Here is a 121,896-nt window from a genome sequence, read left to right as displayed (position 1 = left end):
AGGCTACACATCGATACCCACAGTGAATAGCTCACATTCTCCAAAGAAATGATCTCTGCAGAGGTATAACATGAGAGGCAGAGGAGAAAACGTATTTTATTTCCTCTGGGCCTAACGTGAATCATACCTTATGGTCACAATTTTAGCGGCAGGCTGTTAATTCAGCAAGCCACTCTCCCACTGTCTCTCTTCCCTCCCCTACTTCTTTATCCTCTACCAAAGTACAAAGATATCTCTAACCCCCTTCCCTCGCCCATAAAACCAGTGTATGATAGTCAACAAAAACTGAGGAAAGACTCCTAGCCAAGAAAAACACTCACCAAAGAGTGGCCTTCTTGTTCAAATCATTCCAAACTATGAAGGGCTGATGTGACCAGACAAATGGAGCCCCGTCACCCTCTATGGTGCGCGAACAGTGGTTACATGCCCCCATCATTTCCTTTTGAGACTCTTGAGTTCCAACAACATTCTTGATCTTCTTCATTTATTCAACTTTAAACACTTAAATGCTTCAAAGAGCATGTGCATGTGCAATGAGACACTGTTAGGCTGAAAATAGAATGCCCACCTCTCCAAGGCCAAGCTGTTTCGGGCATGATCACAATAATCAGTTTGATACCAAGTACAACCAGAACCAAGCAGAACAGAAAGATTTCAGAGATGATAAAAGGGCTTAAAAAATTAAAATGAGACAATGTGAAATCTCAGTTCCTGAAGACCAATGAATTACTAAAAACAGTGAATCGGCTGCAGAAGCAGTAATAAAGTAATTCTATTTCTAAGGGAAATTATTTTAAGGTCCCCATGACAAAAGGCAGTAAACAATGAGTTGGGGGTCATTAAAGAAACCTCAGAACCAAAGATTTCAAATACCTGTCCTTCTGTGCCTGTATGCTGCCCAACTCATTTCCAAAAGGAAACCAGAATCAGATTCCCAACAACGAGATTCCTAAGACATGTCATGTTGGCTTCTGCAGAAACTGCACCTTGTGAAGTAGTCTTTAAAAATTGAAATGAGAAAATCAAAAGAGTACAATAATCAGCCACTTTCTCCTCCCCACTGTAACTTTTCTTTGATTTTGAGGATTCAAAACAAAACAATTAGTCTCAGATTCCTGAATTAATCTGATCTTGCTTTGTGGCTTATGTGGCCAAGAGTAGATGCTTTTGTACAATTAGAAGACTTTGTATCAGCAGGACTTTAGGACTGTGGTTCCACTGCATCTACTATAATTAAATACACTAATGGTAGGGTGGAAGTTAGAGAAGGAGGTGGAAACATCCACTACAAGAGAACATGACAGATAGTGGGACCCTAGCTAGACTGTAAGGTAAAGTGATTCTATTCTGGCAGGGGAAACCCACATAATCAAGTTTCACACTTATAAAAGTATCACTCTGAATTCAGGAATAAGAGGCATTTGGTTGTAGATACAATTCCATCTGCAGATACTAACTTTAAATTTAGAGAAGAAAAACACTCACTGCATTAATATTATGGGTTGGGGTTTCTTACGCAATTCCTAAATCCACCTACAGTTTTTTTTGTTTTGATACAATTGACAGCTGTGATAAGAAGACTACCACAGCCCTGGCTCAGATGCAGGCTTTAGCTTCAGAAAGTCCATCGGTCATGTAGTTGGCTGTCACTGCTGTATCTGTTGCTTGCAGAGGCCTCAGAGCTCTGGGTTTGCCGAGTAGAGTCCTCACCATTTAAGCTCTTCCTACATACAGGACATGTGTCATGCTGAAACAGAAAGATACCAATCCATGTAAATAGCCTGACCTGAGCAGCTGGAAGTGCTAAACACTTTAAGAAACCCTGAGAGCTGGCAGTAGAAAAACAGAAAGGGCATGTATTCTCACACAGTGTACGCTGGACTCAAAGGTTTAACACAGGACATGTTCCAAACAGAACTTTAAACAGAAATGACAAAATTCTAGGCCAGCAATTTAACAACAGCTACCACACATCACCAAACAGAACTAACCAGAAACAGTGATCTGGGGGCGCCTGGGCGGCTCAGTCGCTTAAGGGTCTGCCTTCAGCTCAGGTCATGATCTCAGGGTCCTGGGATGGAGCCCCACGTCCAGGCTCCCTGCTCAGTGGGGAGCCTGCTTCTCCCTCTCCCTCTGCCCTTCCCAACAACACCCTCCCCCCACTTATGTGCTCTCTCTCAAATAAATAAAATCTTTAAAAAAGAAAGAAAGAGTGACCTGATATGGTCTAGAGCAGGGGTCAGCAAACTTTCTGTGAAGGGACTGGTAGTAAATATTTTAGACTTCACAGGCCATACCACCTGTGTCACAACCACTCAACTCTGCTGACACAGCACAAAAGTAGCCACAGACAATTGTAAACAAATGAGCGTAGCTGTGTTCCAAGAAAACTTCATTTACAAAAACAGGTGGCAGGCCCGAGACCTGTAGGCTGTGGTCTGGTAACCTCTGGTCAGAGAAGTTCTGACCTAACAGTGATCTACAAAACGGTAATGGCGCCAGTAGGAATTAGCCAGCGACTAAAATCTGCTCTGCTTGGCTCTCTATGAACCCTAAACCATCCCCCCACCCCAAGGAGATGTGACTGGCAGAGATGGCCCAAAACACATGACAGCTGTCTGTACTCACAAGTTCTAACCACGGTACAATACAACTGCTGTGGAAGAAGTGGTTGCAGGGTAACTGCCGGACTTCCTCTTCAACTGTGTAATCTTCTTTGCACACTGGACACTCTAAACCCATATCTGTTGGAGGAAGAAATGCCTTCTAAAGTAAGCGAGCAAAAAGAAAGAAGAAAAAACTAGCCTACTGTCTTTTAACCAAAGGAATACCTACAGAAAAGATACAATTAGGTGGAGGAGGTAGGAAGCAGGAATTTTATTTCAAAATGGGGGAGGAGGTGGTAGTAGACAGGGACATGAATGGGTTTAAGTAAGGCCTACAGAAAAACTATGTAAGGTCTACTTTTCAATGTCAAGACTTGGAAAAAAATAAACCGGGGCTTAGATTATCTATTAAGTAAAACAGAAAAACGTCTTCCTGGACCTTCTGGCAATTTCTACTTAGTAAACACAGGCAATCTGTCCACCACAACCAAGGGATGCATCTCGGCAATCTTAGCAGCTCCCAGTCAGTGTCTCAAGCCACTGTTACCCTGCTATTTTCCACACTTCGCATCCTCTTTCAGAGTGGTTGTCCTAAAGCCCTCTGTACAGGTTGTTAATTAAAAGCTGTACCAGGAGGTGGTGCTGCAGAACTGCAAAGCCCAAGGATAGCTCAGGTTCCAAGTCAAGACAAGAAACACTCTTTATGAGGCAATGCCTACAAGCTAAATTGGGAGTACGAGGCAGCAAAGTCAGAGTTTCCCAAGTCTGGCTAACGACACCAGCTAGCGTCTCTCTCCAGTGGCCGGGGCGTGCTACATCCCCACAGCAGTCAAGGACCTGGAGTGAGTACCACCTAACAGATTTACTCCTTCCTCTCCACTCTTCCCTAACACCTTTACCTCAATTCTAGCTTTTATTTCTAAATAAAATTTAGGCTGTCTATTGGAACAGCCTCCCAGATAGTATCCTTGATCCTAGCCTTCAACCCTCCAAATTTACCTAAGCTTTGCAACCAGCTAATTTTCCCTAATACTAGCCTCATAGCCATTCCCAGCTCATCTTTACTTGGGATTCCCAGCTGGTACCTCAAAATCAACAAGTTCAAAATTAAAAATATCACATCACTTCCATACCCAAACCAGGGCCTGCTCACAGTTCTCCCACCCCTGATAGATGGATGGCAGCACCAGCTCTGCAGTTCCCAAGCTGCAAAACCTTGAGTCCTCTTTGACCCTTTTCCCTTTATCTTATTATGCAATCAGTGATAAAAGCCTTTCTTCAAAGCGATATTGAGTCTACCCTTCCGTCAGCAGTGCCACCATTACCTGCACCCCACCTAGATGTTGCAACAGCCCCTTAAATCCCTGCTTCTGCTTTCTTGGCCTTCCAGTCTATCTGAGATACTACCTCCAAACTAATCTTCCCTAAAGACCACCTAAATTCTTTCAATCCTCCACTTGGGGAACTATGAAACTTGCCTCCTATCTAAAATATCCAGCCCTTGGGGTGCCCGGGTGGCTCAGTAGTTAAGCATCTGCCTTCGACTCTGGTCCTGATCCCAGGGTCCTAGGATCCTGGGATCGGGCCCCTGCATCAGGCTCCCTGCTCCGCGGGAAGCCTGCTTCTCCCTCTCCCACTCCCTCTGCTTGTGTTCCCTCTCTTGCTCTCTCTGTCAAATAAATAAATAAAATCTTTTAAAAAATAAAATAAAGTAAAATAAGATATCCAGCCCTAACTACTCTGCCAGTTTCAAGGTCTACACAGACAAGGCCCCTTCCTAACCAGTCATGCCTCCCACTACCCCCAAACCAGATTCTATTTCAAGGCTAAGAAAGTCACTCTCCTTATACCTGATTCTGACACTATGTCCATGCTGACATTCTCACATTGGTTCATACTTTTCCTTGAACAGAATGACCTCTCTAAGATGGCCTATCCTGTCTTTAAAATCTTCTCCAACTTAAACTGGAATTTGTGGGGAAAGAAACTCTTAGTTCAAAATAATGCTCCTTGTCACTAAATTCCTTCAGTGCTTAAAAATAATATCTGTCTCAAGTACCTAACTGTATCTGACAGTAAAATTGAAACAAATTCCCATCCTCCCATTTTTTTTCTATCATCTGCTCAATACTGTTTTTTATACTCTTTTCTAATCATTTAGTTGAGTTTTGCTTCCCCTGGTAAGCTCGTCAAGAAATCAAGTCTTATCTTCTACCTCTTTGTTTCCTGCAAGGCACCTAGAAAAAGGACATGGTGGGTGTTGAGGAAATACTTGCTGGCTGATAAAAGAAATTCTCAGCTTTCAACATTTGCAGGCCCTGCTCCTGGGCCCCAGGGAATCTATATACTTGAACATTTACCAAGGTCAAAATGACTCCACAAAACCTCAAAGCATGGGTTCTACTTCTGCCCTGAGCACACACTGTATATCTACTTTGTTAAAAAAAATAGTAATAACCGGGACGCCCGGGTGGCTCAGTCGGTTAAGCGTCTGCCTTCGGCACGGGTCATGATCCCAGGATCCTGGGATCAAGTCCCACATCGGGCTCCTTGCTTGGCGGAGAGCCTGCTTCTCCTTCTACCTGCTCTGCCTGCCGCCCCCCCTGCTTGTTCTCTCTGACAAAAAAATAAAATCTTTAAAAAAAAAAAATTAGTAATAACCAAAAAGGAGCATTCCAAAACATAAAGATAAGAAAAACAAAAAACCCTCCCTCATTTCCATAAGATTAAAGTCATATAGATTTGCACATACTAAAAACATAAGATAAAGTCTGTAACTTTCTGGACTGTCCTTTGTCAGACTAATTTGCAACTATATTAAAAACAGGGGCACCTGGCTGGCTCAGTCAGTACAGTATGCAACTCTTGACTTCAGGGTCATGAGTTTCAAGCCCCACATTGGACATGGAGCCTACCTCAAAACAAACAAACAAAAAAACATATAACCCTTCACCAAATGATTTTTCCTTGGAGCTCTCTCTTCTTCATGAAAGACAGTGCAACCCCAGCAACTGTCCTAACTTAGGCTTGACTAAAACTCTCTTCCTTTTTCTGCATCGACATGACGAACCCTAATGAAAAGGCAGGCATGTTCCATATATGACACCCCGGTAGGAATTTGGGGAGTGCTATAGCTTTAACTGAAGATCCTTAGTATAGGAAGGTGCTGGGATTTTGAACAGAGATCAGAAGCTGACAGATTAAGTACAGAACTGAACCTACCAACTTGTTCCTGAGTTACTGTCACTGTTGGAAGAGATGTGATCTTTTCCTTGTCAGCTGGGGGAGGCCCCGTGTTTTCCAGTTGTCCTAAAAGCTACAAAAAAAGGAAAAAGAAAAAGAAGAAGAAGTGGCAGATATCCCACTATCCCTGGGGAGGGAGCTGCTCCAGCTGAGAACAAACAGTGCATATATTAGAAATGTTAGTTGCTCTTATTTCTGCAGGGCTCTGAGAGGCTTGGGTTTCCCCCTTTCCTGCTGCCAGAACACTCATAATTCCTTTACAATTTCAGAGTGACATGAATATAAGTCTACAGACAAACCTATCATTGCAAGGTCCACCTCCAGGCATAAAGCAACTTCAGAGGCAGCATAAGCGTTGTGATGTCAGGAATAAAACTACAACTGAACAAAAGGTAATACTTAACTGGTCTAAAAATTTCATTCTGCTGGAAGAAAAAAAGGGTGGGAGTATGGAAAGTAGCATAAAGTACGCCAAGAAATAGGAAATAGGTAAATTACTGCCTATGAGAAGATTTGGATATAAATGACATGCTTTCTATTCTCAGCAATCCACAAGGGAAATGAAAAACCAATTAAATTAAAATAAACATAAATAAGTGGAAGCAATTACACATGGCATGGGAATACCTTTTTCTCTGCTTCCTTCCCCTACTTTGCTCCATCTAGCAGAAATCCCTGCTTCAACATGTGAGGAGACCCTCCTTTTTTGTGAAGCACCTGTTAATAGGATCCTTATAGGACTGAACAAGAGGCCAAAAATACAAAATACTGTTTGTTATAGGAGAAGTCTTTTCTTCCTATGGAGGTGAAGCCATCTTCTAGAAAGTCCCTAGGACCTAGAAGGTACATGGATGCTAAACTAAACCCATAAGCCATTTATCCCTTCAGTAAAATGGAAACCCACAAGCTCAAAATATTAGGGAAAGCAGAGTGACTGCCATTTCAGAAAGTAGCAGAAGGAAAGCAGGAAGCCTGTGGAACCATGAGACACACTGAACAGACACCCTCAAAAGGCAGCTCCTCACCTGGGTTACAATGGCATCAAGCCCTGTTTGACCCCAGGCATAGTCCCCAGGGTTGGAGTGCAGCATCCCGCTCCTATACGTGAGATGAGACAGACAGCATTAGATGGAGTGACCAGGCTCTGCCTTACACCACAGAAAAAACTGGCAGATCCTGCTCTCTCTCAGAGCTGGAAAGTCACTACTTCTCTAAAATCAAGTGGCAAAGAATTTCTCAATATTTTTAAGGTCAAACAGATTATCTGGAAGTAGTCTCTTATTCTCTTAAGTAAGGAATTTTTACTTAATCAAATAGAACATAAAATGTGAAGCTACCTAAAATACCACATGACACACCAGAGCAAAAAGAGTGACTCCTTGCCTATTGGCTAAGAAAAGTTTGTCTGCTAACTGTGCCATTTACAGTAAACATAGATGGAGCTGCTTTTTAAGGAGCGTTTTCCCTTTGTGACTGACCAAAATCTATAGCAGACTTCCTTCATTCTAAGAGGCTGCCCATGGTCCTCGACAATGAGGAGCTTTCAAGTAGAAAAACAGCCACAGCAGTCTCTCTGAATCACAACTTAGAACAATTACAAAAGGGACTCGGCAGCACCTTCTCTCTGGAGCTGCCGGTGCACTACCCCGGATGACAGATGTCCAGACTCTTTGGCTAGAACATGTTAAAAAGAAACGAGAGGCTGGAAAATAGGGTAACTGTGTGGAAGGACTGAGGTCCCTCTGAGCAAAGGAGCCTTCTGGGGCAGAGTGAGAAGTGGCATGTAATTGTCCAGAAGAGAGGAAATTCCATCTTAACCCCTACCGTACTTAAGCGTCACTCTGATCCTGAATTACAGTCTTTGTTTCTTCTGACAAACCTTCTTACTTTGAGAAAAGGAAGTTAAGCAACATGTTTTTAATTTCAGAAATTCTGAAGGAATAACATCTTCCCGTATGATCTAGAAAAGAAACCTGTAGTCCAGATACCAGGCCTGGCGGGGACCATCTCATTTCCCTCTCAATACAACTCTCAAACCAGAATATGAACCAAAACTGACACGTCCAGTGCCTGCACACCCTGGGGGACCAGGACAGCCCTCAGGAGACTGAGCAATAAAAACTAAGTTCTGATTAAGTTTGGGCTCAGCAAATAAAAGCAATCTAACAGTCTGCGAATCAAATCTTTATACTCACCTATGCAGCTCCTGCTCTTTGTCGCAGTGGTACAGATACCTAACATGCTGCAACTCCAGCAAAGTAAGACAGGGCAATTAGTTACTTACCAGGAAAAAGGATGTGAGGATCCAGGAACTGCAGAACTTGCAAAGAATCCTGTAAAGATCTGTTGTATTATTCTGTTGGAGGAAAAAACAATTAGGTAAGACAACAGACTAATGAAAAGTATCCTACAGGTATCTCTGGCTGACCAATCATTGACTACTTCTTCAAACCACCATGGGATTTCACTAACCATTATACAGTAGATAATGGCAGAAATCAGTCGGCTACCTGGTAAAGTGCTATTCTGCTATTATGGCTATCTTGCTGACCTCTACAATCTTATGTATTAAAAGATTTTTTGTGAATTAGGCTCAAAAGGGACTGGTTACATGGTGTAGTTTTCACACTATGTTCCTTGGATGCCTGGCAGCAGCATGAGGCTGAAAGGGATGCTAAATCAACGGGATTTGGGCCCATCCTTTAACAACAGTAGTTCCATTTTTATATGTTTTACCCATTGGGTTTCTGTGTAAGATATTATTCAAAGAGCCCTATAAAAATTTTTTTGAGAATAATCCCATTTTACCAACATTTATCAACATGCTATATTAGCCCTCAAAAGGTGTTCCAATTGCCCATAACACAAACACATTCAAACACACACACACCTAACACTTGTCATTCTGAACACTTAGGATGGCACATCTACCCAGTCCTTTATATTAGTGAGTTGATCTTTGTTACCCAAAGAGATAATGGGCAAAAGAAAAAGACTGAAGAAATTTTTCTCCTAGATCTCTTGTTTTGTGAATGATATGCACTTTTTTCCTACATTTGCTGAGATATAATTGACATGATATGTACTTTTAACCCCCTGGTTCCCACTTTATTAGGCCAATCAATATAATAACGGCAGTAGCCAATATTAGACTCTCCCTATTCCTCAAGTTCAACAATAGCTAACTACACTATGTGTTTTAAAATATGTCCACAAAAAAATGTCCATAAATTATTTTATGATCCTCCTATGAGTGTAAGCTTAGTGGCTTAATTCTTCTTCTTTTTTTTAATTGAGGTATAATTCACATGAACATTCTATTAGTTTCAGGTTACAACATAATGATTCATTGTTCGTATATACTGTAAATGACCACCACAATAAGACTAGTTAACATTCATCACCATATATAGTTACAGAATTTTTATTTTCTTGTGATTACAACTTTTAAGATCTACTTTCTTAGCAACTTGCAAATATGTAATATATTATTAACTATAATACTGTAGTTACCTATAATTAACTGTAATGAACTATAATATCTTTACAGTTTTGATTTCCATTCTCCTGATGATACAGTCACCATGCTGTACATTACATCCCCACTACTTATAACTAGAAGTTTGTACCTTTGGAACCCCTTCTATTTTGCTCACACCCTACCCACTACCTCTGGCAACCACCAATCTATTCTCTTTATCAATAAGCTTTTTTCTTTAAATTAAAATTCCACATATAAGTGAGATCATATGATACTTGTCTTTCTCTGTCACAATGTCCTTAAGGTCCATCCATGTTGTTGCAAATGGCAAGTTTTTTTTTTTTTTTTTTTTTTGGCCAAGTAATATTCCAGTGTGTGTGTGTTTGGTGTATATTTATACAAATCTACAAATCACATTGTCTTTATCCATTATCCATCAGTGGACACTTAGGTTGTCTCCACGTCTTGGCTATTATAAGTAATACTGTAAGGAACACAGGGTTGTAGATACCTTTTTGAATTAAGGTTTTTATCTTTAGATAAATACCCAGAAGTGGAATTGCTGGGTCATATAGTTGTTCTATTTTTATTTCTTGAGGAACCTCCATACTGTTTTCCATAGTGGGTGCACCAATTTACATTCCCACCAACAGTTCACGAGGGTTTCCTTTTCTTCACATCCTCGCCAACACTTGTTACTTGTCTTTTTGATAACAGCCATTCTAACAGGTGCGAGGTGACATTTATCGTTTTGATTTATATTTCCCTGCACAGTTTCATGTACATTTTGGCCATGTGTGTATCTTCTTCAGAAAAACTGCTATTCAGATCTTCTGATCCATTTTTTAACCAGATTGGTTTTCTTTTTTTGGTACTGCATTACATGAGTCCTTTATATATTTTGGCTATTAACCCCTTATCAGATTTGCAAATTCTCCCATTCAATAGGTTGCCTTTTCATTCTGTTGACAGTTTCCTTTGTTGTGCAGAAGCTCTTTAGTTTGTTAGTCTATTTTTGCTTTTGTTGCCTTTACTTTTTTTAATTTTTATTGTTATGTTAATCACCATACATTACATCATTAGTTTTTGATGTAGTGTTCCATGATTCATTATTTGTGCATAACACCCAGTGCTCTACGCAGAATGTGCCCTCTTTAATACCCATCACCAGGATAACCCATCCCCCCACCCCCCCTCCCCTCTAGAACCCTCAGTTTGTTTTTCAGAGTCCATCGTCTCTCATGGTTCATCTCCCCCTCCGACTTACTCCCCTTCATTCTTCCCCTCCTGCTATCTTCTTCTTCTTTTTTTTCTTAACATATATTGCATTATTTGTTTCAGAAGTACAGATCTGTGATTCAACAGTCTTGTACAATTCACAGCGCTCACCATAGCACATACCCTCCCCAATGTCTATCACCCAGCCACCCAATCCCCCTCCCACCCCCCACCACTCCAGCAACCCTGTTTGTTTCCTGAGACTAAGAATTCCTCATATCAGTGAGGTCATATGATAAATGTCTTTCTCTGATTGACTTATTTCACTCAGCACAACACCCTCCAGTTCCATCCACATCGTTGCAAATTGTTGCCTTTACTTTTGAAGTCAGATCCAAAAAATCATTACCAGACAGATGTCAAAGAGGTTATTGCTTATGTTCCCCTCTAAAAGACTTATGGTTTCAGGTCTTATATTCAATTCATTTCGAGTTAATTTTTATGTATGGTGTAAGATAGTGGTCCAGTTTCCCCAACATCATTTGTTGAAGAAACTGCCCTTTCCCCATTGTATATTCTTGGCTCCTTTGAGTTTTTTTTTTTTTTTTTTTAAGATTTTTATTTATTTATTTGACAGAGAGACACAGCGAGAGAGGGAACACAAGCAGGGGGAGTGGCAGGCAGAGGGAAAGGGAGAAGCAGGCTTCCCGCGGAGCAAGGAGCCCGATGTGGGGCTCGATCCCAGGACCCTGAAGGCAGACGCTTAACCGACTGAGTCACCCAGGCGCCCCTCCTTTGAGTTTATTTCTAAGCTCTCTATTCTGTTCCATTGATTTAGGTGTCTGTTTTAAGCCAATACCATACTGTGACTTACTTCTTAAAAATGGAATATGGCAGGATAATCTGTGACTTCCAATTTTAGGTCATAAAGAGCACTGTGCTCTCTCTTGAATCACTTTCTTTGGAAAAGTGCCACGTCAAGCAGTCCGGTAAAAGCCCACATGATAAGCCTCCTCCCAATAGCCAGAACAAACTTGCCAGAATATGAGTAATTCTCAGTTAATCCTTCAGATGACTTCAATACTAGCCAGAATCTTGACTAAAAGCTCCTAAGACACTGGGCCAGAACCACCTAGCTAAACTGCCCCAAATTCCTGACCTAGTGAACTTATGAGATAATTAACATTTGTTATTTTCAGCCACTAAGCTCTAGTATAACCTGTTACACAGCAATAGATAACTAATTCAGATTCTGATACCTCAAAGTGGGTTCTGTTACAATAACAACCTAAAATGTGGGAAAAGATTTAGAACCCAATAGAAGGTAAAAGTTGGAAGGACTCTGAGAAGAGTATCTGAAAGTTTGAAGAGCCTTGAAGAAATAGTAGAAGTATGATGGCCTTTGAGGAATTTACGGTTGAGAACTTAAGTGAGAAAAATCTTCTTGGAAACTGGAGGGAAAAGGGATCCTTGTTATGTAGTAGCAAAAGTTGTTGCCTGTCATAACACGTAAAGCAGAAGCTGTGGCTCATGAACTGGGGTAATAGTCTCGCTAACAAGATGTCCAGACAAGAATGCTAAAGGTATCTCTTAGCTTCTTCTTGCTGCTTACATTAAAATGCAAGAAGAGAAGGATAAATTAAAGGAAACAATAGTTTATTTTTTTAATTTTTTTAAAAGTAATTTCTACACCCAACACAGGGCTCAAACTCACACCCTGAGGTCAAGGGTCACATGCTCTTCCGACTGAACCAGCCAGACACCCCTATGGGGAAAGATAGTTAAATAAAAAGGGAGTCAAGACTAAATAATTCTGAAAATTCCCTGCCTCTCCAGATGGTAAATGATACTAAAATTAAGAAATGGCTTCCAAGGGAAGATCAAATCCATGGCACTACCGAAAGAAAATGGTTAACAAGGAAGCCTAGAATGCGGCTATAAAAATTCTTTTGTTAAGACCTCAGAAAGATCTATATAGCCTAAAGAACTACTCAGTTAAACAAATGGGCTTCCAAGAAGCGTAAGGGTATTATTAGTCCCCAAGGGCTGCCATAACAAATTCCCACAAACTATATGGTTTAAAAAGAAAGGAATTTAAGAAGTTTTAGAAGCAAGAGTCTAAAATCAAGATGTTGTTAGGGTTAGTTCCTTCTGGAAGCTCTGAAGGAAAATCTGTTCCATGCCCCTCTTCTAGGTCATGGTGTTCCTAGCAATCTTTCCTGTTTCTTGGCTTGCAGACACATTACTCTAATCTCTGCCTCGGTCTTCAGGTGATTTTCTTTCCTGTATCTTCTGTGTCCAAATTTCTCTCTTCTAAGAATACCAGCCATTGCAGTTGGGCCCACTCTAACCCAATCTGATCTCACCTTAACTTGATTACATCTGTAAAGACCTCATGCCAAATAAAGTCATATTCACAGGTAGTGGGGGTTAGGACCTGAACATATCTTTTTGGAGGATAAAATTCTATCCACTGCAAGAATTGTCCCTCAGCAATCCCAGCAGAAGCCCAAGGGAGAAAGGAGATTATCTGGAAGGGATCTGTGGGTGTGGCTTTTGTTTATGGCAGGAATCTCAGTAACATTCACAGGAGACCCTAAGTTTTATTTTATTTTTTAAAGATTTTATTTATTTTTTGACAGAGAGACACAGTGAGAGAGGGAACACAAGCAAGGGGAGTGGTAGAGGGCGAAGCAGGCTTCCCATGGAGCAAGGAGGCCAATCATCCCAGGACCCTGGGATCATGACCTGAGCCAAAGGCAGACGCTTAACGACTGAGCCACCCAGGCACCCCAAGAGACCCTAAGTTTTAAAAAGAAACACTGCGGGGGGCACCTGGGTGGCAAAAAAAAATAAAAAGAAACACTGCCAGGTTACACTAAAAGGTATAGAGGGAAAACAAAATGAAAAGAAGCCTCTTGGGCCCTCAAAATTCTACTGGCGAGAAGCGGACTAAGAAAACTATGCAGCTGCAAATCTGGACTACTTTTCATGGAAAAGATAACTCAGAGGCTGAAACCAAGAGCCTAGAAGGAGGAAACATGAGCCACCAGAGCAGCATTCCTGCGCAAAAGAACTAAGTCCTAATCAAGAAACTTCCAACATTTATCCGGATAAAATCAGAACTGCTATGAATCAGTATGACTTCTTTGTGCCTCCCATTTTCTCCCTTTTTAAATAGCAATCTCTATACCTGTTTAGTACATGCCTGTCCCATCACTGTGTGTTGGGTGCGTGAGGGGCAGAAAACTTGTTTCTTTAATTTATAGGCATTCACATCAAAAAAAGTTGTACTTGCGGAACTATAACCAAGGAGCCTCATCCACACTCGGACCTAACAACCTGGATTTCAAGTTGATGCTATAAAGGGACAAGGCTTTAGGTGGGTGTTGGGAGGATGCGAGTATATTTTGCACATGAGAGAATCGTTAAGTAATTTGTGGCCAGAGGGTGAAATATGGTAGTTTTAAAATATGTCTACAAGTTAATACTCCTCCCTTCAAGAGGTGGAGTTTAATTCTTCTCCCCTTGAATGTGGGCTGGACCTAGAGACCCACTTCCTACAGATAAAATATGGCCGAAATGACAGTATTTGGCTTCCAAGATCAGGATATAAAAGGCATTATGCTTTCCTTCCTTTTCCTTTCTCTCTCATATCACTTTACACTGGGGAAGCCAGCTATCAAGTCATGGGGACACTGAAAGAGCCCTATGCAGAGGTCCACATGGTAAGGAATTAAGGCCTCCTGCCAACAGCCACGTGAGTGACTTATCTTGGAAGTAGATCCTCCAGCCCCAGTTAAGTGTTTGGATGCCTGCAGCCACAGCTGACATTTTGATTATAATCTCATGAAACCCTTTACCAGAACCACCTAGCTAAGCTGCTCCCAAATTTCTGACCCTCAGAAACTGTGAGAAAATAAATGTCTGTTGCTATATGCTGCTAAATTCCAGGGTAATGTGTTACACAGCAATAAATAATATACCCTCCTTGCTTGCTACTAGCTAGAAGAGCAAATTACCACATGCTTGAACCAACCAGTAAGTAATGGCAATAATTAACTTTGAGAAAGAGCCTAGTTCCTGGCTCTAAAGCTGACCCTATATAAATGCTTGGAGTTGCCTTGCCAGGGATGCCTCGGCTGATGAGCTGCTGATTCCCCTCTTTTGGCTGCTTACTCCCTGGAAGTCAGATGCTGGTTCCACATCTCTGCAGCAGAAACAAAGAAAGGCTGCTCAGGGTGGACTCAGTACGTGTAAGAGTTATTGTGAGGAGATTATCTTCAGCTGATACATGCAGTACTTACAATGAACTTTCTTATTGTTAAAAACATAAAATCTTGGGGCGCCTGGGTGGCTCAGTGGTTAAGCGTCTGCCTTGGGCTCAGGTCATGATCCCAGGGTCCTGGGATCGAGCCCCACATCGGGCTCCCGGCTCTGCAGGAAGCCTGCTTCTCCCTCTCCCTCTCCCACTCCCCCTGCTTGTGTTCCCTCTCTCGCTGTGTCTCTCTCTGTCACAGAAATAAATAAAATCTTTACCCCCCCCCAAAAAAAAAAAACCAAAAACATAAAATCTTGTCTTGTTAAAGTAATAGGTAGATAAAAGAGGGTTGGGTGGGAGGGTGATGTGTGTATTTAACCCACAGAAAAGAAAAATCAATCCACACAGTCTGGAGGGGAAGACACATGCTAAGACCAGATTAAGAGTCTTCATCCAGTTTCCAGAACTGTACTCTCTCTAGGTTTTCCTCTTTGTTCCTTGGTTGTCCTTTGTCGTCTCTGTTTATTCCTCTTTTATCTTCCAAACTTCTAATCAATCAGGGCCTAGGGCTCAATTCTCTGAGTTCTTCTATTTTCTTTCTTGACTCTTGGCAATTTCACCTGTTTTTTTTTTTTTTTTTTAATTTACTTATTTGACAGAGAGATAGAGCCAAAGAGCACAAGTGGAGGGAATGGCAGAGAGAGAGGGAGAGGGAGAAGCAGGCTCCCCACTGAGCGGGGAGCCCGTTGCAGGGCTCGATCCCAGTACCCTGGGATCATGACCTGAGCCGAAGGCAGACGCTTAACCATCTGAAGCACCCAGGTGCCCCGATTTCACCCAGTCTTATATACAAGGCACATTTCCAAATTTTATCTCCACCCAAGACCTCTGCCTACTCAACCTCAACGCCTGAATGTGTAATAAGCACCTCACACTTATTGTGTCCCAAACTGAACTCTTAAATCTTCTCCCCCATAGCTGTTCCTCCTAGTGTTCCCCATTTCAGTTGATGGTGACTCCATTTTTCAAGCTGCTCAGACCAAAACCTTAGGGCATTCTTAACTCTTTTTTTTTTCATCCACAACTCTTCTTTGTGTTACACCTCATATCCAATTTGTCAGCAAATCATATTATGCCCACTGTCAAACTATATGTAGAATCCAATCATTTTTCATTGCCCTTATCCAAGCTACTAGCATCTCTAGCTTAGATTAATGCAACAGCCTCTTAAATGGTTTCTCTGCTTCTGCCCTTGCCCATGTACCCCCTGCAGTCCCCCATTCTATTCCAACATAGCAGTTAGAATCATCATTTTGAGACTGAAGGGAGACCATGTCATTTCTCTGCCCTAAACTTTCCACTGGGTTTCCACTGCACTCAGAATAAAAGCTCTTTCAGTAGTCTACCAGGCTCTACATGATCTAACACTCTCCCCCCCATCCCCACACCCAGCCAACTTCTCTGTGACCCCATCTCCTACTATTCCCCCTCACTTATTCTGCTCTAACTGGCCTCTCCTTTTTGGCACATTCCTAGCTCATTCCCTCACTTCGTTTACATCTATTCAAATGCCTTCTCAATAAGGTCTTAGCTGACTATACTTTTTGAAACTTCACTTCTCCCATACTCCCTAATCTCCCTTCTCTGCCTTTTTTTCCCCATAGCATTTACTACTGCTTAACAGCCTATTGATTTAACTTATTTTGGTTGTCTGACTTTCCCCTTATAAAGCTCCACAAGGGCAATCAACTTTTGACTGTTTTGTTCACTACTGTACAGTCAATACCTGGAATAATACCTGGCAAAGTAATATACAAATGTTTGTTGAATTAATTAAAAGACCCCAAGAGGGGGCCCAGAAATACATTGAAAGACACATATAATCTATTAAGATAAAAAAGGGGGATGATAAAGTAGGTACAGTACGATTCTCATTTCAATTATATAGATGTAGATATCATATTTAAAAAGTTCCATAAGATTATGCATCAGGGTATAACTGTGGCTATTTCTGGGTAATGTTGCCTTTTTAATACAAAACAAAACAAAACAAAAAACCCTAATATTTTTAAATAACCAAAAAACTCAATTCTCAAAATGTGAGTAGCAATCAGTGGTCAGAAAACTATGGTCTCATGGACGCCTGGGTGGCTCAGTCGGTTAAGCGTCTGCCTTCGGCTCAGGTCATGATCCCAGGGTCCTGGGATTGAATCCCACATTGGGCTCCTTGCTCAGCAGGGAGCCTGCTTCTCCCTCTGCCTGCCGGTCCCCCTGCTTGTGCTCACTCTCCATCTCTCTGCCTCTGACAAATAAATAAATTAAAATCAAGAAAGAAAGAAAGAAAGAGAGAGAGAGAAAAAGAGAGAGAGAGAGAGAAAGAAAGAAAGAAAAGAAGGAGGGGAGGGGAGGGGAGGGGAGGGGAGGGGAGGGGAGGGGAGGGGAGGGGAGGGAGGAAGGAAGGAAGGAAGGAAGGTAGGAAGGAAGGAAGGAAGGAAGGAAGGAAGGAAGGAAGGAAGGAAGGAAGGAAAGAAAGAAAGAAAGAAAGAAAGAAAGAAAGAAAGAAAGAAAGAAAGAAAGAAAGAAAGAAAGAAAGAAAGAAAGAAAGAAAGAAAGAAAGAAAAAGAAAGAAAGAAAGAAAAGAAAGAAAGAAAGAAACTATGGTCTCAGAATCTCCTTCAGGGGAACGTATTTTTAAGGAAGCAAACCTTAGTAGTAATCTGCCCTACAAAGTGACTCAGAGACAGCTGATCAAAACACCAGGCTAAATATAACAATAAAAAACAAATGTTAAAGGAGTACAACACATTAAAATAAAGACAGGTCTTAATATAATAAGTGCAAGTAATGGGTAGTAACCTCTATGAAGTCTGAAAAAGTGTTAGTCTAACAGAGACAAGGAAAAAGAACTGACAAATATAAATATTCTGCCATCCTAAAAAAAATTCTTTAAGGTGAAATGTGAATAATTCCTTAGACTTGTCAAAATCCAAGTGATATTTCTCCTGAAGACTATGCAATCTCTTTTGTTTATTCTATACACACCAAGAAACCATCTGATTGCTTTTGATTTCTTGTTATCTGGGAAATTCAAAGACAGCATTTTGCTAACAAGCAGAAATGAGTTTTCCAGTCCCTGAAATAGAATACCCCTAGCTGCAAATTAATAAATTAGTCTTCTGGCACAGGTCAGATTCATTGAAGGTTAGATAAGATGAGCTAGTCTATTCAGGACCCTATTTACAGCTGGATAAACTATCATTTGAAAGCTGCAGATTAGAGGACATACTTTAGACACTCTCACAAGTATTTGCAGAATGAATCAACAGGGGAGCCCGGGTGGCTCAGTCATTAAGCGTCTGCCTTTGGCTCAGGTCTTGATCCCAGGGAAGTCTTGCATCAGGCTCCCTGCTTAGCAGGAAGCTTGCTTCTCCCTCTCCCACTCCCCCGCTGTGTTCCCTCTCTCGTGTGTGTTCCCTCTCTCATGTTCCCTCTCTCGTTGTGTCTCTCTGTGTCAAATAAATAAATAAAATCCTTAAAAAAAAAAAAAGAATGAACAATGTGAGACTTACCCATCTTTACATTTGCAAAGAGGTTTCACTCATGTCATTGAAAAAGCCAAAGAAAATAGATCTCATTTCAGGGTAACTCCCTAAATTGGTGTAAGGAATACATTAATAATCCCACAAAGGCTAATTAATCTCTGACATCTGATTTTTTAAATGACAAAGCACTCTGTCTATATAGTAGAATCAGTGGAATGAATAGGAGTAGCCTGCGATGTAGCCCACAGAAACCACCAGCTGAAAACCTGATGAGCAGAATAAAACGTTATACTCCCTCTCAAATCAACGGGAAAAACCATCATTAGGAAGAAGCCACGCTAAAATCTAATCAAAAAGAAATCTATAAAATATGAAATTGTAATGTACTTTCAAAACACTGGGTGAGGGGATGCCTGGGTGGCTCAGTCGGTTAAGTGTCGGCGTTCGGCTCAGGTCACAATCCTAGGATCCTGGGATGGAATCCTGTATCAGGCTCCTTGCTCAGCGGGGAGCCTACTTCTCCCTCTGCCTGCCACTGCACCTGCTTGTGTTCCCACTCACTCTCTCACAAATAAATAAAATCTTAAAAAAACAAAACAAAACACGGGGTGACGTATAATGACAACTACTGTAAAGGAGAAACAATCATTGTAGAAGAAACAGGGTAGACCTGCTAAGCAGGCAGAATATGACCCATAAAAGTATGACCAAAAAAGATATGTTGTGTTCCATTTACATGAAGGAAAAGAAAAAAAGAACGTGAACTAAAAACTTGCAGGTACTACTTCCTGACATATTGGTATTTGTGCTTTGGAGCTTGTTTGGAGATTCTAGCAGGGGACCACAGCTACTCACATACCCTTGACGGAAGCAGGGTCTTCCTCTATCGGGGAAGGTCCTCCTCTTCTAGCGCACAGCTTGGGGAGGGAGGCACATGGAGCAGTGAGGGAGGAAGGGGAAATCAGCCTAGCCCACCAGATCTGCTGAAATCAACCCTGGAGATCAAGGGGGTGACAGATGTCGCAGCCAGATCGCCCTCACAGCCACTATGTGTACTTTGGAAGGAAAGTTTCTGAGAAAGTTAGGGAAATGCTTAATTCTTTTTTTCTTTAATTGGGAAGATAATATGATATTATTAGATTTGCTTACTTTTTAAACATACATAATCCTGCCAAATACAAATATCATCACTTGTATAATATCCTGGCTCCAATATTTAACTGGCTTTATAATTTCAGGCAATTTACCTAACCACTCTGTGCCTCAGTTTCTACTGTAAAATGGAGATTCACAGTAACTTCTCCATAGGGTTACAGTGAAGATTAAATAAATTACTATCTGTAATGCACTCAGACTAGGGCCTGGCACAAACTCTTAGCTATAATTACCACTAACGCATATATTCCATATACCTCTTAGAAACATAATTACAATTATCCATTCATTCAACAGAAATATATTTAGTATCCACTATAAAACAGACATTATTCTAGAAGCTGGGAATAGAGATGAATACAACACCACCCCAGACCATTAACCCCAGAAGTAACTTTAAAGGTTGTAAGAGATTTGGTCCCTCAAAAGATGCCAGACCCAGACAGAATTATAGGTAATTTCTACCTTTAGGGAACAGGTAATTCCTATGTTATTTAAACTATTCCTAAGCATAAAAAAACAAAGATTTTCCAGTTCATTTTATCAAACTAACATAATCCTGATACCAAAATGTGATAAAGTAAACACAAAAAAATTACCAGCCCCCTTATGAACAGATGCAAAAACATTCTTTTAAACTTTTCTCCTTTCAGAAGCAACAGTTACATAAATGAAGTCCTGGATTAAGTAAAAAAAAAAAAAAAAAAGGTGGGCTCTAGTCAACTTTCATTATTTTTCTGCGTATGAACATGACAAAGGGTTAGGATATCCTCCTCCCATCCTACACAGGGCCAAGCAGAATGCAATTTTAAAAGTTTGTCCTTGCTGAACTCCAAAAAAACAAACAAAAAACTCCCCACAAGAAAACAAAAAGACAAAAAAACCGAGCCTCTTTTTTTTTTTTTTTAAGATTTTATTTATTTATTTCAGAGAGAGAGACAGCGAGAGAGGGAACATAAGCAGGGGGAGTGGGGGAGGGAGAAGCAGGCTTCCCGCGAAGCAGGGAGCCCGATGTGGGGCTCGATCCCAGGACCCTGGGATCAAGACCTGAGCCGAAGGCAGACGCTTAACGACTGAGCCACCCAGGCGCCCTCCAGCCTCTTGACAGTAAACCTGCAGAATGCTTCATCACCCCAAAAAAGCTGTAGATTTCAGCACATGCAACAACAAATATACAGGGCTAGTTTCTGCACTCCTCTTTTTTAAAGAGTTTATTTTACAATTATACCACACAGCATTTTAAACACTGACATATAACTCCCTAATAAGTAAGCAAAGATAAAAGTATTTATCTTACTAGAAACGAGAAACCATCGCTTACAGACTTCAGACATTGCTGCACTTCAACTTTCATAACATTCATGAAATAATCTTCAATTAGTTTTAACAAAGAATACTTTTTAAAATTTGATATTTGTATGTATTGTGAAATGATCACAATAAATCTAGTTCACATCCATCACCATAATTAGAATTTCTTTTTCCTGTGTTAAGAACTTTTAAGATCTACTCTCTTAGCAATTTCCAAATATAAAATACAGTATTATTAACTATAGCCACTTTGCTGTATCCCCAACTTATTTATATTATAACTGGAAGTTTGTACCTTTTGACCCCCACCCCCTTCACCCATTTTGCTCACCTCCCATGCCCCACTCCCTTTCCCCACCCCGCCCTGGCAACCATAAATCTGTTCTCTGTATTTATAAACTTGGTTTTGGGATTTGGGGGTTTTTTTAGATCCCACATGTGAGATCATATATTTGTCTTTTTCTGACTGACTTATTTCACTTACCATAATGTCTGCAAGGTCCAGCCACACTGTTACAAATGGCAAGATTTCATTCTTTTTTATGGCTGAATAATATTCTATTATATATCTATACCATGTTTTCTTTATCCATTTATCTACTGATAGACATTCAGGTTGTTTCTACATCTTAGCTATTCTAAATAATGCTGCAATAAACATGGGGGGATGTGCATGTATCTTTTCAAATTAGTGTTTTCATTTTTATCGGATTACTATCCAGAGGTGGACCTGGTGGATCATATGGTAGTTCTATTTTTCTTGAGGAATCTCCACACTGTCTTCCATACTGGCTGCACCAATTTACATTCCCACCAACAGTGCACAACGGTTCATTCCCTTTTCTCCACATCCTCACCAACAATGGCTATTTTTTGTCTTTTTGATAACGGCCATTCTAACAGGTTTGAGGTGATATCTCGCTGTGATTTTGATTTGCATTTCCCTGACGATTACTGATGTTGAACATCTTTTCATGTACCTGTTGGCCATCTATATATGTCTTTTTTGGAAAAATGTCTATTCAGATTCCCCTGCCCATTTAGTCAAATTATTTGGAGTTTTTTGATGTTCAGCTGTGTAAGTTCTTTACGTACTTTGATATTAACCCCTTAGAAGATAATGTTGCTTCATTTTTAATGTATTTACATATATAGTTACTTTCTCCTAATGGCAAATGTTTTTGCATCTACATATTTAGTCAATAATGTTTACACAAGTAATAACATGAAACTTCTTTTCACAGTATGTCTAAATAAGGTAAAAAACGGGTAGGTTTATTTAATGAAAACTTTAAATGATAGGGATGCCTGAATGGTGCAGTCAGTTAAGCGTCGGGACTCTTGGTTTAGGCTTGGGTGGTGAACTAAGGGTGGTGAGATCAAGCCCCACCTTGGGCTCAACATGCAGCAGAGTCTGCTTGGGTTTCTCTCCCACTCCCTCTTGCCCCCCCCAACCCCCGTACACACCCTCTGTCTCTAAAATAAAATAAATATTTTAAAAACCTTTAAATTATAATAATAATGATAGAAAGGGGAAAAATCAGCAAGAGTTAAATGACTTTCTCCCTCTGCCTCTCACCCCGCTCTCGTAATCTCTTTCATTCTCTCTCAAATAAAATCTTAAAAAAAAAAAAAAAGGCTAAATGACTAAAATATATAAAATGATTCAGAGCCAAAAATCACTAAGTTCATGACACTCACCCCCCACAAAAAAAAGGTGTGTGTGGGAGGGTGCACGTGGTTAACATATCTTACAAGATCAGATCAAAATCTTCAGAAGACTGCTAAAACATTATTTAATGTAAAATAAATATTAATCCTGTGCTACAATTAATCTGAAGTAACGTGTTACTTTTTCTATTAGCTAAAATAGCTAATAAAATATCTAATTAGCAGACACTAGCTGTCTGACCCCAAATCCATTCTCAACACCATTCTCCCTTGCCACCTCCTACTACAAAGGATTCAAAAGCTAAATCCATGCTCTCCCAGCTTTCTTTACAGTTGGGGATGGGAAACATGTAACAAAGTGCCCAATGAGTGGAATTTTCTTGGTAAGGAATATAGAGGTGGGAGTGGGGCAATGGAAAAGATTTTCCTTTCCTTAAAAAAAGGGGGGGGAGGGGAACAAATAAGCTGATGCTATCCCTTTTCCCTTTCTTCTTTCCTGAGGCTCTAAGGCAGTAAGCATGAGAGAAAGACCAAGAGAGCCACAGAGATTCAACCCTAACATGGTTAAGATATAGAAATATCCTACTGCCACCCAGCTATAGACATCTTGTTATGTGTAAGAAAAAAAATTCTTAAGCCATCATTAAGTCAGGGTATATGTTACTCAGGTAATACAATTGTCTGTAAAGGACACATGAGAAAAGGAGGCTTGTATCTTTCTCCCACTCTGCTATTAGTTAAAAGGACAATGTAGGGGCGCCTGGGTGGCTCAGTTGGTTAAGCGACTGCCTTCAGCTCAGGTCATGATCCTGGAGTCCCGGGATCGAGTCCCGCATCGGGCTCCCTGCTCAGCAGGGAGTCTGCTTCTCCCTCTGACCCTCTCCCCTCTCGTGCTCTCTATCTCTCATTCTCTCTCTCTCAAATAAATAAATAAAATCTTTAAAAAAAAAAAAAAAGGACAATGTAGTAACAGAGTAGACCACAATTTCCAATGGAATAAATAAGCAAAGCAACCAAGGAGGACTGAATCAAGCTAATGTGTCCACACTGATATTTTATTAATCTGGCAAGGAATTTCTGAGCAAAAGATACTAAAATTTGATCCCTGCCTACTTTAGCTGTTCATGGCCCAGCTCCAGGGCTGTGAGAAGAGTGTATGTAGCCTAGTGCCTGAAAAATTCTAGGCATTTGATTAAATGTTAGTTACCTTCTCGTCTCAGATTGCAGACAAAATACAAGGCTTCCAAAGGGCATTCATACTGTGTTTTTTAAGCATTCATACAGTAGACAGAACAAATTAGAATAATTCTCCCCATTCCTATTAGCAACTAAAAAAATCTTCTTGAAAGAATTTTATTTCCTTTACAAGACTCCTAGCAGAAACTGTGTTTGTCCGGTAGGCCAGAAATTGTCAGCTAATAATCAGAGAAACACAAGCTGATCACTTTACTCTGACACCCCAACTCTCTTATTAATTTAAGGGCTATGAACAAGGGTTACTGCCTAAAATGCTTAGATCCAATTACTCTGGTCAAATTGGGATTATGAGCATCAAAATGAATAATGATTAAAATAAAATCCATGAGTCCATGCTAAAATAAATAAGTGGACTGATAAGATAGGGCAAGGAGAAGAAAAAAGAAGATTGGTATCTGTAGAAAGAATCATAGAAATAGAAAAATCATTATTTTACAGCCATTATAGTAATAATTCAGGCAAGAATCATCACGTAAAAAACTACTAGGGAACCAGATGTTCATTCAATATCCAAGTATCACCACAGATTATTTATTAATTACAGAGGAGAAAGTGTACCTTTATAAGAAAAGTTTGGCAGACAAGGCTTTAACCAAATGGTCAAACAACACTACCCATGATGGGGAAAGCTGACAATGTGCCCCTCTGCTGCGATAACTCTGAGAAGGATACATCATTTATTTAGTACTCTTGCCCAGATACTTAATCAGAATGAAGAAACAATCAGACAAATTCAAATTAGCGGACATCTTTAAAAAAACACACACACACAAAACCCTGACTTGACTTAAAACTAAGGAAGGTCATGTGTGGGTTTTCCCTGATAGCATGAACTAAATGCCCAGCTACCAGCTAGCACTACCACCAGACATGTACACAAATAAGCCTACAGATGATTTCAGCCCTCAGGCTTTATGTGTTCTAGCTGCGATTCTAGACATCACACAGCACAGAGAAACTATCTCCTACCCTATCTGAATTCCTCAAAGAACTGTTGAGTGATAATACATAATTATTACTGTTTCAAGTCACCAAGTTTTAGGATAATTTGTTATGCAACAACAGATAACTAATATACACTCTAATAAGGCAGAATCTCAATTTTCCTCAGTAGTGCCTACCTCACAGTAGGTACTTCATAGTACCTACTATGGCATAGTATACTTCATGAATGCTAGCCACTAGTAGTAATATAACTTCAACTGGTATAGTTAGAACTATGGTAGGGGAGTGCATGAGGTGCTTTGGGAGAGCACAAAGAAGGGCCTCTGACACAGTCCTGAGGTCACAGGAGGCTTCCTAAATTCAACAAAGGATTAATTGGGTTAAGAAAGCAGTAGAGGTATTTCTGCCAAAGGAAACAGATTAAGTAAAGGTAAACAAGCTAGAAACACCATGGTGTATGTAGAGAATGATAAGTTTTATATTGGTGGAATAAAAGGAGGAAGTGACAGGAAACAAGGTTGCAGAGTTCAGAAACATAGAGGCCCTTGTATATGAAGTTATGGACCCTATGACAATGGATCTTATAGAGAGAAGTGACAGAGATTTGAAAATTTAGGTAAGTAATCCTGTCAGGGTCCTGGGATTGAGCCCCACCCCCCCCACCCCCCCACCCCCCCCGCATCGGGCTCCCTGCTCAGCGGGGAGCCTACTTCTCCCTCTCCCTGCCACTCCCCCTGTTTGCACTCTCTCTCTCTCCCTGTCAAATAAATAAAATGTTTAAAAAAAAAAAAAAAATTACCAGTGCTTAAATCTCACCCAGAATACTTGAACCGAAATCCTTGGGGACAGGGACCAGGTATCAGGATTTTTAAAAATACCTCAGTGACACTAATGTAGAGCCAGAGTTGAAAACCATGCTGCTACAGTGTGGGGGAGGGTGGGGGAGCAGCAAAGGGGAAAAAGGAAGCAGGGAGATGAAAATGGATGAAACTAAATCTCAGAGGAAATAGGTAAAGAATGAGTCAGAAACATGGGCTGATGGAGTTACTTTGAAAACAAAGGCGGGATACCTCATCTTAGGAGACTGGAAGGAGAAATAAATATTAATGTAGAAAAATTTGACCCAGGGTTTTTGGGAGTTCATGTCTGAGGCCCCAATTTTCAAAATGAAGAATACAATCAGCTGCTGAGAATCAGCTACCAGACAAGAAATTTGGAGTGAAATTTGGCGGAAGTTCAAAATTATTTCCTGAGGGGAATGCAAATTAAAAGACTAATCAAAAGCATTGACAGTCTAATGGAGATTAAATACACTTTGCCAGCTGCAGGGGCACCAATGGGCACATTAATGATTTTCCTCCAGCAGTATTCAGCCATTCCCTCAGGGGAGGAACAAGGTAAAAGCAGACCACAGCACTGATCCAAAATTGGCAGTTTAGTGGGTAGCAGAAAATAAGTGCACAAGGGGTAAAACTGTAGATGAGCTGTAGCTGAGGAGTTCAACAGTGGGGTCCATACCACGTAGAGAAAGGAAACTACATGCGGTTTAACCGGCACAGATTTGCCTCTCAGCACCATACGTTATTACAAAGGTCTAAGATTTTTTGGCTTTTGTCCTTGACAATCCCATTAAATCAGATTTCCTATATCTTATTATTGTCCTAAGAAGAAATGTCTACAACTAACTTTGAAATTCATAAGATATAATATGAACTAATGGACAAATAAGTGGATAGATATGTGATAAAGCAAGTATAGTAAGCTATTAATAGTAAAATCTAGAAGATGTATATATGTAAGGGAGTGTAGGCTCTAAAACAGCACTGTCCAATAGCACTTTCTGAGATAACGGAAATGTTCTATAATCTGTGCTGTAAAATATGGTAACTACCAGCAATCTGTAGCTACTGAACCCTTGAAATGTGGCTACTGTGACTGAAGAATTTTGAGTTTTATTAACTTTTAATTAATTTAAATCGATATAACCCCATGTGGCTAGTGGCTGCCATGCAGCACTAGATTCATACATCCCTGGATTCAAGTAAATCCTGGATCTACCACTGATCCAGGTTATTTTATTTCTCTGAGTCTTATTTTATTCTTATATAAAATAAGAATAGCAATAGCACCTACTAATTCATATGGATTAAATAAGCAGATAAAGCATGAAGTACCATCCTAAGCATATGGCAAACACTTTTAAAAATTCATGTTTATTATTCCTACAAAATGGGCTCTATGAGATCAAAGGTCAGCATCTGTTTTGCTCACCACTGTATCCCCAATATCTAATAGAAGTGTTCCAGCATAAAAGACATTCAATAAACATTTGCTGCATGAATGTTTTTACAGTCACAAGACTATATTTCTATTAAATTTCATATTAAGTCCATTGCTCCAATCTCTTGAGGTCTTTTTGAATCCTAATGTTGTCCAATATACTGGATATCCCTTTCAGTATTTTCTGATAAACAAATGTATCACCTATATATTAATCTAAGACATTAATAAAATTAACCAGAGACCTATATCATTAGTTTTAGCATCCTTTAGTTTATCATCATTTGTTAACTGGTAGCAGTTGAGAAGAAACATTCAGTTTAACTTCACCTTCATTCTGTTTATATCTCCATCTTGTCCATAAAGGTAAGAAGTATAAGAACCTTATAAAGATTAGATTATGCCAATACATCCTTCATTGCAACTACCCTTAAAGAGAACTTAAAGAAAAAACTCACCCTTCAATAGCTGGGGATCTATCAGGACGAGTACTTCCTCGTGATCTGTACCTTCGAGTCATTGGCAGCCGTGGAGGACGACTTGGTCCCCAGAAGTCAGTGTGAGTTTGGTGACCCCTCTCATTGGCTCTATTATCTTGGTCCAGTGGATTGCTACTTAGAAATGGTCTAAAATCTGGGAAAAACATCGTGTGGTCCAAATGCTCCCAGAGCTAGTAAAAACCAGAAATAAACAACACGTTACTGGTTTCAAGATCAGAGGAAAGAGGAAATGGTAAGAATAAATACTGAAAAAGGAGGAAAAAAGATTTTTTTGGAATAGTTTTTAACAGTTCGAAATTCAGCAGTTCCAAACTATAGACTATAGAAGTGTATATTTCCCTAATTTCATAGAGGAGAAAAGAAATGTCTTTCAAGTGCATATATGGTGTGTGTGTGTGTGTACGGGGGGGCACTTACGTACTGAGAAACTTAAATTTCCCTCATACAGAAACAAGCCAACAGCTGGACCCTTTCCTTAATAATGACCTCATATCCACATGCCTCTGGCCAGTTTCCCCTTCTGAAGTAAAAATGTGAGCCAGACATGCCCATGGACTTCTGTTCTAAGCACAATCATTTAGATCATCATATTCTTGTGCTTTGTCACAAATAACATCCACATTTCTACTATATAATAACCTAAGATTTAAATAAAATGGATGTAGTTACACATTTTTTACAGATCATTACTACAAAGTGGAGACAGAGGACTACAAAATACTTCTATTATCTAGAAACTGCATCAGAAAGGGACATTGTCAAAGCTGTGCCAAAGCAGTGCAGGAATGTTTGATAAGACTATTCTGTTGTACATATTTTATCACTCAAAGGGTGTTGTTGGGGGTGTGGGGACAGGAGTAGGGGGGATGTGTGTTTGGAATTATTCAACAAAGAGTGAATGGAAAAAAACAAACCACAACTGAAATAATTTAAATTTTATTTATCTGTACACCAGATATTTTAGAGTTCCAGAGAATACTACCTATTTCACTCTATCCAACCAAGCACATAACTCTGGTTACATCCTGGTCTTTTCATTTTGTTTCAAAGTTTTAAGTCTAACAGAAAAACTCATTATTTAATGTATATATAATAAGAGGGACACAAAACTGCTCAGCACATGACCTTAGGTCTTAAAATCCTCACAGCCCTCCTGCTCCAGACTGATCATTTCTTCCAGAGACCCCATACTAACAACAAGCCTCCTCTAGAAACATTCAGAGAACGGATTAGCAGCCCAGCCGCACGTTAAAGCTCATCTGATTTCAGACCCCACTCTAATCTCAACCTAACATCCAATAACTTGTCAAATCGATTCTTGAAATTAAGGAGTTTGTTTACGTTTGTCAAAAATGTTATTTTTGCCATTTTTTCCGGTTTACATTTTGCTTCTTGATTTTCAAAGATGGTTCCTCCTCCTTTAAAAAATACACAATAAATGTATTACAAAAATGTGAACGCAGAATATAAAATATGAAGTGCAATACAGTCTCCATTCATTCAGCCATGACCAATCCCTACCCCTAATTCCTACTCAGAGGTTAATTTGGTGTGTAGAATTCCAATCTTTAAATATCTTTGTGTTAACACACACACACACACACACACACACACACACACTCTCTCTCTCCCTCTCTAAGTCAACAAATGAAACGTTTAGCATGTACTCTGTCCCAATCACTTTCTGGGAACTATTTAAGATATGGCAGTGAATAAGATGTTATAAAAAAAAAAAAAAAAAGAACCTCTGCCCCAATGGATTTCATTTTTAAGTGGGAAGAGATACTATCCCTCCCCACAAATGGAAGGTGAAAGAAACTGTAGATAGGAGACAGGGATAAAAAACATAGAGGAAAAAGAGGCTTGCACTGACTCAGAACAAAGTCCTATCATTATTTTCAAGAGCACCATAATGGATATTTTATATTTTATGTAGTCTTTAACATTGCTATTATGGTATCTAGTATCTGATACATGTAAAATATAATGAGGTATAAGAAAATAAAATATATACCCATGTAACCATCACTAAAGCCACTGAAACCCTCTGTGTGTCCCTCCCTGCCCTGACCTCCAGTAACCACAACCCATAATTTTTTGTTTATTATCCCCTTGCTTTTCTTTACAGTTTTACTAGAAATGTATATATCCCTAATAAAATGTGACTTATGAATTATAAAAGTGCCTTATGAAAGCACTTGCTTTTTTGGCTGCACATGTTGGTGCATTCATTTTCACACACATTTTATACCACACTTTTAAAAATCTTTTCTCCTCAATAAACATCTAGATTGTTTCCAGGTTTTTGCTATTACAAACAGCCAGTGTGAACATTCATATATGTGTCATCTGCTGCAGAGATAGAAAAGTCTCTCCATTTAGCAGTTTGTACAACTTTATATGTTCCATATATCTTCAATTTTACTAGGTAAGCCCAAATTGTTTTGCACAGTAACTATCAACTCACACATCCACCAAGAGTTTCCAATGTACCAAATCCTGGCAAGCACTAGATATCACAGGGCTTTTGTTTTTGTTTTTAGTTTTTACCAATCTGCTAGACAGAAAATATATCTCATTGTAAGGTTTGCTTTTTTTTTTGTTTCTGGTCTATAAGAATAAATAGGAGAGTTTATTTAAAATGCATATTCTTTGGCCCTAGTCCAAAAAGTAAATTCAATAGGTCTACAGTGAGTCTGAAAGACTCCCTTTAGCCTTTCTTGTATGGAAGGTCTATTAGCAGTGAAATCCCTCAAATGTTGTTTATCTGGGAATGTCTTAATTTCTCCTTCATTCTTGAAAGATACTTTTGCGAGAGTTTGGTTTTTTTCTAATTAAGGGATTTTATTTATTTGAGAGAAAGAGTGAACAAGCAGGGGGAGGGGAGAGGGCAGAGGGAGAGGGCAGAGGGAGAGGGAGAATCAGACTCCCCACTGAGCAGAGAGCACTCCAAGGGGCTGGATCTTGGGACCCTGAGATCAGGACCTGAGCCTAACGAAGGCAGACGCTTAACCAACTGAGCCACCCAGGTGCCCCACTTTTGCCAGATTTTGAATTCTTGGTTGGCAGTTTTTTCTTTCAGCACTTTAAAATGTCATCACTGCCTTCTAGCCCTCAATATTAACTCAACCTTGAATTCTTTTTTTTTAAATTTCATTTATTTAAGAGAGAGAGCACAAGCAGAGGGAGCGGCAGGCAGAGGGAGAGGGAAAAGCAGGCTCCCCGCTGATCAGGGAGCCCAATGCACGGCTTGATCCCAGGACCCTGCGATCATGACCTGAGCTGAAGGCAGATGGCTTAACCCACTGAGCCACCCAGGCACCGCGCCCCCAACCTTGAATTCTTAGGATGAACACAAGCTAGCTTATAATACATTGCTGCATTCTATTTCTGGGGTTTTCTGCATCTATGTTCATGACAGAATTGGCCTCTAATTTTCCTTTTGTGTACTATCCTTGTCTGATTTTGCTATCAAGTTATCTTAGCCCCATAAAATATATTAGGAAGCATTCTTTTTCATATGGACATCCTGTAGCATAGAAATAGAATTACTGGGTATGAGCATTTTAAATTTTGTTAGAGAATACCAAGCTACCCTCCAAAGGTCTATACCAATTTATACTCCCGCCAGAGTACAAGAGCTTACATTCTCCCATACTCTTGCCAACACTGTTTTTTAATAACTTTTAAAAACTTCTGATGTCCAATTGGATGAACAAAAAATAATATGCACACTAAAAACATTAATAAGATTTCTCTAAATACTAGTGAAATAAAGCACCTTTTCATTTTAACTGCCATTTTTACTTATCATCAGACTTATTTCCCTTTCTAGGGACAGTCCCACCTCTGGTAAAGATCGCTGGTTTCTAGTATGAAAAGTGGTCTACAACACAAAGTTTTGCTTGTCCCCCAATTCCAACGTAAATGCAACATTTAAATATCCAAAACTGTACTTGCCTTTAATAAGTGAAAAAGTATTATCCCCTCCACGTTTTCCATCATCCAACTCACTTACATAAACTATAGGAAATGTACAATTCCCTTACTATATGAATAAAGTTCCAGAAAGTTTGCTCACAGAAAAGAACTCTCAAAGCAATCATGATAATTAACATAAAAACTAAGTATCTGAGAATTTTGACTAGAAGAAAAATCAAGTACCAAACCAAGATTCTAATATCAATAATCTGCACTGATAATTATACAACTTGTTATCACATCTAATACATGTAAAAATTCTGAAGGAATTCAAGATTAGAAGCAGCTGCAACATCAACATGAAGCATTTTGCTACTTGTTTGGAAACTGAAAATTAGCATAAACAAATAATAACAATCAATGTATCTGTCCCAAATAGTGCACGTTGGCCACAGAACACAAGATAAAAAGCACACTACACAAATTTATACCAAATCAACACTAAGGATAAGAACAGCTTCAGGTCATTTGCTTCTGAGTAGACTTAAACAAGCATAAGAGAAAAAAAAATAACTCTTCCATAAAACTGCGGGTTCGGGACATGGCTTATGTATAAGTAAAACCAAAGACCACTATTACAAAGTTTTGGTGAAACATCCAAAAGATTCACAGAGACCGTTTATTTGACAAGTTTTGCTTGAAAAACTGAAATGCTACTCTGAATGGAGGTAAAAAGACAATGCTTCTGAAAATACCTGTGCTGAAATTTACAATATAAAAAACAGGATGGACAATACTTTCCATTTAGCAGAATTTGCCATTAGCTAACCATGATCACATCAGCATCTCTTAAAATATTATTGTCTGTTCCTCAAAAGTTAAACAGTTACCATAGCACCCAGCAATTTCACATCTAGTTATATATCTAAGAAAACATACGTTCACACAAAAATTTATACACAAATATTCCTTATTCATAACAGCTAAATAGTGTAAACAACCAAATGCCCACCAACGGATGAGTGAATAAAGTGTAGTACTCTATACATACAACTGAAATACTATGTAGCCATAAAAAAAAAATAAAGTACTGATACATGCTACAACATGGATGAACCATGAAAACAACATGGTAAGTGAAAGAAATCAGTCACAGGAAGTCCGATGCAGGACTCGATCCCAGGACTCTAGGATCATGACCTGAGCCGAAGGCAGTTGCTTAACCAACTGAGCCACCCAGGCATCTGCTTCTCCCTCTGACCCTCCCCCCTCTCATGCTCTCTCTCCATCTCATTCTCTCTCTCAAATAAATAAAATCTTTAAAAAAAAAGAAAAAGAAAAAGAAATCAGTCACAAAGGTCACATAATGTATGATTTATATAAAATGTCCCAAATAGGCAAATCCAGAGAAAACAGATTGGTGGTTACCTACGGCTGAGGGAACTGGGAAGAAAAAAGGAGTGACTACTAATGGATACAGGGTTATTTTTGGGGGTGAAAAAAGTTTTAGAATTAGTGGGGATGGTTATACACTGTGAATATACTAAAACCACTGAATTGCACACTTTAAAGGTTAAATTACAAGGTGTGTGAATTATATCTTTTAAATTAAAACACTATAGTCTCAGGTGGCTCAGTCGGTTAAGCATCTGCCTTCGGCTCAGGTCAGGGGTCCTGGGATCGAGCCCCGCATTGGGCTTTCTGGGCTCTCTACTCAGCAGGGAGTCTGCTTCTCCCTCTATGCTTTCCCTCTCTCTCTCAATAAATAAATAAAATCTTAAGAAAAAACAAACTACAGTCTCACAGAGATAAATCAATTGAGAGTACAATTTTGAAAAAGTTCACAAGCAACTTTATGAAAACATTAAATCAAGATAAAAGAACACACCCATCAGCTCCAAATGTTTTCTAGTGCCCCTAGGTAATCCCTTCCTCCTGCCCCTAAGCAACCACTGATCTTCCTGTGGTTTGCATTTTCTAGAATTTTATATTTTCTAGAATTTCATGTAAAAACGATCATATTGTATGTACTCTGGCTTCCTTCACTCAATTATTTTGACATTCATCCATATTTTACCAATGGTTTATGCTGAGTAGTATTCCATAATATAAAACTATACCACAATTCGTCTACCCACCTACTTGTTGATGGGTTGATTTTGGTTACTTCTAATTTTTAGCTATTAGAAATAAAGTTGCTATGAACATGTGTATACATATTTATATATGCAGATTCATCTTTTTTTATTAAAAAAACAGTATGTTTTCTTAAGTGGTTGTACCATTTTTTTTTTAAAGAAGGAATTTTTTTTTTAAAGATTTTATTTATTTATTTGACACACAGAGAGAGCGAGAGAGAGAGAGAGAGAGAGAGAGAGAGAGAGAGGGAGAGAGCACGAGCAGGGGGAGCGGCAGGCAGAGGGAGAAGCAGGCTTCCTGCATGAGGAGGGAGCCCGACATGGGGCTCGATCCCAGGACCCCGGGACCATGGCCTGAGCTGAAGGCAGCGGTTTAACCAACTGAGCCACCTAGGCGCCCCAGTGGTTGTACCATTTTTACATTCAATTTCAGTTGTTTCACAGCCTCACCAGCAGTTCATATGGTCAGTCTTTCAAATTTTAGCCATTCAGATAGTTGTATAGTGGTATTTCATTGTGGTTTTAACTTGCATTTCCCTAATGATTAATGACGTTGAGCATTTCTTTTTTTTGATGTTGAGCATTATTTTTTGCATGCTTATTTGCCATCTGTGTATTTTTTTTGATGAAGCAAATTGTTTAAATCTTTCGTCATTTTCGAAAAATGGGTTCTTTTCTTATTATTCCATTTTAAGAGTTCTCTACGTAGTCTGGATACAAGTCCTTTATGAGATAAATGATCTGAAAACATTTTCCACTAGACTGTGGCTTGTCCCTTTATTCTTATGAAGACGAGTAAAAATTTTTAATTTTGATGACATCCAATTTATCAATTTTTCCTTTTATGAGTCACACTTTTGGTGTCATATCTAAGAAATCTTTGCCTAACCCAAGGTTATAAAGATTTTCTCCCGTGTTTTCTTCTTCAAGGTATAAAAAGTTTTACATTTAGGTCTACTATCCATCTTGAAGTAATTTTTATATATGGTTTAAAGCATGTATCTAAGCTCATATTGTTGGTACTGTGAATATCCAAATGTTTCAGCACATTTAAAAGGCCATCCTTTTTCTCCTGGACTGCCTCTGTACCTTTGTCAAAATCAGTTGTCAATAATGTGTGTGTGTTTCTGGACTCTGGGTATTCTGTTCTTTTGATCCATCTTTTTGGCAATACCACAGTCTTGATTACTGTAGCTTTATAATAAGCTCTGAAATCAGGTATTATTAGTCCTCCAACTTTTTTCTTCTTTTTCTGAGAAGTTTTAGCTATTCTACACACCTTGCATTTCCATGTGAATTTTAAAATCTGCTTGTCAATTTCTAAGTTGACTGGGATCTTTATGGGAATTACACTGAATTATAAATGACATCCCAACAATATTAAGTTGATCCTGAGTGGGACACAGTTCTCCATTTATTTAGGTGTTCTTCAACTTCTCTAAGTAACGTTTTGTAGTTCTCCATGTTCAGATCTTACACATCTTTTCTGAAAAAGTATTTCATATTTGTATACTATTGTAAATTATGGGTTTTTTAAGATTTTATTTATTTGAGAGAGAGAATGAGAGAGAGAGAGTACATGAGAGGGGTGAGGGTCAGAGGGAGAAGCAGACTCCCCACTGAGCAGGGAGCCCGATGTGGGACTCGATCCCAGGACTCCAGGATCATGACCTGAGCCGAAGGCAGTCGCTTAACCAACTGAGCCACCAGGCGCCCTGTAAATTATTTTTTAAATTCGATTTCCAACTGTTGCTAATATGTAAATATATAATTGATTTTTGTATGTTTTTCTCCTGTAACTTTGCTAAATTCACTAGTTCTAATAGCTTTCTTATAGATTCCATCAGGTTTTCAACGTAAAAGATCATGCCCACCATGAAGAGTTTTCGTCTTCCTTTCCAATCTGCATACCACTTACATCTGTCTGTCTCTACCTATCTTACCTTATTGCACTGGCTAGAACCTCCAAAACAACGCTGAACACAAGTGATGAGAAAAGACATCCTGGTCTTTTTCCTGATCTTAGCTAGAAAACAATGTGTTTCACCACTATGATGTGAGTTGTAGGATTTTAGTAGATGTACTTTGTCAGATAAAGGCTGTTCCCATCTATTTTAGTTTGCTCAGAGTTTTTATGTGTCTGATGATGTCAGATGGTTACGTGTCTGCCTTCAGCTCAGGTCATGATCCCAGGGTCCTGGGATCGAGCCCCACGTCGGGCTCCTGGCTCGGCGGGGAGCCTACTTCTCCCTCTCCCTCTGCCTCTCTCCCTGCTCATGATCTATCTCTGTGTCTCAAATGAATAAATAAAATCTTTAAAAAAAATTGATGTTAGGGATGTGAGGGTGATCTGGCTGCGACATCTGTCACCCCATTGATCGCCAGGGTTGATTTGGCTGATCTGGCTGGCTAGGCAGGGATCCCCTTTCTCCCTCACCACTCCATGTGCATCCCTCCTGAAGCTGCACGCTCAGTCGAAGAGGACGACCTTCCCCGATAGAGAAGGACCGTTCTTCGGTCAAGGGTTTATGAGTAGCTGCACTCCCCTGCTAGAACCCCCAAAAACTGATGTTAGGGGCCCCTGGGTGGCTCACGTCAGTTAAGCATCTGGTTCTTGATTTTGTCTCAGGTCATGATCTCAGGGTCGTGAGCTCGAGCCCCAGGCTGGACTCTGTGCTGGGCATGGAGCCTGCTTAAGATTCTCTCCCTCTCCCTCTGCACCCCCAGACAAGCATGTGCGTGCTCTCTCTCTAAGAAAAAACTCATGTTAGATTTTGTCAAATGCTTTATCTGCATCCACTGAGATGACTACGGTTTTTACTTTGTAGTGTACTATGGTGAGTTACATTGTTTGATGTTGAACTAACATTCAAATTATGAACTAATCTTCCACTGCTGAAATAAATCCCATTTGAGCATGATATCAAACCATTCTCATATACTGTTGGGTTCTATTTGCTAAAATTTTGTTTAGGATTTTCACATCTACATTCATAGGGGATACCAGTCTACAGTTTTCTGTTCTTGTAATATCTCTAAAAAACATTTTTTAAGTTTATTTATTTATTTAAGTAATCTCTACAACTCAACGTGGGGCTCGAACTCACAACCCCTAGATCAAGAGTCACATGCTCTTCCGACTGAGCCAGCCAGGTTCCCCGCTAGAATTTTATTTTCGAAAAATGTTTGAACACAATTGCTTAACAAGTCCACCAACATAACTAAACCAGGTTTTGGCCAATAAATAAATTTCTAAAAAATTACACGATTTTTATTATTTTATTTTATAATTTTATAATTTTATATAATTTTATTTTTATTATGTAATTTTTATTTTAATATTTATAATTTTATTTATTTTTATTATTTTTATGTAAGTTTTCACAAAGTATACCATTTTGGAAGATAATTATATGGTTACTATATGGTTATAATGGCTGTAGAAGCATTCTACCTTTAATCTGCCATTAGTAGCAGAGTTAAATGGCATTAGATTAGCAGCTCCAACCACCTCTATCTTATTTTGAGCTGTGTGTGAACTCTAAAGGAGGGTAACTCTTGATCCTTGGTTTTTAGATACCGGAGACCTAAACTATATCTTCATCCTAAGAAAGGCAGTAGCATTTATTGGCAAACAGGCAAAGAAGTGCAGGGGTCCCATTTACCATAGAAACAAAGCTTCTACTTAGAGGTAAATGGAAAGTTGAATAAAATTATTGCTAAGAGGACAATTTAAAAGACCTATACTTTAAAAGGTCGTCTCCAGGAAACAGATTTGTTCAATAAGTTAAGGAAAAATTAGAATAATTTAAGAAGAATAATAAACTTTAGAATGATTTCGAGGAGCAGAGAGAATAACTGAAAGAAAAGTAAAAAAAAAAAAAACATGTTCATCCTCCAATCAACTCAGGGTGCTTGGAATATAAGACTTAAAAGTAAATGGAGGGACACCTGGGTGGCTCAGCTGGTTAAGCATCTGCCTTTGGCTCAGGTCATGACCCTCGGGTCCTGGGATCAAGTCCTGCACTGCTTCTCCCTCTGCCTGCCACTCCCCCTATTTGTGTACACTCTCGCTCACGCTCTCTCTCTGACAAATAAAATCTTTTTAAAAAATAAAAATAAAACCTTATTAAAAAAATAATAATAAAAGTAAGCGGAATTGCAGAGGTTTATAATATACTGCCTAGGCAAGAAAAGGGCCCTCAAAAAGAAATCTCAAGACTACAGTTGCAACCATGGCAAATTCCTAAATTTTACCAAAATATAGAGGTTAAATGCCACTCACAAAGAAAAAATGTGACGTACACCCCGATTCCCCCAGTAATATAAACACTGCGCCATTAACAATCTCTTGAAAGGCACCTTTGCCCAAATGAGTTTAAATTTACAGGCCATGGACTGTGGGTAACTGCACTCACTGAAGAGAAACCAGCAAGGCTGACACCAAGAATATTTTGGTTTACCCTTTTTCCTTCAGTTACCAATAAGTTCGTGGTCTTTGCTAATTTGTGGTTATTGGTGTGAACTTCGTATGCACTCAATTATGGAAACAGAGTTATTTTTTCAACAACTGCGAAAAGCTCAAGAGTTTTCCTTGACATTTCCAAACTGACTGGATGTGAAGCAGGTGCCATGAAATGAGCTCTTTTAAGCCTTCACGCTAAAAAATGAGACACACGAAAGATTTGGTTGAATTTTTCAATCCAGGTTGCAACTGCTCAAAGAAGCCAAACTCTACCTGGCACCTGAGTGCAAGCCCTCTGGCTGACACTGAGAAGAGTAAACAGGTAAAGGATGGTTAACCTGGGTAAGGACGGTTTAAAATCTTTAACTTCTTTTTATTAGATCGAATCATTTAAAATTGCCATTTTGGGGGGATGCCTGCGTGGCTCAGCTGGCTGAGTGTCAGACCCTTGATTTAGGCTCAGGTCATGATCTCAGGGTTGTGAGATCAAGCCCCACGTCAGGCTCTGTGCTCAGTGGGGATCTGCTGGAGATTCTCCCCCTCAGCCCATCTGTGCTCACTTGTGCAAGTGCACTCTCTCTAAAATAAATAAATCTCTTTAAAAACACGTAATAAAATTGCCATTTTTGTAGGTCAAAAACAGAATATCAACAATTTTGTTTAGTTTAATGTAATTTACTTTATATTGTTCTTTACTATTTCAGAGCCTTCTCCACAGGTCCCAGGAGCACACACAAAAGAACAGAGTTGGTACTGGAGACAGTCCTTCATGAAGGTAAAGGCAAAACTGCTCTTATGTATTACTGATCTCCCCCAGCTGCGACAGTCACTACTGCCACACCCCTGCTAATTTCAGGCTTAAATTACTAAACCCAAAGTGAAAAGGGAAGAATCAGATCTCTCATTTCCATCTCTGACCTCTTCATTCATTCCTCATTACTCTTCTCTACCACAGGAGTGATGTATCTGATTGGTGAGTGGCAAGAGCCTGACATCTGCTGATTCACCATTCATTCATTCATTTCTCCAATGGATGGGGTTCACATATTAGGAAGCTACGCAAATTCAAAAGAAATAGTTCTGAGTATGAATGCCTGCTCTGCAACCTCTAATTCTCAGGTGAGTCATCCTATATAGACTCAGGATGTCCATTTGGCCACAGATCAATTATGTTCACCAATATGGTTGAATAGAGCTAAATTTTTATTTCCATCTGGCTTCTATATTTCTCAATGCGTTCTAGATTCAGAGGTGGAGGAAAGAGATACGATCAACAATGAACTATCACATATAAACAGACATGTTTAACATAGGATAACAGTTCAATAAATACAGTACAGACATGAAACAATATGAACTCATAAAATTTATAATTCTTTTAACAAAAAGAGACAAAAAAAAGATTTTTTACATAATCCTAAATAAATGTTAAAAAGCAGAAATACAATATGGTATACTCTGTGAATGCCTCTGAAAAAAGTAATGAATCATGCAAGCAAAAAATGTAAAGTATTATGCAAAGAAATAAAGATAAAATAATGAGAAAACAGATTTTTCATTTTTTAAAAAATCTTCTTAATGTTGTTATAGTATCTTTTGGTACCAATGACTCAAGACAAAACCTGAAAGGAAATGTGTAGAGAAAAGGAGCTCCTGGAATAGTGTGACTCCAGATGTTTTTAATACCTTTTTATTGTCACTATAATGCTACATCGTGTACCAAAAGAAATTTTAAATCAATAAACCTAAATCAGAATGCTTCGAGCACCCTAACCTCCTGTGTATACTGGGAGTTCTGTGTCCAGGAAGCCATCTATCTTATTTTCTGCTCATCGGAGGCAGCAGCCGCAAGCCACTCTTGCACTGAAGTGATCCATTTAGGTAAGCTGAGACTCTCAGATCAAAAGCCTCACTGGCTCCAGGTCATGGTCAGAAGCTTTCAAGTAATCAATGAAACCCTCAGGTAGCCATGGGCTCAATTCCCCAGGTTACCACCAGGAGCCTCAATACAGCAATGTCCTTCCTCTCTACAAACTGCTAGCAACATTCCTAGATTCATTCTCCACTGACTCTCACACAATACTCAAACAAAACTCCCATTTAACTGGAAACCCTCCTCCCACCCTCACTCCAACTTTACCCACTCTCTCTCTCTGAGATCCACTTAATAAAAAAATGTTAAAAATACTGATTTTGTTAAAAGTTTTGCTTGGACTAAGCCTCTTCTAACGTATCTAGTATTTTAAGAATTCAGCTATTAGTAAACAGAAAATAACCTTTTCTCTCTACAAGGAACTCTGGCTGAAGAAAAACAAAACAAAATTCAGCATAAGCTTTTGCTGAAATTATAAACTAAAATATGGAAAAGGAAAATAACTTTGGTTTCTATTTATAATTTTGTAAGTGTTTTATCCAGGGACATGAGTATAAAACCTTACAGCTTATGAGTATTATTTTGAGATAGTTTTCCTCACCTCATTGTGTATCTGAATTCCATCTACCCTGTAAGGCTCCAATACATGATGCCTTGTTTTAACTTCCCCATGAGGGAGTTTTACCTTTTCCATGAAGTTTAAATAATGGCTAAAATGTATTAAAACTCACTGCATGGCAGGCACATTAGCTTTCATTTAATCTGCACAATCCTATGAGGTAGATATTATTTTCCCCAATTTACAGACAAAGAAACAGAAGCACAAAGAGATTCTAAGTAATTTTGCCCAGGTTACATAGCCAGTTAAGTGGTGGACCCAGGATTTGAATTCAGGCAATCTTGTTCCAGGCATACAACTATGTCATTTGACCTCTCTCCTAAACACTCTGGTCTTCCCAGAGGCCGCAGCCTACCAATCGCTCCCTTCTACTGTACTTGTTACATATGCCCCACAATAAGCTTATCACGCTCTCTGCATACTCTGTTGTTTTCTTATTTGCTTCATATGTGTTTGCACTTGCTGCCCAACTAAATTATAAGTTCCTTGCAGGCAAGGCAACCATGACATTTGCTTCTTGTCCCTACTTCCAGCAGAATGCTGTGTATAATACATTCAGCTAAGAAGCTAACTGATTTAAATCCCTGGCAATTTCTGTAGCATAAAGACAGGGTTTTTTTCTATTTTTTAAATGCAAAATATAATTAAAAAAGGAGCAAACTGACATACTCAGGCATGATGACAAGGGAATTCTACAGAGGGAAAACTGGGCATAATCCTGCCCTTGCTATAAACCCTAAGGGACATGAAGCCACAGGCTATGATTCAGCAAAATTAACCTGAAGGATAGCTCATGCCACCAGTGACAGATTTAGCAATATTAAAGTTAGGAAAATGACTAGCTATATTTATTTTTCTTCCTAATGCATCTCCCCTGATGAGTCATATCTATAAAACTGACAGACCAATGTTTTTCCATTTCCTAAGAGACTTACATTTAAAGAAAATCAGATGAAGTTTCTTCAGCATATGTATAATCAGTAAGCGACAATCTGTGTTATCAGGAATAGCACACACAGGGAAACACATACTAAAATCAAAAAGGCTTCCAGGCCTGGCAAGCATAACAAATTTTAAATAATGTTTTTCAATCTATCAAAATGAGAAAAATAGGAGTTCAAAGACATGAAAAGTCTTGCAAAGCACACTCTAATCGGCCCATGTACTAAGGCACTTCAGAGTTAACCAAAAAACTTAAAACTGGATATTAAGAAGTACACAGACCATAAGTAAAAGAAAATATCCTTAGTAAAACAGGAATTTTACTCAAACATTCTAACAACATAAAAATCTGGGGGACTACAGGTCTTAAGATAATTTTCAGAAGATAAAGGAGAGAGGATTAGGGTTTTATGGGCTTCTTACTGAACACCAATTGTCCAATGCACTGCTAATAGTTTTACTTTACCCACAAATAAATAAATAAATATCAAAAAATTTTGCTAGCTTTCTACACAGCTGAGATCTCTCTGGAAAAGGCTAATGTGATCATGAAACACACACACACAAATCATGATTATGGGATTTAATTTTTTTTTTCTTTTAGCATCTGTTAGCTCTCTAAAGCCAACCAAGTTGTGTGGCAATAGAAGCAAAAGCAAACCAGTGTTTCTTGTAGGATGAGATAGATGGTCTGTCTTTTTTATGGGCTCTAAATGATTAAAAACAACATTTAATGCCACTTACTTGCACACTTAAAAATGGTTAAAATGGTCCAAAAAAAACTGAATGAGATTTTAAGTCAATGAATGAAATGAGAAAAAAAATCACTCTGAACTTAATGTAAAATGGTATTCCAAGATGCAAACTAATGCCTTATTTTCAAATCATAGTTAAGATTTTTTTTCCCAAAACTGTGGATGCTACATTACATATAGAATTGGAAATTAATTATATAGGTCCAACCTTGAGATCTGGAAAGCAAGTAAATACCATATTCTTAATCTGGCCCCCAATTCCAATCATACCAAACCACCATGTTTGGTAGAGTCCATCTCTAAAAACCAGTACCTCTGTGTAAAGCTGAATGGTGACTTCAATTACAACTCATTCTGGCCTGCTCTTTACTTGGCTGTCACACCACCAAAGCAGAGTCTATAGCACTGTTATTTCACAAACAACGCAAGCTTCTTTTTTTCTCTCACACAACATACACAACTAAGGAAGTAGAAAACAGAACTGAAAACACCACTAGGTTTAAAACAACACAGATCAAGGAGTTTCCTCTCTCCTTTGGTTTACCAAAAGTAACATGCCAAAGGCCCAACTACTAAAAACACAAACCTTTCTAAGGGCTACTCTTGCCCACATTTTTCTTATACATTCTGATGTTTTGCTGCACTGGGAGGTGAAAATCTGTCATGGTTTTAACATCCACCTACTACTTACAGAATCTCTACAGCCAGAGGGGGAAAAAAAAAGCGGGGGGCGGCGGGGGGAAGCCAGGAAAAAGAAAAAAAAAAAAAAAGAATCCCTACAGCCAAAGGAAAACTTACCTCTGCAAAATGTGTTGATGTGCTATTGTCTATCCGGCTGCCACCACCACCTAAAAAACTGAAGAGAAAAAGGAATGAGTACTGATTCTATTCCTAGGAACAAGCTTCCCTCCCAGAAGCTAAATATAGAATGGTACAATGAAAACAAGGCCCAATAAGGAAAAATAACTCATCCCAACGTGACACCTACGAAGGAAATTATGAAGAACTGGCATGTGGATTAATCTATGAAAAATATTGTAACAAACTACAAAATCAAGTACAAATCAAGTGAAAAATTGGAAAGACGGGCCACCACAGAGTAGGAAGAAGGAACCACAGCCAGCAGTGCAATTCAAATTTGACCTAGCAAAAGAAGAAAAACATTTATTCTCAAGGAGGCAAAGAAATAAAACAAGATTCTCAAAATAATGTTTGCTAAAAAATCATTCAACCACCAGGTGAACACAACATTTGAGCCTACTTGGGAATGATTAAATATAGTACTATAAGGGGTCTGGTACTACAGTTAGCACATTATAAAAGATCTCAATAAATATTTTTTTCTTGATAGTTTATCCTATTCTTTGATTATCCTACCCATCCTTCAGGGCCCATCTCAAATGCTACCTCCTCCATTAAGTCTTTTCTGAACTCACCAACCAAATGAGGATCCACACCCCTCTGCACTCTGACTTTGATTCTAAATTCTGCCTTATTATAAATATCTAGAATTTATCTCATCCACTTCTAACCCTTTCCCTCCTTTCATAAATATAAATTCAGGGCGCCTGGGTGGCTCAGTTGGTTAAGCGTCTGCCTTCAGCTCAGGTCATGATCGAGGGTCCTGGGATGGAGTCTTGCATCCATCTACCTCTCCCTCTGCCCTTTTCTCTTTGCTCATTTTCTCTCTCTCTCTCAAATTAATAAAGAAAACCTTAAAAACATATATGAAAATAAAAAACATATATGTATCTATAAATTCAGAGGGTAAAGACTTGTTAATACCACAAATATATATATGAAGTGTTTATTGTGTGTCAGACATTATACAGAGCACTCATCACTTTTGAAAAACCCTGCAAGTCACATCATATATTGATTAACTTGAAAATAAAAGTTGTTGAGTTAATATTGAATGTGTAAATAGGGGCGCCTGGCTGACTCTGTCGGTAGAACATGTGACTCTTGATCTCAGGGTGTAAGTTCAAGCCCCACGTTGGGTGTAGAGATTACGTAAAAAAAAAAAAAAAAAAAGATGTGTAAACAATAAAATAACTACTCTTAAAGACTACGGAGAAATATTAGACCCACTGTTCCCATGAAATCTGCAAAAAAAGAGAGGAAAATGGCTAACATTTTGTGGGGAAAGGAATGGGAAGAATCACAAGAACTACTAGTTATCACTTTTACTTCAAGAAACACAAGCCTACGAACAAACATGTACACACACTCACCCCAAATACAAGTCTACAAACTACTACAGATAGCTTTCATTTTCAGAACACCAATCCAGGCATTGCGCTCAGCTAACTGAGGAAACAAACACACTTTGGTTAGTCTGAAACCAAAAATGAAAAAGCAGAGCTAATGCCATTTTCTATGTAGTCATGCTCAGGCCTTATTCACTAATTAGAAACCATTAAACACTTGCATTTGTTTCAGAAGTTAAAAACACTTCAAATGTAGAACAAGCCCAGATGTACTGGTGTACTTACGCTAAATAAGTAAATAATTCAACTACCACTGTGTACCCATTTTATTGCTTAAGCCTAGACAGGCTTCCCAGGCTCCTTCCTGCCTTTACTACGTTGTTTCAGGGATTCAAATATCCTTGGTTATTAAAGCTATCAACTCTATCTTTTATAGTTCTGCTCCCCCTGAAACTTCCTCAGCATTCCCTTTCCTTCAAATTCCTCCATATTTTAAGAGTGACAGGGCTGGGGGCGCCTGGGTGGCTCAGTCGTTAAGCGTCTGCCTTCCGCTCAGGTCATGATCCCAAGGTCCTGGGATCGAGCCCCTCATCGGGCTCCCTGTTCTGTGGGAAGCCTGCTTCTCCCTCTCCCGCTCCCCCTGCTTGTGTTCCCTCTCTCGCTGTGTCTCTCTCTGTCAAATAAATAAATAAAATCTTTAAAAAAAAGTGACAGGGCTAATCATAGAGGAGGGATAATAAAAACAACCACACTGTTCCGAGAGATGTTACAAAGCTTAAGAAAATTTTCAAGATGCCCTTCTGATCAATGTCTAGTAGCATATGGAGCCCATTATCCAATATTTATATGTAAGGACGTATCAGTAATTTCTACCATCCACTACTTACCATTGTAATCGCTAAGTATTCAAAAATCAGCAAATGTTTATGAACTTAATAGAAAGTGAATACCATGCTACCTCTAAGATACTGATTCTAAGAAAAAGATTTCTTCAACCATTTAAAACATCAATCTTTCAAAAGACATAAAATCTCTACATTTGAGCATTTGCTACTAATAGCACCTGTACAGGTCAATCTTTGGCCTACAAAGGCACAAATAAAAGAATTAAATCAAGTGAAAGCAGGATCCATAAAATTCATAGTTCCTTTCTAAAAAAAGCTTCATCTGGCAGGTAATCACTATCTGCATTTATAACCATATTTTGTACACAGGGCTAAAGAAACCAGGATTACTACTCCAAAAACTTAGGGAAAAAAAAAAAGTCCATTAACTGCCTCCCAACAACCAATATGCTCTTTAACACATGCAGAGCACAAGGGTTTGCAATAAGTATTTGATGCCATTATAACAGCACACATAAAAAGCTGCCCCAAGTTAGCATGCTATTCACAAAAAATTGCTCATTTCATTGTCATGTTAATCTTACAGGTTTAGGGCTGGTATTGTTATTTAAAACCAAGATTATTAGATCACCATGTAAGTGTACCAAACTTGATCCCATGCCATATCCCCCAGAAGCTCCAGTTCATTTATATATATATAATTACCACTCATTAATAAAGTTAAACTAATAGTACATACTGTAAAATGTGTAGTTTTTCCTGGTTGTGGAAGGGACCTTCAACTTTAGAGTCTGCCAACAGCAACAGTAAAGGAATTATTTACAGCCATTAAAATCTCCAAAGTCACTCCAAGATTAAAAGAAGCTTCAGATTACAGGTTCTTTTAATCCAGTCAGATTTCTTCAATTGTTCGACCAAATTATCTAATCACAAAGCCACAAAAGAACAAATGTGCCAAAAAAGGCCATCCTACCAATGCTATTCTACTTTTTATTAAGTTTTTATAGTTTTATTCATATTAACCAAGAAGTATTATAAAATACTGTCACCTTCAGAAATAGTTCCCCCTTTTATGGGTTTTATATCTTTAATAAGACCAATGAGAGCCGGGCGCCTGGGTGGCTCAGTTGGTTGAGCGACTGCCTTTGGCTCAGGTCATGATCCTGGAGTCCCTGAATAGAGTCCCACATCGGGCTCCCTGCTTGGCGGGGAGTCTGCTTCTCCCTCTGACCCTCTTCCCTCTCGTGCTCTCTATCTCTCATTCTCTCTCTCTCAAATAAATAAATAAAATCTTTAAAAAAAAAAGAAAAGACCAATGAGAGCCAATTTCAAGCATTATGAACCCAATTAATATTACAGCAATAAGATGGCATTAAGTCTGACTGCAATAATTTTAGTAAGCATAAGGATCCTAAGGCTTCCTCAAAGCAGAGTAATAAATAACTCAGTTTCCCTGGCTAGACCAGCCTGTTTACCTTATTAGATAGTATCTTTGTCGGAAGTCGCTCCCGAGCCAACCAAAGAGGTGTAACAGCGATTTACCTTTAGGCAACAGAGTGGTCACTAAAAACCACCCAATAATCTAAAAGGACACCAAAGACTCAGAAAATAAATGAAAATTTACCAGATTTACTCAGATATGGATATAGAGGTTTCAAAGGAATGCCACACACAATCAGAAGCAGTGGATCTCATCACACCCACTATCAGATCACATCCCAAATTTTCCCATTTTTATTACCCTTCCCTCTTCTTCCCTCTCTCCCTCTTATGCAGAGAGCATAAGTTTTAAGACAAATTTCTTTCTATTCATTCAGTTGATGCTGATAGAAAATAATTTGGTAACAGAATGCCTGATTTATTCACGCCTTGTACAATACCTGGAATCATCTGTCACTTCTTCAATAAAGCCTGATTCACATCTGGGACAAATATACTCCTGTAAAAGAAAGGAAGAAATAAATAAAAGTCTTTCATTAGAAAGCTAAGCATACAGTTTCAGAGTAATACGCAGTAAACAAGCTGATGCGAAGAAATGTTACATGTACTTGCTGATTCCAAGGATAGTTTTTTTTATTACACTCTGGCAAATAAAGAATTTCCTAAGAAGTTCGCAGAATGGCTTCCTAAGAAGTTCCCCCCTGGAGATCCCCCACTGAGAGGAAGAATGTCAGATTTTTGTTCTTTAATTTGGGTTGATTTTTTAAAAACTGGAATAAATTCATGATCTAATTTTCTCTTCAAATCTAATGAAAAATCTCCACTAGTTATCAGAACAGTATAAAATTATAAAATTGATGGGTACAACAAAAGTGTTATTTTTTTTACTATATACATGTAGAAGACACAAACTGAATCACAGTATAAATCAATTGGTAGACTAGGAATTTACAATGAAGTTTTACAGTATCTCTAATCTATTTTTTGACTACCAATGGTTATAAATAAAAGTTAATATTCTCAGGCATTTAACAGAAATATTAATTCAAATAACTGGAACAATTCCATTAAATCAGCTTCTGTTTCCTTCAGTACCACGAATCTTTCTTTTAAATAAGTATCAAGCATTGGCACTGATAAGAAAGAATGTACTTAGAGGCGCTTGGATGGCTCAGTCGGTTAAGTGTCTGCCATAGGCTCTGGTCATGGTCCCAGGGTCCTGGGATAGAAGTCGGGCTTCCCCCCCCCCCCACTCAGCTCAGCGGGGAGTCTGTTTCTCCCTCTGCCCTCCCCCCACTCATGCTCTCTCTTTCTCTATCACTCTTATCAAATAAATAAATAAAATATTAAAGGGGTGCCTGGGTGGCTCAGTCGTTAAGCGTCTGCCTTCGGCTCAGGTCATGGTCCCAGGGTCCTGGGATCAAGCCCCGCATTGGGCTCCCTGCTCAGCGGGAAGCCTGCTTCTCCCTCTCCCACTCCCCCTGCTCGTGCTCCTGCTCTCGCGATCTCTCTTTCTGTCAAATAAATAAATAAAATCTTTAAAATATATATATATATTAAAAAAGAAAAAGAAAGAATACACTTTAAAGGCGACTAGGTGGCTCAGTCAGTTAAGCATCTGACTCTTGATTTCAGCTCAAGTCATGATCCCAGGGTGGTGAGATCAAGCCCCCAGCCAGGCTCCACACTCTGCATGGAGTCTGCTGAGTTTCTCTCCCTCTGCCCTTCCCCCAGCTCATGCACTCGCTCCTGTGCTCTCTCTCAAATAAGTAAATCTTAAAGAAATAATAATAATACACTTTAAAGACTGCCTTATCATAGTTTTTTTTACCATCCTAAAGTATTTATTTTATTAATCATCCACTTATCATACTTCTTAAAAATATATTTTAACTACCTATTAAAATAGACATTTTCAACTATTTTCTTGCTCCCTGTATTCTCTAAATCCTAAATAAACTTTGTCTTATCAGAAAGTGACATAAGCCGTATTTGGCTAGTCAAAGACAGTCAGAATGGTAACTTAAATATTCAAATGCTTTCTTAAAAGAGATCTAAAGAGGGGTGCCTGGGTGGCGCAGTCAGTTAAGTGTCTGACTCTTGGTCTCAGCTCAGGTCGTGATCTCAGGATCTTGGGATCAAGCCCCAGGGTCAGGGTCCGAGCTCAGCCGGGAGCCTGCTTAAGATTCTCTCTACCAGGGGCACCTGGGTGGCTCAGTTGGTTGGGCATCTGCCTTTGGCTCAGGTCATGATCCCATAGTCCTGGGATTGAGCCCCGAGTCGAGCTCCCTGCTCAGTGGAAAGTCTGCTTCTGACCTCTCCTTCTGCCCTACCGCGCACCCCCCCCCCCTCGTGCTCTCTGGCGCGCGCTGTCTCACTCGCTCTTGCTGTATCTCAAATAAAATCTTTAAAAAATAAAGGTTCTTAAAAAAAAAAAGATTCTCTCTCCCTCTGCCCCTCCCCCTTGCTCTCTCTCTAAAAAAGGAAATAAATAAATCTTTAAAAAAAGAAAACCAGGGGCGCCTGGGTGGCTCAGTCATTAAGCATCTTGCCTTCGGCTCAGGTCATGGTCCCAGGGTCCTGGGATGGAGCCCCGCATCCAGCTCCCTGCTCAGCGGGAAGCCTGCTTCTTCCTCTCCCACTCCCCCTGCTTGTGTTCCCTCTCTTGCTGTGTCTCTCTCTGTCACATAAATAAATAAAATTAAAAAAAAAAAGAAAGAAAGAAAGGAGGAGGGGCAAACCAAGGATAATGACCCATATATGTCTGGCACTATGGAAATCTCTCCTCTGCTTCAACATTAACACATCAAATCATCACACTAACCACCCCCCACCAAAATACTGCCAACATATATAGTCCCCACTGTCACAAAGTCTTATCAAAAAAATTCATTAGGTCATTTCTATCATTTCATCTGTAAAAGAGAAGTATAACAAACCTAGGTTAATTACCCAGAATCATTGGAAATTGGAAACTTGTTTGCACCAAACTAAGCTGCTTTCCCCCCGAGGGCCTAAAAGTTTATTGTATATAACTCTAGTGAAGATACTCAGTAGCAGGTACACTTGAACGAACTGCTTCAGATGTTCCACTGCCTGTTCCATCTAAAAATACCCATAAACAGAAATATTTTTCACCGTTAATCATCTGAATCAGGAATAACTCCCTAAGTATAGCCTAGGCCTGATGCTTACCCACTTAGAAGAATAGCACAAGAGTGCACTTGTAATATTGAAGACAAAGGGAGGTTTTAATGCATTATTTTCTTTTCCTTCTTAAAATTCAAGGGATCAATTATCAAAATATGTGAGGTTTTAGCAGGACAATGAGCTACAACAAGCCAAGACTTATTTATATTAAGTCCCACACTGAAATGTGCATACTCTTGAACTTTATGCAAATTTGTAGCCAATATTTATTCAAGAACATGAACTAGACTTTCTACTTATTTCCTAATTCCCACAGCTTTGCTTTTCTACATGTTCACTATCAGCATCTAAGCAGTTTTTTTATTTTATCTAAAACAGAAGCCTATTTACCCCAAAGATACAAATGTAGAAATCCAAAAGTGATCCCCAATGTTTATAGCAGCAATGTCCACAACAGCCAAACTATAGAAAGAGCCCAGATGTCCATCGACAGATGAATGGATAAAGATGTGGCGTATATATATACACAATGGCATGCTACTCAGCCAACAAAAAAATTGAAATCTTGCCATTTGCAATGATGTGGATGGAACTAGAGGGTATTATGCTAAGCGAAATAAGTCAAATCAAGACAATTATCATATGATCTCACTCATATGCGGAATTTAAGAAACAAAACAGAGGATCATAGGAGAAGGGAAGGAAAAATAAAAGACAAAATCAGAGGAGACAAACCATAACAGACTCTTAATCACAGGAAACAAACTGAGGGTTGCTGGAGGGGAGGAGAGTGGGGAGGGGGTAAGGTAACTGGGTGATGGATATTAAGGAGGGCACGTGATGTAATGAGCACTGGGTATTATGTAAGACTGATGAATCGCTGAACTCTACCTCTGAAACTAATAATACACTGTATGTTAATTAACTGAATTTAAATTAAAAAAAATAAAACAGAAGCCTATTTTCTGTCTTGTCTGACAGTCAAAAACTAAGATCACAATACTTAGTCCTATTCTCTTGTTCATATTCTCTTTGAGTATCACCTCGCAAAACTGTTCAGAAATTCCTAATTGGAAGAATTAGGAACACACAGTTTGAAACACATCATAGCTCCTAGACCAGAACCCACCACACCCTGAATTTCATGCCAGCTCACATCTGTAGGTCAAAGACACTGCTTTTTTCTAGAGACCTTTTCCATAAATCCCCTATGATCATTTCTTTTCAAACCAAGGTATACTTCATCCCTTTTCAAAAGCATCAAGTGTACCCCAAAACAAAGACAAAAGAACTCTAGATTTCTGTTTCCAGTTCCAGCATTACCTTCATGGCCTTTGTGAAGACCTATTTCTCCATCTGTAAAACTAGAGCACAAATGCTGTCCTTTTACTTGTCTCCCCCAACTCTACTTCAGGAAAACAAGAAAGTCGCACTCATTCATGTGGCCAACAACTCATTTAAAAGGAAGATGAAAGTTTCCAATTTAAGCATTTTGAACTCCAAAAATCTTAAGTGATTGTTCCCTTGGCTATTAATCAGAAAGAAAACCAGTTTACAAAAAAAAAAAAGGAAAAAAGAAAGAAAGAAAGAACATCCAGCTACATACAGTTTAAGTGTTATACAAAGATACCTGTACAATTTAAATACTGTTTGAAGAGCTGTGATTCAGTTCCAGGCCAAAAGAACTGCTTTTATGGTCTCACTCCCTAAGAATAGTAACATACAACCTTCATCATTTTGTTCCTTCATTCCAGGTCATGACTGAACATTGACAGTATCAGGGACTCCAAACAGAAGAGTATAATCAACCAACCTTCTTCAGCACATTGTGAAACAAGGCAGAAAGTTAGGTCACATGGGACCAAACATTACTTGATACAAGCTTGATCAGATGAATAAGCAGCCAAATTTTCTAAGGAAAAAAAAAAAGGCTAAACTACAAAAATTATCAGAGAATAAGTTAACTTCATGTAACACAATATAGCCAGAACTGATTTAGTTACCATGTTCTGTGCTTGCTCCCACTAAAGGCAGCAAGAAGGACAACAACCCAGTGGCACAGATATAAAATGGTAAACGATACAAAAAGTTTGCCTTTAGCTCTGATGTGTTCCACCGGTTTGGAAGAAAACTTTTATCTTCTTGCATTCAGCTGAGGCTGACAGAATCTTCTTACATAAACTGACAACATTCATTCTCCCAGAAAACATATCTGAAGCTCTCCATTCCAAAAAAAGCATGCTTGGTAGGGAAAGAAAAATAACTTGGGATTAAAAGTCACTGAAATCATGTACAAAGTATATGTTTTAATGAAATCACTTACGGAAGTAAAGGCTCATAAAACAAACTTCTCTGAATATCCTAATCTTAGGTACTTAGCCTCGAAATAAGAACTGAACAATGTTTCAGAAGAGCCTAAGTGGTTAAAAGTAGTGAATCTATAAACAAAACTGGACTGGAAGCACGGAGAAACAAACCAACTGGGAAGTCACACTTCATCAATGAAATAGGGCCTGGAACATAAAGTTTTCAACAAATTGTAGATTCTAATAAACTCCTCTGAGCAATTTTAATGTGGAGCATTTCTTAAACCATGTTCCACAAGATATTAAATCAGTGGTCTGTTAAAAAGAAAAATCTGGAAAAGGTTGGATTAAACAATATTATTAAGTATGTTGCTTTACTGAATGATTTTTCAGAACCGTTAATATGCCATTCTGTGTGGTAAAAGGGGAAATGGAGGAATGGAGACAAGAAGATTTAGTATGTAGCATTCTACCATGATTCTGAATTCATAGTTAAGTCTCCTGGCACACAGTTTTGAGAAACACCGATTTAGACTGATCTCCTGATTTTTAGATTCCATAAAGCAGTTCAATTTTAAAGCTTTTATTTATTTAAGTAATCTCTACATCCAACATGGGGCTCAAATTCATGACCCCAAGGTCAAGAGCCACATGCTCTTCCGACTGAGCCAGCCAGGCACCCCAAAGCAGTTCAATTTTAAAATTTAAAAATTAAGAACCCACACAAGATTGTCAACTTTTCTATTCTGCCAAGTAAAAACTTTTTTTTTTTTTTTTTTAAAGCATCAACACTATCACCGTCATTTCATTTTAAAAGTATCAGTTTAGGGATGCCTGGGTGGCTCAGTCAGGTAAGCATCCGCCTTGGCTCAGGTCATGATCCCAGGGCCCTGGGATGGAGTCATCCATCAGCAGCCTGCTTCTCCCTCTGCCAGCCACTCCCCCTGCTTGTGGGCTCTCTCTCGCTCTCTCTCTCTCACAAATAAATAAAACAAAAAATATATATATCAGTTTAAAACCAAAAAGGTAGGAATAAAGAAGACCTTTAGATTACATTAAGTAACAGTCTTTTAAATAAAATAATTTATCACCATTCTCCTTTCTATCATGTGCCCACGAGAGCAATCCCTGAACCTCTGATGTATACCTCTTCATCTAAATACAATGGTACAGACATTCCATCAATGAGATAAGAGAACTTTACAAATACGATCTAATTCACTTCAGGGACTCTCAGGTCAGTAAAGATCACATACAAACTGACTGATCAGAGTAGTCATTGAGCTTTACAAAGTAAGAAAATAATGAGTTAAGTGAAGAACTTTAAAAATTAAAAGAAACAAAGACTTTATAAGAATAGCCCTGGGGGTGCCTGGGTGGCTCAGTCGTTAAGCGGCCTTCTTTAGCTCAGGTCATGACCCCAGGGTCCTGGGATTAAGGACCGCATCAGGGTCCCTGCTTGGCGGGAAGCCTGCTTCTCCCTCTCCCACTCCCCCTGCTTCTGTTCCCTCTCTCGCTGTGTCTCTCTCTGTCAAATAAACAATAAAATCTTAAAAAAAAAAAAAGAATAGCCCTGAAAATCAAATTATCCCAGGCCAAATTTACCTGTCACAGAATCCCAAGTCTTCAAAAAATGAGGTTTTACTTTATTCAATCAACATTACCAGCATTAAGAGTGTACTGTTTTGTTTCATTTAACAAAAGAAAATCTCAGCATTGCTTTATATTATAATGTCCTCAATCTTAATATTTTCAAGATTGTTCATTATCATAAAACAAGATAATATACTTTGTAACTTATAAAGGAGATTCATTTCAGAAGTAAAATCTATATCCCAGTAAGATTCGGGGGGGGGGGGTTCAGTGGGTATGACATGATTGATCTATGTGGGAAAACTACAGAACAAAATTCCTTCATACAAAATCCAAAAATATCCAAAAGCTCAAAATCATAAACCAACAGGAATAAACACAACTGCCTCATTTTACAGAGGAGGAAAACTAAGGCCCTTGAAAGATTCAGTAATGGGGCACCTGGGTGGCTCAATTGGTTAAGCGTCTGCCTTCCGCTCAGGTCTTGATCCCAGGGTCCTGGGAACCAGCCCTGCTTCTCCCACTCCCTCTCCCTCTGCAGCTCCTCCTGCTTGTGCACTCTCTCTCTCTCTCTGTCAAATAAACAAATAAAATCTTAAAAAAAAGAAAGAAAAAAATTGCTTAAAAAAAAGATTCAGTAATTTGTTTAAAGATTTAAATGAGACTTTTTCCCCCACAGTGCTATAGTACTATTTACATATAATAAATAAAAACACATGTAGAAAGGTCTGATAACAGTTGCAAAAGGAGGGCTAATAGTTAGTTCTACAGCTTACAGCCTGTTTGTTTATTCTGAAAGCCCTATCCTTTTAAACAGCTCTTAGACCTACAATGGGCAAAAATACATTTGCTCTAATACTAAGATAATCATTATTTTACTCTTCAAACAGAAAGTCCAAAGGAGGGGGAAATATTTAAATCCTAATTCCACTACTCATTTATCCCAACCTTTTATGATCTCCTTACTTCTTGACATAGTCTTCCTAGTACAGCTCCTAAAATACAGTAGGCACCAATAGTTCTTGAATGAATGCAAACAGAGCACTGTTATTACTAAATGATCTAATGCCTATATATTTTGATATCATCAAACACAAACCAATTTCTAAGCACTATACTTCACAGTGTATAAGTGTAACCTCAAAGAAAATATCCAGACTTAGGGCACCTGGCTGGCTCAGTCGTTAAGTGTCTGCGTTTGGCTCTCAGGTCTTGATCCCCAAGGAAGCCCCGCATCCGGCTCCCTGCTCAACGGGAAGCCTGCTTCTCCCTCTCCCACTCCCCCTGCTTGCGTTCCCTCTCTTGCTGTGTCTCTCTGTCAAATAAATAAATAAAATCTTTTTAAAAAAGAAGAAGAAGAAGAAAATATCCAGACTCAATTATACTCAGAAGAGAAACAGACATACTTCTGGACCCTTTTATTTTATAGCAATAATGTTACAGGCTGAGACAGACCTATCCACTGAACTTATTAAAAACCTTGGGAATTCGGGCGCCTGGGTGGCTCAGTCATTAAGCTTCTGCCTTCGGCTCAGGTCATGATCCCAGGGTCCTGGGATCGAGCCCTACATCGGACTCCCTGCTCAGCGGGAAGCCTGCTTCTCCCTCTCCCACTCTCCCTGCTTGTGTTCCCTCTCTCACTGTGTCTCTGTCAAATGCATAAATAAAATCTTAAAAAAAAAAAAAAAAACCTTGGGAACTCTCAATCTGTTCATCTAATACTGACTGTATGTTAAAAAGAATGCCAGCATAATATTAAAACAAGTCTCCCTCATTGAATCAGCACCTACATTTGGCACAGAACAAATACACCAGTAATTTTAGTGAATGATAAGATTGAAAAATTTAGGGAATTCAACACTTCTATGATTCTCACTTATTAACATTACTTTCAACCACTTTTTAATCTAAAATATGCAAATTAAGACTAGCAGTGAAAATTAATTTGCTGGATTTTTTTATGTTATTGAACAAAAGTAACTGTACCATTATAAATAACTTTTCACACTACATCAGCAATTGAAATTAACAGCAATTTTTTCAAACCAACAGGCTTAACATACAAAATTTCCATTCCTCAACCTAACTTAACTGGGAACACTAATGCCTCTGAAGATTCAATAGTGACCATATTACAAGATCAAACCTAACAGCTGGCACTGGAGATTACAATCAAAGAACCAACAATTAAGTGTGAGAATAAAGTACCTCATACCACCACTTAAATTACAGAAGATTCACCAGAAGCAGCTAAGTTCCATTCAAGAAATTCAGTTACAAATGATTACTTTGCTTAAAAAGCCAATGAGGTGTGGGGCGCCTGGGTGGCTCAGTCAGTTAAGCATCTGACTTGTCTCAGGTCCTGATCTCAGGGTCCTCCCCGCTCAGCAGGGAGTCGGCTCGTGCGTGTGTGTGCGCGCGCGTGCGCACGCACGCTCTCTCTCTCTCTCTCTCTCTCTCTCATTAAATAATAAATTTTAAAAGCCAATCAGCTGTTCAGATGGAGAGCAGGTAACTATGAAAAGCTCTTCTACTTATAAGCTGTCAGATATACAAACAAAGCTACATTCAAAAAAACAAGAGGCTCAACTCTGGCCCCTAACTAATGATAAGTGGTCCATCAGACCCCTGCTTTGAGCCAAACTTTTATTCAGTAATCTACAGGTTTGTGCTCTGTTTTAGGGTGTTTTATGAACACTAGTACCCCCATGATTTTCAACATGTATAAAAGCAGAAAGTGGTAAGAAGAAAAGGCCTACAGTTAAATTCCTTCACTCAACAAATAATGAATGAATGAATACTATGCACCAGGCACCATTCTAACCACTGATGAAGGAAGTAGCAATAGTAAGAGTGGTGAGGAAATAAATTTAAAGGTATACAGGAGGAATTGTCTAAAAGAAAAGTAAAACAAATCTAAAGGACAAACTCCGAATCTTTCAACATGTGGAAAGTATTGCACTAACGTAGGAAATAATAAGCAAGAGAAAAGAAGAGTAAATGATAAAATGGGAAAATGTTTTCCTGTATAACTAGAAGGCATTCTTAATGAAGAAAATACAATCATCTAGGGGACATTCTGGATATCCACTGGGACATTTTGGATATCTGTTGAACTGTTTTGGCTATCACAGCAATTTAAAAATGCTACTGATATTTAATGGAAAGAGGCAGAACACATAGGAAATTGCAGCACAAATAAATGTTTCTATTCTCAAATGTCATATGGATAGTTAAGTAGATTAAAAAACACCTTTATCAAAGCCTAGGTCCTACCTTCATTCTATATATGAACACCAAGTCTTTCTGCACAATTTTAATCTACACTAACTGTCCAGAAAAACAACTACTGAGTAAAAAAAATAAAATTATACTTTATTTGTACCTTTTCCAAAAATTGTTCACCATTCTGATAGTTTGCTTCTCATGGCATTAAAGTTGCAAATACCGTTATAACAGTCTACTCAGGTAGCTGTTACATAAATGTTTGGTGCCAATATCTACTACATTATACATGCAGTATAATATGTTATGGACAACTGAGTATTTACAGACTGAAATGTGTATCATTTTGTCATGAATTATTTTTTTATTTATTCTTTATCTTACACCTACAGAATTATTTTATTTAAAAAAACTATGTGTAGGAAAGTTGTGCTATGTGAATTTCATTTCATTAAAAGGAACATTTCAAAATATTTATCATAAAAAGAAGACACTGGGTCTAATTAGGTCTGAGAGGCTAGAAGATCAGCATCAATATAGGATACCTGGAGGTCTCAGTTAATCCAGAAAAAGGCATTAAAGGACATGTAACTACAGGATTTTCTCTTTATTTTGACAATATAAATTCTAAGCATGGTGAAAAGCAAACATGATGAAACCTTTACTGGAAGATGGTTCTCTAGATTTAAAGTTGGTTCAAATCTAAACAATATCAAGGAAAATGACAAAGAGGTAAATATAGGATAACTTGTCTATAAGAACTTCTCTGTGACACTTGCTGAAATTGTCAAGGAGAGAGATTACCTACCTTAACAGATTTTCAATAAAAACAAAACTAAGTGGCCTATTTGGGAAAAGAGGCTGGACAATCTATTTAACATACAAGAAAAGTGTGCTTGGCTAAAAATCATGAGAACCAATTCACTTCTGTTTGATACACATGCACCTCGACACCTCAAAGGAATTTTGACTTGCTAACAATTGAACTTAAAAGAAGAATTAAAAAAAAATTTCAGAATCTAACCTAAACTTCTGCACATGAAACTATAAGAACTACCTAAAATGTTTCTACTATGGCAAAAGTCCTATTTCTCCACCAAGTAAGTATTTGCTCGTTCCTACACTACCTTTTAATCCAAGACTACATAGCTCCATTTCTCTGAATGCTCATTCAGGCTTCCAAGAGGTATACCTCAATATTATTTTACAGTAGTATATACTAAGGTAAACAGAGAGGGTCAGGTGACTCAGCTCTAAACACCTGAAGTATCAGAACAAGGATTGATAATTCAATTCACCCTCTCAGCCAAGAGTTTAAAGAAACTGAAAGTTTAAACACAAAATCTCCTGAGTTCATGACACTTCTAAGAGAGCTGTAAGAGAAAGAGAGAAAGTAAAACCTTACTAATGCTAAGATGAACTATAAAGAAACTAAGTTAGGCTTGTTGTCTGCTTTTTGCCTTGTTTTCAAACTGGAATTTCCAGATGTCTTACTAAGTTACAAGTGGTGTTACCACCTCAATTAATTCCCAAATGACAAAAAATTTGGATACTTTTCTTTTAGAAGTTGCCCTACAGTGTGTAACTTGAGAGGAGTGATCCAATTCCTCTGGTCTCAGTAACCACAAGGAGAGAAAATGACCCTAACAGATACAGCTATAATGGAATATCAGCCACTAAGTACTGTTCTAAATAATCCCTCCCATCAGGGCTTTGGCTAAAATTATATGGTCTCAATTATCTTACTGAAAATTCTCATCAGTATCCCAAAATTAGAAATCAAAGCCACATCAGAACAAAACCTTATACACCACGGATACAAGAGGACAATCTCTTTATCCTTCTACACCAGGGTTCTTCAACCTCAGCTCTCTTACCATTTTGGGCCCAATAATTCTTTGTTGTGGGGAACTATCCTGTGTATTGTAGCATGTTAGCAGCATCCCTGGCCTCTGCCCACAAGATGCCAGGAACAATTCTCCCCCCCTGCCCCCTGCAATCGGAACAACCAAAAATGACTACAGACATTACCAAAGGTTCTCCTGGGGAAGAACACTGCTTCCAGCTGAGAACCACTGTTTTACACTATCTCCTTTATTGTTTATTATTAGGCTGTGAAGAGATTAAAAAAAAGGCATCCACAGGCTTATTCTTAGACCCCTTCTAATCTGACTATAGAGAATTAGAAGCAATCCACATCTTCTTTCCTCTTCTAGTAAGATAGATGGTGAAAGACCTTAGCATCTCCTCCCTGAATGTATGTAAAGGTCACAAAAAGCCAAGTAAACATAAAGAAACACAAAGTGTTAGCATTCAGTTGGTACTTCCCAAAAAAGTACAAGGGATTTTATCTGCAATGAGTTTAAGATTTTTGTTCTTCTTCATACTGAAAAAAATCCCCAAACAATGAATCATGGAACACTACATCAAAAACTAATGATGTAATGTATGGTGATTAACATAACAATAAAAATTTAAAGATTAAAAAAAAAAATCCCCAAAATTTCCCCAGTATATACATGTCTATTTATCAGTAGAATTTCAAGGCCAGAACTAGCCTTCTACTTATAAGACATATTTTTTATTCCTAGATCCTGGCATGAAATATATTTACTGACACCATATATTCAAACTTCACACGGTAGTACCTATATTTTGTACCACTGGAACCATTCTGATAAAGATCTCACAACACTTACGCCACTGCTTTTAAATATAACTCATCACATCATTCAAGCAGTATCTAATAAGCAACTGCTACAGTACCAGATAGATGCTGATCAAGCAGACTTTTTAGCTGTTGAGTCACCAATAGGAGAATATATCTAATAAGAAAAACCTCTCCAACCCAGCTCAAAACACTAAATTCCTTCCCCAAGTTCAATAAACTACTAACATTACTTGGACACTGCTCTGTCATCTTTCTATGAATCATGCAACTTAAAAAGCAAGGTCAGTAAGCTTAGAGTTTTAAGAATCACAAAATCTTTAAGAAATGTACTTAAAAAATTTTTTTTAATTAAAAAAAATGAGATGTACTTTTTAGCTACTCTTATTATGGGATGGTTAGAAAGTTTTCCTGTATTTGGGGCACCTGGGTGGCTCAGCTGGTTAAGCGTCTGACTCCTGGTTTTGGCTCAGGTCATGATCTCAGGGTCTTGGGATCCAACCAGCCCTACCTCAGGCTCTCCAATGAGAGTCTCTGCCTCTCCCTCTGCCCCTCCACCCATTTGCAAGTGCGTTCTCTCTCTCTCTCTCAAATAAATAAAATCTTTTTTTAAAAAAAGGTTTCCTGTATTAGAGTCATTACAAGCATAGCACAATGATAAGTACTTGTATAGCACCTGGTGAAGTACCAAAGCAGATAACATTACTGATTGACAAGGAGGACATTTTATTAGATCAAAGGTGATATAATAAGGAGATGTGAGAGAGAGAGAGAGAGACAAGCCTGTTAGTTCCTTCAGGCAAGATTCTCAGAGGTGAGTAATATCTTGGCAGTCCTTAATTAGACAGGTCTCTTGTCCGGATTTGGATACTCTGATCTCCATAAAACACTTAAGAATCACCCTAGTTTCATCAACATTAAAAGGAGTTTGCTCTGCATATGATTTATCTCACCCATTTAATGAATACTCTACTAGATGCAATCTCAGGTAAAATTCTCTGGCCTTGATTTAAAAGGGGGGTAGGGTAGTGTGGGGATGGAATGACACCTTTACATCGCATGACACAGCCTTCTATGGTACTACTCAGTCATCCCTCAATGTAGCATAGGATCTCCAGCAGTCTTGGCTTCACATTGTCTCTCAATAGGACAGTCAGGTGAGGTAGAAGTTTCTGCTGTGTTTTGAAAATAATTTTAAGTTACCCAAAAATACACAATGCCATTTACCCAACACATGTAAACTTGAAACCCTAAGGGTTTTAAAGATTATAATCAAATTCTCTTATTTTAAAATTCAAATTTTACTAAAATGATTTTCACTGTAAATTGGAAAACACTTTTCAGAAATTCCTAAATCAGGGGCGCCTGGGTGGCTCAGTCGGTTAAGCGGCTGCCTTCCGCTCAGGTCATGGTCCTGGGGTCCTGGGATGGAGCCCCGCGTCGGGTTCCCTGCTGAGCAGAGAGCCTGCTTCTCCCTCTCTGCCTGCCTCTCTGCTTACTTGTGCTATCTCTCTGTCAAATAAATAAAATAAAATCAAAAAAAAAAAAAGAAAGAAATTCCTAAATCAATAGCCACTTCTAGAATACAGATTCCTTTTTTTTTTTTTTTTTTAGATTTCTATGTATTTGAAAGAAAGAGAGAGCGCTGGGGGGAGGGGGGGGCAGACTCCCTGCTGAGCAGGGAGCTAACACAGGGCTCAATCCCAGGACCCCGAGATCATGACCTGAGCCGAAGGCAGATGCTTAACCGACTGAGCCACCCAGGCACCCCAACAGAGATTCTTTTCTGATGTCTAATGATAACAGTACCACTGAATGTATTTTCATTCTAAAATTATCTTGATTTCTCCTCATTTCTTTGTATCTTTCTAAATGAACCTTTTGTTCTCTTATCTAGGAGGATCCAAACTAAAGACACACAAAGTTAAAATGGATAGATCAGGATTAGCAGTAAAATGTGTTATTTCACCAAATTAATTCAACTGAATTTGGCTTAACCTACATAGCATTAGGCATATTCCATTCTCTCTCAGACGTTATAACCAAAATTATTTCTTTTAATACAGGCATTAAAGTTAGTTGGGCCCGTGAATCTTTCAGAGTAGTAGGACTGACAGGAAAAACAATAAACAAAACCTAAGGGGAGTTTCAAGGCTGAACCACTGGGTAAGCTATTGCTATTACCTGCTCACACTTCCGAATGTATCAATAAGTGCTACACCCTAGATATTGGGGAAGGGAGAAGAAATAAGATTTCCAAAACCCTGCAACTTAACCCCACTGAACACCATTATGATTCTACAGGAGGAATAAACCGGCAAGAGATGAGATGGCTCTGAGGCGAGCAGTCCTTCCCACCGACTGGGTCAAGAAACCCACCTAGTAAAAAAGCTCATTAAAAGCTGACAGTAAACTCAATACTTCACCTCTGGTTTTGAGAGAGGACAGCACTCAGGAATGACCGTTCTTGTGATCCAACTAGCACAAGAGGAAGCACCCTTTTGAGATGCAAATTAAATCAACACAAAGACAAAAGTTTATTCCAGATAACCCGGGTCTGGCTACCCTCAAAAAAACATTTGGTTTCCAATCACATTCATCCAATTCAAGAAACAATGCATGCCTACTTATGCTGAGTACTTATAGTGAAGGAATCTCAAGTTCACATAAAAAAATTACTTTTATAAAGCTCTTCAATGTTCTCCTATATATATGAAAATCATATTACTGACTTACCAGTGTTCAGTTAGTTTTTCAGTAGCAGAGTCAGATTTGTACCAAACCAGATACTTATGTGATCCGATCATTCTTACAACCAACATGTTCAAGGTGACAGCTTAGGTTTAAAGATCCATGAAACAAGATGAAATCACTGGCTCATGCATGAATCAAAACTATAACCCTGACCTCACTGCACCTTTTCCTAGAAATGCATGACAACAAAGATTTACTAAATGTTCCTTCCTTCTCTTTTCTACAGTCTATGCTATTCTCCTCAATCTGAATTCTACCTATCCTTCAAAACTCAATTTAAATCCTATCAACTGTCACTTCCCTGACTTCCCATCACCAATGCTATCGTATGCCCCTCTCACTGAATTCTAAACCACATACTATCCACCCTCATTCACCTATGTTGTTACTTTTTCCATGTTTGTCTTGTCTTTCCAATAGAATAGTGAGGTCCTGAAGGGCAGGACCTCGGTATTGCCTCCAGAACATTCAGCTGAGAACTTTGTATGTATGCAGAAAGTATTCAATTTACACATCAGGCATGACAGATAATAAATGAGACTAAAAGGGTCAAGAACTTCTCCTCCAGGCATCAAACAAAGGCTTATAAAAACACCTACCAACTCTTTCAACCTAACCCTTTTCAAGAGCACGAAGTGGGGACTTGAGATGTTAAGAGAAGATATAGTAAGTTCTGGGAAGTGAGACTGTTTTCTCACTCTTAAAGGCAAACAGTGAAAAGCACTTAAAGATCAGAAGACTGCAATGTTCAACAGGGCATCACATTCAGCGTGGCATTGGTCACACACATACTGGCTGAATTCCAGACTCCCTCTCTGTGGTTAGAGACTTCTGGAGGCTCTGGTATCCGCTGGCAAAAAACAAAAACAAAAACAAAAAAACCAAGGCACCTGCTCTTCTTAGCACTGAAATATAGCAAAAGGCATGCACACACACACAGAGCTGAATCAGCAAGCAAAAGTAAAATAGCACATAGATGAAACTATGACCCTGGAGGGTGTGGGGCAAACAGAGGAAAGAAAATGCCATAAAATCCTGAAAAAAACACAACTTTGGGGTGAAAAGGCTAAAATACCCTTGAGACACTTAATCACTAGACTCCATTTGTGTTTCTAAAGAACAAGACATGCATGCAGACACACTTTAGGAGGATTTCTCACAGACTGTATCTGAGACAGTAAATAACGGAGGTGGAGTTATGTAGCCACCCTGTCTTAAGGTTGAGCCTGGATATTTCCAAGGAAAAGAACAACCATAACTAATTCTCAAGATGGTTGGCCGAGGGTAGATTTACAATTCACCCTTGTGGGTCTCCCTGCAGTAGCTTATAACCCAACCCAAAAAGCTGGGTTTGGAGTGTTGTAGTTGGCGAGCCTGCTGCAGAAGCACATTCTTCACAACCGTAGCACCACCTCTCCAGGAGCTAACAGACAATCGGGCAGAAACTGGTAAAAAACCAATTTTATGTCAAAGGATGCAGTCCCCAGCATTCTGTCCTGGATCTTTTTATTAAGTGAAGAGACAGAATCGGGGAAGGGGCGGGGAAGGGAGGTGATGCTAAAGACACTGGCAGCAGGACAACCAAAATAACCGAGTTGCAACAATATGTCCTGCCTTCTTCCTAAAGCCATTTCCTTCAATAGTGACAGGGAGCATAGGCAGTCTGCAAGTCATTAGTATACTTATTTTCACTTTCACAAGAGCGTTGGAAACCAGTGAAGAGCAAAATCCTCCTCGCCTCCCCAGTTACCTGCCACCCCTCTCTTTCTCTTCGTGCTTCCTTCCTTCCTTCCCTAGAGACAACAGAATAGGGACAATCTTCAGCAATCCGCTATTTGGCTCCACTGGGGATGGGGGAGGGGGATCTGGTTAAAAGTGGAAAAGGCCACAGAGGAAAATGAGAAGCAACTGCAGAAAGAGTACCGAGAGGGGGAAAGAGTACCGAGAGGGGGAAAGAGAGGTCAACGTGGGAAGGAGACAAGGTGAAAGAGTGAAAGAAAACTGAGGGGAGAGTTGTCAGAGAACTTGCTAAGAAAGACAGAAAGATGGAGGGGAACAGGTAGAGGGCAGAGAGGGAGTGAGGGGCAGGTGGAACATCCGAGGGGGAAACGGGCCGGGCAGGAGTTCCGGAGCCAGGGCCGGGACGCCCAGGATTTGGGGCCAGCAACCAGAAAACAGTGAGCAGAGGGTATTTGCGAGACTGGTGTCAGAGAAATCAGGGTTGTGCGACAAGCTGAAGACCCATTCGGGGACTTCGGGGCGAAGGATCCACGCGGATGCCCAAGCGCAGAGGGTACGGGGCTCTTACCGGTAGTTTGGGGCTGACCTCGCCCTTGCAAAAGTGGCAGAAAAACCGGTGCGCGGCGACAGCAGCGCCTGCGCCCGCCCCGGCCGCCGAGGCCTCCGCCATCTTTCTCTTCCGCCGCGGCTGTCCGAGAGGGCAGCGGCCCGTCCCTTGCCAGGCCGCTACCTCCCGGCTGCGGTCGCCGCCTCCACCGCCGCCGCTTCCTCAGTGCGGCCGGCCGCTCCAGAGCCCGCGTCGGTCACGTGAGTCCGCCAGGCCCAGCGAGCCGGCGGCTCGGACGGCGACCCCGCGGCCCGCCTCCCAGCACCAAAGAGGCGCAGGAAGGAGAGTCCGCCCGCCGCAGCCCGCCCGCCGGCTCCTCAGACAGCGGCTCGCAGGTCCTCCAGCCTTCCAGCGAGAAGAAAGAAAGAGCGTCACCGGAAACCACCGAAACTCTGGGGTAGAGCGGCATGCGTTGTTCCCCTTTCCCTCCTCCTGGCTGTCCGTCCTCCTGCGGGGAAGGGCCGTGGGCTCCCCCTCCGCCCCGGCGGCCAGCGGGAGCCGCAAGCAGCAGCCGTGGACAGCTCGGCGGCGTTAGATTGCATTGACCCAGAGGTTAGTGGAAAAAGCTCCCTGGACGAAGCGGCTCTGTCTCTGAACGAGGGTACCAAGTCTGGAACGGGGACCTGCGTGAAGGGAGTGAAGAGCCAGGAGCTAAGTTCCTTGGAAGTCCTTTTCCGGGATGGCACAGGGTCTGGGGATGCTGCCCCAAAGACGTGTGGATGGGAATATTGAGCTGAGAGGCAAAGACTCGGCCTCTGGGGATTTGGGAGAATAAATGAACAACCCAATAAGGAAGTAATTATACTGTAATAGTCACTATGTCTGTTTCTGTTTGTGTCTACTTTGTTAAGTAGAAATTTTAGAATTAAATACTGCCCTTCAGACAACATACTTCATCTCCTATTTGAAACACCCAGTTGAGAAGCTTTCCTTTACCTCATTTTCTTTTTCTAAGTTGTCATTTTCTTTATGGACTGGGAATGACACTACCTGTTCATTCCCAAAGGGCTGTGAACAGTGGCCTTAATTCTTCCGATCAATGAAGTATAGAATCTAAAGTCTATGACATCGCAAAACCATCTACACCCAATTTTTAAGGAAAATTAGGATCACATATAATATCATGAAGGTAAATTTGACATATAGGCTTCCAGTCTTTTTTTCTATGCATACATATTTTTCTTTTTTGTTTTTCATAATTGAATTTTCCTCTACATTTTGCTTTCTAACCCGCTTCTTTCACTTAATGAACAATTTTCTGTGCTCAGACGTATTATACTTTGTTTTAAATGCTGGCTAGTATTCCATTGTATGGGTATGCCAGCATTTATTGAATTAACTCCTTATTGTTAGACATTAGGTTGTTCCCAGTATATCAGTATAATGAGAATAACAGTGACATTTTTATTATTTTCTTGAGACAGAGTATCTAAAACAAAAGTTTTTTAATATGTCATGTCAAAATTGCCCTCCAGAAAGTATATGAATTTACACTCAGCAGCTCAACTTCCACCATAAGAGAAAAACTTTCCATCAAATGGCCTTTATTTCCCCCTAGCTCTGAGACTCCTCGGTACAATGACTCAAGCAGAAATTAAACTTTGCTCTTTGTTGCTGCAAGAGCATTTTGGAGAGATTGTAGAAAAAATTGGAGTCCACCTAATCAGAACTGGCAGCCAGCCACTGAGAGTAATTGCCCACGACACAGGAACATCGCTGGATCAGGTATGTGTGGATGACATTAATTCGCTTTCATTCTTTTTCATTTTTTTTTAAGATTTTATTTATTTTGGGGCACCTGGGTGGCTCAGTCATTAAGTGTCTGCCTTCGCCTCAGGTCATGATCCCAGGGTTCTGGGATTGAGCCTCACATCAGGCTCCCTGCTCAGCGGGGAGCCTGCTTCTCCCTCTCCCACTCCCTCTGCTTGTGTTCCCTCTCTCGCTGTGTCTCTCTCTCTGTCAAATAAAATCTTAAAAAAAAAAAAAGATTTTATTTATTTGAGAGAGAGAAGGGGAGTGAGAGGGAGAAGCAGACTCCCCTCTGAGCAGAGAGCCCGATGTGGGACTCAGTCCCAGGACCCTGAGATCATGACCTGAGCCGAAGACAGATGCTTAACTGACTGAGCCACCCAGGCATCCCAAATTTGCTTTCATTCATTTACCTACCTTTGAATATTGTTCCTCCCCACACCACAAAATAAAAAAGGAAGAAAGTCTGCCCTAGGAACAGAACAGTGTTATGGGGGCGGGGTGCTTGGGGGGCGGATGAGATGTAGGCCTTAAGGTTCTGCTTCTCAAGGTATTCCTGGTTCATCATGGCTTCTTAGGCAAATCTTTGCTCCTATTATGCCACACCTCGTTTATTCATAAGAAGTCTATTAATCTCAGTGCTACCTTTAAGGAATGAGAATAATGGAGGGGAAGTACATTGTGCTTTGGGGTTTTTGTTTTGTTTTGTTTTGTTTTGTTTTTAGAGAGCACACACACACACACACACACATACGCCCACAAGGGTGAAGGAGGGGCTGAGGGAGAGGCAGAATCTTAAGCAGGTTCCACACCCAGCCTTGCCGGTTGTGGAAGCTTAATCTCAAAACCCTGAGATCATGACCTGATTCGAAATCAAGAGTCAGATGCTTAACCCAACTGAGCCACCCAGGTGCCCCACGTTGTACTTTGAACGATCAGAGGATAAATGAGCATCACAGGGAGGAATCTTACTGATTTCTTCCATTGACATGTGATTCTTAATAACTTATCCAATGGAGGGAGGGAAGAAGTACGGAGATCCTTAGCCAGCCATCTCCTAATACTTAGTAAATTGTTAGACAAAAATGAGCTGTGTCTTCAGATCTTTCCTCTTTCTTTTGGGTCCTGTCTAGGTGAAAAAAGCCCTTTGTGTGCTCATCCAACATAACCTGGTGATATATCAAGTGCACAAACGTGGTGTAGTGGAGTATGAAGCCCAGTGCAGCCGGGTGTTGCGAATGCTTAGGTATCCCCGGTACATCTATACTGCCAAAACACTGTATAGTGACACTGGAGAGCTCATTGTGGAGGAGCTGCTATTAAATGGCAAAATGACAATGTCAGCTGTTGTGAAGAAAGTGGCAGACCGACTCACAGAGACTATGGAGGGTCAGTACTGTATCCACAGCTGTTAGCAAAAGCATAGATTGGCTGGCTGTAGGACTGGACCCTCAGCTAACTTAGGCCATCTCATCTGCCTCTTTCCTCCTGTTGTACAGATGGCAAGACCATGGACTATGCTGAGGTATCAAACACATTTGTGCGACTAGCAGACACACACTTTGTACAGCGTTGCCCCTGGGTGCCTGCCACTGAGAATTCAGACCCGGGGCCACCACCACCTGCCCCCATTCTTGTTATCAGTGAAAAGGACATGTACCTGGTTCCTAAACTGAGCTTGATTGGTAAGGAATTTTGACCCCTGGGACTGTGGATTCTTCCTCAATGATTGTTAAATAAATGAATCAATCAAGCAGTTACCATGAATTTACCCTGTGCTAGATACTGTGGTGTAAAATGATGGAAAAAAAAAAAGTCCCTGAACTTTTGGGGCTTAAGTCTAATGTAATCTAATTAACTTACATTAATCAAATAACCACAAAGATATATAACTAATAAACTGATTAGTACTATGAAGGAAAAGTATGAGGTGGGTTTTTTTTTCTTTTAAGATATTCTTTCTTTATTCATGAGAGGCAGGTAGGGGGAGGCAGAGGAGCACCATGGGGGACCCTGGGATCAGAATCTGAGCTGAAGGCAGACGCCTAACTGACTGAGCCACCCAGACACCTGAAAAGTATGAGATGTTATTAAAATATATAACAGGGGACCAGATTTATCAGGGTTTAGAGCACATGCTTCTTTGAGAAAGTGGCATTTAAGCTAAGATTTGAAACAGAGGTAGGAACTAACCAGTGAAGTAATGTATGAAGGGGTACAGAACATAAACATTTTTGGCAAAAGGAATAGTGTGCAGTGAGAAAAAAATAGGATATTTGGGGAAGTAAATATGGGTCAGTGTAGTTAAGGCATGGTGAGGGAAGAGAGCCATACAATAAGGATAGAAAGGCAGGGGCTAGATCATGCAAGACCTCATACAGCATCTGTTCTTTATCCTAAGAGCAAAGGAAAACCACTAAAGGATTTAAAGGATGTGACATGATCTAATTTGCATTTTTAAAAGATTTTTTTGCTTGCAGAAAGGATGGGGCAAAGGTAAAATGTAGACAAACCCAGTGAAAAATTAGATACAGAAAGGGTGAAGGAGACAGGGGTACCAAGAATGACTGTGTGTCTGACTTGCATGTTGGGGAGGATGATGGTCCCATTCACTGAAAGGAAGCATTTGGAGCAGGAGCAGTTTGAGGGAGAAAGATTAGAACTTTCTTTTTTGAATATGTTGAGCTTCAAATGATTTCATCATTGCCTTGGAATTTCTTGTAGCTCCTCGGCAACTTTAACCTAGAGGCAGCTGGAGATGTCTTAGGATGGAGGGACACCTGCTCTGAGGTTCAGTGATTTCCTGTCTTCATATGAGATGTAACCTAGCTGTTCATCTGTTTTATTTGGCAGGGAAAGGTAAAAGGAGAAGATCATCTGATGAAGATGCTGCTGGGGAGCCCAAAGCCAAGAGACCAAAATATAGCACAGATAACAAAGAGGTAATGGGACTAGGAGTCCTCACCCTGAGGCGAGGCAGAAAGAGCACTAAGATAACAAGGCCCAAGAGAGTTTACAAGGTTGAGAAGTAGTAGGATTATGAACTTCATTAAATATTGACCAAGAATAAACAAAGTGTGAACTCCATTGCTGTCTCCCTTTTCAGGCTTAACTTACTTCAGTCATTGGACAGACATAATGGCTTATGCCAAAAAAACAGGCCTTCTGTTTTCTCTCTCTGAAATAAGAGGCAAGGTCATGTGCTGAGAGCAAGAAGAGAGGGGTAAGTGGGAGACTTAAGGATACTGGAGAAGAGTTCAGATAAAGATTAGAAGCGAGTTTAGAGAATCTGAAGTTGGTATTGTGAATTTGTCTTGTCAAGGCACTAATCCACATGATTGAATGATTTTTTTTCTACCCCATGTAGTTGCTACTGAATAAGAAAAGAATAAGATTTAATGGTTAAATCCAGGCTCCTCACCAGAAAACTCACCATATTCAGTGTATCTAAATGTTTCTCTCTAATCCTTTTCCCCTCCCCAGCCCATTCCAGATGATGGGATTTATTGGCAGGCCAACCTTGACAGATTCCACCAGCACTTCCGTGACCAAGCCATTGTCAGCGCAGTTGCCAATAGGATGGACCAGGTGATATCTAAGTGGGTGGGATGGTGGCCTGAATCAGGAACATTCACTTATTTGCCAGATGTGGCCATTGGCATATAGCCAGAGCCAGCGAGCAGAGTGAATTCTGAATTGCAGTTCACTTTTCAAACCCAGACCAGCAGCGAGGTCGTGCGGACCATGCTTCGGATGAGTGAGATTACCACTCCCTCTACTGACCCCTTCACCCAGCCACTGTCTTCCAATGAGGTGATTTTCATGTTCGTGTACTACTTTTCTGACAGACTGTTGGATATTTTAATTCTTATACACAGAGCCTGGGTTTAGGTTGAGGTCTGAGCCTTTGAAAGAGTTTTTATTATTTGAGGTGGGACAGGGATTCTCTTCAGATGGTAGGTACTGAAATATTTGGTCTCTGGGGATCCATCCTTTAAGAACCTAAACCAAAAAAGTGCTCAACATCACTTGGCATCAGGGAAATCCAAATCAAAACCTCAACGAGATAGCACCTCATACCAGTCAGAATGGCTAAAATTAACAAGTCAGGAAATGACAGATGTTGGCGGGGATGGGGAGAAAGGGGAACCCTCCTACACTGTTGGTGGGAATGCAAGCTGGTGCAGCCATTCTGGAAAACAGTATGGAGGTTCTTCAAAAAGTTGAAAATAGAGCTACCATGCGATCCAGCCATTGCACTACTGGGTATTTACCACAAAGATACAAATGTAGGGATCCGAAGGGGTACATGCGCCCCAATGTTCATAGCAGCAATGTCCACAATAGCCAAACTGTGGAAAGAGCCAAGATGTCCATCGACAGATGAATGGATAAAGAAGATGTGGTATATATATATATATATATATATATATATATATATATATATATATATATATACACAATGGAATATTATGCAGCCATCAAAAGGAATGAAATCTTGCCATTTGCAGCAACGTGGATAGAACTGGAAGGTATTATGCTAAGCGAAATAAGTCACTCAGAGAAAGACATGTATCCTATGACCTCACTAGTATGAGGAATTCTTAATCTCAGGAAACAAACTGAGGGTTGCTGGAGTGGTGGGGGGGTGGGAAGGATGGGGTGGCTGGGTGATAGACATTGGGGAGGGTATGTGCTATGGTGAGCACTGTGAAATGTGCAAGACTGTTGAATCACAGATCTGTACCTCTGAAACAAATAATACATTATATGTTAAAAAAAAGAAGAAGATAGCAGGAGGGGAAGAATGAAGGGGGGGAAATCGGAGGGGGAGACAAACCATGAGAGAATATGGACTCTGAAAAACAAACTGAGGGTTCTAGAGGGGAGGAGGGTGGGAGGATGGGTTAGCCTGGTGATGGGTATTAAGGAGGGCACGTTCTGCATGGAGCACTGGGTGTTATATGCAAACAATGAATCATGGAACACTACATCAAAAACTAATGATGTAATGTATGGTGATTAACATAACATAATAAAATATATATATATATATATCCAAAAAAAAAAAACCTAAACCATTCTCTTAGTCAAAGTACAAGCTATTCCTAATTGTTCTAAGAATCCACTCTTTGTAATCTGAGAACCTTGGTGCTCAAAACATTATTTGGCCCCTTATATTTGTTTTGTTCAGTATACTAATTTTGTGTATTTTAAATGCTTTTAATATATGTTTCTTAAAACGTGAACATTTAATGTATCAAATACATTTTATTTATATTCTATTTCATAATTATATTTATCCATATTAAATAGCTATATTTTCATTTTATATTATTTAAAAAATTTTAAACTTACATAACAAAAATTTCAGGGTTTTTTTCTTTCAACAAAAGTAATTACATGACCTATATTCAAACAATAGAAAAGTATAATTTTTTTAAGTTGTAGCCCCCTAAACTGTTAGGAATGATGGGCATGTTCTCTATCTTATTGTGGGTGGTAGTTACCTGGGTATATGTAATTGTCAACACTCATCAAACTGAACCTCTAAAATCTGGGTTTGTTATTGTATGTAACATACCTTAACTTAAATATATATATAGTTTTGTGTGATCCCAGCTCAGCCCCAGGGATTCTTGTTCATAGTTTTGATACCTCTATTTATTCAGACCTTTTTTTATGTATAGTCTCACATTTATGTAGATAGATGTATATTTTTTTAGCAAAAAAAAAGAATAGGATTATACTCTACATACTGTTCTTTTTTTTTTCTAAATTTTTTTTAAATTTTATTTATTTATTTCAGAGAGAGAGAGAGAATGAGAGATAGAAAGCATGAGAGGGAAGAGGGTTAGAGGGAGAAGCAGACTCCCCGCCGAGCAGGGAGCCCGATGCAGGACTCGATCCCGGAACTCCAGGATCATGACCTGAGCCGAAGGCAGTTGCCTAACCAACTGAGCCACCCAGGCGCCCTCTACATACTGTTCTAAAGTTACTTTTTTCATGTGACAGTATATCTAAGCCTTTTTCATGTCAGTATATATAGATCTCATTTTTTATGGCAGTTTCATGTTCCATTTAGTAGCCATGCTGTACTTTATTTTAATCAGTTCCTTATTGTACATTTGGATTGTTTCTAGTTTTTTACTCTTACAATGTCGCTATATATTTGGACATAGTTATACTTGTGATATCTGAGATTAAAACATCTTTATTTCAATAATGTTAGCAATTCTAAGTTCCCAAACCTTTTTCACCATCTCTTTTTGCTCCGTAGATCTTCAGATCCCTACCTGTTGGCTATAACATCTCTAAACAAGTTCTCGATCAGTATCTCACTCTACTGGCAGATGATCCAGTAAGTCTGTTTTTGCTTTTTTGTTCTTTCTTTTTCCTCCTTTCTTCTGCTGTGTTTACGATTTATTTCTGCCACTGAAACCTGGTATCCTTCTTCTGTAGCCTCATTTTTACTTAGCCAGCTCAGACAGTTTCTCTACCATTATCTGATAGGAGGGCTACCTGCCGCAGACTCTTGGCCAGATTTGCTCCTTTGGAAATGGAATCACTGGACTTTCCATTCAGTTAACACACTCTCTCTGTCTCTCTGTTTTTTTTTAATAGCTAGAGTTTGTTGGAAAGTCTGGCGACAGTGGTGGAGGAATGTATGTCATCAGTATCCTTAGCAGTTATTTCCTTACAGTCAGGCAGCCTGAACTATGAAGAAGAATGGTGACTTATGAAAAAAAAGATTGGATAATATTTAGTAGACTAAATAAGTCAGAAAATTGAACTAATACATTGATGATAAAAAAGTAAAAAGGACTTTTAATTAACCGAATTTTAAGCAAAACCCTGACTTAAATCCTAGTAAATTGAGTTATTGAAATACTTACAAACCATAAATGAGACCAATGTGAAAAACAAAATAGCGTTTCAATTTTGAATTAGAGACGTATTAAAACTAAGATCACAGTGACCAGGCCAAAACATTATTGACCTTAACGCTCTACACGAAGACCTGCATAAAGCTCTAGGATCCCTAGCCACAGCCACTCTGGAGTCTGTCGTACAGGAGAGGTAAGAGGATCAAGGGTCACCCTGCTCAGGGTTGGGGTCCACACTTTATTTGAATAAGCAATTTGATCATTATGTAAGCGCCCAGTGTACATACATCTTGGTGCATCTTGCCCATTTTTCCACTGGACTGCTACAGATCCCATCCACTACTGCTCTTCACCCTAAATACCCTACCACTTAATTCCCAAAGAGGCCAATTAACCAGGCTTCCTAAAGCCTTTACTTAAAATGCAGGAACTCGGGTACTCAGGTGAGTCAGCGGGCAGTGACTCCTTTATGATTAGCAGTACCATCATCAATCTGTGGAGTTGTAAAAGAAATCCCTGACCACTGTTCCTCTCTCTGGTCCTGCCTCCTTACATGGAAACAGCAACTGCCATTTGTGACTAGGAGCTAAAACTAATCTATGTTATGCCATTTGTTCTCTTTATTCCTTTCCAGGTTTGGGTCTCGCTGTGCCAGAATATTCCGTCTAGTTTTGCAAAAGAAACACCTGGAACAGAAGCAGGTAGAAGACTTTGCAATGATTCCAGCAAAGGAGGCAAAGGATATGCTTTACAAGATGCTCTCAGGAAATTTCATATCACTCCAGGTAACCAGTGGCATAAGTCACCAACCAGTGGAGCTGGCCGAGGGTGAACGAAACTTCTGAGGCAAACATCCTGAACCCCAAGCAAACTCTCTCTCCAGCTCTGAGACAGAAAAAAAAAGATTAACAGAGACATAGCAAGCACTTGAACGAGAACTGGGAAGCTTTAAGTGGCCTAGTTAAAAAGAGGCACAGCCAAGAAATCACCCCAGAATTGCCCTTTTTCCTTAGCTCCTAGTCCTTGTGATTTGTCCTTTCCTCAGGCCTTAAGTCTATTATAGATTAAATCTGCCAACAGTATCTATTGGGTCCTCACTGTGTGCACAGCCATGTGGTATGCCCTATGAGGAAACAGACAGGATGGATTAGGAAATCAGAATCACAGTTCTCCCTCTGACCCAGTTACACTGAGCAAATTACCTCTTCTCATTTTTCTCATCAATAAAATGGTGATGGATGGTGGTAATAAAAATAATATGGTTTGCCCTAAAGATCAAATACAATCTACGTGGCACACAGGCATTGCTCAGAAAATGTTAATTGCCTTCTCTTTCTTCCCCACTGAGGATGCCTACAGTCAAATAGAGAAAGCTCTCCATGTGGCTGATTTTGCTGTAAACACAGATGCTGAATGACTGGGGAAGAGGAAAGTATTAAGTGAGAGAGCTGAGTCGTTCTGGATGGGACAGGTGTTTACTTGGCATTTCTGAAGAACAGTATGACTTCTTTTCTCTTTCTTTCTATGGACAAATAGGAAATTCCCAAAACACCAGACCATGCCCCATCTAGGACCTTCTATTTATATACTGTGAACATCCTGTCAGCTGCCCGAATGTTGCTGCACAGGTGCTACAAGGTAATTTCTTCTGGACCTTCTCCCCACTCGCTCCACACAGACAAATCTCACCCACATGCCCCCTTTAGCCATTTTACTTGAGCTACTTAAATAGAACCATGTGCATTTCTTGTCTTCTCTTCCCTCAGAGCATAGCCAACTTGATAGAAAGGAGACAATTTGAAACGAAAGAGAACAAGTGAGTAGCATTTTCAGTTGAGTAATTACATTTTTCAAGGTCAAAGTCTTGAAGGGAAATTTCCTGTAGAAATAAAAACCAATAGAGACAATAACTTGTCTAGTTGCATTGAATTATTGGCTTAGGTTGACCTAAATCGTACATTAGTCTAAACTGCTCTGATATACCCCCAGTGAAATAATTTTGCAGATTAAATTTATCAGAAATGTACAAACTGGCATTAAACTTTTAAGTGCAGATGAGAGGCAGTGAGAGCTCTAGGGGTGAAGTCATATTTCTAGTTAAACTTGTAAAAACTATCTTTGGAAGGTGGCAATATCCACTTTGACCAGGAACATGGGAGAAGAGGGAGTTATGCCGTAGGGCTAACAGGTGAAAGAATCACCAAGGCTAGGGGACATGCCTCAGAGTTGTGTTTGCCTGACAGGCGTCTACTAGAAAAGTCTCAGAGGGTGGAAGCCATCATTGCATCTATGCAGGCTACAGGTGCAGAGGAGGTACAGCTCCAAGAAATAGAGGAGATGATCACAGCCCCTGAACGCCAGCAGCTAGAAACCCTGAAGCGTAATGTCAACAAGTAAGCATCATAAATCTCAAACTTATGTTTCAAAACACCTTCCAGACAAGTCCACCTCAATACCCTGCTACCCCTCCAGCCTCACCCAAGCAAACCTAAACTCACTCTCTTCTTCCCCAGCTCAATTGGCAGAATTTAATCCACCTGTTTTCCTAAGCTTAAAAACTCTGAAAGCATTTCAGCTTCTACTGCCTTATTACACACTCTTGTCCACCAAGTCTGTTGATTTAACTTCAGTAATGTGTCTCAAATCGGGCCTTTCATCTTGGTCCTCATGCAGGCCTTCATCACTTCATTCCTAGACCTTTGCAGTCATCTCCCCCTTCAAACCATCTCTTACAATGCTCTCAATGCCATTCTCCATGGCCTCTAATCTTAAATAATGAATGTTCCTTCCTTCTGGGCAAATGCTTTCACTTTTTCACTCAGGTTGGATGCCAGTGAGATCCAGGTGGATGAAACCATCTTCCTATTGGAGTCATATATTGAGAGCACCATGAAGAGACAATGACCCAGAAGAAGAGTCTCAAAAACTCTGGGGAGATTGGAAGGAAAAATAAAGGAGATGCCTGATGCAGTCTTTGCAGTGAGATAACGTTGCCGATTCTTTTTTTTTTTTTTAGATTCTATTTATTTGAGAGAGAAAGTGAGCAAGTGTGTGCATGAGAGAAAGAGAGCAGGAATGAGCAGGGGGAGAGGGAGAAGCAGACTTCCCACTGAGCAGGGAACCTGACGTGGGGCTCAAGCCGAGGGTCCTAGGATCATGACCTGAGCCAAAAGCAGACGCCCAACCGACCGAGCCACCCAGGTGCACCCATTGCCAATTCTTATACTGAAATGCCCTCTCTATCCCTACTGCCCAGAATACACCAGAAAGAGTTTGAGATGTTTTTTAAAGTTTGCTGATCCCGTCTTTTCCCCATCACTGTATTCTCCCCTCATCAGATCTCAGTGGGGGAAAGGACCTTAAATCAACTAGATTAATCATCTATCAGATGCATCATTTCCCACCAAGAGTCAGCCAGGCCTGTGTTTGAATATCCGTGTCAGTGTAAGAAATTTCTTCCTAAGCAGATTCCATTCTCAAAAGGCTACACCTGTTCTTTATTTTGTTAAGTTGTAATCTCTCTCTCTCTCTCTCTCTCTCTCTCTCTCTCTCTCTCACACACACAGTGTAGGGAATGTGAAAGACAACCACACAGAGGGGAATAAAAGCTATTTTCAGGACTAGCAGGTGGACTGGCCCCAGCATTCACACTAGAATCTATGGCTAGAAGACATTTGCCAGCTCCAGGTTTCTAGCACATCTGAAACTGTGTATGTAAGACACTTAGCACAATGCCTGGCATATGGTAAGCACTCAAGAAATCATTGCCTTCCTCTTCTCTGTGGTTTCTTAAAAGCAGCAATTCTAAGTTTTCTCTTTCAGTGGCATAGATAGATAAATTAACCTAGTTGATGTAATTTGTCCCAGCAGCTTCAGTTCATTTAAAGCAGGTAGGTGCTGTTAAAATCTCTTCGGTTTCCTCTTGCCAATGTCCATTCTAATTCATTAAGATTAATGAATTAATTAATTTATCAATCAAGTGCCAATTAATTGCTAGCCATTATACTGGATATAATATATCAAGATAAGTTGCTGTCTCTGCCTTCAAGCCACTCACCATTCTTTACTGAGCATCTGTTAATGTGCCCAGGACTGGGCTAGGCTTTAGGGATACAAAGATGAATAAGCCTTGCACACATAGCTTAGTGGGAGGAGACAAATAAATACAAGGAAATACTTGGGGGCTCTAGCAGAAAAGTATTATATACAGAGAGGCAAGAGGGAGAAGGGTCAGGCAGGAAAGGGAGCGCAGAAAAAGTGACAATCTGTCTTTTGAAAGATGAGGATTTGCCAGGTAGAAGGGGAAAGGGATCCCAGGAAGCAGAGCCTGGCGCCAGGAAGAACTGCAAATAGGATGTGACTAGAAAATAGGGCCTAAGTCCTGGCAGCAGTGAGGCTGGACAGCCGGCAGGAGCGGAGCCGGGGTGGGGGGGGGGGCGTCCTCACTCTACTGCGCTTATTCGTAGCTTACCTTCTGAGCAGTGGGAAGCAAGATGATGAGATTTGTGTTTGAGGAAGATCACTCTGGAAGAACCCTAGGGAATGAATTGGTAGGGGAAGGACTATTTGGAGACTTGCAACAACACCTCAAGCAGAATGGGAGGAAGGCTAGGACTAGGAACAATGAAGGCTAGAGGGCAAGACATTCGAGAAAGTTTTAAGGAGGTAGAATCTGCTGCACTGAGTTGCCATTTGAGTGAGAAGAAAGAGAAGGGAGGGGTCAAGAACGTTTCCTGGGTGTCTGGCGAAGAGACGTAATTAATTCGAGGTGATACCTACTAGAGCAGATAGGCGTAGAGTGCTACAGAGGGGTGCTTATATAGTACACGGCCCGTGGCTGGCGGGAGGTGACATGTGAGTTGAGAAATCATCCAGTCTGAATCACTCTCCTAAACAGAGAAGAGGGGAAAAAAGAGGAGCTGAGGACTTCGAGGTTTTCTTCTTTGTCATTTACTAACATTGCTCCTCTGGCTCATCCCCAAGTGTTCCGCCTAAATTTGCCGCGGCGGAAGCCCGGCTTCCCTCCGACCCCGCCGAACGCTCCGAGGGGCGGCGCCGCTGGGCCAGCAGAGGGCGCCAGGCGGGCCGCGGCCCCCGAGCCGCGTCATGGCCGCCGCGCGGGTGCTGCTGCTCCTGGCCGGGCGCCCCGTGTCGCCGAGCTTCGTGCAGAGTGTGTGTCGCCTCCTGGGCGCCGGGCCAGGGCTCGGGCCGTGGCCCACGCACTGCAGCTTGAAGCGAGGACGACTCGTCCTCTCGGACGGCCCGTTCCCAGGCGCTTCGACCAGGCTTCCACTCCAGGTCGGGCGAAGGGGGACCCGGGGTCGGGGGGCAGGAGTGGGGTCGGGTGGGAGCTGGCGAGAGAGGCCTGGGGGCAAGGATCGACCAGACTCGACCTCCTCCCCCACCGCGCGGCGTTGCCCGATTTTTGCCCGGCTTCTGAAGCCTTAACCCAAACGGCTACCCGCCCCCCCCCCCCCGCCAGCGACCCCCTTTCTGCCCTTTTGTGGCACTGGACCAGCAGCAGCTCAGGACTCCGGGGGCCGAGCTGCCCACGAATCGAGGTGTGGATCTGGGTGTGGCCGTCATGCTGCAGTCCAGCGACCAGACTGTCTTGTTAACCCGAAGGACACGCACCCTCAGCGTTTCTCCCAACCTCTGGGTACCTCCAGGTGAGTGCCCTGAGAACAAGATCCCAAGTCCGGGGAGGAAAGGGGCCTTTCACCAACAGTGCTATTCCCAGTCTCAGGACAGAGAGGCAGGCTCAGAAATGTGGTAGGTCCCCTTTTCAAAAGGAGTTGCAGTGGCATCTGTTCCCCCCCCCCCAGGAGGAGGGCGTAGTATAAATAGTGCGCAGGGTGTCCTGACCAAGAACACCACCACTTATCCCTTGGTCCCACTGTTGTTGCAGGTGGGCACGTGGAACTTGATGAAGAGGTAACCAGTCTGCTAACCCAACCTTCACCCTGCCCTGAAACCAGAGACCTCTGTCTGGGGCTGCCTTGGGTGTGCGCTGAGGGAGGAACAAAGGACTTGGGGCCTGTTTCTCTCATTGAGAGAAATGTCTGGGACTTGTGCTCTCTTGTTCCCAGCTGTTGGACGGAGGGCTTCGAGAACTTTGGGAGGAGAGTGGACTCCAGCTGCCCCAGGGCCAGTTCTCTTGGGTCCCTCTGGGGTTATGGGAGGTGAGACAGGAACCTGGAAAAGGTCCCTTCCTTATTTAACCAAAAGCCCTCAACAACCCACCAAAGCCTATGGAACAGCCCTACGTGCCTTGGCCACAGGAGAAACAATGAACAGGGGGTGGGTGGTTTGGAGTCCCCAAACCCACAGTCCCCACCTGTGTGCCTCCTGCACCATCTCTGCCCTCCACTTCCTCAGCTGTATTTACAAAGTCTCAAAAAGATATAGGAAGTTCTCATCTTTGCTGTATTCTCTCTTAGTCTGCCTACCCTCCTAGGCTGAGCTGGGGTCTCCCCAGATACCATCACATCATTCTCTATCTACTCGTGGTCTCCCAGGAATCACAGCAGCAGCTGCAGGTAGGGCTGGCAGGGTAGGAAGGAAATGGGAGTTGAGACCCAAGCAGACTGGTTCTGTGACTAGGGCGGAGGGTGGGGGGTCAGTCAGAGATAACCAAGAAATCCAATAGCCTCTCCCCTTGCCCCTGCCCCAAGTCTCTTTCCATTCCACCTGTGGGTAGGCTGCGGTCAAGAACAGGCCTCCTAAGAGGGGCCACGGCTAAGGGATCTACCTACCTATCTGGCCCAGGCCCGGATCCAACCAAACCCAAGTGAGGTGAGCGCCTTTATGTGGCTGGGACCAGATGTAGCAGCTGCAGTGGCTGCCACAGAGGATGGGACAGAGACACCCAGACATCTCCCCCAGGAGCTACCACCCTCCGTCCTGTAAGAGCTCTTGCCTGACCCTCCAACACACCAACACATAGTCATTGGGAAGTTCCGCTTCTCTCCCCTCCCCAGGGGGGGAGTTTTGTGTCGTGGGGGACATTTAGGGAGTGGGTTGGCCAGCTGATGATGAAAGGGGCACATGAGATCAAGGACACTGTCCATCCAACTCCAAGGGTTCCTGCCCCAAGCTGGCTAGCACTGACCACTGGGTTTGAGTCCCACTCCCCCAAAGGGGCAAGGCATTTAACCCTCCTTGAACCTGTTCCTCTCTGTAACATGAGGGCATCGTCCACCCATCCCTCTCCTGCTGTGGCTGGGAGGGTTCCGTGGAAGAGGGCTAAGTCACAAGGCACAGCCCGGACAGGAGCTGTCATTATGCAGTACGGCAGAACTAGAGGAGGACGGAGGAGCTCGACCCCTGGCCTTGCCCGTGTCCACGCTGCTGCGGACGACCCCAACCACAGCTGAAGGCAAAGAGAGGGTCAGCTCTGGGACCAAGTTTGCCCTCAGGCTCTGGCTGCAACATGTGCGCAGGTAAGGGTAAAGGACTTGAGGGCCCTGCAACATTGGGCTGAACGCTCTATGAGGGAGAGGAAGGACGAGCAAATGGCCCTGGAGCTCCTCAGTGGAACACCCCTCCCACGTGAAAGTGGGCCCAGGGCCTGCAAGGAGGAACAGAACATGGGCCCCCTCCGCCCAAACCAGGGCTCTGGAAAGGGAAGTGCATAATCCCCTTCCCAGCCCACCTCTGAGACACTCACAGACATTCACAACTTTTATTATGGGTAAGAACTTTGCTACAACTTTGAGAATAAAAAGTAAAATTACAACATAGGTCCTAGGCCCTGGAGGAACCTAAAAAAGGAGAATGGGGAGAGCATGAGGTCTTCCCACCTCCCAGAAAAGGTGCAGAATGAGCCAGACCTAACCACGGGGCCGTGGGCCTCTTGAAGCTCATGCCCCAAGCTGGTCAGCATACGAAACATTGTGAACTTAAATATATAAATAGAGACCCAGGCAATAGGCCAGACCCTGCTCCCAAACCCCTGGGGATCAGGGCGAAGGCCTTATCTCCTCCTCAGTCATACTGGGAAGTAGGAGGCAGGGGAAATCATCTTTGGAGTATTTTGGTTTTTCTTGTTTATGTACCAAAAAATCTGCAACCCAAAATAGAGTTCTTTGTCCATATGTCTGCCTGTCTCAGCTTCTCCACCTGTCTGTTTGGCCAAAGAGAACGGAATGGACATGAAGAGACAATGGATGTGGGGAAGGGAGAGAACCATAGGTTTGGGGAAGACAGGGCATGGCATCTAGGGGACAAGAGAAAGGCCCTTTCCCCATGAGGCTCTAGCCAATTCGGCCCTTCCCCCAACTCACACCCCATCCCGTGTGCCTCCCACTGCCTAGGTTTAACATACCCGAAGGAATGTGCCAGCCATCCAAAGAACATTTCCGAAAATAGAACCCAAATGTCCTTAAAAAGAGGTTAAATATTAACCCTTTGGGTGCTGGCCTTGTTAGGCAGAGAGAAGGCCAAACACAGGATACCATGAAGGTCTTTCTTTGACCTTTGGCCAAAGCCCCCTGAGGGGTCAGAGTGGCCAGGAGTCTGAACTCCACAGCATACTTGCTCAGTGGTGGGAGGCAGTGAAGTTTCCATCATCCAGGGGACTCAGTCCAGGGAAATGATGTCTGACCGGCAGCCAGTCAAAGAGGGACCTGAGGACAGGGGTCCTCCAGGCCCCTCCCTCAAGGCCCCCCCAGGGGCCACAATGCTACTGACGCGGCCAGGAGGGGGTGCTGGAGTGGTGCTGCGGTGAGAGCTCCCCAATGTGGGGGCTAGTGGGCCCAGGAAGTGGGAAGGGGTCCCTCGGTACTGGAAGAAGTGGCCAAGGGCATCCTGTTCATCTATCGAGGTGATGACGGAGGGACCATAGTGCTGGGGGGAATCAAGGGCACAGTTTTAAGATTTTCTCCTGACTTCACCCACCTCCCAGTCACTCATCTCAGAAATATCCTGGGATAAATCAAACCCTCTGGACCCCCAGATACCCTCTGAGAAGCAGGGGAGACTTTTTTCCCCCTACTTCCCCACCCCACCCCTTCCCTACCCCTATCCCCTGCCTTGATACAGTCCCTCCAGCTTGCTAGGTTCTTGGCCTTGTGGGCGTCTAAAATGCACGGAATGTCCAGCTGGGGCAGGCACAGTGCTCAAGTGCACATGGGTGTGTGTTGGAGGGGGGACTGAATGGAGAGCAGTCAGGGCAGAATTCTAAAAAACTTGAGACAGAACAGTAACGGTATCAAAGAAGACATGGGTGAGAATCTGAGGAAGCATCGGTAGGGTCTAGTAGGGAAATAAACTGCCCACACCCCCTCTGCCCCCCAGCCCCTGCCTTCCCTCACAAGAAGCAGATTTAGGTCTTAGGGGAAAATGGGGGGGGGGAGCATCAGTGCCTAGAAAGGAAACTTCAGGGATCTGATAACTTCATGGGAGAAGGATCCACTTACCTGACTCTCAGTCTGGAGGAAAGAAAATAAATCTAAACCTGGTAAGAAAAGAAAAATCAGAATCAATCTCCTGTCTGACCCCTTCATGGCCAAAAAAACCCAAAGAAGTCCCTTGGATTGTAGCCCTTGCAAGAGAGCCAGAAGGCTTTGAAAAGGAACAGGGGTTCTGATCTGGTTTGGGGGCAGATGTGGCAGGGAACAGCCCACCTTGTGATCAGTGTCCTACCTTGGATATCGGTCCCCAGTGGGAAAGCAGGTGGGTACTCATGTAGTGGGAGACTGGACAGGAAATCCCCGCCCAGCGTGCCCATAGCAGGGCTCCGCAGCACCGAAGATGGCTGGTGACCAGATGTCAGGACTCTGTGAGGAGAGAGGAGGAACTGGGGCAGCCAGCGAACGACAGATGCCCTCACCCAGCTCAGCCTCCTGAGCCCCCTCTTTGCCCCAAGGTTTGTCCAGTGACCAGAGAGCATTCCTGACTTCTTCCTCTGCCCCTTCTGGCGTGGACTCAGCCTATTTCCTCATACCCTTTGCTTCCAGGTAGAGCCGGGATGGCAGCTGAGGTGACAGGACAGTGCTTTTTGGTCGGGGGCAGGTCCTCCTCATCTGATGAACTCTCTATTGTCAAGTCAATAACTTCAACCTTCTTCTTATTCTCGGATGGATTGCCCTCTTGGACGGGGCTGTACTGGAGGCCTGCGGGTGGTAAGAGGACTGTGTCTCAGAGACGAGGCCATCTGAGATGTAGTTCAGCTCGGGGAGGGGGGTCACTCACCATCCAGCCCATACCCTGGCGGGGGGCAAACCTCAGATGCCTCCTTCTTGGGTTTCATTGGGCACCAGGATCCATCTTCCATGAACTGGATCTCATCACAATCCGAACAGGAATTAAGTATCTCCATGAATAAGCTGGGGAAAGGGGAGAGAATGGGAATTCATGGAGCTGGGAGATGGCTGGGAACAGTAGCCGGGGAGTTCTGGGACTCACCTCTCTGAACCTGTTTCCTTGTCTGTAAAATGACATTATTCACTCTACTCAACCCTCTTGAGTTGTCAGAATCAAATAAAGTAAGGTAATATAAAAGAGATTTGTCAACTTTCAGTGCTAAGTTTTCCAAAAAATACATTCTAAGCACGTTTCATGTAGTACTTGTGACAAGACAAAAGGAACAGAGATACAGAACTCCATAAACCATCTCAAAGAGAGCACTGGGAAGGAGGACCGTAACTGAGGCTCTGACCGGGGTTAGGACTAGCTACATCCGTACATCCAGACGCTCCGAAGAACCTTTCCTTACCATGGTCAGTGAGAGGTCACGTAGCTGTTCTAGGAGATACACTGTATCAGTTCAATACATTGACTCTGCCACTCACTAACAATTACAACTTTGAGCAAGATAATCTCTCTAGGTCTCAGCTTCCTCACCTGTAATGACCATACCCATCTCACAAGGTTAATTATGAGGATTCCGTGAGATAAGGCGTGCAAAGTGCGCAGCATGATGCCTAATGCAGTAAATCCTCAATGTTGGAAATATATACAATTGACCATGAACAACATGAGAGTTAAGAACACTGACCGCTCACACAACCAAAAATCCATGGATGGGGCGCCTGGGTGGCGCAGTCAGTTGAGCATCCAATTCTTGGTTTCAGCTCTGGTCTGGATCGAGCCCCATGTCAGGCTCCACTCTGGGCACAGAGCCTGCTTAATGTCCTCTCCCTCTCCCTCTCCCTCTGCCCCTCACCCCCCCACCCCGCACTCTCTCTCTCTCTCTCTCTCTTTCTCTAAAGTAAATAATCTTTTTTTTTTAAAAACTCTTTAGTGTTAAAAAAAAAAAAAATCCATGGATAACTTTTGACTTCCCCCAAAACTTAACAATAGCCTACTGTTGACCAGAAGAAGCCTTACCAATAACATCAACAGTCAATTAACACATATTTTGTACGTGTATTATATACTGTATTCTTGTAATACAGTAAGCTAGACAAGAAAAATATTAAGAAAGTCACAAGAGAAAATACATTTATATTTACTGTACTGAAAAAAATCTGTGTATAAGTGGACCCATATTCAAGGGTCAACTGTATATTATAAAGATGAAAAATTATATATATACATATACATATAAAGGGATTGATAGGTTAAGAGTTGGGGTTCCTGGAAGGGCAAGGAAGGTCTCTCAATATATAGATGGGGGGGGTCCCTAGTGGATGTCCTAGGTAAGAGGAAGCAGAATGCAGAGTGGCCCTACCCATCAATGATAAGAGATTCATAGGGAGCCTTCTTGTCACACACAGGACATGTCCATGTTGGCTTCTTCTCATTCATTTGTAGATAAAGAGCAGCATCGAAGCTCTGCAGGTGGGCGCAGGTGAGGGCACGACAAGGGACTGTCAGGCGCATCTTCCCTAGCTGAGAAGAGATGAGTTCTCTGGTCAGAGTCCCTATATCCCAGGAAGCCTCACTCTGGTAGCCCTAGGAGCCCTCATCTGGGTCCAGAGTTTAACCCAACCCCCCTCCCCGTTCTCATCTCCCTTGTACCCACCGGGCACATGAGTGACACCCGGAGACTTGTAGTGGCCACCTCACTGTCCGGGTCAGCGGTCAATTTCTCCTTGACTGAAACAAGAATGAGGCCAGAGCCATGGGGTCAGCAAATCTGGAGATGAAGCCCAGGAGGCGGTGAGGCCAGAAGCAGACGGCTCTGGCTGAGAGGCAGCTGGGCAGAGTGCCTTTGGGGGCCAGTGGGATGTCACGTTGGGGGTGGTCTTTGGGGGCCAGTGGAATATCACATGAAGACTGAGTGTGAGGAAGAGATTTCCCCATCCCTGAAGATGCTTAAATACAGCTGGATGGCACTTTGGCAGAGATGACTTAGAGGGAACTGAAGCATCACAAGAGGGTTAGATTAGATGATCCTTAAGACTCTTTCCAGTCTCGGGGCGCCTGGGTGGCTCAGTCGGTTAAGCGTCTGCCTTTGGCTCAGGTCATGATCCTGGGGTCCTGGGATCGAGCCCCACATCGGGCTCCCTGCTCAGCGGGGAGTCTGCTTCTCCCTCTGCCCCTCACCCCGCTCGTGCTCTCTCTCTCTCTCAAATAAATAAGTAAAATCTTAAAAAAAAAAAAGACTCTTTCCAGTCTAAAGAAGCCATATTCCAGCAGGGCTGGAGGGAGGGTCTGTGAGGTGCAAAGCAGATGTATAACTGAGAATGCAAGGGTGTCACTCAGTGCCTGGGAGTGGGCTGACTTCTCAACCATGAAGATTGGTAAGGGGATGGGGGAGGGTTGGAGTCATTGTGTGACATGAGGTATACTGTCATAAGAGGGGGACGGGTTTGATTATAAAGGCTGGAGGACCGAGAAGACTTGGATCCAAATCAGAGGGGGAAAGAGGGGCAGGATGTTACTCACTCAGCGCCCGAGAGTGGTCTGGGTTCCGGATACCCTTTGCTCTGAGTTTTTGTAGAAGGGTCCCTGCAGTCAATTGCCTCACCAGGTACACAGACAGGGAGTAGTTCTACTTGGTGGGAGGGGGAGGCAGTTAGCCTCTGCCCTGCACATCACCACCACCACCACCACCGTCACCACCACCCCAACCCTTTGTCCCATGAGGACCACAGACAGCAGGTTAAGGCAGAAAGACCCATAAAGAGGAAGATGCTTCCCCAACCCAGAACACGGGATGATGCCCCCTCACACCCTGCAGGCTTCTCTAGGTTCCCTGCCCCAGCCCTGCTCACCCGTCCAAACTCAGATGACCAGTTGACCACGATGGTGTTGGGAACAGTGGCCGAGAGACGAGCCAGAGGTGTGATGTTGATGGGGCGGCTAGGTCTCTTGGGCTCAGCCCCATTCTTGGTAGGGGGGAGGTAACCCTGGGGAAGGGAGGGAATGGTCAAGACATCTTGTCTCAGGTTATTCACTTCCTGGAGGGAAGACCAGCATCACTCACTGACCAAGGACATGGGGGGCCCATTCAGTGACTCACAAAACTAAAGCATTATCTAGGGTTGTTATGTGGGGTTCATTCCTGGGGACAAAGGACACCTTATTCGTTGACCAGGGAAATAAAAACCTACTCCCTGGGTTCCTGAGGGGGAGGAATAGGCAAGCCCCACCTCTTCCAACTCTCAGCTCTGAGGTCATCACTTCAGAGAAGTCTTCCCTGAACCTTTGGGTTGAACTAATGTCCCTCTTTTGGGTTCTGACAGAACCCTTGTGCATCAGCCCTCTCTTAGCATTCTCTAGGTTGTATTAATCCCTCAGTAGGCTGAGTACCTACTATGCACCCAGGCACTGTGCTAGGCATGTCTCTTTCATAATCGGTTTGTATTTAACATTTAAGAACTCAAAGAGGAAAGGGGTTACTGCCAGAAAAAGAGAAGAGCATTTACCGGCAGGGGGCACAGTTTCCCATTGACCTTGACAAAGAGGTTGGGGGGAAAATAATCCTCCTGGGGGCAGCTGGTCTCACAGAGACAGAACCTGGTAAGAGAGGAGAAAAGATGAAAGGGTGGGGGAGGTAGTTTCTTGAGTTGAAGCTGGCAGAAAGGCAGGGAATCTCAGTCCATCACAGATGTCTGTAGCTGTAGCCCTCAGCACCCAACAGAAGTCCCAGGGTTGGGGTAGATGGGGCAGAGCAGGGCTATCTCCTAGCCGTGTCCGTCATACCCTGATTTCGTTCCCACCCCCAACAGGAGCCCAGCCGGGAAGGGGGAGGGGGATCGACTCACCTGAGCTGCACTTGTATAGTATAGTCACATTTGGCTCCTGGTAGAACCTCTCTGTGACAGGGAAGGAGAGGGAAACATGTCAGGATGTGGCCCCCAGAGGGCAGGGCTTGAACAGTCAGGGACGCACAAGAGAATGAGACAAAGCAGGTGCAGGAAGATGGACAGGCAGGAGAGCAGGACAGAAGAGAAGAAAGTCAGAGAGCAGAGTCCAGGGGTAATCGTCCCAAGATGAGGTGGGAGGGCTGGGAGAGATGTACCTGGATGTGAGAATCTGCTGCACTTGCTGGGGCGTGAGGGCAAAGGTAAAGTGCGCCTCTTCGAAACGCTGGCTAGAAGTGGACGCTGAGGACACAAAGGGGCAGTTACTCCTGAGCCACAGACGCTGCCCCCATCCCAGGCTGCTGATCCCACAGGAATAAAGCCTAAAGAAAGGCTTGGGCAAGAGGTATGGATCAGGAAGACTGAGGAAGACGGAGCCGTACCGAGGGTGGTGGGCCGGATGAGCTCCCCATAGACTTCATAGAAGGGCAATGGTTTCATGGTGACATCAGGGTGCACGGGCTGGGGCAGAGGAGGGTGCATGTCCACTTCACGCTTGGGGCCCAGCAGGGTGCCAGGGGCCAAGAGGGCCGGGGGAATGGGAGCCAGAGGACCAGGAGAGCCGACAGGAGGGGTGCCAGGGGGCAGAGAGAGCAGGGAGAGATCAGAGGGCCCCAGGGTCTTCCGGGGAAAGCGCCGGCGGTAAAGCTCCTTGATCTTCATCTGGACACTGGGGGCACAGCTGGACTTGAGGAGGTGCAGGGCCTTGGCCAGGAGCTCGTGCTTCCGTCCACTCTTGTTCCGGCCAGCAAAGCCGAGCAGCACCTGAAGCTCAGACACCCGGAAGCTCATCACCATGTGCTGCGGAGAAGAGAGACACTGGAGAATACTGCCAAGGGTGCTGGGGCTGAGCTACCAAGTAGCCAATGCCCCCCCACCCCGCCCCCAGCACTCATCAGAAAGATGCTCTGCAGCCAGTGGATGACTGCCAGACAGCCAATCTAGCCAAAGGGACATCTCAGTCAGGCCCATTCAGCAACCCTCAGGTCAACCTTACCACTGGCCCCCAGAGCTTGAGTAACCCTATCTCCCCATGCCTGTAAGGCGGCCAGGCGGGGCAGGGTGCAGGCAGCCAGCCATCCACAAGCACACCAACGAGTCCACTTCGGTCTCCTACCTCCATCCCTGCCTTGAGCCTAGACGCTCCTTTAAGCTGCTTATCTCCTCTCCTGCTCTTTCTCAGACTCTCAGACCCATCCCAGCCTCCTGGGAAGAGGCTAGGAGACAGGGAGAAGGAGGGGGAGAAGAGCATTCAGGCCAGACAGCCCCAAGGGGGAAGAAAGGGGGCAGGTGGCTGGAGGATTGTGCCCGAGGCACACCCCTCCCAACACTTCAAGCCACCTCAGCTATTTTCCCCAAGCCTCTCTGTAGCGTTTGTGGCCAGGGTTTTCAGGTCAGGGTTCAGTGCTTGTAACTCCCCCAAATCCTTTCTAAGCATCATTTACATAAACATCCCTCCCTCAGTCCTATTTTTCTGGACGGCAAAAACGACCAAAACTTGGTGCAAAGGTGTTAATAGTAAATCACCGAGTCCAGGTTACCTTCTTGTTTATCTGTTTACTCCATCTGCCAGGAACTAATATCCTGTTTCTCCCCTGCATAGAGAAAATGAGTGATCCTCCCCCTCCATAGCGGTGAAAGAGGAGAGGGCAAAGCTCTAAGCAGAGGCCCTGGGAGGATGAGAAGGCGTGGGGCCCCTGAGCCAGGGTGCAGAATTGCAAGTTCTCCTAAATGCAGCCGGGCCCAGTGACTAGACCTCAAGCCCGCCAAGGACTATGGCTCCATTTCAAAAGGCAGAACAAAGCCAGGAGGCAGGGGGATGAACCCAGTGGTTTTTTAAGGTTCTGTGAGATGTCCTCGGATACGGTTACCCTCAAGACTGTGTGGCAGTAGGAGGGCACCAAAAGCTCTCTCCTAAAAGGACACCCTTCTGTGAATCTCTGGGAGACCCTGTCATGGGCAGGCCTTGCTAGCCCTCCACAATTCGCCCCCTCACAGGAGGCTTTATGGCTTTGGGCCCCTTTTGAGGAATGTGATGAAAAACGTGTTCTTTCTCCCACCCTTATTTCCTCTGTCCTGTTTTTATTTCTCCATTAGCTTTGTCAAGAACCTCCCCCTTCCCATCCCATAGTTTCACACTCCTCTGTCTTCTGCCCAAAGACACCGGCTCACTAAGGCAGCGCCTTCCTTTGAGCCTCCTGGATGCTTCTGCCCCACCCCTCGATCCAGCCGCCCGCACAGCCCCGCCCCCTAGATCTCAGCCGCCTACTGGTACTTCCCAAGGCTCGGATCCCAACAGCAGCCCCAAAGCTTCCATCCTCTCTGCTGCATCTCCCCAGGAGCCTCCCATACATCTGCCCCCCAGTCCCATCCCCACATCTGCCCCCTACTGTCGCCATCTCTTGGCCTCGAACAACTCGCCCCCTATGCCTCCGCAGCAGCTTTTACCCCTGGCCCTCCTCCTACATCTGCCCCAACTACCAAATCCGACTTCTACCCCTGCGTCCCCGCCCCCTGCGCCTCGGCCCCCAACAGCTGCAATTCCCCTCGGCCCCACCCCTACATCTGCCCCGCGGCCCCGCCCCCGGAGCCCGGCCGCAGCCCGGTCCTCGCCCACAGCCACTTCGCTCCCACCCCCGGCAGCCAGTCTCCGCCACGTCTCCAGCCCCCACCCGAGCCCTCAGCACCCAGTCTCGGTCGCTTCCCTGACTCGGCGCACCGCCGGGCTCCGTCCAGATGGGGATGGGGGAGGGGGCCGGTACCTTTAATTCGCCCAGCTCCGCCATCTTGAGACATCGCAGGCGCCCGAGCCCGAGCCCGAGCTCAGGCCCAGGGACCGGCGCACAACTCTCCACCCCAGCGCCGGCCGCAAATGCCGCCTGCTCCGCCCCGTCCGGCCCCCTACACCTCCCCTTCCCGGCCCCGCCCGCCGGGCTCCGGACAGGCCCCAGCCTCAGCCCCTCCCTCGACCGCCCGACCCGGCCCCTGCAAGTCTTTGGCCCGGGTGCAAGACCGGAGGGAGTGTAGCCCGAAAGATCGCGGGGTTCCCGGGGGTAATGAGGAGGCGGACCCGAAGTGCCTGGGGGAGGGGGCTTTGCCACGCCAGAGCTGGGAGGGGATGAGCTTTTAGGGAGCCAAAGATACTTGAAAGATGGAGGGAAAGTATCGAAAACTGCTAAATCCAAGAGAAATGGGGGAGGGGTGGCGAAGTTGGAGCGAATACCGTCATCTTCTCTACAAGTTTAACCAGCTAAAGTCAAGAGTTCTACCAACTCGGGAATTGGGTGAGATCTGATCCGTTTCAGAGAAGCTATGGAGTTGTGAATAGTTCAAGACGGCTATTCTCAATCCTTCGCCCCCGTTCCCACCCGCCACCCGCCACCAAGCAACTACAGTGTTGCTCGTGGTCCCGCGGTAGGACTCCAACTCGGCAGCAAAAAAGTTTGGTGCGATGAGCGGGACTTACCAGCACGGTTGCGGGGAGCGGGGAGGGGGCTCGGGAGGCTCGGAGGGTGGGCTGGGGAGGTTAGGGGAGGGGGCCCGGCGCCGCTCCCGCCGTCTACAAGGCTGGAGGTCGGTCGGGCAGCTGGACGCTGCAGCCGCAGCTCCGCCCGGACGGGAGCTCCGCCCGGCCCCGCGCTGGGGCTGGGGCCTCCCCCTCCGGGGTGAGCCCGCCAGGACGGCCGCCACTGAGGGAGGGGGCGGAGTCTGAGGCGGGAGAGGGAGGGACTCGGAGCCCGGCGCTGAGCGATTAACTCCTCGAGTGAGCGGGTCAGAAAGGAGGAGGTTCTCGGATCTCATCATTCTCGCTCTTGCTCTGACCCCTTGAGCTGGTGTACCGGCCTGGGGTGGAGTCATGCTGCAAATAAGGCCGGATGGACCGGGATCTGCCTACATGAAGAAGTTCCTACTTGGAATGAGACTCTTCTCCCTGGGGGAAAGCCTGGGCTGCTAGAATGCAAAGTGTACCTAAGCCCCAACTCTACCTGTGGTCCCTCACCCCCTACCCCAAATAGACCGTCACCAGAGACCCCACGCCTTTGGTGTAGCTGAAGGTGGACGGAGGAGAGGTTTTCTTACCCCCAAAAGTCATCTTTCTGCCCCTCTCTGAACTGCCTACTCTTCTTCCAAAGCCTTTGACCTTCCAGAGACCCCATTCTCAACCAAGCTAATCACTCACATGCAGGTACCCTGAAAGCACCAATTTTAGTTTACCCAAACTACACACTGGAAAAACTCAAAGCATTTTATAGTTAGTTGGCTGGGACTTAAGCAATAATGTCATTTGTTCAACAAACATTTGAATGCTGTTCAGAGATTGTTAGGTGCTGAGGACATAAAAGGCCTTGCAGGAGCTCTCAGTCTAGCAGCGGCAGCAAGACAGTTAAACCTATAATTGGCATAAGAATAATTAATAATAAATAGTATGACTAACCCTCTCATTTAGCTTAAACCTTCAGTATAATCCTTCCCATGAGACCCCATCCAAGCCACAAGAATGAAGGTACCAGCCTGGCATTATCCCCAGGTACCTGCTGAATTGGACCATGCCCAACTACTCTGTGGACTGTGTCCCTGGGGAAGATGTGCACCTCTCCTGACACTCAGGTTCTTTCCCTGATGCTTTGCTGCCAGCAATGGTGGGACGCAAGCTAAACTCAAGCTCAAGTATTAGGTCTAAATCCCAATTGCCCCCACCAACGCTTGAGTCTTCATCAGGCCCTGAGCTCATTTTTTTGTTCTGTTCAGCCCTCTGGGTCAAAAGTTACTATGGATTAGTTTGTATCTTCTAGAATTTTCAGTGATTTGGAGGTAAGGAGGATAGAGAGGATTAAAAAAAAAAAAAAGAAGGGGGCATACTCTGGGAGTGATAGACATGTTCATTATCTTGATTGTGTGATGGTTTTATGGGTATATACATATGTCAAAACTTATCAAAGTACATGCAGTTTATGGAATGTCAATTACTATAACTCATGAAAGCTGTAAAAATGTAAAAGAAGAAAAGAAAGTCAACCTCACCTTGAATCCTAGTGGTTTCATAAAGGAGGGATCTCCTTTAATAGTTAATTTGAGGTTGTAAGTTCCAGCATCCCTACAGGATAACCGAAAAGTAGGAAGCAGGGTGCCTGAGTTTGATCCTGTATCCCAGCTCAGCAAGGACAAGAATCTTTTCTGTGATGCTCACTCTTTATCCCCAGTGCCTGGCCCATAGTAGACTCGTTCAATATCAGTTTAATGAATTAATATTATCAGACGAAGGAGGGAAACTACAAATCAAGACCAAGTTCTGATTGAAGGCATTCAAAGACATAGTCTGACCCCATCGTGGCGACCAAGCTTCACTTACTCTCATCCATATACTCCTACATCTGAAGCCTGAGGAACAAGGGGGAAGAGAAACAGGAGTAGGGAGTCCCTACCGAAGTCCCATTAGACAGACAGCCTAGGAGGAATGGGGAGAATAGTAGGACTAGAGTTACTTTAGGAAATAGAGATTTGTTTATGAAATTGAGGAAAATTTCAGGGCTTGGGGTTGTTGGGGTAAGAGTTTATGGGGTTGTCTAGAGGGAAACTGGAAAGACCAGGGGCTGAGGAACGTTCCATCCTGTGTTAGCATTCACATCACTGAGCATTCCCGTAGCTCAGCCATCCTGGGATCAGCTTCCACTACCAAAGCTGCCTCCTGACTCACACTTGAACTTAGCCAAACAATCTCCCCCTGTGTGGACCCCTCTCTCTCAGCAGTTTGTTCATTCTTCCCACCCCACACTCCATAAATAATAAGGATTGCAACCGTCCTTTTATATTCTTTGGTAACTCGAAGAACAAGAAGGAAAAGAGAGGTTCTGTTCCCCTTCATGGAAATGACTTAGATCTTTCTGATGCCCTTCCTCTGGCAGCTGTACCCTCTCTTTCGCCATGAACCCCTCCGGTCTCCATTCTTCCTGCCTTAAAGCAGTCTTGGGCCCGTCCACACAAATTCCAAAGCTGACCCTCGTCTTCTCTAGGACGCGATCTACACAGCTGCTCTCTTCTGGGCCAAACCCCCCTGCAGCCCTGGGGTGGCCCCCTGTCTTCCGCGGCAGCCCTTCCCCACTCTCCTCTCAACCCAGTCCGGCTCTTTACCGCCAAACCGTGGCCTCCGACCCAGCAAAACCCAGAAGGGGGCGGGCTGGGAGAAGGAACCGGGAGGGATCCAAACCGCAGTTCCAGATTGGGGAGGAATTTGCTTCCTCTCTCTCACCTAGCAGTCTGGCTGGTGGAGGGACAGGAAGGGGAGGAGACCCATGGGAAGTGGCCAAGAGAGATACATTTTTTTTTTCAGTCTAACAGAACTGGAGGAAAGAAGCCATCTCTGAGTATCCCTTCCTCCCCTTCCCAGGAATCCGACTTTTCACCCCACTTTGTACCTGGGCAAAGAACACGGGCCATGTGAGCCCTTGTGCCTCAGATCTAGATGCATGGTTTGACATACGATCAAATATTTTAGATTGTACAGCTTGAAGGAAATCCAGGCCTCTCAATTTCTCCTCCTTAAAAAAGATTGTGGACGCAGGAATCGCAAGATAGAGAAAAAAGATTAGAGACAGATTTGAGAAAGAGACAGAGTATCAATCTCCATTTTCACAGAGAGCTGTTTTTCAAACGTGGGTCTTGGCTCATTAGTGGGTGTATTGTGAGCAATATCTTTTTCGGTGGGGTACAACAGCAGAGAATATCATCGAATGAAAATAGTAAGGGTAAATATCATTTCAGGTATATGCACTACAATATAAAGTGTATTTCTTACTGTGGATCATAATCAAAGTTTGAAAGCTGCTGACTTTTGGGGCCATTTGTGATCAAAAAGGAATGAGAATGAAAAAGATTCTTTCCCTCACTCCCCTTTAAGCAGAGAAAACCATGACACCCAACACCACACTGTCTCCTTTATTTCCATAGAGCTGGCCTCCATGTGCACCTCCTCTGGTCTCATCAGTGCTGATTCCAGGCTTCAGGTTCTCAGGTCTGCGGTCCATAATGTCAGGTGAAACCCCACGCCCCCATCCCCACCACCTCCCCCCACCGCCCCGCCCTCCTCCACAGCCTGGTGGAGCCTCTGGCAACCAGGGACGCTCTTACTCCCTGAAAGAAGAAATTCAAGGGTGAAATGCACACACTTCCACCTCCTCGGCGTCCTCCCACCCATGCCAAACCACAAAAGGGGATCTCACCCAGCTGGACAGGAAAAGACAGCCACGTGCTCAGGGGCAGCAAGAAGAGCCGGGGGTGACTACCCTCTGAATGAATGGTGTGTGAGTGAAGGAGAGAGTCTGGGCTTCATAGAGTCCCACCCTGGCAAACAACTTTTTACCACTCTGCCACCGTGGCTGCCTCTAGCCTGGGCCTTAGGAGAGCCGCTCAGCAAGTCTTTTCAGTCCCCGTCATCCCACATCAGCCCCCTTCAGTCTGCCTGCTCCCTGATTCCTGCCTCCACCCAGGGAATCCCCAGACTGTGTCTTCTCGACCGACCTCACTTCAAATGCTTCACGCCCCACAGAGCTCTCCAGGGTCAGCCTCCACCGCATGGGGCAAAAGGAGACTCCAAGCCCCATCCCTAAGCCTATTTTCCCAAGTCCTTTCTCCAGGCTCCTTCCCTCATCACCCTCACCCACAACTCACCAAAGAGAACTCGCACGTCCCTCAGGGCACCGGCTGCCTCACTCCGCCTGGATGCTGAGGATGCGCAGCAAGATATTGTACACGTCTTGTTCCATGTAGCCCTGTAAGTGGGAGGAAGGAAAGAAAGGGAGATGAAGAACAGGAAATGAGGAGAGACAGGCAAGGGAACCTTCTGTGGTTTAGTGGAATGCTATTTCCTCTGTGCCCCGGTGTACAGTGTATAGACTTCTCTACGGCTGTCTCCTAGTCTTTACAAGGAAGATAATGATGTCTACTTGCCGGCACTGCTGTGAAGGTTAAAAAACAATGAACATGAAGCAGAGCACTTGATAGACAACAAGTGTTCGATTCTTTGTAGTTATCATTCTTCCTAATAAAGGAGCAAGCCACCCATCTCTTCTTCCTCGGTGAGGGATAATTTAGCTCAGGATGAAACAGTAAAGGCGTAAGGGACAGGAAAAGGCCTTCCAGCGGACCAGGGGTCTGACAAGGAGGGGCAAACAGCTCTCCCCCCTCACATTCATTGATCTATTGAATGAGATCCAGAGACCTGGCACTGGAACGTCTAAAGTTCAGGTTTCCATGAAATGACAGGTATATTCAGGCAAGAGGAGGGATCCCAAACGCAACACCCCCCGCCCAGTGCACTGTCTCTACCTCCTTCCGTGCTCACCTGAGCCGCATTCAGCAGATGGTTCCTATAGGTGGAGATGATCTCTTCGTGGTTCTTCTGGGAATCCTGGGAGTGAGCATCAATGAGAGATCATGTGCCCACCCTAGCACACCTACCCTGACATACACACACACACACACACCCCAGCATGAGGAACAATAGAATGAAGTGGTCAGCTGCTGGTGGGGATGCAAACTGGTACAGACACTCTGGAAAACAGTATGGAGGTTCCTGAAAAAGTTAAAAATAGAACTACCCTAGGACCCGGCAATCACCGCACTACTAGGTATTTATCCAAAGGATACAAACATAGTGATTCGAAGAGGCACATGCACCCCACTGTTTATAGCAGCAATGTTCACAATAGCCAAACTATGGAAAGAGCCCAGACGTCCATCCATCTACAGATGAATGGGTAAAGATGTGTGTTATATATATATATATGCACACATATATATAAAACAGAATATTACTCAGCCATCAAAAAGAATGAAATCTTGCCATTTGCGACAAAGTGGATGGAACTAGAGGGTATTACGCTAAGCGAAATAAGTCATTCAGAGAAAGACAAGTATCATATGATCTCACTGATATGAGGAATTTGAGAAACAAGACAGAGGATCATAGGGGAAGGGAAGGGAAAATAAAATAAGATAAATACAGAGAGGGAGGCAAACCATAAGAGACTCTTAACTGTAGGAAACAAACTGAGGGTTGCCGGAGGGGAGATCGGTGGGGGGATGGGGTAACTGGGTGATGAGCATTAAGGAGGGCACTTGATGGAATGAGCACTGGGTGTTCTATGCAACTGATGAATCACTAAATTCGACTCCTGAAACTAATAATACACTATATGTTAACTAAATTGAATTTAAGTAAAAATTTAAAAAAAAGAATGAAGTTGTCAGCTATGCCAGGTAGGCTCCCTTGGCCCACCACTGGCCCAGCCTGGACCACTGCCTGGCCAGGCCTCTACAGTTCCCAGAATCTTTCCCACACACACATCACTTCCATTGGCCACCCTCTTCTCTAGCCATGTCTACTTCCCCGAGGGCCAGAACATACCTGCAGCTGCAGGGCAAGGCGAGCATTTTCTCCCCGAACTGCTAAGACCTCCTCTGAAAGTTGCTCCAGCTTCTTCAACAATTCCTTGATCTGACGCCACAAGGAAAGAAAGGGAACCGATGAGGCCCAAGTCTTTTCCCACCCCAATACCACCCAGGGTCAAGGTCAGCTTCCTTTTAGTGGGTAATATATATGCCATACATATATACATACATGTAAATATATGCCAGATATTTTTACACACATTGTCTCAATTAATACTCAAGACAGCTCTTCTTCTGTTCTGAGAAGAACAATGCTTCACTGAGGGAAGTATTAGTATCCACATTTTGTAGATAAGGAGACTGAGTTAAGTAACTTGTCAAAATCATGCAGCTAATAAGTAATGAAATAATGATCTGAACCAAGATCTCTTTGAATTCATGGTCCATGCTCCTAAGTCTGTAGTGGATCCTGACCTACTTGTGGCTCTGCTGACCACTGAGAAATAGAGATGGGTTTTGTTTTTGTGGTGTGAGGCTGAGGCACAAACTTGATTAATGATAACCAGCAGTAATAGGAATGGTGGCAGTAGGAATTATAAAACCAGCTAACTTTTATTTATTGAGTGCTTACCATTTGCCAAAAATCAATTTGAGTATTTTAAATATAATGTCTTATTAATGTAATCTTCCTGACCAACCTATCATTATCCCCATATTATAGAAGAGAAAACTTAGGCTTAGATGAGACTTGGAGGCTTTGGAGAACTCACCCAAGATCAAGCAGTAAGTTTTGAAACTGAATTTCAAATCCAAACAATGTCAGACTACACTATTTTCTTTTGCCCGTTTGTCTACCTCATCTTTTCCTTCAACACCAACACAAAATTCCTCCTTTCTTTAATTAGCCCCACCCCACGCTGATTGCTATTCTGTATAACATTCCTTCTATTTGCCTGCCCTCTATATTATGCAAAACATATACTCCCTATATTTTTAAATCATTCTACATTTGACCATGTGCACAACTTTTAATAAGACATCTGATTTCATTCGTTTTATAGGTGGTTCTAAAATTACTAAATTCATTCGTAAATGGACTTCTGGAGCAATCATTGGGAAGCTCAGGTTTCTAACACAGTGGTTTTCAAATGGTTTTATTTGCTTTGGGGTTCTCTTTGCCAATGGAAATCTTCTGTAGGACTCGCTCTCATTGGAGTGGGAGGGGAGAAGGGGAGCTACAGCCTAGTCTACTTTTCTAACCCCATCAGCCACCCCACCCCCCCACCCCCCAGTTACCTCTCCAGAACCCGAGCAAAACCCCAGCCACCCATCACATTATCAGGCCTCTTCCTGGGCTAGTGGACTCTTTAAGTGAACGTGCTAATAAACCATAGTACTCCAGGGCAGTAGCTAGCTAGCTCGGACCCCACTGCTTCTGAACCCTGAATCCCAAATCGTAATACTTAAGCCCCTTTCTCTCTTCTGTTTACTCCTTAGCCTCACCTCCGATCTCAACCCCAAATCCCTGTGACCGGGGAGTGGTGATGGTCCTTGCACACAGCGGTCCTCGCCAATGACTGCCGCTCTGTGAAAGGTATTAAGCTGACTAAACGAAGATCGATGCAGGTGAGCAACCCCCTAAACGCCCGGACACTTTCCCCGCTGGCTGCCTGGCCGGCTCACCTTGGCCTCTTTGTCCCGGCAAGCCACGATGAGGTGGTCCACCTTGTCTTTGAACTGCTCGGCGGTCTTCTCAAACTGCTGGGAGCGCGCGCGCATCTCGGCGGCCTGGCGCTCCTGCTCGGCGGCGCGCGCCGCCAGGTCCCCGCTGCGGCGGCGCTCCTCAGCCACCGCCTCGCGCAGCGCCCCCATCTCCCGGCACGCCGCGTTGTACTTCTCCAGCAGAGCCTTCAGCTCCTGGCCCCAAGCCTGGGCCTGGGCCACCAGCGAGCCCCGAGTTTTCTCGTGCTGCCGCAGGCCGGCCGCCTCCCGGGCGCGCAGCTCGGCCACTTCCTCGGTGGCCTGGTAGAGCAGCTGCTTCAGCTTCGCGATCTCCTGGCTCTTCCCGCTCATCGTGGCCTGGACGGCCCGCAGCTCTTCCTCCAGCTTCCCCAGGTCTTGCTCCAGAGCGGCCACCTGGGGGGGTGCTGGGGCCTCCGACAAGGTGCCCGGCTGCCCGCGTGGGGCGGGGGGCCCCCGCAGCTGCTGGTTCTCCTCCTCCAGGCGAGCCAGCGCCTTCCGGGCCTCGCGGTGCCGCTCCACCAGGGCGCCGATGCCGGCCTGCAGCTCCTCCAGGCGCTCCGCCGCCGCGCGCCCCGCGCCCCCCTTGCCCACCAGGTCTGGCGGCAGGGAGTCCCACAGCCCTTGGAGGCCACTGCTCTGGGAGGCCAGGCGCTTCCGCAGCTTCTCGGTGGCCTCCTTCTCCATGGCCAGCTCATCCATCAGCAGCCCCACACTCCGCCGCAGCTGCTGCAGCTGGACCTGCGCCTCTGGCTTGGGAACGAAATCCCGCTGTAGCCGCTGGCTCAGGGACTGCAGCTCCCCCTGCAACCGCTGCCTCTCCTGCCCCAGCTCTCCGAGCTCCTCCAGCAAGTTACCGTTGCTCCGCCTCAGGGCTGCCACCTCCTTCTCCAGCTGTCCCTTTGCCGGACCTCCTCCGGGCATCCGTTCCCCTCCAGGGGCCCCCAGAGGCTCTCCGCGGGCCCCAGGAGCCCTCTTCTCCCTCCCTTCATTCTCTCTGGGGAGGGTCGCTGGGCCTGCCTTTGGGGCTCCCGGTCGGGGCTCCTGGGCAGGGGCCTGTAATCCTGCCTTTGCCCGATCCAGCCTCACCAGCACCTGCTCCAGCCTGGCCTCCATCTTCTCCCAGGCAGCTGCTGCCGCCTCAGCCCGCGGCGTGCCCAGAGCCCCCTCCAGGACGGGTCTGGACAAAGCCCCCCAGGCAGCATCCTTTTCTCGCCACACGGCAGCCAGCTCCTCACTCAGTTGTAGCAGGAGCCCGGTTGTGGCTGCCCCCGGCTCGGCCACTGCTCCCGTCGCGTCAGCCCCTGGCGCCTGGGGCCTCTCTTTCTGACTGGCCAGGGGCTTGTCAGTATGCTCAGGCCCTGGGGCCTGTCCCCCGCTGCTGCTCAGCTGCTGTCCTGTGGCTCTCCCAGCGGTCTCACACCTTGGGCTCTGGGGTGCCTCTTGGTCTTCTGGCTGGAACCTTCCGCAGCCTTCATGCTGAGTCGCCCCTGAGACTGAATCCTCAGCCTTCTTAGATGCTGATACCAGCCTGGCTGCCCACTGCTGCTTCCTTAGCTCTTGAATGCGCTCGGCCAGCAGGCCCAAGGGACAGCCCTGCTCCATGCCGTCTCCCCCGGGCCGGGCCCTAGAGCCCGGCCCTCCCGGAGCTCCAGGCTCTTGAGACAGGAGGAGCCCCAGCTCCTGCACCTGCTCTCGAATCTGGTTCTCCAGGCCCAGGTAGGCTGCGGCTTGAGCCTTCGCCTCTTCAGTCTTTCGCACTAGCTCCTGCTCCAACTGAGAAACCTTTCTCTGCTCCTCTTCATACCTCCACTTCCACTCATCTGAGCGTGGGTCTTCCTCTTCCTCTTCCTCCTGCTCCTCCTGGGGCTCGGCTCTCCCCGGGCTCTTAGGTGGAGAACCCAACCGAGGCTCAGATGGAGAGGCCTACATAGAAAAAGGAACAGTGAACAAAAGGCAGGCAGCTAGCCTAGCCCCAGGGAGGCCTTTCTTCTCTCAGACTATCTCGAAGCCCCCAAGGATCACTACCTGGGGAAGACCCCGGTGGGACAGCCTGGGGTGGGGCGGAAGCAAAAGGCACATACGGGCTCACCTGGGAGGCAAGATCTGGATGTTGAACAAGCCCCTGACCTATATGAAAGAAACATGGGGAAAACACTTTATCTTCAGACTTTTTCTGAGAGGAAGAGTCCCCCAGTGTGATGACCCTTCCCACACATGTCTTTGTGGTGCCGGGAGCCACCCCTGTTGAATGGGTCCCCAAGTATCTAGCATCCTTGGTTCCCTTATCCCAGAGATGGGCCGGCTCATTCCATATTGTTTGCTCACTCATTTGTTGGACTCTGTGCCAGGCATTGGTGGGCACCAGGACCTCAGTGGTGAGCAAAACAGCAGTGGCCTGTCATCTGAGGGGTTCCCAGTCTAGTAGGGGAGATGGAGAGTGACCAGCAAACCATACAAATAGATACACAATTACCGCTCACAAATGCTAGCTAGCAGTAGTATGAGCCAGAGTTGCCTTCAGGGGGAGACGAGGCTGCTTTAAGGCATTTTGTGACCAGGCTTTTGGGAATTTGGGGCCATTTCACAGTAGCAGCAATAAATAAGTTAAACTCTCAACTAAAGTGACACTTATTTGTCAGAGGGATTATTTTTTATGGGAATAAAAGGCATTCTAAGAAGCTTCTTGGATCTTAAGGCTGTCAAGGAGAATTTTGAAGTCACAAAAGGGACTGGGCTTTACCTCCCCGCTGCCCCTGCCGGTTCAGAGCCTGCCGCAGTAGCCGGCACAGCACCCCGTCTTGTGTGCGGAGAGCATAATGCAGAGCGTGGTGCCCCATGCTGTCCGCTGCCCCTGCATCCGCTCCGTGGCTCAGGAGCAGTTCGGCCACCTCCGCGCTGCCTTTCTCACAGGCCAGGATCAGAGCCGATCTGTGGGTTGGGACAAATCTGGGCATAGGCTTTCCCCCAGAAATCCAGCAGTGCTGCTTCCAGAAATCCTACTGACAGAGCCCGATCTCACTCCATGTGGCGAGGAGAACCACAGACCCATGCCAGCCAACGGCAGAGCGTTAGACCAGACCAGACCAGAACTTTTCAAATGCCCTGCCTTGGAGCTGCAACATCAGAAAGCCGGGGGCCAAGTAAAAGGGCTCTCTTTTCATCTTTTACATATTGAGGTTCTGCATAAATTCTTTATTGGAAAAAGGATTCCATGGCTTAGAAGATAGTTTGAAAACCAGTACACTGAACTAATGGATCCAGAAGTATTGATTCTACTTCCAGAGTCATCTATGCTGGGAAGATGGTGGTGGGAGCAGCCGAATAGGAAAGTCTAAGGAAAACTTTCTCAACTCCGCAAGAGGAAAAGTGCAAAGTAGCAGGCAGCTCTTCCAAACAACTGCTTGTAAGGAAGGAGGTTCCCAAGAAAACAGAAACCAATCTTTCTTCCGCAAAACACACACACACACACACACGTGTGCACCCATACACATGCACACACATGCCCATACGCACGCACACACTTGCCCAGTGGCTCATTTCTAGAGTGGTCAATGTCTGGCTTTGGGCTGGGGAGATGGGAAGGCTCACTTGTCGTCCTTGTCTGTGACATTAACTCGGGCACCTCTCTGCAGTAGCTGTGAGCAGATAGCTGTGTGACCACCCAGCGAGGCAATCATCAGGGGTGTCCGTCCGTCCTGCACAAATTGTGGGAAGGGAGTTCATGAGGAGCCAGGGGGAGCCAGGGGCTTGACAATTCTACCAACTGCCCTCTTCTGACACCTCTTCAGAAAAAAAGCCCAGATCCAGGGGCTAAATGCTGTTTTCTGAAAGGTTCGAAGCTCTCCAGAAGATAAGGCCTAACCTCTCCGCGAGGAGAAGGAGGGGGAGCAGGGGGAAGAAGAAAGAGGGGGTGTGCACAACCCCCGGTCCCAGAGCTTAGCCAGTCAAGCTCAGAGAGAGCAACAGCCTCGCCCGGCAGGGCCCTGCCCAGCTGACACTCACGTTATCTAGGACATCCAGGAAGGCTTCATGGTCACACAGCAGGAGCACACTTGAGGCACAGCCAGAGGAGGCTGGGAGGGTTGAGGGATGATAGGGTTAAGGAGAAGCAGGAAGGACACCTAGTCAGACTATGACCCAGCATTCCCTCCAACCATTTCAGCAGTCAGCCCCGGCTTGCCCTGCTTGCCAAACGTCGTCCTCCCCTCCCTTTCCGCCCCATGGTCCCTGCAGCCCTGTGTCCCAGCGGGCCCCTGGCACACACCTGCCCAGTGCAACGGACTACGATTTTCTGCATCCACAGCATCTTCATTGGCACCATGCTGCAAACAGCCACAAAGGGAAGCAGCATGGGGCATGGCGGTCCCGTCCTTATCCCATCCCCCTCCCTGCTGGCTCACCAACTTCCACAGTACCACAGGGAAGGGAAGGAGGACCGTGGCTCTGGCTAACTACTAGGCAAGCCCAGTCCACTCCTTGCAGATGATAGGCAGCCTTGAATTTCAGCCCCTGTTCTTAAACCTACGGCCTAAGAAAAATCAGATTATAGACAAATAAGCATCTTAGGGAAAGGGACACCTGAGTCCAGGCGTGGTACTTTAGGATACGAATTGGGGAACTTGGAAAGGTCAGGGAAGAACAAAAGCAGAACAGCCCTTTGCCCAGTGGCCTGTTGAACTGTGCCTTTTGTGCATTTGGAGACCGGTTTATAGATTGCCTGCGTGTCATTTCACATATATATTTCTCTTAGTGCTCCTAGACTGCAAGCTCCGTAAAAGCAGACAGTGGAAGTTTGCATTAATTTAAACACCTCTGGCCTCCTTCCACCTGCCCAGCCACTCAGCACTTGGTCCACGTAGGGGCTCTGCCAAAGGCATATGGATGACTGGCCAGCAGTCCCCGGGAGCTCTGCTTTATGACCTGCCCTCAAGGGCCACCTTAAGCGTGGTATCCGCACATAGTAGGTGTTACATAAATGTCTGTGAATTGATGAGTACAGGATTACCACCTCTCTTACTGGGGATGAGAGCGGTCCATCTGACCAAAGATTGCATGTGACTACAAAACCAAGTTAGAAGATTCTGGGCCCCCTTCTTCCCTTCACGAAAGCAGTATGGAGAGGTTGCTCTTACCTGCAGCAGGACTTTGACACATTGTGGCTGGCAAGAGATGGTGGCCAGGTGCAGGGCAGTGCTTCCTGGAAAGAGAAAGAGGGGGAGATCGAAGGTGGGTGGCCCCATGCATGCCAGTGACTCACAGGGAGGGAAGGCAAGAGACGCACAGATAATCAGGGGGAGATTAGAGAGAGAAGCTCTCAGCCCCACAGGGCCAGAAATTCCTGTTCCCCGAGTGCCTGGTACCTGCAGTAGAGGTGCGAGCAGAGGTGAGGTCAAGCCAGCTTGCAGGGAGGGGAGCCCTAGAAGGATGCTGGCCAGACCTGATGAGGAGAGAAGTGGGGGGCTACAGTTGGAACCTCCAGGAGCTGGCCCCCACCACGGCTGCTATAAAGGGAGAGGCCCACCACGGGGCCCAGCGCGCAGGCTAACTCACCGTCCCCATTCTTGCTGTTGATGTCAGCCCCGTTTGCCAGCAGTATAGTTAGACATTCTGTCAGGCCTTTGGAGGCTGCCAAATGGAACCTGCCAGAATCAAGGCCAAGGAGCAGAAGGATGAGGGGACCAGGAGATGAGGGATACGAGAATCTTCATAAGCACTGCCTGCTATGCTCCTTCACCCCAAAGCCAATCCCAAAAGCAGACAAGGAAGTTCCCCTAGTCTGACTTCCTGAGGAAAAGGCTCTGTGGCTTACTGTCACAAAGCCAGAGGAGGCTGGAAACAAAGACAGAAATAAGAGCTACACAGGTCTCAAGCAACCTAGACTATTGCACGGGTGTCCACGGAACACATAACTACCTGTTGCTCTCACCACATGACCCTTAACAGACTGGACTGTCATAGGAGGAGGCAGCCAGAGCAGAGCAGAAGGCTGGACATTGGAAGGGACAAGGGAAAATATCCGTCTCGTCCTAATCACTCCGTCTAGCCCTGTGATGCTCATGGCCACTCCCACTTTGTTCCTAACTTCCCAAACTACACACCCTCCTACTTGTGCAATAAATAAACACTGTATTTAATGAATGTACCAGTTTTCTGTTTGTTTCATGGGCTTTATGTCCTTTTTTTTTTGCCAGTCTTGTCAATCTGGGCTGTGAGACGGGTCAGACTAAGAGACAATATCTCTTCCCTCACTGTGTGCAGCACTTGATACGTAGCAAACACTGATGGATACGCTTGCAGATTAAGACAAAAAGGGCTCTGGGGTTGTAGGCCTTCCCAGTCCTACCTTATATTGGGATTTAAGGCTTTTAATGGGAACCACATATCTGGGGGGGGCTTGGGAGGGCTCACTTACGGGGACTGGCCATTTGAGTTCAGCTTGGTGGGTCGGGCCAACTTCCTCGAGGCCAGGGCTGCCACGCGCCCCACATCCCCCCGCTGCACCGCCTCCAGCAGCTTCTGATCACGGCGGTTCCATCTCTCCACCTGGTCCAGGCCATAGGTTGTGTGAACACAGGGGGCGGGGTTGGGGTGGAAAAAAGAAGGAAGGAGATGGTTAGGAAGCCCGGCAGGGGAAAAGGGACATCCGTATGCCACTGAGAAACTACCGCTGGTTATTGTCAGTCCTGGATCAAAAGGTACTTGGACTCCTGGATTAAAAATCATGTTCTAGTACTGAATGCACGGTATTTTAGATGTCCTTTTTTTTTTTTTTTAAATCATCATGTGATTATTGTTGTTAGATGCACAAGCTCAGAGCAATCCTAGCCGTGACGCCTTTCCCTTTTGCTCTCTAGGTCTTGCTGGAGCAAACTGAGCCACACTGACCACTCCCGATTGGGCTCACATTACCTCTCACCTCCCCAGGCTGCTCTGCTTCTTGTCCTCGGATTTATGAGAAATCAAGGCTCCTAGCTTCGCATTAGCTAGGAGTCCAAATACCCAGCCATACCATCTCTGCCTTTTGGCTTTGGGCCCTAAAACTAGGAGGGGAAGCAGAGTTTCTATTTTCCCATCTCGTGTCTATACCCTTTAGCTGGTTGGCCTTCCCTTTCCAAGGCACAACCACCTAAAGGCAAAGATAGGTCTCTAGCTAGGCCTGCAGAGGCAGAAGGAGGCAGCTCCCCTGCTCCTGCCTCCCCTGCCCTCCCTCCTCTTTTCCCTGCCAGGGAGCAGCTGTCCCAGGCAAAAGCCACACCCGGGCATGCATTGTTCTATCATTCCAGCTTGACTTCGGTGGGGGGTGGGGGGGTGGGAGGGGTGGGAGGTAATTACAATAATTGAGGTATCACAGGGCTTGAAAGAGGGCGGAGTAAAAACACCCAGGGCTGGAAAGTACAGAACAGCCTGGTTGGCTCCAGAGAGGGTAAGGGAAAGGAAGAAGGGATGCAAAAGTCTGTAGGATGGTGAAAAGGGTCCTGAATGGATATTATGTCAGCAGGCCTGAGTTCAGGGCCTGGGTCAGGTACTTTCTCAGCTCTGTGACCCAGGGTAAGCGATTGAACACCTCTGTGTCCTCATCTCTAACGTGGGAAATAATAACTACCTCGTCACGTTGTGAGCATTAAATGAGCTAACCTCATATAAGGTATATAAACTCTCTTCGTAAACTGGAAAAAGCCATACAAGTGTGTGGTATTCTCATAGCTGAACAGGAAGTGGTGAAGGATTGGTGGTGGCACTTTACGTTTTATGAGGTGTAATCTCCACAAGAAAGAGGCTTTGGGAGGAGGTGGAAAAAAATAGGGTCTACGGAAAAATAGCATCAAATAACTAATTTTCAAATACTGTTTACCTAGCCAGGGCAAATCATGTAGCAAAAACAGGGAAGATTTGAAATGCCCAAGCCATAAAATGATCTGGGGCTAGATGGATTCTAGGTAATACTTGTAATTCTTCACAGCCGTTTCCAGTGCTATTTCTTTTTTTTTTTTAATATTTTATTTATTTATTTGACAGAGAGAGGGAACACAAGCAGGGGGAGTGGGAGAGGGAGAAGCAGGCTTCCTGTGGAGCAGGGAGCCTGATGTGGGGCTCGATCCCAGGACGCCGGGATCATGACCTGAGCAGAAGGCAGACGCTTAACGACTGAGCCACCCAGGTGTCCCTCCATTGCTATTTCAATTAGCCTCTCAACATCCCTGGAAAGGAGTTGGGGCTGATATTATTGGATCTATTTGAAAGCAGAAGAAACTGAAGCACACTGAGGTTGGATAACTGTCCGGGGCCACACCACAAAATAGGGGCAAAATTGAGATTAGAACCCCGGCAACCTGGCGCCCAGTCCCAGTTCGCACCACCAGACCACACACACTACTACGGAGCTCTGGAAGAAGGTTTACTTATTACCATGTAAACAGTCTAAGAATGCCTCCAGGCCAAAGCCACCCACCCCCAGACGCTACTCCCTGCACAGAGAAGAGTCTCCAAACAGGTTAACTCTGAAAGGACAAAATAAGCCAAATGACTGCTCCATAAACCAAACAGACTCTGGGATCTAGGAACATGTCATCCCATGTCCCTTGGGGACCAGTTACCCTCAGAAAAAGCAGGAAGCTACAATTATGCCTCCACCGCAGGACACTGCCATCAGCTGACCTCAATCTGAAATTCTCTGTTCAAAATCCAGGTTCTAACACTTCCTACCCTTGTGAATTTCGGCATGTAACAACTTCTCTGAACCTCAGTTCCCTAATGATATGACAGGCCACAAAGCACCTAACATTGTCTGCCACATAGTCAGTGCACAATCCCCATCCTTCCCAGCCTTGCTGGGCACATTTTGGATGTGCCAGCAATTCTGGGTTCAGAATTCTCCATACAGGGGTGTGAGAGGAAGGGATCTTGCTCATATCAGCCAACGTATAACAAGCCAGGCTGTAGAGACAGTGAAGGTGCTTCTTAGCAATGTAGACACTTTTCTTTCCGGCTAGACAGCTCTAAATCCACCTGATGTATTTCCCATAATCATGTTCTACTAAGAGGAATTTCGAATAGGTGGAAGTTCGTCATGGCCAAACCTCTGCAGAGCTAGGGTGAAGAAGGACAGAGGGATGCTTCCAAACTCCAAGATCCATCCATTGCTCATCCCAGCACCTCAGAAAAGAGGCGCTGGGTTACCATCACAGCCTCCAGGGAGCAATCACCACATTAATCAGCAGACTCAAAAACAAGGATAAGCTTTGTATTTCTGTAGCCAAGACTAGGGGGCTTTTGTAGAACTAATTGCAGCCTCTCCTAATCTCTGGCTGTGTGCCTACAAGCATCCTATTGAGATGGAACACACCAACAGTAGAAAGAGAAAGAGTGAATACAGTTGTAGGACAGGTGAATGGAAACAGAAAGGCTGCCATAGAGGAACCAGGAGCTGACTCTCAGGTTTTTAGTTTTTTGGGTTTTTTTTTTTTAATGCAACTGACATTCCTCTAAGCTGATTCAAGTGCCAAATGTTTAAAGCTATTTTCTGGTCCACTTCCTACATAGGTAGAGTAAGCTAATATGTAAGACACCCTCAAAGGCATCCTCTATTTGACTAAAATAAAATGAGATCATAAGAGCTGTGTGTGTGTGTGTGTGTTCAGTCCTGATCTCAATCGAAGGACGCAGGGCTCCGGCCGGGAACCCAGGGGTGGGAGTGGAGGCAGGCAGGGGCAATACTCTGGCATGACTGGGAAGCCAGGCTTTGGGAGTGGCCAAGAAGGCTGTCACACTATTTCTCTGACAAACGGGTTCAGAGTGGTTAGCCACCCAGGGAGTGGAGGAATTTATCATAAGGGTGAGGAAGTTTCGGGAGGAAACAATTTGCAGCTGACACTGGCCTATTTTTAAGTTCTTTTCTATACCATCCTGACTGAGAAAACAGTTTTCTTTCCAACTAGATAGTTCTAAATCCACCTGATTTACTTCCTATAAGCTTGTTACACTAAAGAGAGTTTTGAATGGGTGGAAATTCTTCATGGCCAAAACTCTGTAGAGCTGGGGTGAAGAAAGGAGGGAGGGTTATTTCCAAATTCCAACATTCATTCCATTGCTCACTCCAGAACTTTGGAAAGACTGGAGACCAAGGATTGGAGAATCAGGAAGAATGAAATAATCTCCCCATTCCTAAGGGCAGGCAGACTCCACAGACCTGAAAGGGAAGGGCAATGCAGCGGACTTTCAGTCACTAGGGAAGGATCCGTGGGAATAAGAAAATCATTATCAGTTAAGACAGAGTCTGAGTTGCCTCAGTTTCTGGTACCTATACTAATCATCCAGTAAATGCATTTTGATTGGTTGATCTATGTGTGTGGAGACTATGTGAAGAAGCAATCACAAGTGGGACAAGGACAGGCCTCAACAGAGTTCCTACTCTTGCCTCATAGCGCGCTCACTTCCCAGCCTCTGTGGCCTGCCCTTGAAGAGTGTGAGCTGGGCATTTCTCATGTTTGCTTATGAATGACACCAGTAAATCGGGTTCGACTATGTAATATTCCCACAGGTCGTTGGCTACCTCACTTCTAAATGAGCCACAATCCCAATCTCCACAGAAAATGCCACCCCCAGATAGGAGGTCTCTCGATAAGAGATTTGCAGGGAAAAGACAGCTACATTCTCTCTCTGTGCCCCACCTTCTGTAATTGGCCTTGCATTGGGTTCTGGGAGAACGTGGGGAGTAGAGTGACTTCTCCGGGGAACTCGGAGTGCATCCACTCTACCCTCTTCTCCTACTGTCACCTTTCCCCCCAACTCAGCCCAGGGAGGCAGAGTACAAGCCCTAAGCAACTAGGTGAGGGTTTAGAATGAAGGAAGATTCCGGGGAGAAGCAGGCAGAAGGCCTTGACTGGCCCAAGAACCAGTCTGATAACCAGACACTGCAGTGAGCTGGCCAGGATGGATTCTGCAGGCAACTTACCCAGTTCCTTGGGGAGCGGCCAGCCAACTATGCCTCCTCTGCCAGGGCCTGTCAGGATGGGTGGACTGCAAGATTAACCCACAGAGAGCTGGCAGGAGGAGGTCGGGCGAAAGGGGGAAAAGTGGTGTGGTGTGGGACTACCACCGGGAAGAGAGGGGCAGAGGTTGATGGGGGGCAGGCGGAGGCTGCTGGTGTGGGAGCACCAGTTGGAAAGAGGGTTGGAGTGATGTCAGCCAGTGGTGCTGATGAGAGAACGGGAGTGGAAGGGGCATGGGGCGAGATGGGGGCAGGGACAGAGCAGACTATGAACCAGGGCTAGGGGAAGGCACGGGCCTGAGAGTTTGTTGGGCGGAGAGGAAACAACAGGGATAGAGCCCTACGGGAGGGCAGGATTGTGAGGACAGGTCAGGGCTGAAAATGGGGCCGTGGGGCAGGACTTGGGGCACAGAGCAGAATTTGGGGCTGAGCAGGGGCTGGGGATAGGGCAGATGCTTGGAGGTGTTCAGTACTGGGAGGGAGCAGAAGTAGACAGGGGCTGCAGGAAACATCTCAGGAGTTGGGGGTATACATGCTAGTAGGACAAGAAAGGGCCAACGGAAAGGAACGCGGGGAGGGCAGAGGTTAGGAAGGCAAGTCAGAGGCCAGGGACAGGGCCTTGAGGAAGGCAGGGCCGGCCGGCTGCATTGCGGGAGTGGAATCGCTGGAAAGACCCAGAAAGAGAAAAGGCGATGGTGCATGAAGACGGGACTCAAGACTTCTGTCACCGCAGGGCTCAGACCCCAGCCCCGTCCTCCCAGACATTTTGGCACCTACCGCCACCTGTGAGCTGGAGCAGGAGAAGAAGCGCTTCATGGCGGGGGCCGGGGCCACGGGGGGACGGGGACGCGCGGAGAGCGGGGCTACTGGTTCCCGAACCCACCGGACTAGGCTGCGGCTTTGAGAGAGCTGTCAAAAGCCAAGTGGGACCCGCCCCAGGACCCGCCTCAGGACCCGCCCCAGGACCCGCTGGGTTCAATCAGAAACAAGAGCCCGAGAACGGTGCTTAAAACTCCGCCCCTGGCCCTGCCCTAACTCTGACGTCGCAGAAGCAGAAAACCTGCAGTCTTTGGCTGCGACTTGGGCATGGTCTCAAAACCTCGCCCTCCCAAACCAAACCCGCCTCCAGCTCCAACCCACTCAGTAGGAGAAGGTACCACTCGGGCTCAGGCTAAAACCCCTCCCCCAGCCCCGCCCCTCCCCGCCGGTTCAGGCTGCGGCCCCGCCCCAGGCCCCCGCCCCCGCCCCGCCCCTCCAGGCGCCGCTACAGGAGGCGGGGTTCGCTGGGTGCGCTGGGGTCCTACCAACTGTCGCATTTAACCGCTGGTGACGACACTTTTATTATATCCAGAGACCTCTGGCCCGCTTAGTTACCTCTGCTTCCTTCCCCCACTTCCGGACCAAAAACCCAAGCACAGAAGAGGCTTTGAAGAGAGCTGTTTGGACACCAGGGGAGATTGTGGTGCAGAGCAGACGACTGAGAACGAATGATGCACGACCCTTCGCAATCTGGGGAAACAAAAATCTGAGGGAAAGGGGGATCGGGCTTAATATTGTAACGCAAACCTCCAAGTTAGAAAATAGCAGAGGGGGAGGAGAGAATTCTTATTTTAAGCAGTCCCCATCTGAGGAACGCCACAAAATTGTCTTCGCTATTTCCACTGCCCTTAAAATTCAGATTCTCAGCAATTCTTGCTTGAACAGTCAGTTGCAGCTAACTGGTCTGCCTGTCTGTCCTTTTGATGCGGGATAGAGGCAGAAAAATGTTCACCTTTAGCCTGAAAGGCTTACCTATAGCCGGCATAGTTTCAATAAGGATCAAATATGTGATGGTGGCTACATTCTTAAAGGGTCTCATGACTGCCTGTAAATCTCACTGATAGTTAATATGGAAATGAATGATAATCACCAAAGAAATCTTGTGAACGTAGAAATTCGAAGAAGACATTTATAATCTAATACTCCCTGCACACCCGCTCCCCCTTGAGCACTAAGCATATAACCACCAGCTTCATGCAGCAAAAGTTCAGCACTTTCTGCCCACTGGTCCTATCTCTGTGCTACTTAAATAAACTTAGTAAGTTGCACCATACAACATCTCAAGAATTCTTTCTTGGCCATCGCTCAATGATCCCACAACATTTTTGGTGGCCCATACAGGGACAATGGAGTGAATCCAAGAGTGTCGATGCAACTTAGTAAATCTTCTTTACCCCCGGTGTTTGTTTGTTTGTTACCTGTTCTTTTTCTTTTTCAGAGATGTTCTGAATAATATGACCCTTTGGAATGTGTCTTGACCAAGTGCTCAGGACAGGACCTCTTGCACATGGCTACGCAACAGGGAGGGATGGACTCTTGCTGCCTGGCTGGACATTATTACCTCGGCCCTAAAGGCATTGGGCTCAGAAATCACTCTCCTATTTTTCCTGTTCTTTTAATGCATATATTATTGTCAGGCATGGGGCGGCCACATGTCTTTAAGACAGCCGCCAATCTCAAGACTCCCGTGTAAGGTTTCCCCTAAATAACCAGGTGTGATCCCTTGATGAGCACAAAATCCAAGATAGGTCTGACTGTGTGCTTCCCAAAAGGGACTGGTGGGAACTATTACCTAGTTGGAGCACTCACCCAACAGAAGACTGCTCCCTTGGGACTGGATCATGGATAAAGCTCACAACAAAGTTGCCTGGGGGCATCTGGCTGGCTCAGTTGGTAGAACATGTGGCTCCTGATCTCAAGGTTGTGAGTTCAAGCCTCACTTTGGGCAAGGGGTCTACTTTAAAAAAAGAAAATGAAGAAAGAAGAAAGAAAAGAAAGAAAGAAAGAAAGAAAGAAAGAAAGAAAGAAAGAAAGAAAGAAAGAAAGAAAAGGAAAGTTGCCCAGATTAGATAGTTCTATACTTTTGTTTTTTCATATCTATCATTTTGTCCTTAGGCATAGACTATTTGGTGTTCTCGGTCCTGCTCTCAGATTGAAAGTACTTCTAGCTTAGATATGTGACGCTTAATATGATATAAAATAGCTACCCCTGGGAATTATATAAGACTGATGAATCACAGGCCTGTACCTCTGAAACCAGTAATACATTATATGTTAATTAATTGAATTTATTTTTTTTTAAAGATTTTATTTATTTGTCAGAGAGAGAGAGCACAAGCAGGGGGAGTGACAGGCAGAGGGAGAAGCAAGCTCCCCGCTGAGCAAGGAGCCTCATGCAGGACTTGATCCCAGGGTCCTGGGATCATGATCTGAGCCAAAAGCAGACACTTAACCGACTCAGCCACCCAGGCTTCCCAATTAATTGAATTTAAATTAAAAAATGTTTAAAAAAATAGCTGCCCCTTCTTAACAAAGGCCAGGACCTCTACTCTATCCATGAATGCTAGATCTAGAGGCTTACAAAGGGTAGTGTTATTGGTTGTCCCCCAAAATGGAAAGAGGCAGCTCCCATCTCTGCAGCGTTTCAGTCCATTCACCAGCACCCGCTGTAGTCTGCAATGGGGAAGCAAAGGGAGGTCGACATCCCTTCTCAGGTAGTACAAAGGTGTCAGAGCAGTCAAGAGAAAGGGACACTTCCCCCCACTCTGAACCCCAGGAACCTTCAGCAATATTCCTGACAGGTCACCATTCGGAAGCCAAGGGGGATTTTGGTAATGGACTCCCAGTTAGTTAATGTATTCTCCTCATTCGTTTTGTAGGAATTGACTATGGGTTCAACTTCTTCAATCCCAAAGGATTCCCCTATGAGCTGTCTCCTAACACATTAGAGTCAATTTGGACAACAGGATTGAAAGAAGCACCTTATCTTCTTCTATGATAATGCCTGGCCTCAATATTCTCTGGAGAATGATGAAAAATGGCCCATTTATGGGTCCTTAAACTTCAATACTATTTATTAGTTAGACCTTTTTTGTAGGTGTCAGGGAAGTTGGACTGAAATCCCATATGGTCAGGCCTTTAGGGCCCTGTACCAAAATCCTGATCTATTCCATTCACCTTTAGAGGGCCTGAGGACACATCTCTCCTCACCCTCTATCCCTCAATCCACCATCAGCTCAGCTGCCTTGGGCCCTCCTACTTCTATTAATGCACCATTTGACTGTGTTCTGTCATGTTCTCTATGTGCTCCCCTTTGTCTCTCTTGTAAACAGGTTACTGCCAAGATCAGGTACATGCCTCCCTCTTTTTCCTGAGTTACCTGTCTCCTATTTGTTTGCTTTTTCTTTTGTGTGTCAGAAATATATCTTGAGACTACTAGATGAAAGTTGCCTGGCTCTTGTTGCGTGGTGGGGGAGGGGAGGGTTTCTCCCTCATTCACTTCTGGGTTAATGGCTATAATTGGAGCCAATTGTCTGTGGTTAGTCTACTTTGTGTTGCGGACCTTGAGGAATATTCCCAAGCAGCTGCCAAAACTCCTTTTGTTTCGAGGAGCCCAACATGGACTGCCTATTTTCACTTTTTGTTGGTGGAAAGAAAACATGTGTCTGTTCATCTGTCTGAGCTGTTGAACTCTAGGACCCTGAGTCCTCTTTCTCTGCTTTCTGGGCTTTTATCTGCCTTCGGCCTTGATGGCCACACCTCACCTCCTCCCCTTCCTCCCGTCTCTGTAGCACCAGGGGCCGGCTTGCGTGACTGACTCCTCTGCGTCTCCAGCGCGCACCGTTGGCTCCTTCTACCCTTGTTACCAAGGTGTGACAAGCACGCCTCCCTGGACTTAAACCACCCACTTGAGATTTCCCCACAGGTGCCCCCAGCTAAAAATTGACGGTGACTTTTAAGTTGAAAAAAAGTGAAAAGTCCCAGCGACTTTTTAAACAAATTGACCGACTTATAGGTTGACTCGTGTGCAACATATTCAGTATTTAAGCTAATGTAAGGTCGTTAGTTTAATTAAGGTAGACATGTCTTTGGAGTTATCAGCATTAAATATAAAACTTTTATTCTACCAATGATTGCTAAAGGTCGAATAGGCTCATGTCATTTCTGTTGCAATTTGTCCCCAAAAGATGGGTTAAAAATGACAGTTAATTTTGTCTGTCTCATAAAGTTCTCATGGGTAATTGTTAAAATAGCTTTCAAAATCTTTCCAGCTGAAATTGTGAAGTTTTGCTAAGTTAACTGATAAATTGCATTGAATTCATTGGATATCTAAATCTTTTCCAAATAAGATAAAATACTAAAGCATTGATTACTGAACATAGGTTTACCAGCTTTGGCTTCTTACCACAGAGAAACTGAGGATAACTGGGTCTCTTTGTAAACGTGCTTTATGCTTTATTGAAAGATTGTACTGGGCGCCTGGGTGGTTCAGTTGGTTAAGCGACTGCCTTCGGCTCAGGTCATGATCCTGGAGTCCCGGGATCAAGTCCCGCATCGGGCTCCCTGCTCAGCAGGGAGTCTGCTTCTCCCTCTGACCCTCTTCCCTCTTGTGCTCTCTATCTCATTCTCTCTCTCAAATAAATAAATAAAATCTATAAAAAAATTTAAAAAAAAATAAATAAAAAAAGAAAGGTTGTACTATGGAAAAGCATGTTTTTAGAAACTATGAAATGTATTCATGGATTTCAGATCTAAAGAATTTTGGTATAGCAGACAGTGCACAGTTGGTTATTACTTAGTTTTCACTGGAGACTAAGGTTTCTAAGAGTTAAAATTCTCCTAAATGTAATTAGGACTGATGGAAATAAGCAACTCTGCGTGTGGGAAAATAGGAAATACATGAGAAAGATATAAGGAATGGAAATACATTTTGTTGAGGGAAAAAGAAGGTAATTTTGTCCTAAAATGAGACTGGTTGTTTAGAGAGAAAAGGCTTAGGACAAAATCTGAATGAAAAAGAAAGTCGTAGACAGTTTATAAAGGGAGATCTTTGGGAAAGATTTTTTTTTTTTTTACTTTTATCCATGCTCTTTTTAAATTTCTAATATTATCCTTTGACATGATGTTTTCTTGCAACCAGGTAAATAATTCCATGCAGCATTTCTTAAAATAACACAAATTATTGCTTCAAACTTATCATGTGCTTTAGATATGCTTGGTTGAGCAGAAAACAGTCCATCTTGTCTTTTGATTTTATAATCCTACTGTCTTCACAGGAAGAACTAGCTGCAATACAACAGTCTTTCCAGTCCAGCACTTAGTGATTACTGTATAAACCTCAGTTTGCTTAAGTATGCATCTTTTGTCATTGAGAATTAGTGTTTTCTACGATAAAAAGGAAGCCATATGTTTATCAAAAAGCATCAGTGCAGGCAGCTGTGAGAGTGAGATGAGAAAGAAAACCCCAAGGTTACATATTGGCCTCTGACTAATCTCATGATCTGGTGACTGGATCAATTTTTACAGTTCTGTGAAAGTCCTCCTTTGTCTCTCTCTTCTGAGTTTTTATTGTTGTGGAAGGCAGAGAGATGTTGGAGCCAGACAAATCCAAGTTTTAGTCTCACATTCACCACTACATGTAATGTACGGCATCAGGCTGTTGCTTAGCCTGAGCCTCAGTTTCTTCACTGATGCAATGTAGACACTACGGCTCTCCCAGCCCAGCGGTTAGGTGGATAGATGGTACGGAGGATGGAGCCTCTGCTATGAAGTTATTCCTGACAGCCTCCTGCCATACTGTTGATCACGGCCTCCTTTCATCTCCCACCTGTACCTGACAGATGATTTCTATGATGGCAAAGATGAATAACATGTGGTTCCTGGTCTCAAAAAGCTTACAATCGTCATTCAACCAGAAATCCTCTTATATAACCTTTCCTCCCTTGGGAAAGAATTTTGCATTCGGTCAGGACTAAGCTTGAAATGAATGGATTTTAAAAGTACAGTGGTATAAGATTGAAATTCTCCTTTTCTCTTTGTTAAAAAGACAAAGTTTTCTTGGATTGTTGGTCTGCTCTTGATAAGAAAATGTAAACAAAGTTTTTTTCTCTTTTCTTTCTCTATCAGCCCAAAAAACCAAAGCTTCTATGTTTTGTCTTTAATTACTTAAGAAAGTTAAAAGGTCTCCATGTTAAAGGAGCTCCGTTTTGCTAACAACTATAGAGCTTCCTGTAGAATCCCTTATTGACATCTTGGTTAAATGTAAATATTAAATTTATAATGATCTGTAATTCTTTTTAGATATGTGCTTTAAAACTTTCTAAGGTTTTTAACAAACTTCCTGAGATTGATTGATGGATTGATTGATTTTTAAAGATTTTATTTATTTATTTGAGAGAGAGAGCACAGGAGCAAGGGGAGGGGCAAAGGGAGAGGGAGAAGCAGGCTCCCTGCTGAGTAGGGAGCCTGATGCGGGGCTCAATCCCAGGACCCTGAGATCATGACCGGAGCTGAAGGAAAATGCTTCCCTGATTGAGCCACCCAGTTGCCCCACTTCCTGAGATTTAAAGGGTAAGTGAAGTTTTTGACAAATTAGGCTTGTTTATTTGGTATGTTAAGTTACTCTGGAAGCACTGTCAAACTAATAATGATAAGCCATAGGTTACGTTGTTTGGGTAAATGCTATAACTGTTCTAGAAATTATATGAAATTCCTCAAGTTTTTTTTTTTTAAAGATTTTATTTATTTGAGAGAGAGAGAGCATGAGGTGGGGGGCAGAGGGAGAAGGAGAAGCAGACTCCCCGCTGAGCAGGGATTCCCAGGACCCTGAGATCATTACCTGAGCTGAAGGCAGATGCTTAACTGACTAAGCCACCCAGGCCCCCCCAAATTGCTTAAGTTTTAATATGTTTTGGTATAAGACCATCACTTGACATTCTAATTATTAAAGTGTTATGTGTCACAGAAATAACCGATTTCCTTATCGATTGCATTATAATGAACTCTCCCATCAGATCTTCAACCTTGTCTATTTTTGAGTTTTTTGTCATTTACAGTTCTTGTTCTGATGCTCTTACAGAATGAATTTTGTCTTCAAGGAGATTCATAAAAAGGACTTTTAACAAATACAGGTTTTTGATATCTTTAAAATCATGAAATTGAACTGGGTAAGAATTTCCAGGACTAAGAGGAAAGCTGCATTCAAACAGAACAAAAATTAACAACATAGAACTGAATGAATTGAAGAAGAAGATTACAGTTTTTTATGACTCTTATTTGAAACATTGCTGGTTCTCTAATGTTTACTCTTCCAGATTGATGAAGTTTTCTCTTAAAATATCCATGACTTACAGGAATATGATAAAATATTCTTTTATGAACAAATTGAAGCAATTTTTCTCCCTACCCAAACCTTCCAGAAATCAGAAACTCTTAATGAGTATTCTTTCTTCCATGGCAATTACAGTTATTTGCATAACTTCAATAAGAATCTGTTCTCCTTATAACAGGACACCACTGGAAATATTGGTTATATTACCAAGGCTTTGACTGGAATGTCATATTTGAGAGAGACACGCAGAGATAGCTTTAAGGAACTAAGGTTGACTATGGAGCCAATAGAGCCCCTTGGAAATGTTGGCCTGATACCTTGTTCACAGAGTTCCCAGCAGCCTTACCAGACGAGTAAAGAATGTTACTTCCTGGGGTGCCTGGGTGGCTTGTCCATTAAGTCTGCTTTCGTCTGGCCTTCGGCTTGGGTCCTTATCTCAGGGTCCTGGGATCGAGTCCTGCTTCAGGCTGTCTGCTCACCGAGGAGTCTGCTTCTCCCTCTCACTCTCCCTCTGGGCTCTCTCTCTCTCTCTCTCTCTCTCTCATATAAACAAAACCTTAAAAAACAAAAACAAAAACAAGAATGTCACCTCCTGGCAAGTGCAGGAAACTCAAGGTATTTTGGGGACCTGGAGAAGAGGAATATACCCAAATCTACAGGTATTGCAGACAAGTCTGATGACAACCGTTTGGCTTGGCTCTGGCCTCCAGAGGCTATTAAAAGTTCAATCTAGAAATTCCTTATGAAAAGTTCCAGTAAAGCAAATTAAAAAAAAAAAAAAAACTTAACATGTTTAATCACTCTTCTTGCTGAGCTTATGTAAATACTGGGGCCAAGTTTGTTAAAACTGAACTGGTTTTACAACCAAATTAGTCTTGATTTGGCTATCTACGGAAATAAGGGTGAATTTAGAGGGAAAGACTGTGTTTCAATAATGTATCCTTTTGGATGTTAGATTGTAGTTTTGATTAATTGTCTTCAAATATTTGTTGTTTGCCTAAGCTAGAGGTAAACTTCAGAGAGATTGCCATAATAGCTCATGTATAGACAGTCTTCCTGCTTATTATTCTGTGGGGATAATAGAAGGGACCCCACAGACATATGATTATTTAAACACCTGGACAATGGGATGGACTCCCCAACAATTGTGTAACTCAGCTGTCAGCTTGATCTATTCTATGTAGCTGGAATAACAAATCACTCCTTAAAAGTCAAAGCATAACCCACTCCATGGGATTAACTATAAACTTGTGGAGATAATGGATGGCCCCACTTTCCCTATAACTGGACTGGAGAATGCACTTGGGGATGCCCTTATCTCCCAAGACAAGTCATCTCTCACTTGCTAGTGATTCCTCATAATTAGGATATTGTAAGGCTAGATTTCAGGCAAAGAAGGCTTCTAAATGGTTTTATTCCTCAGTCATATATGTCCCAGGAGCCACCTCTATACATGTAAAATTACAAGTAAAGGCTTTAGCCAAGCATACAGTGGCCACCTTTAACCAAATCCAACATGAAGTCACTCCAATACCAGCACGTATAGGGATATTTCTACTACTAAAGAGAATGTTTCTTTGCCTATGGTAAATGTCACATGGGACTCTCCAGGCCATAAGAAGCCTTTCTCTTATCCTCCAACTATCAAAAAAATTTTTAAGATTTTTAATTTATTTAGTTGAGAGAGAGTGAGAGCAAGAGCAAGAGGGAGAAGCAGACTCCCCACTGAGCAGACAGCCCAAGGCAGGGCTCGATCCCAGGACCCCAAGATCATGACCCGAACCCAAGGCAGATGCTTAACCAACTGAGCCACCCAGGCACCCTTTAAACTATCAAAATTTTAACCGAATATGCCAACCCACAGATAGGCTCATGACAACAAATTCCCCGAGTATGTAGTCCTTCCTATCAAGACACCCAGGAAAGATTATATCAAGTATGGGATGGATATATATGGCTTACTCCCACAATAGGACAACTAAGCCAAAAGGCCCTTTTATGCTGGGAACAGAAAAACCATACTTGATTCATGGTCCAATGGTACTTGCCAAATGGGATGGCTCTCCTCCCCTCCCCTCCCCACCGCGAGAAGCCTGTGACTTTACCATTATTTTACAGGCACACCACTGACTTGCTACTGACTAGACAAGGTGACCAGATGTCAGATGGTTAGCACTTAATGGAACACGGTGGTTATGTGGGCCAAATCTGTGGCCATGGCTTCCACCAGGCTGGACTGGAAGATGTACTATAGGTTATGCCTAGATTCACGGCCATAGCACTAAGACTAGCACCAGTCCAGCTAATCTTCCATATCTAAAACAATGATGGACAAGATCCATGTTCCATGGGTATGACCACCTGACATCTATTTTTCTTCCATCAGTAGCTTTAGAAGATGTCATATGGCACCTGGAGGTCCTTGATAAATACACAATTAAGGCCTTAAATGACTCTCAAAATAGCATTACATTATTAAACACTAAAGTAACTCAAATGTGTAAAGCATTTCTACAAAATAGAATGGCATTAGATGTCTTAACAGCAGCACAAGGAGGAACATGTGCCGTTATTAAAGTAGAAGGTTGTGTCTACATTCCAGATTATAACAAAAATATAACAGGTTTACTTACTGATATAAATAACCAAGTCAGTGCTCTTAAAGACCCTGCATTGTCTTAAAGGCCTTAATGATTGGTTAAATTCCTGGTCAGGAGGTGGACTGTGGTCCACCCTAAAGGGTCTTCTTATCACACTTCTTATTTTTATTATAATATGAATCCTAATGTGTTGTCTCTTTTGCTTTGTTCTCTCCTATCGTTGAGATACATGCAAGCAGTTCCCGACTCCTTTGCCCAGCCGATAGATGAGCCTCACTACTCAAAACAAATTCACCCCAATGTCCCCTCTGTACTCTACAGTAGTGGCCTTCCGTAATAGTTACTCGTAGGGACAGATGGTGGCCAATTTCGTCCACAGGTAGGGACATCTCTACGACCCCTGTCAACTTGAAGAAGCTACAGAAGATGAGCCCTTTGCCTTTCAACAACCTTAAAGATTTAAGGACCGAAGAATGGTCAGGGGGAAATGATGAGGGACAGAAGCAGAAACACGTTCACCTTTAGCCCAAAAGGCTCACCTATGGCCTACAGAGTTTCAGTACAGATCCAATGCGTGCTGGTTGCTACATTCTTAAAGGGTCTCCATCACTGCCTGTAAATTTCACTGATAGTTAATATGGAACTGAATGATAGAGAAATCTTGCGAAGGTAGTTTTACGAGTAGAAATCTGAAGTCGATACTTAAGATCTAATACTCCCGGCACGTCCTCTCCCCCTTGAGCACTAAGCATATAACCACCAGCTTCATACAGCAAAAGTGCAGCTCTTTGTGCCCCCGGGTCCTGTCCCTGTGCTACTTACCAAAAATTACTCAGTTGTACCATACAATGTCTCAAGAATTCTTTCTTGGGGCACCTGGCTGACTCAGTAAGTGAAGCATGTGACTCCATCTCAGGGTTGTGAGTTCAGACCCCATGTTGGGCATGGAGCCTACTTAAAAAAAAAAAAAAAAAAAGATTTCTTTCTTGACCGTCATGCTCAATGATCCCTCAACATCTTGTCTTCCCCGCAGCCAGAGCCACCACTCAAAGGCCTACGAAAGCCAAAGCCTACTTGCTAAAGCTGAGTTCTTCATGTGGTTACAAGGCTCAGCAGGAGCGGCACCCGGCCTTCTCCAGTCTCATCTCTCATCACGTCCACAAACAGCCCAATGCTCAGGCTGTTCTAATCCGCTACAATTCCCTTCCCCACTGGTGATTAATCCTCTCTGGAATGCCTCCTCTCACACTTGCTGGCCCCTCAAGCCACTTTATTTTCTGTAAAGATTTCCCTTACAGCCCTGCCACCCCTGCTTAAAAAAGTGTGCCTCTTGTGAGTGACACACTTCTAACCCTTACTGCTATGTTGTATAGCAACCGCCTTTGCCATTATTTATTTCTGGGTTTGTTTTTCCTATG

At 43.4% G+C, this 121,896-nt stretch overlaps 5 protein-coding genes across 10 annotated transcripts; 2 read left to right on the top strand and 3 right to left on the bottom strand.

Moving 5' to 3' along the window:
* Window positions 1–467: 467 nt before the first annotated feature.
* On the bottom strand, window positions 468–65,058 carry RNF115 (ring finger protein 115). The gene is made up of 9 exons (XM_028088198.2): window positions 64,683–65,058; window positions 47,119–47,177; window positions 42,982–43,039; window positions 27,429–27,640; window positions 8,134–8,205; window positions 6,875–6,947; window positions 5,829–5,922; window positions 2,629–2,744; window positions 468–1,747 (listed from the first exon to the last, which is right to left on the bottom strand). The coding sequence occupies exons 1-9, from the start codon at window positions 64,782–64,784 to the stop codon at window positions 1,616–1,618; spliced, it is 918 nt and encodes a 305-aa protein (XP_027943999.1). The 5' UTR covers window positions 64,785–65,058; the 3' UTR covers window positions 468–1,615.
* POLR3C (RNA polymerase III subunit C) lies at window positions 64,945–76,345 on the top strand. Of its 2 annotated transcripts, none has more exons than XM_028088196.2 (15): window positions 64,945–65,273; window positions 66,280–66,446; window positions 67,604–67,859; window positions 67,970–68,155; window positions 69,324–69,412; window positions 69,954–70,058; window positions 70,173–70,283; window positions 72,751–72,831; window positions 73,095–73,146; window positions 73,490–73,550; window positions 73,992–74,142; window positions 74,894–74,995; window positions 75,124–75,173; window positions 75,601–75,750; window positions 76,180–76,345. In XM_028088196.2, exons 2-15 carry the CDS (start codon window positions 66,300–66,302, stop codon window positions 76,259–76,261), a joined length of 1,623 nt encoding a protein of 540 aa, XP_027943997.1. In that variant the 5' UTR covers window positions 64,945–65,273; window positions 66,280–66,299; the 3' UTR covers window positions 76,262–76,345. The 2 variants fall into 2 exon arrangements, with proteins under 2 accessions (XP_027943997.1, XP_027943998.1); XM_028088197.2 differs by having other exon boundaries at window positions 64,946–65,273; window positions 70,191–70,283.
* Window positions 76,346–78,429: 2,084 nt separating this feature from the next.
* On the top strand, window positions 78,430–83,860 carry NUDT17 (nudix hydrolase 17). Of its 3 annotated transcripts, XM_028088199.2 has the most exons (8): window positions 78,432–78,655; window positions 78,840–79,026; window positions 79,266–79,291; window positions 79,447–79,539; window positions 79,798–79,896; window positions 80,126–80,262; window positions 80,647–80,799; window positions 83,317–83,860. In XM_028088199.2, exons 1-8 carry the CDS (start codon window positions 78,464–78,466, stop codon window positions 83,318–83,320), a joined length of 891 nt encoding a protein of 296 aa, XP_027944000.1. In that variant the 5' UTR covers window positions 78,432–78,463; the 3' UTR covers window positions 83,321–83,860. The 3 variants fall into 3 exon arrangements, with proteins under 3 accessions (XP_087878427.1, XP_027944002.1, XP_027944000.1); XM_088022301.1 differs by lacking the exon at window positions 83,317–83,860 and having other exon boundaries at window positions 78,430–78,655; window positions 80,647–80,803; XM_028088201.2 differs by lacking the exon at window positions 79,447–79,539 and having other exon boundaries at window positions 78,431–78,655.
* PIAS3 (protein inhibitor of activated STAT 3) lies at window positions 81,028–91,241 on the bottom strand. 2 transcript variants are annotated; one of them, XM_028088195.2, is made up of 14 exons: window positions 91,079–91,241; window positions 87,996–88,413; window positions 87,771–87,855; window positions 87,514–87,564; window positions 87,175–87,265; window positions 86,521–86,655; window positions 86,192–86,297; window positions 85,326–85,399; window positions 85,032–85,192; window positions 83,552–83,685; window positions 83,304–83,472; window positions 83,003–83,136; window positions 82,777–82,814; window positions 81,028–82,204 (listed from the first exon to the last, which is right to left on the bottom strand). In XM_028088195.2, exons 2-14 carry the CDS (start codon window positions 88,408–88,410, stop codon window positions 81,938–81,940), a joined length of 1,860 nt encoding a protein of 619 aa, XP_027943996.1. In that variant the 5' UTR covers window positions 88,411–88,413; window positions 91,079–91,241; the 3' UTR covers window positions 81,028–81,937. The 2 variants fall into 2 exon arrangements, with proteins under 2 accessions (XP_027943996.1, XP_027943995.1); XM_028088194.2 differs by lacking the exon at window positions 91,079–91,241 and adding an exon at window positions 90,375–90,472.
* Window positions 91,242–95,292: 4,051 nt separating this feature from the next.
* On the bottom strand, window positions 95,293–110,545 carry ANKRD35 (ankyrin repeat domain 35). Of its 2 annotated transcripts, XM_028088376.2 has the most exons (13): window positions 110,507–110,545; window positions 105,155–105,285; window positions 104,293–104,381; window positions 103,875–103,939; window positions 103,007–103,064; window positions 102,745–102,815; window positions 102,331–102,437; window positions 101,483–101,670; window positions 100,832–100,869; window positions 98,683–100,665; window positions 97,016–97,105; window positions 95,951–96,016; window positions 95,293–95,378 (listed from the first exon to the last, which is right to left on the bottom strand). In XM_028088376.2, the coding sequence occupies exons 1-13, from the start codon at window positions 110,543–110,545 to the stop codon at window positions 95,316–95,318; spliced, it is 2,988 nt and encodes a 995-aa protein (XP_027944177.1). In that variant the 3' UTR covers window positions 95,293–95,315. The 2 variants fall into 2 exon arrangements, with proteins under 2 accessions (XP_027944177.1, XP_027944178.1); XM_028088377.2 differs by lacking the exons at window positions 104,293–104,381; window positions 105,155–105,285 and having other exon boundaries at window positions 103,875–103,901; window positions 110,513–110,545.
* Window positions 110,546–121,896: the final 11,351 nt, after the last annotated feature.

Source organism: Eumetopias jubatus, unplaced genomic scaffold (genome assembly GCF_037043125.1).
Source record: "Eumetopias jubatus isolate StellerSeaLion01/CBP00866 unplaced genomic scaffold, mEumJub1_p1.0 scaffold_4, whole genome shotgun sequence".
Lineage (NCBI taxonomy): Eukaryota > Metazoa > Chordata > Mammalia > Carnivora > Otariidae > Eumetopias > Eumetopias jubatus.
This window is presented reverse-complemented; position numbering and strand designations above follow the sequence as displayed.

Excerpts from the sequence above, each read along its gene's own strand:
- RNF115 (XM_028088198.2), bottom strand. The coding sequence starts at position 64,784 with ATGGCGGAGGCCTCGGCGGCCGGGGCGGGCGCAGGCGCTGCTGTCGCC. Across the intron at positions 47,178-64,682 it reads AGGTCAGCCCCAAACTACCG|GAGTATATTTGTCCCAGATG; the intron begins GTAAGAGCCCCG and ends TTTCTTTTACAG. Across the intron at positions 43,040-47,118 it reads GAAGTGACAGATGATTCCAG|TTTTTTAGGTGGTGGTGGCA; the intron begins GTATTGTACAAG and ends TTTTCTCTTCAG.
- POLR3C (XM_028088196.2), top strand. The coding sequence starts at position 66,300 with ATGACTCAAGCAGAAATTAAACTTTGCTCTTTGTTGCTGCAAGAGCAT. Across the intron at positions 73,551-73,991 it reads GAGTCTGTCGTACAGGAGAG|GTTTGGGTCTCGCTGTGCCA; the intron begins GTAAGAGGATCA and ends ATTCCTTTCCAG. Across the intron at positions 75,174-75,600 it reads TTTGAAACGAAAGAGAACAA|GCGTCTACTAGAAAAGTCTC; the intron begins GTGAGTAGCATT and ends TTTGCCTGACAG.
- NUDT17 (XM_028088199.2), top strand. The coding sequence starts at position 78,464 with ATGGCCGCCGCGCGGGTGCTGCTGCTCCTGGCCGGGCGCCCCGTGTCG. Across the intron at positions 78,656-78,839 it reads CGACCAGGCTTCCACTCCAG|CGACCCCCTTTCTGCCCTTT; the intron begins GTCGGGCGAAGG and ends CCCCCCCGCCAG. Across the intron at positions 79,292-79,446 it reads ACGTGGAACTTGATGAAGAG|CTGTTGGACGGAGGGCTTCG; the intron begins GTAACCAGTCTG and ends TCTTGTTCCCAG.
- PIAS3 (XM_028088194.2), bottom strand. The coding sequence starts at position 90,398 with ATGGCGGAGCTGGGCGAATTAAAG. Across the intron at positions 86,656-87,174 it reads GGAAACTGTGCCCCCTGCCG|GGTTACCTCCCCCCTACCAA; the intron begins GTAAATGCTCTT and ends TCCCTTCCCCAG. Across the intron at positions 85,193-85,325 it reads GGGTGTCACTCATGTGCCCG|CTAGGGAAGATGCGCCTGAC; the intron begins GTGGGTACAAGG and ends ATCTCTTCTCAG.
- ANKRD35 (XM_028088376.2), bottom strand. The coding sequence starts at position 110,545 with ATGAAGCGCTTCTTCTCCTGCTCCAGCTCACAGGTGGCG. Across the intron at positions 101,671-102,330 it reads GTCACAGACAAGGACGACAA|ATCGGCTCTGATCCTGGCCT; the intron begins GTGAGCCTTCCC and ends CCCAACCCACAG. Across the intron at positions 96,017-97,015 it reads GCCTTGCCCTGCAGCTGCAG|GATTCCCAGAAGAACCACGA; the intron begins GTATGTTCTGGC and ends GCTCACTCCCAG.